The 144179-nt window shown below is 44.5% G+C and overlaps 2 protein-coding genes and 1 long non-coding RNA gene across 4 annotated transcripts; 2 read left to right on the top strand and 1 right to left on the bottom strand.

Moving 5' to 3' along the window:
- The first annotated feature begins 4081 nt into the window (after positions 1-4081).
- Positions 4082-14396, top strand: HMGB3 (high mobility group box 3). Its single transcript, XM_080990306.1, has 5 exons — positions 4082-4239; positions 7454-7612; positions 8561-8700; positions 9980-10154; positions 12798-14396. The coding sequence occupies exons 2-5, from the start codon at positions 7463-7465 to the stop codon at positions 12948-12950; spliced, it is 618 nt and encodes a 205-aa protein (XP_080846432.1). The 5' UTR covers positions 4082-4239; positions 7454-7462; the 3' UTR covers positions 12951-14396.
- A 19974-nt stretch (positions 14397-34370) lies between these two features.
- GPR50 (G protein-coupled receptor 50) lies at positions 34371-104901 on the top strand (the record flags this gene model as incomplete). 2 transcript variants are annotated; one of them, XM_080991143.1, is made up of 3 exons in its annotated part: positions 34371-34882; positions 84505-84559; positions 99029-104901. In XM_080991143.1, the coding sequence occupies 3 exons, from the start codon at positions 34769-34771 to the stop codon at positions 99892-99894; spliced, it is 1035 nt and encodes a 344-aa protein (XP_080847269.1). In that variant the 3' UTR covers positions 99895-104901. The 2 variants fall into 2 exon arrangements, with proteins under 2 accessions (XP_080847269.1, XP_080847270.1); XM_080991144.1 differs by lacking the exons at positions 34371-34882; positions 84505-84559 and adding an exon at positions 57766-57922.
- On the bottom strand, positions 76757-126066 carry LOC308468772. The gene is made up of 3 exons (XR_013981868.1): positions 125187-126066; positions 79876-80355; positions 76757-77892 (listed from the first exon to the last, which is right to left on the bottom strand). It is a non-coding gene; the product is annotated as an uncharacterized lncRNA (long non-coding RNA).
- Positions 126067-144179: the final 18113 nt, after the last annotated feature.

Here is a 144179-nt window from a genome sequence, read left to right as displayed (position 1 = left end):
GATGAAGAAATGACCAGATTCCAAAGTAGCCACCATGACCAAGACCAAAGAGCTGTCCAATGATGCCAAGGACAAGACTGTAGACCTGCACAAGGCTGGACTGGGCTACAAGACTATTGCCAAGCAGCTTGGTGAGAAGGTGGCAACAGTTGGTGCAATAATTCACAAATGGAAAAAACACAAAATAACTGCCAACCTCCCTCGGTCTGGGGCTCCATGCTAGATCTCATCTAGTGGAGTTGCAATGATCAGGAGAACGGTGCTGAAGCAGCCCAGAACTACACGGGGGAACTTGTCAATGATCTCAGGGCAGCTGGGACCATAGTCACCATGAAAACAGTTGGTAACACTACACCGTGAAGGACTGAGATCTTGCAGAGCCCGCAAGGTCCCCTTTCTCAAGACAGCACATGTACAGGCCCATCTGCAGTTTGCCAATGCACGTCTGAATGACCCAGAGGAGAACTGGGTGAAAGTGTGCCGGTCTACACTCTTGTCCCTGACATCCTTGGGCAGCTCTTTGGTCTTGGTCATGGTGGCTACTTGGGAATCTGCTGGATTGATTGCTTCTGTCCACAGGTGTCTTTTGTACAGGTACTGTAACGAGCTGGGATTACAGGTAAGACCTCTCCCTTACAGCAGGTGCTTCTAATCTCAGCTCGTTACATACAGTGAAGATACCAGGTAGCCTGACACCTGGCTGGTTGATAGGGGTTCAAATACTTATTTCACTCACTATAATGCATATAAATCTCTGATTTTTGTCTTCTGGATTTCTGGAGGTTTACCTGTTGTTATTCTGTCTCTCACAGCTACAGTAAACCTACCATTAAAATTATGGACTGGTCATTTCTTCGTCAGAGGGCAAACGGGCAAATTTAGCGGGGGTCCAATACTCCCCCCCCCTCACTGTATGTAAGAGGCTTGTTTATAATATATTTTGGGGGTGTTTCATGTTACTATGTAGCTGCACTGTTTTATACTTTCTGGATGTCCCAAGATCACACTACAAAGTAGTTCTGTTGTCTGTTATAAGTCAAGCACTGCTGGGAGTTGTTTCTTTTTGTTTTCCAGTGGATTTATCCAATTAAAAAAACTGGTGTGGCACAATCAAATTTTTATTCTGAAAGTGTGGCCCAGAGAAATAAGTTTGAGAGCCAATGCCTTAAACACAGATTATCTTTTTGAGGGGAAACTGTAGGGTGGGGTGAGGAGACAAGGAATGAAACATAGGGTGTGGGATGGGGTTCAGCTCAAAGGCCATATTAGCTCATAGGCAGTTTGGGGGGACCGTATGACAGTCATGGGTAGAATCAAAGGCGAAAGTGGAAAGGGCGATGGCTCTGACTCTCTTGACTTTTTGAACAGTGGGCTACTTGTCCACCCAAGTCCCAGAAGTAAATTTCATTGAATCCAACAGGGCTTACTCCCATGTAAATTGGGCTAAGATTGCAGCCTGGGTTTTCTCGCTTGCTTGCTATTGCTCCAGTTCAAAGTTTTGGAAAGCTTTGCTTATCTGCTCATGTCAGTGGGAGTTTTGGTGGGAAATGAATGAAAACTCTTTCAAACCACAGATTGAACACATGGCAGATAAGCAACTGGCAGATATCTCTCCCCCTCACTTTTCAGCAAACATTATTAGGGCAGGTGCGGCAATTACTGGGAATCTTGGAACTACCACAGGGAGGACTGGCAGGGTGAGAGAGGAGGGGTGTTAAATAGAGTGTCAATCCCAATGTGAAAGAATATTTAGATTATTGCCACATTAGGCTTCTCATAGATTTAAATTAGAATCGGATTAACCTCTGGCTTTGTAAGCACATGGGGTCTGGCAAATTCTACCCTGCAGATCACTTTTCTTCTCCATTCATAGGGGTTTTTTTTAGCTACAACAGGGCATATGTTTAGCTATGGAAGTTAGAGGGAATGACCTAAGTGGCTGGACACCCAGGGAGCTGTTGTACCTAGAACAGAAAAACAGAGGTCTGGCTTGAAAAGAGGCACTGGTCATTCCAGATGGGGAAATCCTTTAAAAAGAGGATTTAGTACTACAGTTTTTCACTACCCATTGCTTTCCAACTTTTAGCAAGCCAAGGCAAATTTTTCTGAATATATTTTGCTCCTCTTATTCCCATCCCCTTAAAGATGTGAAAGAATGAAAGGTGTGCACCCAGAGAAGTTCACCTACCAAGCATTTCCATGAGGCAGTGTTCTACCCAGAACAGTGAGTCATGCAGGGTTGCAGCAGCAATTCTCAGCGTTTGTCTTGTACCTGTTTGGAAGATGGATGCTGGATTCATGGGCCAACAGAATCCTTATGTGATGGCTCCGCACATCAATGTCTTAACAAATAGTGCTATGGATAGAACCCTGCTTCATATTATACTAAAATGAACACTTAAAACCATTAAGTATTTTATAATAAGCAATAAATCTTACAAAACACAGATAATCTGTACCTATATCTAGCTTAAAGGTAAAGGGACCCCTGACCATTAGGTCAAGTTGTGACCGACTCTGGGGTTGCGGCGCTCATCTCGCTTTATTGGCTGAGGGAGCCGGCATACAGCTTCCGGGTCATGTGGCCAGCATGACTAAGCCACTTCTGGTGAACCAGAGCAGCGCACAGAAACGCCGTTTACCTTCCCGCCAGAGTGGTACCTATTTATCTACTTGCACTTAGGGGTGCTTTCGAACTGCTAGCTGGGCAGGAGCAGGGACTGAGCAACAGGAGCTCACCCCGTCACGGGGATTCGAACCGCCGATCTTCTGGTCACCAAGCCCTAGGCTCTGTGGTTTAGACCACAGCGCCACCCACGTCCCTATATCTAGCTTAGTTTGTTCAAAAGCACTTCCAGTAATGTCCTTTCATAAAGCGCAGTAGGCAGCCTTGAACCCATCACATTTTCCCAGCCTAGACTTCCTTACAGGGTTGTTGTGAGGATAAAATTAAGAGTTCCATGGTGGAAAGACAGGATATACAGTAAATGTATGTCCTGTAAACATGTGAACCCTGCTACTGCTGTTACAATCTTAAAAACTGCCTCTAAACTTATTTGGAGGAAAGCTTCACTGAGCTCAGAGGAACTTCCTTCCAACTGCACACAACTTGGCAGATATACCTTCCTCAGAAAAATATATTTGGTACTTTTATAAACTTTGTTGAGTCAGTAACTTTCTCCATAGTGCCACGCTCATTCGGGGTGACCTAACTGAAGTCTTATTCAGTTAGAATTTGACTTATATTTGGGTGTTGGGGCAAGCTGAAGTTCTGAACTTATAAAAAATGTGCATTTTTCTAGCTGTGTAGTTTAAGCGTGGGTGGGGAACATGACAGATGAAAGTTTAATCCCATGGCATCATGCTTCGGTAATAAGGTTGCCCGATTGCAGCCCGGTTCTCTTTTTCCCAAAACACCTTCTGCGTGTTTATTCCCCCTCCCCCTGCATCCAACAGAATTCGAACCCAAGCGTGTCAGAAAAGGACTGCAACCGGGCACCCAAGGAGATCCCATGAATACACACCCCACGTTATCAGGGAATGCATTCCTAAATGCCGCTCCAAATCATTAATACGCATTGCCCCATCGGAAGAAAATCAGCTGGGGTGGTTTCTGCAAATGTTCTGGTGTGCTGGGGCGCCATAAAAGTCAGACTAGCCTCCGAGAGACAGGTGATTTGCGTACAAGCCCCTTGAACTCTGCGTGGGCTTGACTTCCCGAGCAAACACAGGTAGCGATCTGGATGCTTACTAAGATCTCCGATCTTGCAAAGATGAAGATGACGAAGAAGAAGCGCCCTCCAAACCTGCCAGGGTCAGGTGGGCTGTGAGACGATCGCCTTGCAGCTCTTTACCTCAGCTGTGTGTGCTGCTATTACTTTACTACTGGCAACTCCACGAACTTCCCACCCCTTGTTTTTTCCCTATTTCCAGAGTGGTTTGTGGCTTGGGTTTTGTGTGTGTGCTCCCATTCTGTCAGGCGGGTGTTCTTTTTGAATGAATGACTTAACCGCTCGCGGCCAATAGGCGCTGGGCCCTGCTTAATATTCAGGAGCCCCTTGTCCAATGTCAGGGCGAGGAGGTTGTTTTAAACGGCAGAGCCCCGCAGCCAATCAGGCCGCTCTCGTAGGAAGCCAACGCGAGGCTGAGCCACAGCTACTAGCGCTGAGTCTTAGCGCGTCGTGTGTGCGCCTCGCTCTCTTCCCTTGCATATTGCCTAGGTTAAAGCGAACAATACAGGTAGGTTTCGTGGAGCACTTTGCAACTTTTTTCCGGGGGGAGCGGCTTCTTTGCTAGCCCTTCTTTTTAATTTCCCCTTTTAAGAACAAAACAACGCGCTCCATTTTTAATTGGGGGAGGGAAAAAAAATCTTTTGCATTTTTATTTTATTTCATTTCTCTTGTCTCTCAATATCCCGATCAACTTTTATCTCTTGGCTTCCCACCCACTACACCGTTCTTTAACTAGGCGTGGGAAATCAAGACTTGTCCCGAATCCTGGTGTAAATGGAGCTCGGTTTAATTTTTATTTATTTATATTTATTTTTAATGGGGTGGTGGTAGCAAAAAGGAATGGGGGACGGAGGGCGACGGCGCACGGCAAGGCTATATATAATGCATTCTCGTCTCTTACTCTGTAAGGGGGGGCGGCGGGATAATAAAGATCCACACACAAAGTAGGTGCCGGGGCGGGGGGCACGCGTGGATTTTCCGCTGGTGCATTAACTTCCCCCGCATGGGCTGCGGGGACCTCCCGCTTAACGGGCATGCCAGCCCGGTTCCCCGCTTCTCCTCCACGCGTGTCGCCTCCTGCCCTGGGCTCGCCTTCTTGGGGAGAGAGGAAAGTTGCCTTAGCCGTGCGCATTGCTGGTGCCTTGCTGTTTATTCTGCATTAATAATGGCTGTCGCTTTAGCAGCTGACAGGGATAAGCTCTGCGCGTCCCGGAGAGAGAAGGGAGAGATGATAACACACATCTCTCTTCTCCCTTCGCCTCTTTATTCCTTTCAACTACAATTTTTTTTTTTGAAAAAATGTATATTTTTGTTCCCTTTCCCTCTCCACCGCGCCTTCCGACCCGTCCCGAACCTTTCGTTTCCTCCCCGTCTCCTTTTCCCCTGTCCGAAAAGGTGCCCCTCGTCCCCCTCCGACCGCCGCTAAGCCCCGGACCGTTTCCCTTTCGCCCCTTGCTACATTGCTTTTTGAGCTGAGCTCTTGTGTGCATTAATATGGCTGGCGTTTCGGTGGCACCGCTGAAGGAAGAAAGACGCGTAAAGGCAACAGAGAGGCGGGGAGGGGGAGCGGCGCTGGGAAAAAAACCCCGTTGGGAGCCCCCAGAGCCCCCAAACCTTTCGCTTCCTTCCCCGGTCCTCCTTCTCTATCCGACCGTGCCCTTAGCGGGCTGTTTCGGGGCCGTTTTGGCTTTTTCCAGCACTTTTATCTCCTTGCGATTCGGCGCGGCTGTGTGCTGAGCCAGGGCTTGTAATGGCTGCATGGCAGTCTTTGTTATACAGGCTATTGCGCTAAGCAGGGACATGGGAGGAGAGGGGGGGTGGCTGCTTCAAAGCTGCTTTTCCCCCCCTTCCCGACCCCCGGGCGCCCCCAGACCCCCCTCATAGGAAAGAGCAGAGCTTTTTCTACAAGGCTGGCTTGTTTTGGGGAGCCTTGGTGCTTCGGTTTCCTTTCCTGGGGGGTTCATCCGAGCAGACGGGTGCCGGTGGCTTTGTTAGGGATAGCAGTCTCGCTGCCTTGTAGAGAAGCCATTTTAGCGAATGGAGCTGGCTGGCTATGGGCGAGGGGGGAACTCCATATCCCTGCCTTAGCAAAGCAAAGACTATAGAGATAGCTATAGCAAGGGCAAGAACCCCGCCGCCTGCCCCAGCTCCAGCCGGCTTTGCCCCCTAGGGCTAAAGGCACCCCGTAGGAGAGCCGAAGGGATTATTTGAGGGGTACTTTCTTTCATGAGTAAACATTACACAAAATGGAAGATGAATTATTGGTGTCTTTCGTGACCTGTCGTTTTCTCTCTCCCCCCTTCTCTCTTTTCACCCAGCTTACCGGAGCCACTCCAGCAAATATATAGCAATCCCAGGCATATCCCAGCAGCGTTCGCTAAGGCAATAAAAGGGGCTTTTTTAAATGCAAGTTGTCCCAATGTAGTAAAGCAAAAAAGGAGGACGCGGGGGGGGGATTCCCCCCCCAATGACCTTGGGGGCGGGGGGGAGTAAGGGACAGAATTCATTTATTTTTTTGAAAAAAAGAAAGGAATAAAGAAACAAAATGTGGGTGGGTTTTTTCCCCTCCTTCCTCCGAAACTTTTTCAGATAGTCATGCAGCCTTTTAATAAGGGACTGAAATAGGATTTTTTAAATAAAAAAATCTTTTTTTCGAAGAAAGGAAATTTGAAAAAGGGGGTGTTGAGCTCTTTTTTTTCCTGGGGAGGAAGAAAATTAATTCCAACTTCTAAAGACAGCGTAGTACAAATAATTATTTTAAATACATTTTTTGAAAAAAAATCACGAACAGTTTTTTCTCTCCTTTTTAACCCCACAAATGGTTGCTTTTTCAGGAAACGAGATGGGAAAGGTGCATTCATATCTAAAAAGTTAGCAACTGCTCTGGAAATTAAATAAACAGCGACCAACCTGACATCAAAAGTACGATGTTGCTTTACCAAGAGAGCCAGTCTTATAACTTGTGCTGTAATAAATAAACTCTTTAAACATATTTTAAGCTGTTTTTCGAGATATGGGTTTTAAAATGCTGAAGTGCCTACAGAAGATGCATGACAGCTACTCTGACATGAAATGCATTTTATTTTATTTTTAAGTTCTGAAGCAGTAGCAAGGGAGTTTTCCTACTGGGTGGGCCAGCCAAGGAATGCAAGTCACAACTATGTGTATTAGTTAACCCTTTTAATACTTTGGTATTATGGGCTAGTTCACACATGTGCTTCACATTGGAAGTTGGGAAGCTGCCTTCTGTTGAGTCAAGTCCATCTAGCCCAGTGTTGTCTTCACTGGCTGGCAGCAGCCCTCTAGTTTTTCTGAATGGGGTGCATTCCCAGCCCTACCTGAAGATGCCAGGGATTGAACCTGGGACTTTCTGCATGCAAAACAGATGCTCTGCTATTGAGTTATGGCCCTTGATCATCAAATGTAAGCAAATCAGCTGGAAGTTGATGCTCACTCAGGTGAAAATACCATACAATAACGATGTGTGCAAGCCAGCAGAGGACTTGCATGATGTCCATGTCGACTCAAAAAACACACACAACTTCCCAGTGGACAGAAATGGGCACGTTTTGGCTGAGAACTTTTAAAAGTGGTGCGTGCATGCATGCATGAAAGTGCAAATTCGCTTTGGGCAATGCAACTTATGTTTTCTTGCCTGGTATACGCAACATAAATCGCCTGTTGCGGTGGTAGGTGGTGATTTTTCCCAAATGTCTTTCCAGGGAGTAAAGATGGCTAAAGGTGACCCGAAGAAGCCGAAGGGGAAGATGTCTGCTTATGCCTTCTTTGTTCAGACCTGCCGTGAAGAACACAAGAAGAAGAACCCGGAAGTTCCTGTCAACTTCGCAGAGTTCTCCAAGAAGTGCTCAGAGAGGTGGAAGGTACTGTCTGCAAGACCCAAATTCTTATACTTGCAATAAAGACAGCAGCCTAATAAGAGAAGAATGTGTGCTTCCTGCACTTTAAAACACACACACACACTTTCAGCTTTAGGAACAAAAGCAGCCTCCATTAATTCAACTCATTAAGCCCCCACTTTGAGCTTTGTGGCACTTGTCTCAAATAACTGCAGAGAGATTTGCAGCCCAAGTCAAGAGGTCTAAAACCCTGCTTGAGTCATCGCTTTCAGCAATGAGTATTCATTGGGCATTGCCAGAAAACTTTCAAGCATTCTTTATATAATCTTAGAGGCTACAAACTTATAAATGAGAATGGAAGTTCTCAGGAAGCTGAATTCTGCATCCTCTGATTTTAAGGGTGGGAAGGAAACGTGGCCCTATAGGGACACCATGTTGGAGTTAGAGCCCTAAACATCTGATGAGCACCATGTTGGCTACCCATGCTCTGTTTTGTCTGGAATGGCAGCATTTGCACAGGTCTAGCTACGGCTGATCAGTCAAGAAGATGGTCTTAAAATCAACAAACTGTGCGAAAGGAGCAAAAAGAGGGTGCAAGCCACCATATATAGTCTTAATTTGGAGTTTGCCTCCCATGTGTACAAAGCATGCATCAATGAGCTGGTAGTCCTACAGACTTGGGCAGGGGGCACTTGGAAGGTCATTTCTGTGTACACATGGCTGAGGGCATCTCAGCCAGATTTTTGGAACATAGGAATCTGCAGTGGCACACTAGCCTAGTGACGCCCACTTGGGAAGGCAGCAACTCTGCAGGGTCTCTTTCCCATTCAGTAAATTTGTGCCTGGGACCTTCTGCATGCAAAGCCAATCTTGATATATGAACCTGCCTTTGTTTGTGGCTCTTTTGGGTGGGTGGGTGGGTGGGTGGGTGGGGGGAAGGCAGATGAGTAACTGCCTGCATTTGCCTTTCAGACCATGTCAAGCAAAGAGAAGGGGAAATTTGATGAGATGGCTAAAGCTGATAAAGTGCGGTATGATAGAGAGATGAAGGATTACGGACCAGCAAAGGGTGGTAAGAAGAAGAAGGACCCCAATGCCCCCAAACGGCCACCGTAAGTAACTTCCCTGCATCAGTATACATACATAAACTTACTCCCAGATTTGTTAGGTAGCAAGATGCAACCTACATTCAAACAAAGTTCAGAAAGAAACAAGTAGATCTGGCAGTAGGAAGCCAAAACAGACCATTGGTCCACCTAGGCCAGTATTGTCTATACTGACTGGCAGTGGCTTCCAGGGTCTTTCCTAACCCTACCTGGAGATGCTGGGGATTGAACCTGAGACCTGAATGCTAAGCATGTGCTCTACCACTGAGCTATCCTCCCATACCCCCCGGGATATCAGACAAGCTACAATAAAGCACCTCTATTTTTTTTTTACAAACCCTCTTCAGAGCTGGCTGCAACTTCTCACTCTGCTGCTTTTGGTGAGAGTTAACCCATTATCAACAACAAACTGTTAGAAAGACTTGAGAGTTTTCAAGATAGTCATGCAACTGCTAATTTAAAGAAACAGCAACAGCAACAAAGTTAATGCTTTTGAAGGCTGCTAATGCCTGATCACTTAAGCTTTAAATCTTGGCACTGAGTAGTTGATTGAGAGTGGCACCATTTGCCACTTACGTGACTATCTTGGAGGTGGGGAAAAGGAGCTTGAAATCTTGACTTCCCTTAGTGACCCTGATCTCCTAATTTTATTATTTAATGGCGCTCCAGAGTGTTCGGTGTGTCATAACATTTAGTGCTTAACAACAGTCCTGTAAGATGAACCAGAAGTTGCGTCTCCATATGACGGGGTGGGTTAGGGATGCGGGTGCTGAGGACTAGTGACTTGCCAAGGCCCATCTAGTGAGGTTTTGTTTTTAAAAAGGTAGAATTTAAACCCAGAAATTCCTAGCTCCTGTCTAGGTTATATCTTCTCTCACTGGTTTCGTTCTAGTCAAAGTGTTAGGGATTTTTGCTACCTCACCCCACAACAAATGCCCCGGGACCTATAATAGTGCGATGCTAAAACAGTGCTTATAAGGAGTAGCGCGGTCTGCTGTGGGTGTAAGCCTCAGTCTCGTGAACTCCTCACTCGATTCTCTGCTGTGAGCAGGAAATGGGAAGCTTTTGCTTCCAGTCTTGCAGCAGCCATGTCCAGGGGAGCATTAAAGGCCAGGGCTGAGGCGTGCAACGCTAAACCTCTGTAGTGTTGCGTCAGAACCAAGTAACTGTGGAGAAGAAGCTACTGTTTTTAAGACCAGTTTTTTTGAAGTGTAGGTAAAAGACCCTTGGCCCACCACACCAGCTCTCAACTGTGGTTTGTCTTCTCCCTCCCACCCTCCACAAGGTCTGGATTCTTCCTGTTCTGTTCAGAATTCCGTCCCAAGATCAAATCCACTAATCCTGGCATCTCCATTGGAGACGTGGCAAAGAAATTGGGTGAAATGTGGAACAACCTCAGTGATGGGGAAAAGCAGCCTTACAACAACAAGGCTGCAAAACTGAAGGAGAAGTATGAGAAGGTAAGGCTCAGGTGGCTTCTGTCCAAAGGGACCCTTGTTTGCATTTGCTCCCAAAACAAAACTTTGTCTCATGGCAAACACTTCGAAGCAGACTTCTCCAACCTGGTGCACGCTCCAGGTGTTTCATTGCACTACTAGTTCCCTTCAGCACTAGCTAGCACAGGTAGGAGGGCGCACTAGTTTGGCGAAGCCTGCTTTAGAGGTGAACTGCGGTGTCCCCAGTTTGGTGGAGTATTTTTCAACTTAACACGGCATTCCAAGCCAGCTCCTTAACTGGGAACGAATTCCAGTGACATCTGCGAATGCAAACTTACCAGGAAAAAGTGCTTACAGGCATCTCTTGGCTCCAAGGCCTTCTAGCACCGGCAATGTATGGTATGTTGGTCTTCATGTCACTGGAGGAAACCTAGGCTTTGGCTGGATTGGAATTAGCCCACCCCGTCCTGGAGGCTCAAGGCAGAAACAAATTACTGAAACACTCTCAGTACTGAACATTTTAAAGCTTTCCCAACTTGCCCTGGCTCCCAGAAGCCAGCGTGCTTGTTTGCTTTTTTAAAATAAAGTTGTAAAGCTGCAACTTCTTTTTCCATCTCTTCTCCATCAGCCATCGCAAAGGAACAGTGATGGGCTGTGCTAAAAGGCTTGAAAGCTTCATAATTCTAAGTAAGAGAGTAGGAAAAACCCTGTTGGATCAGGCATGTAGTGCAATATCCAGAGGTTCAACAAGATTCCTATAGGAAGCCTGCAAACAGGACCTGAGTCTCCACAAGAGATGATATTCCCAAGAGGTGGTACTTTAAAACATTTATTCCCCTCCTTTTCCTCTTCACAAAAGGGAGTTGCTCAGAGCAGCTTACAAATATAAAAGAAAGCATAAGGCACAAGTTATCAAAGCTAAAAATGGCAGCAAACCCTCCACAAATACCAGCATTTGAATCAGTACAATTAAGCATCAACACACAATTCAAAAACTTGGGGAGTGTTTTCAGTTGCTAGAAGAATACAAATAAATGAAGAGAGGTAAACATTGCTTCTTGCCGCAAGGAATTCTGCAGATGGGGTGCCACCACATACGAGGCCCATTGCCCAACCTTATTTCAGAAGACAGTGGTCTATGCAAGAGATGTGCAACAGCCAGTTTTTAAAGGAGAGGCAGATGCACAAGAGATCCCTAGGAACAATAACACAATCTTGAATTGCACTTGGTAGTGGACTGGTAGGAAGATGCGTACATACAATTCCACATGCATTCTGTTAGTGAGCAGAGTTCTGATCTGTTTTTTTAAAAAACCAAAAAACCCTGTAAGGGGCTTTGAGGGGGGGGTCTAAGCTCTAAAAAGTTACATGCATTGGAGGAATGATGCAAGGTTCTTAGGCATATCAGTTAGGTGTAAAATTACTATGGGAGAGGTATTCTGACTTACGCAAGTCAGCAAAACTCTTAAGGGTAAAGCAGCAGTTAAGATAAGTTTCCAAGGCTTGTTAAAAGCTTTTGGTTAAATACACACCGTTTATATAAAGCACATGGCTTCCCCCCACAGAATCTTGCGAACTGTAGTTTAAGTGTGTGTTTTTTAGTATATGGTGACCGTGTGCAGAAGGGACCAAACATGAGTCAGTTGAAAGGGGCTGCGCCACATGTGTACACATACCTTACCTATCAAATCAGGACCACCAAAGCAGATCTCTTAAAGTAAACCAGTTAACACCCAGCACATTGAATTGGGACAGGAAACATACCAGAAACTAAGCTCCCCAGAAAAAAAAAATCTGTTTCTGTGGCTCTTACTCTAAACTCATGGCTTGCAATTTGGAGGTGCCTTGTGGCACCTCTTGTAAGCAAAGAGGCAGCGGGTGTCACTGATCAACTTGTTCAGGGGCTGAGAGTTCTGGAGCATCTTTGCTCTCTTCTTCCTAACAATTAGGGCTGGAGATAATGCAACTTTCCTTAGCTCGTGTAAATCTGTATAGCTGGAACAAGGAACATGTGGCTGTCCAGAGGCTGTTGCAGCCCCTAGCCAGCACACACCATTGTCAGGGCTGATGGGAGTTGTTAGTTGAACATCTTAAAAAGGGACCACTGCTGCTCTTTTTTTGGAAGGGGGTTTACAGAATTTTGACACCGAATCTTGACTTCTAAAAAGCGCAGAGTGTGACGTTGCTAGCTAGATGCCTAGAGCTCCTTGGGTGAATGGGAGGCAGTCCTCTTCATGCTATGCACACATCTCCAGGTGGAGTGGCATCTTATGGGGGGTGCAAGAGGCTTGGGGCCCCTTGTTCAAGTGGCAACCCACCCACTGTTCTCTGTAGGCAAGCCATTGTTTCTAAACGCAAGTGTTATAGCCGCTAAGGACCACCACCAGCTTCCAGCTAAAGAAGTTGCAATGTTACAAAGTCAATCCTCCGTACTGACGGTTTTGTTGTGTGTGGTGTTGTTTTTTTAAAAAAAGATCCAGACCCACCCTGGTCATCTCCCCGCCTCTTGCAAGGTGTCCCATGGGTGACTTGTTCAATAGCGCTCTTACCTTCTTCCATGTGAGAGAGGCTATTCTGAGTCACTGTCCCACTTACAGGGGGTTGGGGTGGGGGACACACCTGCTGATTATGCCAATGCCAGTGAAACTCACCCTCTTGCTGTTGCAGGATGTGGCTGACTACAAGTCTAAAGGCAAGTTTGATGGTGCAAAGAGTGCCGCGGCTAAAGCTGCTGCTGCAGCTCGGAAAAAGGTAGAAGAGGAGGAGGATGACGAAGAAGACGACGAGGAGGAAGACGAGGAGGAGGAGGACGATGAATGAGAAACTGTATAATATTTGTCTCCATGTGAATACCATAGAGTAGGGGAAACACCATTTGGAAAAAGAGAAAACAAAACAAGGCACCTGTTGCTTAAGACGGTGTCTTCATTTGCCCTTTTTATTAGGCTTAAATGACACAATTTGGATTCTGACCACGCCGTACGTAGCTCCTTTGGGGAAGGGAATTTCGAATAAAACGTGCTCTAAGGGGAAAAGAAGGAAGGAAAAAAGCTAAAAAGCAACCAAACCACAGTTTACGTTAAGTGGCCACGGTGCCCTTAGGCACCCTGAAACTGTAACAAAGTTGTACATATTTCCAAACATTTTTGAAACAAAAACGAAACAAAAAAAAGTGGGAGCAAGGCGCTCTTGTGTTCTCCTCAACTCTGTGCACTTTCCTGTTGGTGTAACAAAGCATTTAAAAATGTTTCTCAAGCATCTTATTTTTTAATTTGTAAGGTGGTGTTTTAACTATATGGTTATTGGCTAGAAAATCCTGGGTTATAAAACTGTACATATCTATAGTTTGTAAAAACTAGACAGATTCTTGTGGTTCATGCTTTGAGCAGTGATGCCCTCAGGGTGGGAAGGCATATGACTAACTGAAGGTTGTAATGTTCTTCCACGGAGGGGTCGTGTCTCAAAGCACGCTCTACGAAATTAGATCTATTTACACTACAGTGGGCGTCCATTTAGCTTAAAGTTGTCTTTCTGTATATAGTGAAACTAGCATTCTGCGGCCATTCTTAGTTGTGGAAGGGGAGGGGGGGGGACTTCAGCTGGCATGAGAAAATGTATGGAATCTTTTTTTTCTTTCCCTTTTTTTAGTTAAGCGGGGTAGTTTTGAAACGGAAACTGTAGGTCTCTTCGTTGTCAGCTTAAAACGTGAAGAGAGGGCGCAGAAAACAAGTTCAAAAACACTCTGTACTTAAAAAGAGAAACAAATTTGCAAAAACGTTATGTTGGTTTTTTTTGTATGTTTAGAATGCTGAAATGTTTTTGAAGCAAAAATAAACAGTATTACATTTTTAAAACCTCTTGACAATATTCTAAAAATTTTCTGCTTTGAACAAGGTTCCTGCAGCCGCAGCAGCAGCAGCAAAAGGAAACATTAGCAGTTCTGGCAGCATCAACCCAGCCAGTGGATCAGTTTAAAACTTATAGCAGATATTTTCCCCCACTTTCCCAAGGATGAACGTGAAGCACAGTTTCAATACTGGTCTAGGAAAAGTGACTACTTGAGTTAAAGATGCTATGCAAGTTTGAGTCTCTTACTCCTTTGAAAGTAGGAGGCTTGTGATCTTAAATTGTGTGAATTACCACCATTTGGAAAGGTAGGTGACTAAGGGGGAGCAGATGTTTCTTTCTAGCTGTGTTGGGTACCTTTATAGCCCAAATGCTATGCTTTGTAAATATTAAAATGTGCCTTTTTGTCCTGTGTTTAAACTGTTTCAGACTTGTGGTGTTTTCCTGCCTTGTCCCTTGCCCACCAGCAGCCCGGGTATTGGTAGGAAGAATATTAGATGACCATAAGTATTCATCGTTGAATCTTGCAAAGGCAGCCTTGGCCACCTTGGGTTTTCAGCACTTCTGCAAAGAGATAGATTCAATGCTCTTTGGGTGGGGTGTAGGGGAGGAAGGAGGGTGCTATTCTTGGTTGAGGAAGCCAAGTTGAAGGATAATCACTCTAGATCTCAGCAATGTCTAGCGACCTGAAGACCCACACTTGCTGTACAGGATGAAGTTATTGGATGAAGATAATGTCACATTGGGTTACAGTGGGTTGGGGACACACTAAGATCCAGGGTAAGCTAGGCGCTTTTGGGTCCTATTGGAATCAGCGGAATTTAAAAAGACAACTTTTGTTGATCTTTGTGGAAGTCAAACAGCTAACTTGGTCTACACCCCACCCATTGTAATCAGAAAGGTTTGCTGTGCTTGGGTCACACCAAAGTGAATAGGACAAGCTGGTCATGATTCAAATTCAGTTGGGTTTTTTAGGGAGTCCCAAGTGCAACTAAAACTTCTGTGTCAACATTTAGCTACTGTTCTGTTAAATTCGCCCAAGGCTATCCAGTTTGATTTAGGGCTGAGCAACAATTTGAACCCAGCTCTTGATGGCTTGAGTCAAACTACTACTTTATTCTGCTTCTCTAGGTACACAGCTTTTAAAATAAAACCAAGCGAACAGAGAATTCAAAAGAAAAGAAAAAGCATTTAGAAATGCTTACTGAAATTCATCTCAATAACCTACTTATTAAGAGAGAGTCATTTGTACCACTCTTGGGAGAGTGTTCTGTAATCTGCGATGATGGGGAAGATCCTTTCTATTTTTCTCACTATTTACTCTGCTCTTCACCTGGGTAAAAGAACAGACCAAACAGAACTTCAGCTGAGCACCAAGCGGCTGAAAAGTCAACTTTTGGTGGTAGTTTGAAACTTGAATTTTTATTCCTGGACTCCTCTCTCCGTCCCATGCTAGCTACATGCATGTTGTGGGGTTTTTTTTTGTGCAGGAGAGCCAGCAGCATATGTACAGCTGGGAGTCCTATGAAACTGACCGCATTTGGGGAATCTGGAATCTGCCAAAGCTGGAAAAATGGTGTGATTGTGTAGGCTGAATACATGTGCAATTCCTTTTCTTCATCTTGTGGAAGAATTCCACTGTATTCTCACCACCAAAAATAAACTGGTAAAAACCACGCCATGTTCGTTTGTAGCTGTGGGTAGTTTTAGAGCTCCTACCTAGCATGGTTAAGACTGAGCTGCAAATAAGGAAATCTCCAATTCAGTCCCTGTTTTTGGCCATCGGCTTGCTAGAGTGTCTTGCCTTAAGGCAATCTCACTCCCATCTGCTCTATGGGGAACTTCAATATGTGCTTATTTTATGATTGGGGCTGTTTGTTGAATTGAACTCAACAGCCTTCAGGGATACCCCGACATACCCTGATAGGAGCTGCTGTATTTTGGTGCCTTCTGGCATGTCAGAAGCCCCAGGTGATCTCATGGGGAACAGTCTTTGATTCCTCTTCCACAGCAGTACTGTAAAAATGAGGTGGAAGATTACAGAATGGGTTCCTCTACCCCCTAGCAGGCTATAACTTCTCCCACTTTTGCGGTGCAGGCTTGGTATGCCTCTAATTTTACAGTTCGGGCAGCAATGTGTTTAGCTGATTGCTAGCATGTTGTTGTTTTTAGTTTGATTGGAAAAAGCTTCGCAGCCCTAGTAATCATCAGTGTGAAAAATACTACCCAAGGGATCATCTAAGAAACATTACTTCTATCCCAAATGAAGGACTCTTGGCGTATGTGGACACACCGCTCTGCGTGGGATGGTAATGCCCAGAAGTACACAAGCAGCATCTAAATGCCAGCCCCATGTTTAAAAATAACAAGGCTGCAGCTGTATACTGGGTGGAATAGTGGGATGCGGGTGGTGCTGTGATCTAAACGACTTAGCCTCTTGGGCTTGCCGATCAGAAGGTCAGAGGTTTGAATCCCCACGATGGGGTGAGCTCCCGTTGCTCTGTCCCAGCTCCTCCCAATCTAGCATTTCAAAAGCACGCCAGCGCAAGTAGATAAATAGGTACCACTGCGGCGGGAAGCTAAACGGTGTTTCCATGCCCTCTGGTTTCTGTCATGAGTTTGCATTTCGCCAGAAGCGGTTTAGTCCTGCTGGCCACATGACCCAGAAAGCTGTCTGTCAACAAACACCAGCTCCCTCGGCCTGAAGCGAGATGAGCGCCGCAACCCCATAGTCGCCTTTGACTGGACTTAACCGTCCAGGGATCCTTTACCTTTGCTGGGTGGAATGAAAAAAAATCATGGGGAAAGAAGATGCTATTGAATAGGGATTAGCAAGTGCAGGGTCCCAACCCCTTAGAGAGGAATGAGGTTTGGAAAAATAAGCCCCATGTATGTAGCCAGGTGACTTCAGAGGGTGGGATTTGAGGGATAGGCTTGTCATTCCTGATTGCCTTTTTCCAGCAGAACCAGTTGCTGACCCAAAACAAAAATCTCTTGTGATGGGGGCGGGGGAAATAATAAAAACTAGCATTTCCCATGAAAAAGCAGTATTCCAAGCAGGATACTTTGTGTTTCAGGAGAACCCAATTCCCCTCCCCTTGCCATGCTTCAGTCTATTTCAGGCTGTGTACGATTATGGGTCATTTCTAAAATATGGAAGAACTACTGATAAGAGGTGTGGATTCTGTAAAAATGTGTGGCTGGTAAGCTTTTGACATGGCTCTAAATTAAGTGTGGGGAATCTTTGGCCCTCTAGGTGTTGCTGAGCTGCGGCCACAGCAAGCATGGCCAATGGCCAGAGGTGATGAGAGAGGTAGTTAAGCAACATCTGGAAGGCCAAAGTTCGCTACATCTAAATGATGGTGCAGCGCATGCGCTGGAATGACTGCAAGCTCTGGGCTCAAAAACTCCTGACTTGAATCATATTTCAATGAGATTCTTGGCTAAGGACTGGGTTGGTTGTCCATACATGGCAATACCCTAGTTTTTGGTTTATTAGCGGTTTATGTGTTGGGAGATCTCTAGAGTGCATTGCACTTGCTACGTGTTCCTCATTGCTTGAAAATCCTCCTCAGGTGCGTTCTTATTTTTAAGTGCTTGCAAACGTTTCTGCCCATCCAGTTACCTGATCTGTTCCTTTTATGGGCTTAGCCAATGTGGAATCCCCCAGATATTTGCAGGTTCCAAATTCCATCAGCCCCAGTCAGTATGGCCAAACAGTCAAGGGTGATGAAAGCCCAGCAACATAGGCAGGGACCAGGTTGGGTGTCTCTGGCTCAACTTCATACCTATGCAAAGACCCTTTATTTTGTATGCTGCTTCATTTAATAATAATAATAATAATAATAATAATAATAATAATAATAATAGAATTGGCAGGCTATCCTCTTTGGAACTAATGGCTGGCACCTGAATGCTGCCGGTTTTGAACTGAATGGAAATATATATATGGCTGGAAAGGACTGTAGAGATGGGGCTACCTTTGTATTGGAAGTGACAGGAGCGGTTTACAAGAGAGCCTTTCACCTACATGATTCTATGGGAAAGACCTCCATAAAGCAAACAAAAAAGCCCTGTTTTATTCCATCTTCCCAACACTTCCTTACCTGTCAATTTTTGTGTTTTGCGCGATCTTTCACGTGACACCAAAAGCCGCTTCTGGAAATCCAGCGGGATCTGGCAGACATTTAGCACTCATTACTGTGTTAATTGTTTCCGGGGTGGGGGTGGAAATCCCATTGCAACCCTGTTAACTCAGAAAATCGTGGGAGCTTTTTCGTCATCTTCCTTGCAGTTTACACATTGTGCTGTGCAACATCATAAAAAAAAAATTAGTGTGATGTGCCAGCATACCGATCAAAAGCCACAGTTGCAAGATGGCTGGGAATTGCCACCTGTAGCAGATCTTCTGTTCTCAGTGGGGCAACCTGCTTCTCCATGGAGTCATATCAATGCAAGTCTCGGGGCAGTGTGTGTGTTCTCAGTGACTTGTCATCCACACCTCTCTCCAACCAAGGAAAACCCCTGGTTCTTCCTGCAGGGCAAATTCCTGTGCAATTAGAAGCCATTCCCATGCTAATTCTTTGTGGATCAATTCTGGGTCCCGAGAATCTAAAATATTGTCATCTTACGAACTTAACAGTGAACTTAGAATCATAGAATCATAGAGTTGGAAGAGACCACAAGGGCCATCGAGTCCAACCCCCTGCCAAGCAGGAAACACCATCAGAGCACTCCTGACATATGGTTGTCAAGCCTCTGCTTAAAGACCTCCAAAGAAGGAGACTCCACCACACTCCTTGGCAGCAAATTCCACTGTCGAACAGCTCTTACTGTCAGGAAGTTCTTCCTAATGTTTAGGTGGAATCTTCTTTCTTGTAGTTTGGATCCATTGCTCCGTGTCCGCTTCTCTGGAGCAGCAGAAAACAACCTTTCTCCCTCCTCTATGTGACATCCTTTTATATATTTGAACATGGCTATCATATCTCCCCTTAACCTCCTCTTCTCCAGGCTAAACATGCCCAGCTCCCTTAGCCGTTCCTCATAAGGCATCGTTTCCAGGCCTTTGACCATTTTGGTTGCCCTCCTCTGGACACGTTCCAGTTTGTCAGTGTCCTTCTTGAACTGTGGTGCCCAGAACTGGACACAGTACTCCAGGTGAGGTCTGACCAGAGCAGAATACAGTGGCACTATTACTTCCCTTGATCTAGATGCTATACTCCTATTGATGCAGCCCAGAATTGCATTGGCTTTTTTAGCTGCCATGTCACACTGTTGGCTCATGTCAAGTTTGTGGTCAACCAAGACTCCTAGATCCTTTTCACATGTACTGCTCTCAAGCCAGGTGTCCCCCATCTTGTATTTGTGCCTCTCATTTTTTTTGCCCAAGTGCAATACTTTACATTTCTCCCTGTTAAAATTCATCTTGTTTGTTTTGGTGCTTGTTCAGAAAATGGCATCATCCATCCACAAGCAGCATCAAGCTTGTGGGGAAGACCCAAGTTTTGCAGGAGAACAAAAATGGCGGGGTGGGGAGCCAGGTTGCTGGGGAGGGAGACGGTAGATGAAAGGGAGTCTGCTGGGAAAGGCCATGGCCGTCTGGAATCATGAGCATATTTTGCTGGAGGTCACACTCATCATTTCCAGTGTACGTATTTCTATTTAGCAACAATTATTTGCCACTTAGAAAAATGAAAGAACTATTAAGTGGCTTACAATACCATTTCTCTCTCTCTTCATAATACCAATTAAAAAACAAGTTACATAAAAATCACCAGTAATAAAGATCAAGTCATTAACCGCTTATGTCAACTTCTCTAGAACAAAGAAGCTTTTAGCAGGCACTGATGAAATACATTGAGTTTGTAGGGGGTTCCAAAGTGTAGGCACTGCCACACTAAAATGCCAAATTGATGCGGTGCACTGGTAAAATTTGTGCCAGTTCCACAGATCTAATGGGGTTGGTGAGTACATACCGAGTGAGGCGATCTTCCAATATATATAGATGCTATATAGCAATGATCACTTGAAGAATTCTTTTGTGTGTTCAAAACTTCCCTGCATTATCTTAATAACCTTAAGAAACGGAGTGCATCCTACAATATTTCAAAGCAATATTTCAAAACATTTGTGCTGCTTTCAAACCTAAAAGAGGCAAACCCCACAATTATAAAAACACTTCTCTGTTGAAAGATGCAACACGCAAGCTACCTACTGTTTCTCCTTACCCTCTCTATTCATTTTTTTAAAAAATGCAAATGATTAAGTAAAAAAATAGATCAGGCTTCCTCAACCTCAGCCTTCCAGATGTTTTTGGCCTACAACTCCCATGATCCCTAGCTACCAGGACCAGTGGTCAGGGGTGATGGGAATTGTAGTCTCAAAACATCTGGAGGGCTGAGGCAGAGGAAGCCTGAAATAGATGTTATGGAAAGATGCGCACTGAGCGGCTCAGACTAGCCCAAACCCTTCTGGCTTTCTGTACTGAATATGCTTTGAGCTGCTTGGAGGTGCACCCTTTTAAGAAAGATCTGAGCATGATCAGATGTACTGGCAGGTTAGATTCAGAAGGGAGTGCAGGGAGCCTCACAGCCAGGGCTTAAGAGCCAGTAGCTTCAGTAAGATACAGATTTATTATAAAGTCTTTCTGCCCTGATACAGACGGGTAGGACCTCCTTGCCATAGCAATACTTTTGTTTTGCGATTGGTTGAGTGGTGCAAAGACTGGCACAACCCTCTACGAATAGGTTTGGATGGGTGAGACATGCCTTGAAATGCAATCACTCAATCTGTTGAAGGAATTATTGGTTGCACAGAGAGGAATAAATATAGGAGGTGATGATGAGGGCAGGAGTTCCCAAACAATGTGTCACAAGTGGAAAACGCATAAGGAACAGTGGAAGCTGCCTATATTTTCCTGATAAGCTTTCCAGAGCAGAGTTGAGGAAACTGAGTAGCTCCAGTGGAGCATCTTTGACAGGTGGGTAAACCCACTTATCAGTCTCTTGATATCACTATGACATCTCATGAGACACGGGTTGCCACACCCACCTATCTAATCCATTGCCTGCCATCCTGTCTGGGCAGGGGAGAGGGAGGACTGAGCTCTTTTGCAGCACTCCCCCCCCCCTTAAATTTGCTCTTAGAGCATCTAGACTCTAGAGCCGCAGGCAAGAGGACTTTTTGACACCACCTGCTACCTGATTCCTTTAACTGGAGATTTTTGGGTTGAACCTAAGACTTTTTGCTTGTAAATTAGGTTCTGTACTACCAAGTGATCATCCCTATGAATGCCATATCTGAGCTCAAATTAGCTTTTTGTAAAGGAGGCTGCTTGCTGTGCACCTGTATGAATAGTTGTTCTGTACTACCACTCTCCCAGTCAGCCACCGTTGGAGGACGTTAATTCTGTCCCATCTTTGCTTCAGGCATGACTGGAGCATTTGCTTGGTCATGTAGTGGGGCTACAGAAGGAGAAGAAGGTGCCTGCTGTATCTCTGTGTGAGTTACCGCTCTGTACTTGCCTTCTTTCAATCATGCAATACACCAGGAACAGTAAGTTACATAGGAACATGGCATGGGGAACTAAATGGATATCTGATCATTCTTTATGACTTCAAAATAAGGTAAGCTAACCTGGCTGCATTTGGGGATCTGCCAGCTCATTCTGCTGGGTGCCTCAAAGCCCCACCACGATGGTACCACTTTGCAGGTGTAAGACTGTGGTGGGTCTCCCTTTTTAATTTTTTTTGGAAAGGCTGTCCCAGTGGTCACGTGTCTGGGAAATGTCAGTCAAGGTGCATTTCAGAGGGGCATCTTGACACCTTTTTTAAAGAAGTTCATTTTTATTAAAGAAAAAATAGAACACGCAACTTTCCTCTGTTAATCATTTCCTTTTGTTCTTTGCAAACTTCGGCCTGCCAGCGTTATGCAAGAACTGGTAGCTGATTTGCTTGGAATCACTTTCATTTGAGCTATGGGAACCTCAACAGACAGCTATCAGCTTAGAGATACACACAGCCCAGACCGTAGAAGCCCCTTTTAAGGTCCACTGTTTGTGCTCACGAGCTGGGCTGATCACCTTCTTTCTTTGCATTATTATTAGGCTTTAGCACACTTGAAATTTGACTTGGAGTTGTGGGTTAGTGCTTAATGCCAGAACAGGACTTTGGGGGCAGAAGTCCAGGGCCTCGCTCAGCAGAATGAACAGAGGGCCCTGAAATACAGCAGGCCTTGATAACCACAGGTTGGGTAACCAAGCTCTTGCTTCATATGGCTGAAGCAATGCATGTTGCCATCTAGACCAACTATCAAGTTCAGAGTGTAAAATAACCTGATTGCAGCACTGCTGGTGGTTTTTTGTATGGAGTTAAGTTTCCTTGGTATAGGAGGTTAAGTTCTTGATAGCATAAAACTTGCTACTCCTTGAAATGCAAACAGGAAAATGTTTGCAGAGACTGCAGTGGTTTTGTAGCACTTAGGTTCGCTGGGCATTCTCAATGATTCTGATATCAGGTTGTCTCTAGGACAAAATAAGAGGGTGTGAAGGCAGGGCTACAGGATGCACGATGCTCTGAATCTAATTTTCCAAGCCAATATGATTTTTAAAAGAAAGGAACAGTGCCTTACCCTGAGTTAGTTCGCACGTAATGCAAAACAAAACTATAGCTTAGTAGTGTCACTGTACCACTGTTATAAGTCATGGTTTGTTTTGGTATGTTGTCTGAATCTGGGCTTGTGGTTTGTCTTGCTCCAGATAAACCAAGCTTTCTTCTTGGGTTTACAGCCTGTAGTTTTGGAGGAGATGACAGTCTAAGCCACACCCATTGTTTAACTCTCAGCAACAGGAGGAAGGAGGAAGGAATATTGCAGAAATACTTTGTAGAAGAGAAAAGGCACGGAATGAAAATAGAAACACCTAAGAACCACAAAGCTTTGCAAGTGCAAAGTGTTTTTGGAGGGCTAGTTGCTGCAGTAATAGGACACAGAAGTATTTGCTTTATTAAGGCGATCTCTTTCAGCAAGACAAAGTAAAATGCTGATGTTCATTTGCATGTGTTAATTTGCCTGCCTGTGATAATTTAAAGGTGTGCTATTGTCTAGTGCTGGGAGCCTAGGGGCTGATGGCTGAGGAAGGCTGGGAAGAGCAGAGGAGGTGATAAACTAAGAAGCAGGAGACCTGGAAGGGGTAGTGGTTTGAGGTGAGGACAGGACAGGAGGAGCATCTGGAAAACCATCATATATGCAGGAACCAAGACCAGGGAGAGTTTACTCTTTACAGGGAAGGGTAAGCAAATGTGATATTGAGTGTTGCTGAACTTGTATTGAACCTGCAACCATATGGATTAGACATGGGGTATTTTGCAGGGCTGGTCAAAGAAGAGAATTCATGCACTGCCCAGAATACTCCTGGCTTGGGCTACTGTTCTGTTTTAACGACTTGGTAATATGCATGCATCTGCCCCCATTCATGAGAACAGAGCAAGCAGGGCATAGCTGTCAACCGTCCCTTATTTGGCGAGAAACTCTCTTATCCCAGCTCCGTGTCCCGCTGCTGTCCCTTATTGATGATGTCCCTTAATTTCCTCGGGTTTCATGCTCGCCCGGCTCGGGAGGGAAGCAGCGGCTCGGGGTCCTCCACCGCGAGAGAGAGAGAGCGCGCACGAGCTGCCGCATCTCCGTCTCTCCCTTTTCCCCCTCAGGGGCACATCGCGAGGAGCTGGGTAAGCAAAATCCCTTATTTTGGCTGCTGATCCCTTATTTTTGAGGCTGCTGGTCCCTTATTTTCAAATCTGTAAGTTGACAGCTATGAAGCAGGGTGACCTCTGAAACGTCACATGCAAAGTGTACATTTAAAGCAGAATTGCGTTAAACCACTAGAAACAGTTGTGGTTTCTTGGAACAATCCTGGGAACCCTAGTTTGTTACGGGCGCTGAGAGTTGTTAGGAGGCACCTCTTCCTCTCGCAGAACTACAGTTTCCAGCATCTACTCCAAAGGATTAGAAGGAGCAGAACTGGAGGAAATTAGTATTGTCTTCTTCTTAAGTGTGAATTCGTCAGCCATTATCTTTGGCTGCCGCTCTGTGTATATGACTGACTGTGTTGCCTAGCAGCCATCCTTATCCGTCTGCCAATGTTCCAAAACAACAACAACAACAACAACAACAACAACAACTGAGGGGGGAGGTTCTGGCCGACAGGGCAGGCTGTGGTGGATGGCCTGAAGTTATACTAGACCAAAAAATCTAATGGAAAGGACAGTCAGGCTGCACATGCTATATACATTTAAAAGCACATTTACCACCTTAAAGAATTCTGGACATTGTAATTTGTTAAGGGTTGCTGAAAGCTGTAACTCCATGAAGGGCAAACTGCAGTTCCCAGAATCCTTTGAGAGAAAGAATGAGCTTTAAATGTGCTTTGAAGGTCCCAGAAACCTGGTTTATTGTGTTTTATCAAACAGAAACTTGGCACTTTGAATTCCTAAAGCTGGGACTTCAAAGCACCTTGCTAAAATGGACGGGGGGGAAAAACCTTTGTTTTGGCAGAGGTTTCAGTGCAAAATCACTTCCTGATCACAAGTGATCTGCACTGAAACCCCTTTCTAAAACGACGGTCTGTCCCCGTCCCCCCCCCCCATTTCAGCAGGGTTGTTGTGGAGGCTACGGGGGTCTGTGTGCATATAATGAATTGTGTATATGACAACAAGCTCTTTAGAGGAAAGGTGCGATACAAATGCAATAAATACATAAAAGATGATGATGATGATGATGATTATTATTATTATTTTATACCCTTCCCTTCCCAGCCAAGACCGGGCTCAGGGTAGCTAACACCAAGTATAAAACAATTGATTAAAATACAACTTAAAAACAAGATTGTAATACAACATTAAAATGCAGCCTCATTTCAGGAGAAACTCAAATCAAAAACTTTTTGGGGATGAAAACGTCAAATCTTCGCCAAGGCCAACTATCCAGACTGGTCCTATGTGGGCCAGAAAAAAAGCCAAGGAAGTCCCCAAATAGGAGTTCCATCACAGAAGGAGAAAGGAAAAAGGATAGAGGAGAAGGGGATCAAGTTGATTCCAAGCCAAAGACCAGGTGGAACAACTCTGTCTTACAGGCCCTGCGGAAAGAAATCAGATCCTGCAGGGCCCTGGTCTCATGAGGCAGAGCGTTCCACCAGGCCGAAGCCAGAGCCAGCCTGGTTATACCAGGCCTTATACCTTCTTTCTTAGTAGTATCTGATGGCTGTTCACTCCTCCCAAGGAAGAGGTGTCCGTAGGACTGTAGCCTCAGGTGAATGGGGTTCAGTCCTCTTAAATCTGTTACGTTTCTGTAGCTCTTTTATTCAGCACATATTGGAAGAGGGACATTCTGAGTGCCCAAATCTTATCTAAAGCAAGTGCAAAACATTCTCTTGCTCCTGTGGTTTCAAAATGACCCACCACTTTCTATGGACCTCTTAATAGTATTAAGTGCCAAGACTGACACTCAGTGCAAAGTGTCAAGTGTTTTCTTTCCTTTTTTAAAAAATGATCTTATCGATGAAACAATCTAGTGCTGAATCAAAGCTATGCACATGCTGTGCGTCCCCATTTCCATTGTATGTTGAGTGGCTGGGTACATTTGGTATTGAGTGACTGGGACACACACACACTGTGTTCTGAAGACATTTCACACAGTTCCTGTGATATTAGGCTCTAAGGAGCACTTGGGTTGCCGGAGCACACTGAAGTGAGCTACTGCAGCGAGTGAAATATTGGAGCTGTTTAAAAAGGTGACCCCTTATCTCGCACACTGAAATAGCATGACCTACAGCAAGGAGCAGCTACTTAGCCTGCTGCGAGCTTGGTGTAAAATAACCCAACAGAGGTCTCTTTCGTGCTCTCTGTGTGTTTCGAGGGTAAGGGGAGCACAAAATCATGTGGTTCCGAATGAAGCTGCTAGATGTGCTACCAGAGTGGTCCCTTCCAACTCTACATTTCCATGATGGTGGCTTTTGTTTTCAGCAAAGTGCATGTGCATTGCTGGCAGCCAACCAACTCTCGCTTGAGCTTGCCACTTTCGTCTGTCTCACTCTGGCATTCATGCCTTCTATTTCGTCTAATTAATTAAACCAGAGTACTGATATGAAAAAAGAACCAGCTTAGCTCCTTCAACAGTGATGAGAAGGTCTCTAGGGAGGAAGGTGCGTGGGGAGGAGGGAGAGATCTATGGCACCTTCAGTTAGGGCCTCAGTGGTGCACCTTTGGAGACTTTACCTAGGGCAAAAAACATGTCTAGCCCCCCCCCCCAGCTACAGTTCTGCCCAGCCCTAAGTGAAGGTGCTCTCACCTAGAAACTCCTAGAAGCTGTCAGCATGTGACAGTGGCCACACCCTGGGAACGGCTTTTGACTGGCTGGCTATACCAGGTGAGGGTAGCCGATGGGTCTTAAGCCCTTGGTCAGTTAAGGACTTTCCCTGCAAGCAAAGACAGGCTCCGACAGATTAAGCGAACAAGACCCAGCAGTAGGTCCAATGGTCAAGAGGGCAGATTCTGCATGTGGTTTAGAGGGAAGTGAGGGGCAAAGGGGACTTGCCCATCTAGGAAAAGGAAAGTTCAGGTCCTAAACTTCCGCTGCCTCGCAGGATATCTTTGGAAGAAGAAAAAAGCTAAGGAGTAAACCCTACACAAATCCAGAGGGTGGGGGGTTGTTATCTGGGCAGCCCAGGACCTCCATACACACTGCCCAGGCAGGCTTGTGCCCCCGTGGAGGTCGCTTCAGTGCTGCTAATGCAGCAATTTGACTTCAACAAATGTGGTTTGTTACAGGGACTGAGAGTTGTTAGGAGACCCCATTCCTCAGTTAGAGTGTCAGTTTCCAGAGTTCCATGGGAAGAGGGATTGTTAAGCCACTCTGGGAATGTTAGCTCAGGGAGGGGCATGCAACTCTCAGCACCCTAAACAAACTACAGTTCCCAGGATTTTTTTGACACTGCGTTAAATGTAAGCTGCAGATGTGGCTATGGTTGTTGCTACTGTTAAATAACTGGGAGTCAAAATGATTGCTGATCAACTGCAAATCACCCCAAGGTAGATCCAGGAGAGCTTCTGCTCACTCCTGGCTTAGAGGATGCAGGCAGACTGAACAGGCACACATAGCTCTGTCACCAACACCTTGCATTCAATTCCTACTTCTTACAACATGCTGTCTGAGGTAGCTGCTTCATTGTCTAACAGTAGGGCTGGTCCTGCTGATGTCAGGAATTTGTACCCCTGCCCAGCTAAGGATGAAGTAGGCAGAGGTAGATCCCACCAACTAACGCCAGTTGTTTTGCGATGCTTTGCAGGATGTGGGAAGGGGAGAGATCCTTAGGAAGCCAGCATAAAGTGTAAATTAGCTGCCCAACGGAGCACTTCTCTCTCCTCAGCTTGGAAAATGCAGCGTTCAGAAATGCCCAAACCAAGGCTCTGTAATGAAGAGGAGGTGGAGGGGAAATCTGCATATGGTGTGTGCAATGCCTTTATGAATTGGGTCTTTAATAATTTACATGACCAGTTTAATATGTTGAATACAAATTATCCCTCTCATATGCTGTGCTGACAAACATAAAAATGGAGTAATCAAAGGCGTAATAGCACTACAGCAAAAAGACATAAAATGTCACTAGAAGGCTTAGGATAAGTTATTGCAGGCAGAGTGTGGCTCTATGACTCCCTGGTGCAGTTGGATGCAGTGCAATTTCGTCTTCGCACTTTGCATGCGGGTTCAAAAAGCCACTGCAGTACAGTAATACAGCATATGTTTTCACATGCCGTCATTGATAACAGTGTTGGTCTTTTTAAAAAGAGAATTATTCTCTCTCTCTCTCTTTTATTAAAAAAAGGCAAGAAGAGTGTCATAAAAACAGTAATTACAATGTTTTGCTTTGGCATCTTGTGGGTTGCAAAATAAAATAAAATAATTCCACTCCTATCTGCTAAGTGCATCCAATTCTCCCCTCCCCATGATGTGACGGATTTAGGAGTGTGGTATTATCTTGCCATCTTCAGGTAGTTGCTGAGAATTGCATGTTGCCCTGACAGCCATCAGGAATGCTGGGGATGGCAGTCTGTTAACAGTGCAATGGGATGTGGGATGTGTTAGGGCTTTTCACAGTTTCACACATCAGCTGGGGGGAAATGTGTGAGTTATCCTTTCATCTCCCAATATACTGGAAACCTTTGTTCCAGGGACATGGGAATGCTTAAACTGTCTAATCACATGTCCTTGGCTCCCACACAGAGTGAAAATTGTATTTGCTTAATAATAATAATAATAATAATAGCAAGAGTTGGGTAGAATAATAGAATCACAGAACTGTGGAGTTGGAAGGGGTCCCAAGGGTCATCTAGTCCAACCCCCTGCAATGCAGGAATCTTTTGCTTAGTATGGGGATCAAACCCTGAGATTAAGAGTCTCATGCTTTACCAACCAAACTATCCGAGCTGTTGACCTGAGTCAACAGTGTGATGAAGCAGCAAAAAAAGTTAATGCTATTCTAGGCTGCATCGACAGAAGTAGAGTGGCCAGATGAAGGGAATTATAGTACCACTCTATTCTGCCTTAGTCAGGCCACACTTGGAATACTGTGTCCAATTCTGGGCACCACAATTTAAGAAGGATGTTGACAAGCTGGAACGTGTGCAGAGGAAGGCAACCAAGATGATCAAGGGTCCGGAAACTAAGCCTTATGAGGAGCGCTTGAAGGAGCTGGGTATGTTTAGTCTTAAAAGAGGAGATGGCCATCTTAAAATATCTTAAGCAACCTTGTTGTCTCCTGCTCCAGAGGCTAGGATCTAAACCAATGGCTTCAACTTACAAGAAAGGAGATTCTTGACTAAACATCAGGAATAATTGTCTGGTGGCAAGAGCTGTTTAATAGTGAAACGGACTCCCTTGGGCAGTTGTGGGCTCTTCATCCTTGGAGGTATTTAAGCAGAGTTTCAGTGGCTATCTGTCATGGCTGCTTTAGTTGAGATTCCTGCATTGCAGGCGGTTGAACTAGATGACCCACTAGATGTTAAGACTTTGAGTCTATTAAGACCCCTAGATCCTTTTCACATGTCCTACTGTCAAACCACCTGTCCCCCATCTTGTATTTGTGCAGCTGGATCTTCCTGCCTAAGTGTAGAACCTTACATTTATCCCTATTGAAATTTATTTTGTTAGTCTGGGCCCAGTTTTCCAATCTGCAGCTAAAGTAATATTGAATCCCAATTCTGTCTTCTGTGGCATTAGCTACCCCTCCCAGTTTAGTTTCATCTGCTAATTTGATGAGAATCTTCTCAATTCCCTCACACAAGTTATTCCGGGTTGATAAGGAACCATTAGTGAGCATTGTTTGGGTTTGGTCAGTCAGTCAACCAGCTACAAATCCACCTAACAGTTACCTTGTCCAGCTCACATTTTACCAACTTCCTCACAGGAATATAATGGAGGACTTTATCAAAAGCCTTACTGAAATCAAGATACAGTATGTCCACAGAATCCCCCTGATCCACCAAGCTTGTAACTATATCCAATGGAAGGGAGGGAGGGAGGGAGGGAGGGAGAATCATCTGGCATTACTTGTTTTTCAGAAACTTGTGCTGGGTCTTAGTAATCATAGATAATGGATAATGAATTCCATATGAATTAAAGAGATCTCTTTTTTTAATATATTAAGGAAATAAACTATTTAATTCAGATTTTGGAAAGCATGGTTCTTCTCCTACTCATAGTAGTGGCATGTTATTTGGTAGTGTTTTGTAACAGAATTCTTACAGACATAGAACAGGTATTATGTGGCACCTGCAGTAGTGCCAATTCTACTGATTGAAGTGGACGAGTTTGCACATGTGAGGTAAGGTAGTTAGGTTATTGCAAGACTTGGAATATCAGTGCAAAGTAGACAACAAACAAACTACCTTAAATAAAAATCAAGTAACAAAATGGACAGGGTGCATATTATGTGGGCCTATGTGTTCGAAAGCACACATTTAATACACGTACCTTTTGACATTTTATGAAATGTCATAAGCACATAAGTAGAGCCTGGCTGGATCAGACCGAAGACCCATTTAGTCCAGCATTTTTGTTCCCATGGTGGCCAACCTATGGCAACGCCATAATCGGGACATGAGTGCAATAGCATCCCTCCTGCTTGCGGTGTTCAGCGACTGGTAAAAGATACCCAAGAGGTATCTTTTATACTTCCTGCTGTTGCCGTGCTGTTACGATGTTTATCGTGTAGGTAAAGAAAAACCTTGTAGTGCTGTGTAATATCGGCCTATCAAACTGGAACCCCTTGTAAAACATGTCCCTGCATGCAACAGGTAGCCATTTATTCCTTCTTACGGAGAAGGTGCACACTGTGGTTGTGTGGAACAATGTTTTATTGCTCACTAAAATGGTTTATTATTAGATCACATAGTCATGTCTCAGAAGGAAGCATTCATAGCTCCATTCTATAGTGATGTCTTTAGAGAGAAAGGGAGAAATCTCTCTCAGCCCTTCATATTCCTCCCCACAGAGTGCTGTGAGAATTGTAGTTTCCTAGCAGGAGGTGCCAGTGCCAGGCTAATTTGTGCCTCAGGCAAGCCTAACTAGTCTCACCCTGTCCCCCCAAATGGCTAACTTCAATTTTCAAAAACAGATGTCTTATGGGGGGAAAAGGAAACCACAAAGCCTGAAACTTCTAAATTTATTTTAAATTGCAAGAATATGTAATACAACAGCCTTTTATTATCTTTCTCAAATATGAAAGAAAATATTTTAGCACACAAATAATTTTGAATAATCTTGTGATGTTAAGATTTAAGCTTCTTAAAAGTTTCAATTCCAGGCACATCAAAATCTCACTTTGTGTGTTGTTTCCTCTGCAAATTTTGCCACCCATTTCTTCGGGTCACGTGCTGATGCTTGGGCATGTTCAGCTGATAATAGTTGCCAAGCCAACTAGTCTCTTTTGCAACATTATTCAGCGCATGAAAGTTTTTATAAGATTTAAGAAATTGCGTTCACCACTTGCCACTGACACTGGAAGTGTGAGGAAGATCCTTAGAGCATCAGAAACATTAGGCGCGCTATTCAGGCGTTTTTGTTGTAGTATGAAGACAAGCATTCCTTGTGGCAGCATGGACTTTGGCAGTCTTCGAGCGACAAAGGCCCGTATAGTTAAAGCTATGGTTTTCCCAGTAGTGATGTATGGAAGTGAGAGCTGGACCATAAGGAAGGCTGATTGCCAAAGATTTTATGCTTTTGAATTATGGTGCTGGAGGAGACTCTGGAGAGTCCCATGGACTGCAAGAAGAGCAAACCTATCCATTCTGAAGGAAATCAGCCCTGAGTGCTCACTGGAAGGACAGATCCTGAAGCTGAGGCTCCAATACTTTGGCCACCTCATGAGAAGAGAAGACTCCCTGGAAAAGACCCTGATGCTGGGAAAGATGGAGGACACAAGGAGAAGGGGATGACAGAGGACGAGATGGTTGGACAGTGTTCTCGAAGCTACGAATATGAGTTTGATCAAACTGCGGGAGGCAGTGGAAGACAGGAGTGCCTGGCGTGCTCTGGTCCATGGGGTCACGAAGAGTCAGACATGACTAAATGACTAAACAACAACAACAGTCTCCTTTTCTAGTCTATAGGAGAAAATCTTCTTTTTAGTCTTTGGGGAGGGAAATCATGTGATACAACCTGCTGCAGTCCCAGCTGTTGCAAATTATCACTGCAATAGTTAAATCAGCCATAGCTCACTAGAAAAATGTAGACATTTTCTAAATAAGATTAATACATGACTGTAAGCTTTAAAATTAATATACAAATGCCCTTAATTGTGTGTGTCTTCAATCACAGGTCTGCAGGGTGACAACATGAGAAAGGGCCTTTTCTGTGGTGGCTCCCCATTTGAGGAATGCTCTCCCCAGGGAGGTTCATCTGTCTCCTTCATTATACACCTTTTGGTGCTAGGCTAAGAGACCACAGGACCACAGCTTCCCTATACTTGCTGTGCAGTCACCAAGTGGGATTGGGCAAGATCATGGCTGAGGAACTTGTGTCCCTCCAGAATGTTGGATCCCAAGTACTATCAATTGCAACCAGCATGACCAGTGGTCAGGGACAAAAAGAGTTCTAGTCCAAAACATCTGGAGGGTCATAGGTTCTTCAGCCCTGGGCAGTATAAACATAGGTCGCTTCCTCTTCCATGCTCAACTTCCTCAGAGTGGTCAGGTGAACAGACAGCAACTGAGCTGTGATCGCACCTTCCTCTTGCTGCAAAGTGACATCAAGTAAGCTCAGTTGTTATTATTTATTGATAATATTTATAAATTGCTTACTATGCAAAATTCATAAGTGGCTTGCATAAAACCCAGTAAGGTCAGTACTAAAGAAAAGGGAAATCCATACATAGCATTATAAGAATGGAAAACGAAAACAGAGAATCCATCAATAGAGCATTCAGTAAAGCATCAATAAATAATGAAACAGACCAGCTTGTTGATCTGCTGGTTGTACAGCTAGGGCTGCTTGGCTGATTAGGGTGATGACTTGGTCCAACAGGAGAAGCAGGGCTGGACAGAGAAAAGTGACCAGAAGCAGTGGCTGGCCTGGCAATATGCTGTTGCAGCTGCCACCACCGGTCCCCAGGCCAGCTTACCAAATTTTTTGGCCAGCCTCCTGCACCGTTGCTCCTGGTGTGCATTCTTTCTCCTACTTCCTTTTTATTTATTATTTTGACAATTTATATACCACTTAATTACAATGCTTTCTAGGTAGTAAGCAGGTAAGGTAAAGGTAAAGGGACCCTTGACCATTAGGTCCAGTCGCGGACAACTCTGGGGTTGCAGTGCTCATCTCGCTTTATTGGCTGAGGGAGCCGGCGTACAGCTTCTGGGTCATGTGGCCAACATGACTAAGCCGCTTCTGGCGAACCAGAGCAGCACATGGAAATGCCGTTTTCCTTCCCGATGGAGCGGTACTTATTTATCTACTTGCACTTTGACGTGCTTTTGAACTGCTAGGTTGGCAGGAGCAGGGACCGAGCAACGGGAGCTCACCCCATCGCGGGGATTCGAACTGCCGACCTTCTGATTGGCAAGTCCTAGGCTCTGTGGTTTAACCCACAGTGCCACCCATGTCCCCTGGTATGCAGGTAACTCAGCGCAATAAAAATAAAGGCTATAAAATCAGAATTCAGTTAAAACATTGCTGGAATAAAAAAAGTACTCAGTAGGTGCCAGAAGTCCAACCAGGCGTGTTTGTGTGTGTGTGTGATCTGACCTCAAGTGGCAGGGAGTTCCACACACACACTCTCTCACAGTTGGGCACAGAGTACTTGAAACCACTTGGTGGATTCAAGCTGCACTTCCAAGCCATGGCGATGCAGCTGCCTCAGACAATTTTCATTTTTGAATCCTGAAATGGCACAATATATTTTTTGGTTATATAATTTCTGATTAACTTGTTTTTACTGCCAAGCAGATGTGCTTGTTGGATTTTCTTCTATGGCCAGGTTTAACTACCACTCTGCACCTTGATGTTGGGGAGAGGGTGGGATTTCCTGTTTCACTTCAGAAAGCGGGGGCATAGTGTGGGGACTGCTGAGGGGTGGGGGGAGTCGTGATCCTGGGCACACAGTTTTTGAGGGAGTGCAAACCAGAGCCCCCCAAGCAGGTTTCCCCAGCCCAGTGCTCCTCTCTGCCCGCCAAGGGCTGAGTCAGCTGGCCAGGCTCCCCTCTGCACAGGTGGGCAAGCAGCTCAGTGCAGCCCCTCTTTGCTCCGGTGATGGTGGGGTCATTCCGGTGGCATCAGTGGTGACGGCTGGGCTGGCATCCCCCTGCCCAGTGTGTGTGCACCCCGCCTTCTCCCAGCATGTGAGCATGCTCCCGTACTGGGCACTGGCAACCAATGCTACACCACTGTCAGAAATCAAAATATCTTGGGAAGATGACATGCTCACAGTGTTCATGGCAAACTAGTTTAGTGATAAAGTATTTGCTGTTTTTTATTGATTGTTAATCCCAGAAACAACGTGCCTGCAGTACCATCAGCAAGAGACTCCTCAGGCACACACAGAAAGCTCTGGGCTTGATCACCTTCCTTAATAAAGTTCAGATGACTTTACGCACATTGTTGTAAACCTCTTCATTCATGGAGTAAATGTCAGAATGTGACGCATCAATGTCCAGAGCCGGTCACCATCTGTTTGCTGTATAGATGTTCAGCACTAGGAGTTGGAAGGCTTGCATTCTGACAGTTAGTGCAACATCTCCATGCAGGAAGAGATTTTTAATTATGTGTGTAAAGCTATCAGAATGTTATTAAGGAAAAATTCATTAAACAAACAAAGAAAGAAACAAACACACGCAACAGTTTTGCAGCCTGTTCTGCTTCAAAACATTTCCAAAGAGTAAGGAAACCCTCGGAAGGAAATACAGTTATCTATTCCCCCATTCCAGTCAAAGAGCAGAAATGAAAAGCTTGCTGCTGCCCTTTTTCCCAAGCTGGCGTGGTCTTATTTCTTCAGGGGAGCTAGAGGACTGCATATTGGCTTTCTGCCTTGTTTGGATAACAGATGGCAGATTGCTACTGCTTGCACCAGAATCTATGCTTGGACGTCTCTGGCTGTGGTGTAGGGCATTTTCCTTCTTCATGCAGGAGGAAAGACAGAATTGCAAAGCAGGGGTAAGGAACCTCAGGCCCAGCTTCTGAGACTCTGTTCCACGTGCTCCTTTACGTGCCATGAGATGTGTCGTGAGAAAAATTGATTAATTTACCGCTGCATGACAAGATGCATTCTTAAACTGGGATCACACCTCTTGCTTGCCTGGGTGGAGAGATGTGCAGATAGATACCTCTGGGTCTTGCAGGGCTGGGATGGAGCCAACTGTGAGAAGGTAAGAGCTGCATAAGTTGCTCCACCCAGTTTTTACCAGTTGTAAACCTGTGGTTTACAGGAGAGGAGAGTTGCTCCTGCACTCAGGTCCTCTTTGCATGCATCCCACAAGGATCTGGGTAGCTGCTGTGAAAACAGGTTGCTGGGTTAGAGGGTCCCTGGGCCCTGATCCAACAGGGCTCTTCTTACATTACACATGCAAGGCTTTTTCTCTGCTTCCGAACGCCACAGGGACAGTTTGATAAGGTGGGGCTCAAGAGCATGGATGTTGTTTCTTCTGTTTCTTTTAGAATGACTTTGCTGTTCGTTGTCACTTTCCTCCCCACACCCTTGCTTGTCCCCCATTTATCTCTTCTGACCTATGCATTTTCAGCAATGCCTTTTAACAGAGCCTGCTGCTGAGAACATAATATGTTCTTGTGTACATCCATTACGCTCTCACAAAGCAATTTGTTCAGGGCCGTAAAGCCCAGTTCCTGTAATTGATGGAGCGGTTGGGCAGGGGGGGTGCAGAGGGAGGATCAGCAATAAATTCCTTAAGAGGAAACCTCTCCAATAAAATAATAGTCACCTGCTCTTATCAGGTGGATTCTGATAATAAAAAATCAGCATTGGAAATGTTATGCAGCCAGCCCACATTAGGGTCCCATTTACAAGCACACTCCCTAATTAAGCGCTCAGGGTCTGTGAGTAGGAGTGTGTAAATATTCTTTGCCTTAATTTCTCTGGCATGTTAGTGGCAGCTTTAAAACAGGATGCACGCTGCCAGGTCCTCATAAAGTTTCCAATAAACGGTTCCAAATCGGTCACCAAAGTCACTGGTGGTGGTTGGAATTCATTGGGAACTGTTATCATTTGCCTGGGAAAATGAGCCTACATAAGTTGGCTGTTAGGCAGCTCCGCATCCCCAGGTAACTTCTGAGGGCTCAAATGCTGCCATAAGGTTAAAAAAAAGGGCAAAGGACCCCTGGACGGTTAAGTCCAGTCAAAGGCGACTAAGGGGTTGTGGCGCTCATCTCACTTTCAAGCCGAGGGAGCTGGTGTTTGTCCACAGACAGCTTTCTGGGTCATGTGGCCAGCAGGACTAAACCACTTTTGTGCAACGGAACACCGTGCTGGATGCCAGAGCACACGGAAATGTTGTTTACCTTCCCGCTCCTATGGTACCTATTTATCTACTTGCACTTTCATGTGCTTTCAAACTGCTATGTTGGCAGGAGCTGGGACCAAGCAACGGGAGCTCACCCCGCCATGGGGATTCAAACCACTGACCTCATTGGCAAGCCTATAGGGGCATACCAGTGCTTCTGTGCAACCTGCTTGTCCTGTTTGTTCCCCTTCATGTGGCAGGGAAGCTGACCGTTCTTTTGATTTTCCCACAATGCACCTGATATAGCCTCGCTTTCAGCCATTTTGGAAAATTGAAATTGGTGTGCGGATTCTCAGACCCAGGCACTGCCTCCCATCAAGGGAGTGGGAGTGTAAATCAACAGGCTGCCTCACTATTAGGGCACTTTGCCAGGGACCTAGCATAGACCCTGCTGTTATGTATGAGGCCCCATATAAAGCATTGCCGTACACCTTTAAACAGTCATGGATCCCCCCCCAAATCCTACAGACTAGTCTGTTATTCCCCTCAGAGAACTACTACATCCAGAGTAGCTTCACAGGCAGTCCCTCTTTCCAGGGAATTCTGGGAATTGTAGCACAGCTGAGGGGAAGAGGAGTCTTTTACCAGCTCTGCACCCACAACCAACTATAGTTCCTGGGATTTTTGGAGGGAAGCTGTGACTACTTTCAGCAGTATGATACTGCTTTAAATGCATAGTGCTAATGGGGCCGCACATTCAAACCCAACCTCTCCTCCAAGAAGCTCAAGGTGGCGTATACAGTTCTTCCCTTGCTCCATTTCATCTTCACAACAACCCTATGAGGTGGGTTAGGCTGAGAGACAGGAGGCTGGGCCAAGGTCACCCAGTGAGCTTCATGGCTGAGTGTACATTCAATCCTGGTCCCAGCTTCTGCTGCTGCTAGCCATCAGGGTCTCCCCTAGTTCCTTGGAGCGGCAAAGGTGGGCAAAGTCTCTGAGCACAAAGAGGCCATGCTATGTGCTTCTTGCCAGATGTTTACCAGTTGGAAGGGAGCTCGAAGGTCATCAAACCCAACCTGCCACCAATGCAATAAATCTGCAGCCAGGATCCCTGAAAGGTAGCCATCCAGCCCTTCTCTAACGGGGGAGAGCCTACCCCCTTCTGACGCAGCCTCTTTTGAACACCTTGTACCATCAATAAGTTATTCCAAGTGTCCATTCTTGCAATTCCAGCATATTGGTTTGGGTCCTACCCTCAGCATGGGACACGGGTGGTGCTGTGGTCTAAACCACTGAGCCTCTTGGGCTTGCCGATCAGAAGGTTGGCAGTTCGAATCCACATGACGGGATGAGCTCCTGTAGCTCTGTCACAGCTCCTGCCAACCTAGCACTTCAAAAGCACACCAGTGCAAGTAGATAAATAGGTACTGCTGTGGCGGGAAGGTAAACGGCGTTTCTGTGTGCTCTGGCATTTGTCATGGTTGTTCCGTTGCGCCAGAAGCGGTTTAGTCATGCTGGCCCCATGACCCGGAAAGCTATCTGTGGACAACCGCCAGCTCCCTTGGCCTGAAATGAGATGAGCGCCGCAACCCCATAGTCGCCTTTGACTGGACTTAACCGTCCAGAGGTCCCTTACCTTTACCTTTACCTACCCTCTACAGCAAGTCTTCATCCATCTGATGCCCTTTGGACTACTGCAACTCCCATCAGGCACAGCCAACAGGCAAAGTTGATGGGGCTTGTAGACCAAATCATCTGAAGGGCACAAGACTGTTCAGAAACAGCATAAAACAAAATTGCTGTTTGTTTGTGCATCCCTCGGCATGTAACTTTCTGCCCCAAGTGTGTGTCTCTGACGGGAAGGAGCAACAGGGTACGTTCTTGCTACCTTGCCCTGTAAGATATCCTGGCGGGGCAGTTGTTCATCTTCAGAGGAGGTAAAGTACTTCTTCAATTGATGAAATGGTTGATTGACTGTATTTCTGTGCTGCTATTCATTCAAATGGATCTGAAAGCGGCTTGCAAACAATAAATAACAATAACAGAACAAAACAGAACAAAACAGAACAAATCTAGCATAAATCATATGAAATAATTTACAAGTCATCATTAAAATGATTGCAATCTATAAACCACTATTAACAAAAATAAGCTAAATATCACAATTGCAGCAAAAGTCATGTTATATTATTAACAAATCAATGCGGCATTTATCATCTGTTGGGATCCGCCCCCAGAGAGGCTGGGGCAACCCAGTCGGATGGGCAGCATATACTAATAATACTAATAGTGTATTACATACTACTACTAATAAGCCATATGAACAGCATTGCAGGTCTCTGTGTGATAAATGTATTTTTGTGCACATGGGGATGAGTGCTTTTCTTCCCCCAGGTAAAAGGGCCCACACCCACTGCAGAAGCTGTTGAAATATTTTTGCGTTAAGAGAGAGGAGCCAGGGAAGAAGGCAGGCAGGCAGAAGAAGAAGAAGAAAGGGAAGCATGAAAAAAATGGACAGGCCTTTTGTGAGTCCTGCCTCCACACAATTGCTCTCTTGTCTCCTTGCCTATGCTCTTTGCATTCTGCTTTTAAATGCATTCTCCTATGATGCGTCATGAAAAAGCCGAGGGGAACGGGTAGCAAGCTGGTTGAAAAAGCTCTCCTCTTTCTCTAATTGGAGACAGATCTTGAAGACAAATGGAGCCACTGTCCTTTCTTGCTGCGGAGAAGGAGGAGGAGGAGGAGGAGGCAGCCTTCTCATGTGACCAGCATAGCTTTCTCAGGCCCTCACAACTGGGCCATGTTGACAACCAGGACGCAAATTAAGTCCTGCAGTAAAACCCATTGTCAGGCAATTTATGAGTGGGAAAGAGAAAGAGAGAGAGAGAGAGAGTTTCCACTTGATATAGAACCATGCCTTGTTTTAAGCTTTACATGCCAGCCACAACTTTTCGCACTAGGCCACAGTGTGCCTTTTAATATGAGTAACCTTTAGCCTGTGCAATCCAGCAGTCTGCTATCATTCAGGTTACGTGATTGCAGAACGTGAGGGTTTGTGAGTGAGTGAGATGCTGTCCATTCACTACTCTGCTTTCAAAAGTATAAACAGGCTTATTTTAGAGGCAACTGGCTCTTAGCAGAACCTCCGATAACACCAGGCAGCTGGGAATCCTGAGAATTACACGGAAGAATCCACAGAGTGATTCCTTCCTAAACAGTTTCCACCCTCCCCCACAGTGTCAAACATGTGTACTTTCGTGTCTCTAGCCTAGAAAATTCACATTTTAAAACATTTAATTGTTTTTTGCCAGTTGCATAACAATCCCTTCCCTCGATTCCCAATCCCACCGACACAAATTAACGAAATAATTTTGGATCCAAAAAGCTACACATATGTCGGTGTGCAGGATGGGAAATCTTTAGTCCTTCTGGGACACTTCCAGACTGTTGCCATTTTAGGTTGGTGATTCAGTCACACACCTCCAAATTCAGATTATGCAGTTAAAACTGATTAGGTGGTCTTACACGACAAACCTCCTTCTCCTGCCAAATACCTGACTTTTTGCAGTAAGGAAAGTGATGGGGAAATGCACTGAAAAGTGTGGGATAACACTTGATGTGATGCAACCTCATCTAGCCTTCTTGCAAGCAAATCAGAGCAAATGCTCATTGAATGGCCAGAAGGTCATCTGCAAGCACCACAGACGTAGCTGGACTCCCATTTGTAACGGAATAATTCCATCCCTGAGTGTCTGTGGTCTTGTCCACTCTTCTGCTTCTCTTATTGCTTTCCCCAGAAAAAAACTTGCTGCCTACCACTGAAATGGAACAAACGTCAATTCCACCCACCCACCCACCCCCGTAGCTTGACATTTATTCTAATTCAGCAGTAAACAGTGAGTTTTTCCCAAGTAAAGCAGCAGGACAAATGAAAAGTCTCTCAGACACATGTTTTCTAGGCCTGGGTCAAGGGTAGGTGTGAACGAGCCCTCTGTCACCTCTTTGAAACAAATACTAGGCTTAGGCAGAGGACCTAACTGGACCTAATACTCCATTGTGATGCACAGACTAAAGCAGACATTGACAGCTTCTCTATTTTTGTGGGAAACTGTAAGTCAGCCTTCTGCAACCTGGTGTCCCCCAGATGTCTTGCACTCCAACTCCCATCAGCCCCAGCCATCGTTGCCTCTGGTCCAGGATGATGGGAGTTGCAGTCCAAAAACAGCAGGAGGGCACCAAGCTGAGGAAGTCTGGTGTATATGCCATATCTGTCACATGCTATTTTCTATTTGTTGGGAGCAAAAGTGTAAAATAATAATAATAATAATTATTATTCTACGTCTTTATCAAAACTTGGTGGATTCATCATCAGAGACCAGATAACAACAGTATCTCCTTGACCAACTGTTAGCCACCTCTGTGTCTGAAAATTGGATTTGCAGAATCTGGATTCGAATTTCTGCTCTGCTAGGCACCCTAATGTTTGGCTTGGCCTGCTTTACAAGGTCGTTGTGAGGTTCAAAATGCTGCTCTCAGCTCTGTCCAGGAAGTGAAAACGAGGCAAACATTCCTCTGTTTAGCAGGAAGAATTAAATATTGAAGTTACTCAAGCAGCTAGCATGACCCTTGACAGAGAGAAATCAGAGAAACTCTATGTATAATTCAGCCATCACCTTACCGACTCTTCAATTAGTAAGAGCCTTTTGGAATGAAATACTAATTTGAAACATTTTGTCCTCAATGTGCCGCCCACTGCGATTTCAGTGTGTCAGTTTGTAAAACTTCACATTAGAGCTGCTGTCGCTTCCTTTTAAACTTGTCCCCTTTTAAAGTGAACTAAATCTGGGTCATTCCAAAAAATTATTTCTAATGGTGCTAATTCAAACCCACCTCCATAGACCAGGGGTGCTTCAAGACTGTCACCTTTCTGTGGCATTCAAGTGCATAGTTATTTTCTGCAATTAAGGTGGAATACAGCACTCTGTAGCTCTGGCACAACAAATCCTCTTAAAAACGACAACACTGTCTTTTTGCAGTTAGGAAAGTAACAGGGAAATGTTCCAAAAAGTGTGGAATTAACAAATTGTTAATTAGATGGTGTATAAATGCCCCCAAAGTAAATCAGGATGAATACTAATCATTAACCACACTTTAAACAAATAAGAATGAATGCTCAATAAAGACCAGGCACAGGACAATTCTGGAGTGAGACTATTTTCGAATGGGATTCTGGCAAATTCTGGTTGCACAATTATAGTTGATGGGAAGTGAGCAACAAACTCACTTCCTCAAAAGATTAGACTTTATGCGATAAGGAAAGTGACAGGAAAAAGCACAGGAATTTGCAGCCCTTGCTTTGACCTAGTACCATCTAACCTCCCCGCAAACAAATCAAGGCAATGCTAATTAAATAGGCAACTTCATCTAGTCTCCCGGAAAATCAATCAGGATGAATGGATAAACAGGTGGTCTGGAGAAGCCCCAAACCTCAAGGGGAACAAACAGAGGAGTGTGGCTGTAGAATAATGATTTACAAAAGCCATTCTCCCTAAAACGGCATGCATCATTTCAGAAATCCTAAGCTATATTTTATCCTTTATAGTCTCATTAAATGTGGTATGTTTGGAGTAGAAGAAGAGACAATGGCAGATTTTTCTGTTTTGATTATGAATTGTTCAGTGAAATGTTATGCTTGTATACAATCAAGTACAATGTCTTTTCTAGTGGGTTTGTTTAGGGCAGGACTGGGCAAACCTGTGGCCCTCCAGATGATGTTGGACGCCAGCTCCCATCACCCCTGGCGATTGGCCATGCTGGCTAGAGCTGATGGGAGTTGGCATTCAACGGCATCTGGCTCCACATCCATTGAATAGCCAAGGAATTGAGAGCCTCAACCTCAACCAACTGAGCTAAGTGACGATATTATATGCAAATGTGTTCCATTATATGCAAATGTCATTATACTTGTCCACACGAGGAGCACATCTATAAGCCGCAAGGGTCATCATAGCTTCCACCCATTGATTAAATGGAGCCGTTCACTTATCGTTCCAGTGCATCAGTATCAGTTTGGCACCTTCATTGTACAGCTTTGTTGCATGCTGAAAATGCACCTCCTTACCTTGACCTTTTGACAGTTTCTCTCTTTTGTTTTGATGGACCCACTTCTTCTGCTGAATGTATGTTGCTCTGTCCATTTTACAATTGCATCTGTTTTTATCATTGTTGTTTTCTATTGCTTGCAACCTGCCCTGGGACCTTGGGTGGGTAAGAAACCTTATAAACAAACAAACAAACAAACAAACAAACAAACAAACAAACAAACAAACTTGGAACTTGGAAAAGACTGCACGGCACTGTGAGCTACTGTATCTAGCCCTGGTCGGCTTGCCCGGGCTTTTAATTAGCTCAGATGCCTGTAGCGGCAGAACCAACATCTTCCCAGTCTGGCTACGAAGGCAGTGCTGGGGTTTTAGAGATGCACATGCCAAGTCGCTCATTTTCACAGGCGATTGCCCCATTGAGATACTGTATTTGTGAACTCAAGTGTTCCTCCAGTGTGTCTGTATATGAATGTAGGGACATTCTTTTCCTGGGAAATCTGCAGTTAGGGGAAAGGAATGTGAGGGCTACTGTCTACTGGAAGAGAGGGGGCTCATTGTAAGTTTCGGTCCAGCTCCACGTTGCATAGAGGTGGTGGTGAGTGTGCTCAGTTGCGGGGAACTGGCAGCAGGCTTAACTGTATGGGGTCTGCATTACTGCAGGGAGGACACACACGTATCCATGCAATGCCTCAGCACGTTCATCTCTGATCTGACCTGCTTGCTAGTTCAGCATCTCTTCAAGCTGCACACTTTGCATCGGCCACCAGCTTTTCTCTGCAGTTCTGCTCATCCCTTGGCCTTCCTGGCTAAGTTGCTGTAAACCTTCTAGGGTGTTGAGTGGTTAAGAGACTGGAAGCTGGCAGGGTTATATTTTGAGACCCTGGATCAACGTCTCTCTCCCTCTTTGTCCTCTCTGGTTGGCATCTGTCTGTCTTGAGAGGCAAAGGGGGAGTGTAGCTTTGGGGTGAGGTTGCAGTGCCTGCTTTGGCTGTAGAATGTTGCAGCGCCTGCTTTGGCTGTAGAGACTGATACGGGAGAGATATGCTTTGTTGCAGCTGGGGCAGAGGAAGGCATGCAGTTGTGCTGCTGCAGATGCACCAGGGCGTTTCTTCTCTAAGTGCTCCTGCCACTTCCCCCCAGAAGAATCCTATTGTTCTATTAACCCAGTAGGTTGGGGTAGGGAGCATTTGGCCATCCAGATGTTGCTGATTGACAACTCCCAGCAGCCCCACCAAGGATGGCCAATGGGCAGGGATGATGAGAGAAGAAGGGCAGAGGTGTTCCCCACCCCTGCAGAAGGTTGAGGCAGCTCTTGATTCTTCAGCTTTTTTATGCCAAGGTTAACTAGGGTACTGGGTAAGGATGAAGTCTCACTAAAGCAGTGCTTCTCAACCTTGGGTCTCCTCCTGCTGTTGTTGGTCTACAGCTCCCATCATCCCCGACCAATGGTCCTGCTAGCTTGGGATGGTGGGAGTTGTAGTCCAGCAACAGCAGGGGACTCAATTTTGAGGGGGGGGGGGAACTGTTCCAAAGTATGGGTGGGGAACCTCAGGCCAGTGTGCTGAATGTATCCCCTCCCCAGCCTCTCTGTCTGGCCTTTGGGACTCTCCCAAGATCTAGAACACACTCCTTCTCCATGGACGCAACATCTCTGCTCTGCATCCCCTTTGAGTGCTTTTGCTTCGTTGGAATGTGTCTTTGCACTCAGATAGCATTTCTAGCTTGCCTAAATGGCAGATATGGAGGGGGTGTTTGTGTGTCATTCAAAAACTTCCAGATTTTATGATGCTGGAACGTAGCCTGTTGTACAAAGCTAAGAGTTCCACCTGTTCTTCCACCCACTTTTGGCTGTAGCCCCTCCCACTTTGCCCTCTGGCCCTGCTCCCCTTTGCCAGGTGGCACCCCAAAAGTTTGCACGTGAGGGAATGTGGCTCCCTGGCTGAAAAAGCCCCTTAAACCTGCTGCGAACCTCCCTGGGGAAACCAAGGAATCTGAAGGAAGGTCACGGGCAATATGTTCAGGGAAGGAGTTTAATTGAAATTGATTCAATGGCACAATCTGCTCAAGGAGCAGTTTAAAAGGTTTAGCAACGGCACAAATAATGGCAGGGGTGAAACAAAGGTCAGCCAACGATTGTAAGATGAAGTCCTGCTTCTAAAAAGCAAGGGTAGGTAGACCCCCCTCTGACGCAGATTAAATTGCGGCAAGCTTTCTTTATATGTTTGTTGTGAAGGATTTGGGTTTGGACAGCAGAGATTTAAGACAGCTAGGATGAATGCTTTGATGTTCCTTAATGGTACGTGGTCCAGGCACATCTTTTGCCAGGGAAATTACAGGTAAATGGCCCAGAAAGACTAGGAAATACTTGGAGAAGCTGACTGACCCCACTACCAGCACTTGCAATGAAGGGTGATGCAACCCAATCTGTATCTGTCCTGGATTTGAAATTGCTTTTACCTATGAAATGTATTTTATTTTTTACATATGGAAATGTTTTTAATTGTTTTTTTAATTGTCATAATTGTGTAAATGTTTTTATTGCCAAATTGTTTTGAGATATAGTCTGGGAAGCAATTTATAACTGTAAATAAACCATGTGTGTTTGTGTGTGGGTGTGTGCATGTGCGTGCGTGCAAATATCTCTCCCCTCACGCAGAACTTGTTTTCTTAATCCATTAATCTCCCTCTTTTCCCCCCAGTCAGTTCCAAAACTGAAGACTTCCTTGTCTGGCTACCTTATGACTGCCCAGACTGTTTTTCTTCAGCCCCAACCCAAGCAGGTAGGGAGATTTCATAGCTAGTAGGCACCAGCCATCACAAACCAGCAAGGAACATCTTTAGTTTCACTCATTAGCACTGAAGGAGAAAACATCACCAGCCATCAGCTAAAGAAAAGCCAGCTGAAAGGTCATGCTTAGTTGTGGTTGCCTAGGCAATAGGTACACAAAATCAAGAAGGCATTGGAGAGCTGTGAAAGAGGAATTCCTGGTCTCCCCCTCCCCATAATTTCATATCTTTCCTATTTCTTTTCCATCTTTTTTTATCTGCTCCCACCCCACCCCCACCAAAAAGTTGTACTAATGTATGTTAAACTGCTTTCTCTGCCCTTCAACCTGGATTTTTATAGACGTTATTTTTCTTTGATTAGATAAGGATTTAGGATCAAAGGGAGGTATAAATAGCTGCTTACTAAATGGATCTAGATTTTGCGGGTATAGCAATCATTCAGACAGAAAGCCCTACAAGTTGGACTAACGCAGCTGTGCGTGTCCTGTCTTTCTTTTACTGGGGTTGTTGGGGGAGGGGGAAAGAGACCTTTGATAAGATGTAAATTGCTTTTCTTTAAAATAATAGTTAGCAGATAGATACAGATTTTCCATTCATTTGGCTTTAATTAATACTTTAAAAAAAAAAAAAAAAGTCTGCTGCATTTTGTGGCCTTGCATTAAAAAATGGATTAACTCCACATCAGGTGGAACATTATGTTCCAAGCTTGCTTCTTGGAAAACGTCATACTACGCAATTTGGATACAATAGATTTCTTTAGATTCCAGTAGATTCCCGCCTCAAGTTATCTCCTGCTTTGCTGATATGGGTTGCCATATTTTGAAGAGCAAAAAAAGAGGACACATTTGCTGACTTCTGCTTTTAGCACTATGAAGACTCTGCCCATGAAAAAGAGGCCATGTCCTGGAAAATGAGGACATATGGCAATCCAGATATAAAAAACTGTTGTGCTTCTTTTTACATCTGTGTGGGTTGAGGTTGATCTGGAGGCTTCAGCTGGTGCAAGAATGCTGTAGCTAGGTTGCTTGTGGCTACTACTGCCAGCGGGACACGGTTAGCGCTGTGGGTTAAACCACTAAGCCTAGGACTTGCCGATCAGAAGGTTGGTGGTTCGAATCCCCGTGACGGGGTGAGCTCCCGTTGCTCGGTTCCTGCTCCTGCCAACCTAGCAGTACAAAAGCACGTCAAAGTGCAAGTAGATAAATAGGTACCACTCCGGCAGGAAGGTAAACGGCGTTTCCGTGCGCTGCTCTGGTTCGTCAGAAGCGGCTTAGTCATGCTGGCCACATGCTGTACGCCGGCTCCCTCGGCCAATAAAGCGAGATGAGCGCTGCAACCCCAGAGTCGGCCACGACTGGACCTAATGGTCAGGGGTCCCTTTACCTTTACCTTACTACTGCCAGCATGCAATTCCTTGCTTGTGGGATTTGCACTGGCAGCCAGTCTGCTACTGAGGCCAGGTTCAGAGTGTTGTTGGTATTAATATGAAAGGCCCTATACATTCAGGACCAGGCTGCTTGAGAGACACTTTCAACCCTTATATAAGCCTAGTGGGTCACTGCAGTATGTGGGAGAGCTCCTGCAAGTCTCAAAGATATCGGAAGACCTTTTCACAGTGACTTGGAGCAGATCTTTCAGTGAGGCTGCCATTGTTGAGATAAGACAGGTGCCCATCAACTTAACTTTACAGAAACAACTGGAGATATTTTTGTTCTAATAATAATAATAATAATAATAATTTATTATTTATACCCCGCCCATCTGGCTCGGTTTCCCCAGCGACTCTGAGCGGCTTCCAACAGAATATTAAAATATAATAGTCTATTAAACATTAAAAGCTTCCCTAAAGAGGGCTGCCTTCAGATGTCTTCTAAAAGTCTGGTAGTTGTTCTTCTCTTTGACTTCTGGTGGGAGGGCGTTCCACAGGGCGGGTGCCACTACCGAGAAGGCCCTCTGCCTGGTTCACTGTAACTTGGCTTTTCGCAGCGAGGGAACCAGAAGGCCCTCGGTGCTGGACCTCAGTGTCCGGGCAGAATGATGGGGGTAGAGACACTCCTGCAGATATACTGGACTGGCTTTTCCATGAGTGGCCTCTGCCATGGGCACGGTTTTTATCTAATGTTGCTTTTAACTGTTTTTGTTGTTGTTGAATTTTGTAAATTGTATGTGTGGAAGGTGATTAATAACTAACTAACAAGATACATAACCTGATTTCTTCCTAACTTCCACTCCAACCATGCACCTGTGACTCAGGTTCATGCATCTGATGAAGTGCATTCTGGTCTATGACCACATATGTGATAATAAATTTGCTAGCTTTTAAGGTGGCATTTAAGGGACATGGGTGGCACTGTGGTCTAAACCACTCAGCCTCTCAGGCTTCCTGATCAGAAGGTCGGCAGTTCGAATCCCCGCAACGGGGTGAGCTCCCCTTGCTCTGTCCCAGCTCCTGCCAACCTAGCAGTTCGAAAGCACACTAAATAGGTACCGCTTCAGCAGGAAGGTAAACGGTGTTTCCATGCACTGCTCTGGTTTCACCAGAAGCAGCTTAGTCATGCTGGCCACATGACCCGGAAAGACTGTCTCCGGACAAGCGCTGGCTCTCTTGGCCTGTAAAGTGAGATGAGCGCCGCAACCCCAGAGTCGTCTGCGACTGGACTTAACGGTCACCTTTATCTTTTTTTTAAGGTGGCATAAGATTCTTTGTGGCTTTTGTAGAAAGGGACTTTGCAGGTTCTCACCTCGGATTAAAAGGCAGGGGAAAATTAAATTACCGTAACCACTGTCCTCCTTAAAGCTTTGAGTAGGCATTTCTTGTCTTCCAAGCAGCAAAAGAAAGCTCCCTGTCTCTGCTGTCACTCTCCCTTCCACCATGGTGTGTGTATGTGTGTGGAGGCTGCCAATGAGAAGCCGAGATGATCAGACGCCTATTTTAATGGATCCCACCCCCACCCTCTCTCAAATCCCCTGGTGATTGTTTGACAATCCTGACCTAAATTAGGGAGCCATAGTCTTTGTATGCTTCATTCCCATGACTTCAAAGATAGGCACAGAATTCAAGCGGCTGAGAAAGAACAGAGGTTGCCAACTTGACATAAAATCATAGCACTAAGGGACCCCGGTGTCATCTAGTCCAACCCCCTGCAATGCAGGAATCTTTTGCAGGATCCATAGTTCTGCTCCCCAGCAGAGATTGCGGGCTCTTTCTGCTTTTAAACACACACACACACACACACACACACACACACACGTAGAAGCACAAAAGAAGCAAACACACAACCTGCTTTACTTTCTTCTTGCTGGTCAATACATTGATTGACGGAGGGATTTCTCCCTGAAATGTAAGCTTAGTGTAGAGTGATTTTTTTCAGTGGCTGCAAACTCTAAATTTAGAGGTGGTAAGTGGAGGAGACCTGCAACGAAGGTCACATCTGCACCAAGCATTTAAAGTTCTCTTATACCACTTTTAACAGTCATGGCTTCCCCCCAAAGAATCCTGGGAACTGTGGTTTGATGCAGGGGCTGAGAGTCTTTAAGAGACCTCTGTTCTCTTCACAAAGCTACAGATTCATGAAGGTAGCCGTGTTGGTCCAATGCAGTCGAAATAAAAATTAAAAAAATTGTCCAATAGCACCTTATAGACCAACTAAGTTTGTACTGGTATAAGCTTTCGTGTGCATGCACACTTCTTCAGATACACTGAAACAGAAGACCCTTATATATAGTGGGAGGGTGGGGTGGGGTATTTCTCAGAAGGGTAGTAGGAGATGGGTGATTGGCCCAATGGGTATAGTAAACCTGTTGATGACTGTTAACGACTGCAATTAGTCCAACAGGAAAAAGCAAGGGATAGCATGCATATGCATGTGTAATGAGACAAGAATCCAATATCTCTGTTCAGACCAGGTCTCTCCATAGTTTTCAGTTTGGTGGTAAGATGTAATTCAGCAACTTCTCTTTCAAGTCTGTTTCTGAAATTTTCTTGTAATAAGACAGCAGCTTTGAGATCTTGTTTTGAATGTCCTGGGAGACTGAAGTGTTCTCCTACCGGTTTATCTGTCTTGAGAGCTACAAAGTAGTTTAGCAGTCAGTCCTTCTCCCCAGGAAACTGGGAATTGTAGCTTCATGGGGCCTTGTGACAACCATGGTGTGGATAGATCGAAGTTAAGTTTTCCCTTCCTCTTTTTATTTATTTATTTATTATTTTTATTATTATTTACAATGCACATACAACCACACATATAACAAAACTTAAATACAAACAATGCAGAAATACCAACATAAATACTACATTTAAGTCACTTCCCTCCATCATTATTTGTCATTTCTTTTTTTTTAATGTTCTTATTTACATTGCAATTTGTATCTCTCATCCTCAGTATTGTTGTTTTACTAATATTTTGTTTTCAGAGTCAACTTTACAAACTTAATCTAAACATATCAGCATGTTGTCTTTAGAACAGTGTTTGCTCATGTATTCTTCAAACCATTTCCATTGTGACCTTAGTTTCTGGTTTGTTTGATATCTTATTATTGCAGTTAATTTTGCCAACTCAATAAATTCTAAAAGTTTATTTAGCCAATCTTCCTTTGTAGCTATGTAGTTTCCTTTCCAGTTTTTAGCAAGTAGGAGGCTTTCTATATTTCTATAGAAAGAGGAACGGGACAAGGCTGTCCCTTATCCCTGTTACTGTTCATATTAACATTAGAAATGTTAAATTCAGAAACAAGGAATGAGGAAGAAATCAAGAAGATTACGTTAGGGAAAAGGTCCTTCAAGCTGAAGGTTTTTGCCGATGATATAATATTAACAGCAGAAGATTTAAAAAAGCATCCCTAAAGCTTTAGAAAAAATAATAGAATTTGGTGAAGTGTCGGGATTCAGACTCAACAAAGCCAAAACAAAACTAATGGTCAAAAATATGCAGGAGGAAGAAAAAAAGGATTTGAGAGAAATAACAGGATTGGAAACAGTTAAAAAAGCAAAATATTTGGGCATCCAAATTACAATGAAAAACATTAATTTGTATGAGGACAACTATAAAGAGACCTGGAAAGAAATAAGAAGAGATCTAGAAATCTGGTCAAGATTGAAACTATCGTTCTGGGGAAGAATTTCAGTAATAAAAATGAATATATTGCCCATTTTTCCTCTTTCAGATGATTCCAATCATAACAAAAAAAAAAGATTGTTTCGAGAATTGGAGGAAAGTTTTAACAAAATTGATCTGGCAAAGAAAGAAACTGCGAATCAGTTACAAACTATTGATGGGTAGGAAAGAGAGAGGAGGATGTGCGTTGCCAAATTTCAAAATTTATTACGAAGCTGAGTGTTTAATCTGAATAAAGGATTGGATTTTATTGGGAAAATTAGATATATTAGACCTAGAGAGCTTTGATAATAGATATGGCTGGCAGGCTTACCTGAGTTACGACAAAATAAAAGTCCACAAAGGATTTAACAACCATATTATCAGGAGTGCTTTATACAAAGGGTGGGCTACATATCAACCATTACTAGAACCAAACACACCATGGTGGCTGTCTCTATTAGAGGCTTTCGCAGTTAAAAAACTAAATATGACAGGGAACTGGGCAACGTATAGGCAACTATTAAAAGAAGAAGACCAGATAAAGTTGAAATTATTTGAAGATATAAGGCACCACTTCACAGACTGGCTTCAATACCATCAACTAAGCAACGTCTTTAATTTGGATAAAAAAATTAGGCTTTGAGAAGGAAGAATCAAAATTACAAAAAGTTGTACTGGGAAATAACAAAAAATTATTATCAAAAGTATATGATTTATTATTGGAATGGAACTTAAAAGACGATGTAGTAAAAGAAGTACAGATCAAAAGGACATTGGACATGTAATATACCTAGAACAGTGGGATAGGCTTCTAAAGGCTGATATAAGGTTCACCGCCTGTTATTCTATAAAAGAAAACATGAAAATGTTTTACGGGTGGCACGTAACACCTTCAAAACCTTGCCAAAATGTACAAGTCGAGGTGCAATCTTTGTTGGAAATGCATGGAGGTGGAGGGAACCATAATACACTTATGGTGGGGTTGCAGAGAAGTTAAAAAAAATTGGAGTTGTGTGCACGAGGTATTTTATTTGTAATCCCTCCCAGGGCAGGGTCCTGTCCTCTTGTACAGTGGTACCTCGGGTTACATACGCTTCAGGTTACAGACGCTTCAGGTTACAGACTCCGCTAACCCAGAAATAGTGCTTCAGGTTAAGAACATTGCTTCAGGGTGAGAACAGAAATCGTGCAGCGGTGACGTAGCGGTAGCAGGAGGCCCCATTAGCTAAAGTGGTGCTTCAGGTTAAGAACAGTTTCAGGTTAAGAACGGATCTCCGGAACGAATTAAGTACTTAACCCGAGGTACCACTGTACTTTGCAAGGCCCCACGCACACTCATGGAATGATGCTGACAATAGATACATAAGCAACACTTCTTTTTTGTAATTCTGCCAGGATGGACTGGTGCACTGTCATCTCAACAGTCAGGTGCAGAGGTGAGTCAAGGAGGCTAGAAAAGGATGAACAGGGTGGCCCCAGTTGGAGGAAGAGAGGTGGGTGGGGTGGGGGTGGGGGTTACCTAGGGGGATACTAAGAAGCAAGGGACAGCAGTGGGGTCAGTGACTATTTGACTTCCAACAGCGGGCATCACTGGATAAGTTCATTATTTTTCTTGAATTAACTGGATATTGAATGAATGTGCAATTAATTGTTGCTGTTTTGAACCTTATTGTTTTGTTATCGTCCATAGTGGGTTGTGGAAACTGCTGTTCTGAATAATGCATTTAATAGGGTAGGGGACACTGGGGGTTAATTGATGGAACCAAGCAGGCAGTGGCATGAACATTTAGGGACCACCAAGCAAGAGGATTTTAAGGCATGGGGGACAGCAGTTTTAGAGAGGTTTCCCAGCAGAGAAAGAGCAAGTAGCAGAATCATAGAATTGTAGAGTTGTAACACCTGCTTCTTGGGAGAAAAGCAATGACAAACCTAGACAGCATCTTAAAAAGCAGAGACATCACCTTGCCAACAAAGGTCCATATAGTAAAAGCTATGGTTTTCCCAGTAGTGATGTATGGAAGTGAGAGCTGGACCATAAAGAAGGCTGATCACCGAAGAATCGATGCTTTTGAATTCTGGTGCTGGAGGAGACTCTGGAGAGTCCCATGGACTGCAAGAAGAGCAAACCTATCCATTCTGAAGGAAATCAGCCCTGAGTGCTCACTGGAAGGACAGATCCTGAAGCTGAGGCTCCAATACTTTGGCCACCTCATGAGAAGAGAAGACTCCCTGGAAAAGACCCTGATGTTGGGAAAGATGGAGGGCACAAGGAGAAGGGGATGACAGAGGACGAGATGGTTGGACAGTGTTCTCGAAGCTACAAACATGAGTCTGACCAAACTGCGGGAGGCAGTGGAAGACAGGAGTGCCTGGCGTGCTCTGGTCCATGGGGTCTCGAAGAGTCGGACACGACTAAACGACTAAACAACAACAACAACAAAGGGACTCTACGATTCTCTATACAGGATTAAAACAAGAACAGCATAAAGAAGAGCCCAATTATCTCATTTTACTCATCAGAGTAACAACACAACCAATAAAGACCACATCTGTTTATTAACTGCAGCTAGATTAGTTATTGCGAAAAACTAGAAAACTTTAAATGCAAATCTTTTTGAAGCATGAGTTTTGCAAGCATGGGATGCTGTGCTTATGGACAAATTAACCATTTCACAAAAAGAATATCGATCTTGGGGGGGAAAGGACTCACACCTTCTGTACGACATAGTATCCTTTTATTGACTTTGTTAAGACAATCAAAATGGTTTTCACCCTCCATCGACTCACGGAACATGATGGAAAGACACTTTTATTTAATTGCCTTTCTTGAAACATCGAAAACTACAACCACCAGCCTCTGTTTTTCTTTCTTTTCTGTAAGCTACTAAACTCTGTATTCATCGTACAAGTATGTTTTGTTGCTTGAAATTAAAAATCAATAATAATAATAAAGAACAAAAGAAGAAAGTGAGCTAACCTGCAGGCAAACCTTTGTCATAGCAACTTAAGGAAAGAAGGAAAAGACAGCACTTATGGGGCTGGCTTCCCCAATGGCGAGCCAAGGAGTGAAATAATTGACTTAAGGGGGATGGTAATTACACAACTGGTGATAGAGAGATTAACAGGGAAGAAAAACTGCTTTAATAGATCTCAGAAGAGCTCTAAACTGCTCTGAGTGAAGAGTTCTCCAGGGTTCCGTGTGTCCCCCCCCCCCAGGCAATAGAATCCCCTAGGGCTCCAAAGCGCCTTGGGAGAGGCTCTCACAAATTTTATGCTGAATAATAATAATAATAATCTAAGAGCAAGTTTGCTAAAGGCCACACGGTGGCGCCATCAAGCAGCTTCCTTCCTTCCTTCCCAGGATAAACTATCCTGTGTTCTGAGACTTCCAGCACTTTTGCTTGGTGAAATGTATATTCCCTCAGGGGCTCTGAAAGCTGCACCATTCTTTTCTGAACTGTTTTATGGGTTACCTCTTCCCATTCACGTCTTCTCACCACTGGTCTCCCCTCTCCCGCATTCAGCATCACAAAACAGCTCTATGGCCAAGTGCTAGAGCAATTATTAAGGCAATGGGTGTATTTTTGTGTGTGTGTTTTTAAAGAGAAGTGTATATTAGATTATGCTGAACAGCACCTGCAAACAAGAAACAAATGCTAACTTTCCTCTTCTGGGAGAGGGGGAGGGGAGGACTAGGTGCTAAATATAAGTGCCAGCCTCCTGGGTGATGTGACCCGTGCTTTGAAGAAGAAGATAAACACTGGTGGTATTTTTAGCTGATGATTAATTAATGCAAATTAGTATCTGGGAGTGGAAGAGAAGTGGAAGCAGCAACATGAGAACAAGAGAGGGAGCATGTGCTCAAGGGCATGCTGTGAAATGTGCCAAATTTCCTACAGACAATTGCTGGGAGGGGAGAGGAGCAGGCAGGGTGCGGCAGCTGAGATAGGGGTGAGGAATCTTTTTGGCTTACGTGGGGCAACTATGACAGGTGCATAGGACCACCACCCCTGTCCATCATCTCATGCCATAATGAAGTACTGATAAGGACTGAGCGGAGAGTTCAGCCCTGCTCTCTGCAGTGGTCTGAGCAGGATTTAACCAGTTGAAAGGTGGAGATGAAGCCTGCTATTTTGGCTGTGCACACCAGTTCCCTGATCACCCCATCCGCTAATCTCACCCACTTATCGAAGGGATGCTACTCGATTGACAGTTGGGCATGGGTTTAGAAAAATGGCTTTACGGGCCAAATTTAGATGCCCTTGGTACCAAGACTGGCCCATGACCAGAGGTTCCCCACTCCTCCTCTACTTGTGAAGATAAAGACTAAATCACACAGGTGATATTCAGACTTGTTGCTCCAAATTCAATGTGCCCATCCCTTATCTTCCTAAGGCCCACCATATTTATTGATCATTCATCCTGATTTCCTGGAACAAAACGTAGGCAGAGGTTAGATTATATTTAGACATTACTGAGCAGTTGTTCTGATTTGTTCACAGAGTAGTCATATGGGCATTCCTTCTGATTTTCTTGTGGAGCATTGGCACACTTTTCATCCTTGTCACTTTCCAAACTGCAAAAGTCCTTTAGAAAAAGTGGCTTTGTTTCAGCAAGACAACAGAGGCCTTTAATCCACTTTAACTGCACAAACCTAACATTCCAGAATGCACTAGACTCCCTCCTACAAAACACTGATAATCTGGAGGCAACCTTAAATGCTATTATGAGGGCTGCCCTGGTTAATTGGGCTCGTTTGTTCATATGGAATTTTAATTCAAATATCTACAAAGATGGTAGGTGCCAAAACACTGTCTTAAAAAAGAGATCTCCCTTTTTCTTGCACACAACAAAGTAAGTCCTTCTGAGATATGCCTGATGGCACATACATACGTATCTAGAAATAAAAAGGCTGCTTTCCCCCCACTTTGGAATGTTTGATTTACAAATATGCAAGTTTAATTGATAGGCCGGCCCTACCATGAATCAGAATAATCCATCTGCCTCAGGTGGCAAATGCTGAGAGTCAAGGAGTGGACAGACCTGTGTGTGCCTCCCTTCACCCGCTAAACTAGCCTACTGCTCTCAGGTGCAGCAGACAACATGGTCCTATTGCTAAGGAGAGTTTCAGGGGCTAATATGACTGGATTTGGTATGTGCAGTGGAGAGGCTTGCTGATACCTTGCCCTTCACTTCAGGTAGCAAAATGTCTTGGACCAGTCCCTGTTAAAATTAATTGGGTTGGTTGAGCCACCCCAGTCTCATCTCACAAGAACAAAAGGAGAGCCCTTCTGGATCAGGCCAGAATAGTTCCACATCTATTCCAGCTTTTCACAGGGGCAAAACAGAGGCTTCTGGGAAACCCGCAAGCAGGACCTGAATGTAACAGCATTCTCCCCTCCTGCAAGTAGAGTAGGGCCAACCCAATCCAGAAATTTATCTCATCACCTTTCAAAACAATTTTTTTTTGTATATATAATTGTTTCCATTGAAAGATTTTCCACGGATAACAAAGGTACATCTAACTTCTCTGCTTTCAGTTCATAGAGTCCTGTCTATAGGTCAGTTGCATTTGGTGTTGAGACACTGGTGTGAGACGTTGGGAAGATGTGGGGAGAAAGAGGTGGGGAGGGGAAGAGGTGGTGGTAATTATTTTTCCTTCTTCTGCATTGTGCATGTGAGGGGTTCTTTGGCTGATGGGAGCCAAAACATCAGTTGAGGAAGGCTGAACTAGATGGACCTAGCAGGGGTCTTATTACTCCCTTAGGCCACCTTGTGTCCCTTCCAGTGTCTCCTCCAAGGTTTGCACTGGGTGGCACAGCTGTAGCATTTGGGTTTGCAATGCTTGCTTGTGTCGCAAGCTTGAAGGTCTGCTGGAATCCGAAAGGACGGAAAGCTTGAAAGAAAAAACCTTTTCTCCCTTTGCTTCTGTGGGTCTCTGTCACCAGAGCTGTGTTTCCCATAAGGCTTAGTGATGCATCGCGCCAGGGCGCCAGCCCCTCAGGGGCGCCCCAGCAAGTGGGGGAGCTGCGCAGCTTTGCTGGCAGCCTCCCCTTTCCCTGCACACCTGCCAGCTGCACCCCGCCAACCATAAGGCTGGCGGGTGTGCAGCTTCCCTCCCAAGCATCTGCGGGGATCACTCTCCTCCCAAGGAGGCTTAGGAGGGGTGCAACTTCACTCCTAAGCCTCTGCGAGGATCACTCTCCCGCAGTGGCATGGGGGGGAGTTGCGTCCCCCCTGGATGGCTGGCAGTGTGCAGCTACGGCCACCCCAACACTATCCATGGTAATTTGGGGGTGCTGGGCGTATATTTGCACCCCAGCACCACATCTGCTAAAGACAGCCCTGTCAGTTGCCTTAATTGGGTGTCACTATTTACTGTGTAAGTATTCCTGTATCGGGTGCTGGATGTGCCCCTTCACTATCGATCCTCATCCTGCATTTCTCCTCGCGAGCAGACCTTTTGATTTCTACTCCATATTAACAAAACAAAAACAAAAAAGTTAAAAACAATTGCATATAAAATGGTTAAGAATAACTGCATAATAAGGTAGAATCATAGACTCATGGGTCAGAAGGAATCCTGAGGGCCATCTAGTCCTACCCCCTGCAATGCAGGAATCTTTTGCTGACTGTGGGGCTTGAACCCAGGACCCTGTCATGAAGAGTCTTGTGCTCTACCAGCTGAGCATTGCATGGCAATAAAAATATATTAAATATATTAAAACAATTAAAGCACAACTCTAAATATTAAAAAAAAAGTTTAAAACATCAGCACATACTTAAAATCAATTCAGAGCCAAGACAGATACCAACTAAGATTTTAGAAGGTTTGTTGGAAGAGGAATATCTTTAGCAGGCATGGAAGAGTCAACATGGAAGGCACTTTGCCTCTATGGACAGCATTCACATTTCACATTATTTTCCCTGTTGTTATTGTATAGCCAGCCCCCTCCTCCAAGGAACTCAAGGGTGTGTGCACATGGGTCCCCTCCCACTGCCCATTTTCCCCTAAGAACAACCTTGTGTGGGCAGGTTAGGCTGAGAGGCAGTCCCTGGCCCAAGGTCACCCAATGAGCTTCATGATGGCTAAGTGGCGAGCGACCAACACTCTTAACCATCCTGGCTCTCTCCCTTCCTCTCTGTGGCAGAGGAGGCACAGGTAGAAGTAGGAAAGCATATTTGAGCCTGCAATCCTTGCAGCTGGCTAGAGAGCAGTAGATCATCCCCAGCTCCGCGCAACGCGGAAAGCCTGCAAGGCGCACGGCAAACTAGCGTTTGCCTTATTCCAATACGCTTCTCCAAAGTCCCCATTTTTACGCGCGGCTCAAGGATAGGAAAGGAGGACACAGCCGCGCTGTCCCAGAAGGGCAGCCCAAGGAGGCGCCCTCTGAGGTGGGAGGGTTTCCCGACTTATTCGACGCTCCTGGAAACAGGGGCGTGAGCGTCTGTGTGCGTTTTTGTCTTTTTTGCCAGCCCGCGAGAGACAAAAGCGCAGCGTTTGGGTACCTCCTTCCCGGCGCTTCGGGAAAGGCAGGTGACGAGAGAAACGCCCGCCTCCATGCTACCCCGCGCAGTTTGAGACGCTTACCGAGAGAAGGGGAAGGCACAAAGGGGGAGGACCCGTCGCTCTTTCCAGGCGAGCTAAACTTTTGGAGTTGGGAACCGGGCGGCTCAGGCTCTGCGGGCGCGCCCCGGGCGGGCAGTCAGGTGCGGGTGATTCTTCGCCGATGGGGTGGGAGTCCCGGGGAGGGCTTTCCCTTGCTCGGGACCTGCACGGCGGCGGCTGCGGCGCCGGAGCTGCGGGGAGATGCTGGACAACAACGCGAGCTGCCCGGAATGCCGCTTCCACCCTGAGGCGCGCCACTCCCTGGCGGCCGTGCTCATCTTCACGATCGTCGTGGACATCCTGGGCAACGTCTTGGTGATCATGTCCGTGCTGAGGAACCGCAAGCTCCGCAACGCCGGTGAGTTTTGGCCCGTGGGAAGGAAGGGAGAGCCTTGGCTCCGGCCCGCTGATTAAGGGGCCTCTTGCTAGGACAGGGAGGGATTATGCGGGAACCAGCACTTCGAAGGGCAGCACGTGGTAAGGTGCCGGAGGGCGCGGGCCGTCTGTGTGGCCCTGTTAGGGCAAATGCCCCCTGCATTTCTGACCGCCAGCTGTACAAAAGTATGGTAAGTGTCTCAACTCTTGGTAAGACGATAATGTACATCAAGGGGAGACAGGTCATAGTGGTTTACTGCATGTTTACTGCAGGAGTTGGCTTTCAAAGTGTTTAAAGTCATTCACACCTACTTGACTTTATAATCCTTGACAGCAATTCTGTAAGGCAGCCCAGGTTTATTATCCTCCACTCCCATATTACGGGATGGGGCGGGGCGGGGAAGAGAGTTGAAGCTCAGAGTAAGGTTACCAGATTTCCCCCCCAATGAATCCGGGGACACTTTTCAACCTCAGTGGATTTTGTATGGGGGCTGATTTGCAAATCCGGGGACTGTCCCCGAGAAACGGGGACGTCTGGTAACCTTAGCTCAGAGGGAATTTCCTAGCGAAGAGCACCTCGTGTGTTTTATGATACAGCCGGTTTTCAAACCAAGGACTTCCGAAAAACCCATAGGTGACAGCGCATGCCTATAGAGAAGTAATTCCCATTTTATTCTAGGGGGGGGGGGGTGCCTGAGCCCTAGGAAGCGCATTTACGATTGCTCAAGGTTACAGGCACGTTTACTCAGAAGAAAACCCCACCGAGCCTGACAGGGCTCTGCTTTCGCGTACGGGTGTATTAGAACACCCAGCTACTTCCCTCGAGGAATCCCGAGCATTGCAGTTTACTCCTCACGGAGTTACAGTTCCCAGCAGCCTTTCACAAACTACCGTGTCCAGGATTATTTGAGGGAAAGAACGTGACTTAAAGGTATAGGAGGGTGCATGCAACATCCCCGTGCAAACAAGACGAAAGAAGCACACTATGCTGCTGCTGGAGCAGCAGCTATCAGTCTTAAATTGCCATTTGTCTATAGAGACCCCTCCTTTTAGCTTGGCCTGGAAGTTTGCCCTCCTTCTTGGAGTACTCAGTGCTAACCACACAAAAAAGATGCGCGTCCCGTTCCAGGAAGGGTCATAGCTCAGTCCTGGAGCACCTGCTTTACCTGCAGAAGGTCCCAGGTTCAATCCCTGGCATCTCCAGGTAGGGCTCAGAGAGATTCCTGTTTGAAACCCTGGGGAGCTTCTGCCAGTCAGTGTAGACAACATTAAGCTAGATGGACCAATGATCTGACTTGGTAAGGCAGTTTTCTATGTTCCTTGTGTTCCACTGTGGGGCTTCTTTGAGTGTGCATGTTCCAGTTCCTCCTTTCCCTTTATTGTTGCCTTCTTTGTTCCCAAAAGAAAGTAGGGAGGAAGCACCTTTCACTTAGGGCATCACTGTAAATTAGCCCACAGAAGTTTCTACCCCACCCCCAATTGCGAACCTTTTGGCAGAGGAGGGACACAGAGCTGCAGAATTGGAAGGAACCTCAGAGGTCCTCTAGTCCAACCCCCAGCCTGTGCAAGCAATCTACAGCTGATAGGGAAAGTGATTGGGGCTGCACTCCCACACACACTTCCTTGGCAGTACATCTCATGAACTCAGTGGAATTTATTCCTCACTGTATATGTATAAGATTGTGCAGTTCCAGTTCATGCCCCTGAGTTTGTGCAGAGCGTTTCCCTCATTGTCTGGACTACCATTAGGAAAACAAGTCTTCAGAGGAGGAGGAGAGAAACCTCTGTGTGCCCAGCCATCATTTCTGGTTTTTAGAAATAAAATCCTGCCTGCATGTAGGGTGAGAGCTGAAAAAAGGGCTTTTTAGAAGAAGATTTAGGCTCAGCACAGTCTAAGGACCCTGGATCTATAGGAAATGTAATAGCCGGAACGCACAAGCATGAATTGCAGAGACAGTGCAATGCAGAGAAACGTTTCCTGGCGTGTGTGCAATGCATCTGATCAGATCTTTAGACAGGGATGAGATCCCTAAGAGGGAACCAGAGTCTCTCAACTCCAACTTTCCTCCAATAATAAATTGACCATGAGATTGCTTTGAGGATGGCAAATCGGAGTGGGTGTGAAAGGGAACTTGTCGACAACAGCTTTAAAGTCTCTGTCTGGGTGCAGATGTGTGAGGGAAAACCAGACTGATGGCAAATACCAAGAATGTTAATTTATTTCATTCATTTTTCTGTCTGTATTTATTAGATTTAACTAAGCTTAAGTACAGATGATTGAAATAATTTGCATATTCTTCCCCTGTTCATGCCGTCTAAACTTTCTTCCTTCTTGTGTTGAATTACAGATTGAAACGCCTGCGTGTATGTTGTAAAATGCCACACACATATGTCTGGCAGAATAAAACAACACTTTTACTCAAACTGACACTGGGGAGAAAGAAACAACAACACCAAAATTAAACAATAAGAGTGAAATAAACAATTAAAACACAGACATGAAGAGCTTGGAAAGCTCTGCCTTAGGAGACCATTTTAAAGGCTTATGGATCACACTAAGCAAGCCAGTTTGTCTTACTTTGTCTCTGGGATGGGGAAGTCTCAGCCTGAGGGCCAAATACTCCTCATCTCGTCATGTGGCCCTTGTGATTCTTCCCAGGTCACAAACCCTCCAGAACCAGACCCATTATCAGCCCTCACTCTCCTGGAGTAGTTTCCCCCCTCCCCCGATACAGTGGTTAAGAACTTAATTTGCTCCGGAGGTCCGTTCTTAACCTGAAACTGTTCTTAACCTGAGCTACCACTTTAGGCAATGGGGCCACCTGCTGCCGCCACATGATTTCTGTTCTCATCCTGAGGTAAAGTTCTTAACCTGAGGTACTATTTCTGGGTTAGCGGAGTCTGTAACCTGAAGCGTATGTAACCTGAAGCGTATGTAACCTGAAGCGTATGTAACCCGAGGTACCACTGTAATGAGTTGTACGTACCTGGGTGGAGGATAAAAAGGTGTGTGCTTGTAGAAACCTAACCAACTGTACAAAGGTAAATTTTGCATTGATTCCTCTGCCCACTTTTGCCTTCTCCTGGCACGCTGGCTGGAGGGGAATGAGCTCTTCAATCTGAAAAGGTTCCTACCCTTGTTCTGTCCCGTTTGCTTTCAGTTCTCAAGGCTTCAGGAAGAGCCTCATTTTGGGCAGCGTGGCAGTGTCAGCCACCAAGGTCCTTCTCACAGTAAACCCCTAAGTGGGTGGCGCTGTGGGTAAAACCTCAGTGCCTAGGACTTACCGATCGCATGGTCGGCGGTTCAAATCCCTGCGGCGGGGTGAGCTCCCATCTTTTGGTCACAGCTCCTGCCCACCTAGCAGTTCGAAAGCACCCCTAAGTGCAAGTAGATAAATAGGTACCGCTTTATAGCGGGAAGGTAAACGGCGTTTCCGTGTGCTGCGCTGGTGCTGGCTCGCCATAGCAGCTTCGTCACACTGGCCACGTGACCTGGAAGTGTCTCTGGACAGCGCTGGCCCCTGGCCTCTTAAGTGAGATGGGCACACAACCCTAGAGTCGGACACGACTGGCCCGTACGGGGAGGGGTACCTTTACCTTAATTTGAAGAAAGGCCCATAGCTAACCAAGGAAACTTGTGTGTGCAGCATGCCCGTGTTTCTAATACACAGCTGAGCATCTCAGCACTGGAGAGTAGGACCCATTCTGCTAAGAAGGTGTGCCTAAGGTTGAAATCTCCTGGAAGCTTCGTGTTTTAAATCACCGGGAAGCAGTAAAGAGCACGGGGCAGAGACAGGGAGAGAGAGAGAAAAAAAAACAGACATCAAGTGAAAGCAAAAAAAACAATGGGGGGGGAGAATTTTAGGGAGTTGATCTTTGGGTTTATTGAATGTTTCACTGAGTTGAGGAGCCTCAATGTGATGAAATGGGAACTTTACTTCTCCGCAGAGACACTGAAGGAGGAAGGAGGGTGCGGTGGGGGCAGTTCGCCCTGGGTGTCATCCATGGGTTGGGGGGTGACAGCGCCCCCCTGCCCCCTGAGATGCTCGCCCTGTTCCTGCGGGCAGCTAGCGCGACCCCCCAGTGCACAGCATGTGTGCCACTCCAGGTGCCGGAGCAGCTAGCTCTGCCTCTGCGCAGAGAGCCCTCGCTTGTTATCTTGCTCCAGCGACTCCTCCTAGCCAGCATTTATTTCTTATGGCAAAGGACTAGCTTGTGGCAAAATTGTGTTTTTCTTCTCTTCAGCACCCTCTCTCTCCTTTCTCCTTTTTTTAAAAAAAAAATATAACAGAGCATATGGAAGGCTGCAATTGTCCCATTTGTACACCCAATAATGAGGCACTCCTCTCCAGTTTAAGAACCCTTTGGAGAGGTATATAATCAACTCACTTCTTAGGAGCAGGTTTGGGATTTCAGACTGAAGTGCCAGTGTACCTTATCCTTCCTCAAGGGCAATTACAAAGTTCACATTGCTTTGTAGACTTTGAAAGGCACTGTCTCTAATTGCTTCGTATAGTTTTGTTTCCTGGGAACTTTATATGTGAAACTTTTTGAAGTTGGGTAAGTGTGAGGGGTTTCTTTCTTTCTTTCTTTCTTTCTTTCTTTCTTTTACTGCAGCAAAAGACAATTGAGCAAAACAGAGCAGGAGGTGCGGACCTTAATTCCCTGTGTATATAACATTGCTATTATTTATTACATTTGTTGGGAGCATTTTGCAAAAAAGAATAGTAAAAAAGAAGTCTTTAACTGAACAGTGGATAAAAAAAAAAATAAAGCCAGAAAATTTAAAACAAGGTATAGTAACATAATAATGACAAGTCTTAATCCATCCCACCCAAGGGGGGGGGCAGGGGGCCAGCTCCCCCTTAGATCAAGTAAAACAATGGAAATATTTAACTAGCTAACCAATCACATCGGTTCTGCTCCCCCCCCCCCGCAAACAAGTCCTTCTCCCCCTAACAAAAATCCTGTCTATGCCCATGACTGCCATAGAGGTATCTGTGCTATACATTTGAAGCAGTGTCACTCCCCTTTTGACCATGGTGGCTTCCACAAATAATCCTGGGAAGTAAAGCTTGTTAAGGGTGCTGAGAGTTGTTAGGCGATCTAACAACTGGCTGTTCTCCTCACAGAGGTTCAGAATCCCCAGAGTTGCCTAAAAAGAGGGATTGATTGTTGCACCACTCAGAATCTCAGCTCTCTCTAAGTGCTGTTACACACTACAGTTCCCAGGTTTCTCTGGTGGAAGCCATGACTGTTTAAAGTGGTATGTCACTGCTTTAAATAATGTAGATGGGGCCTTAGTTACCAAAGGCTTGAATGAAGGAAAAAGTCTTAGCCTAGTGCCTAAAACCCTGATAATGGTAATGGCAGGCGTGTTTCCCTGGGAAGAGTATTCCATAGATGGAGCCACCACTGAAAAGGCCATGCAGCCACCCTCCATACCTAACTTGGGTGAGCCACACAGAGACTTCAAGATCTGGGCTGCTTCACCTGGGCAACATTTATATCCTGCCTTTCCTCCAAGGAGCTTGCAGTAGTATACCTGCTTCTTCCCTCACCTCCATTTTATCCTTCAAGGTAGGCTAGGCAGTCACTGGCCCATAGTCACCCACTTAGTTTCATGGCTGAGCAGGTCCCAATTTAGCACTTTGCCAAGGGTGAAGAAGTGGGACTGATGAGAGCTGAAGTGGAATGACATACGAAGGTCTACAGAACCCCTCCATCCCTGCACTGTGCCACCTGGTTTCTTGTATTGTCTAATTATACACCAGTTATCATGTCCAGTGATTGTAGCATTAGAACTTGCTTGGCCCCTTACAGTTTTTCCTCTGTTCTAGCCATTGCATCCAGGCCTGAGCACAACTTCCTCTGTCAAATCTACAGTACCAGGGAAACATGGGATTGATTCGCCCACGTCCACCCCACCCCCGTCGCTTGTTGTCGCTGCACTTGATGACTTTCAAAGGAGCGTGTGAACCAACAACCACTGAAAACAGTCGGTGTTCATTATCAAGGGTACAGCAACAGTAATTGCAATAAGTTACCAGAACCAGTAGGGGGCGGAAGGCATAAAGGTATCCTATTCCCTGGCTGATTCGTTCTTAAGTGACTACCTGTAGATTATTTTCTCAGGCATTATTTCCTTCCTCCTTCAGTCGGTTAGCGCTGTGCCTTCAGTTGGTTACACTAATGACTTCATGATGGCCACATATCAGCTTGTACTCAGAATGGCTTTGTTTGCCAGGAATATCACGCCTTCAGGTTATTTATTCTTTCAGTTAGCCGTCTTACCAGACTGTTTATTTCTGCACTTTGCTGCAATATATATATATATATATATATACACACACACACACACACATATATATACATACACACACACCAAACTCCAAAATTCATATTGTGTGTTTCAGAGTTCTACATTGTCCTAGGCTGGGCCTGTGCATGCAGCAGAAATGGACTGTACCACTTTGGATATTGCTTTGGAATCCTTCTCCCAACTGGGGGAGGAAACAACCACCTGCAAATTGAAAAAACACTGGGTGGTGGGGAACCCCCGGCTTCCTGGCCTTTTGGCTTCTGTGCTGGTTTTCCCTTTTTATGGGGAGGTTTTTGCACTGGGGAGTATCTGAAAATATAACACACACACCCTTTCCACCTGTGCTCCCCATCTCATCCCACCTTGTTCTATTGCTGCATGTGTTTAGACAAAATCCAGATAATCCCTGCAATAATTATGGTACCTGGGAAAGTAGGCGAGTTTCCTTATCACCATATTACAGATGGGGAGACTGAGGCTGAGAGAGAGAGTCTGGTGAGGCTTGAATCTGGGGCTTTATTGCTCATGATCCCATCCACTGCAGCACACACAAGACTGCAAGGCAAGGTGAGAGGGAAGTTCTGCTAGGCCTGGCAACGGCCCATTCACACATACAAATCAACACTGGCTGCTGCAACCTCCTTGAGCAGCCCTTAGAAACTTTGCATTTGTGCAAAAGAACTTTGTTGGAAAGGTGATCGAAAGTTCTGGCCCCACATGCAATTCGTCACTCAACATGGCAGTCACTGAGCAATGAGAAGATTCATAGGTGAAGTCCTCAGATCGGAAGTGCTTTGTTTCTCTTGTTCTTTGAAGTGGGCTTGACTACTAAACCAGAGGTTGAGGCAACTACCTGCTGCCTATTCACCCATGGTGGTTTGGGAAGCTCTCCATCCTAACTCCTTATTTGAGTTGGTCTTCAGCATGTCACCCTCTGTTGGCCACTCCCAATGGTAGGCAGTGGGCAGCTCCTCCTCCACATCCTAATTATATCTGCTGCACAGCCAGATAGGCTCTCCAGGTAACAATGAAGAAGATGAAGGCAGCTCTTCTCTGATATGTACCTGGTGACCACAGTTCTTATTTCCTGCAGTGCTCTGAAACACAATCAGTCCTGAGCACTGTAGACACTTGCAATGATAGCTGTGCATTAGAGTACTGGAAAAAGGGGCCAGGCACGGGCAGCAGTGACCCTTACCTGAGAATACTGCCTGTTGCCAAGTTTAAGTGGCCTGGGTGGGGAGAGGGAGCCCAGAGGTGGCTCTTGCACTGAGAAGCTGGCAGTAGCAGTTCAGTGGCCCACCACACAGGGGAGCTATGCAGGTGAGTCTGGTGAGCAAGGATACAGGTGTGTGAAGATTGATGGGGAAAGCCCTGGCTTTTATGCCTATCTTTTAAAACTTGATACTCAGTTCGGAAAGGGAGAATCCCCAGGGGATAACCTGGTCGCTCTAGGTGGGGATTATTATAGAGCAGGTGGAAGTATTGACCTGGAAGAGGTTTAAGAGGATAGATATTGTTGACCATGGCCATGGGAAAGGGATGTGGTTGTGTGTTTTTTGCCAAGGACAACACACCTTCTGCTCATGAGTTGAAGCTGGGCTGGCAAAGCCAATTATACTCCCTCCCCCTTTGTGTCATTGGTGTATGTAATAACTTTCCAAGTAAGATTCAGTTGCTTTTCTTGGCTGGGCTAAAGGAAAACGGATTAGAGTACATTCAGAAATAGTCACTCTTGGAGTTAATATTAAAACAACTGAAATGCATGCTGTCACAAGGTCGGAATATCCCATTATTTTTACAGGACTTTTGCAGGCACCTGTTAAGTTTGAGATTGTTTCTGGTAGCATCTGCCATTGAATTGTTCCTTTGCCTTGTACAAGTTAAAACCAGAAGGTGACAAGTTAGGAGGTGGGGTTGTGGGCAAGGCAGGTCCAATGGCTAACCAAAGATACCTTGTTGCTCCAGCGTGGCTGAGCAGGAAGATCCAGTGGTCAGCTGGGTTGGGGAGAGTCGATCCAGAGCCTAAAGGTCTTCTTCTGAGAAGCTGTGTGCTGCAGTTCAATGGTTCACCACAAAGGGGAGCTGCACACCTCTGGCAGCTTTTAACAATCATACGGTAGACCTGGAGGTGGAGAAGGAAAATGCCAGTTTGTATGGAAGCCAGTTTGACTTTCTTGTCATGGACAGATACTTTCTTAATGTTGATTTGGATTGTTAGTGACTGGCTGAGAGGATATCCTGGTAACAAGGAGACAAACCACAAGAGGGCCAAGGCTAGGCCCACTTCTCCTTACCTTGACCATTTCAGTTCTTCATATTCTGCCCCTGAATAGAAAGACGGGGAAAGGCAAGCTGCATTCTTCAGGGGGCCAGGTTCAACACATAGGCTGCCAGTTGCTGACCCTTAGCAGAAATCTCAGTTAAATGCATCCCAGTGTTTATCACATTACAGTAACAACAACAAAATACTTGAAGATGCTAAGCTCTTTTAATTCAGAGAACTTTGGAATCCATCTTTCAAACAATCCTTCATTTATTCAGATACTTAATTTTACTACATTTTGTATATTTTTATTCTTGGAGGAAAGCATGGTTGAACAATGCCTGATTCTAGAAGGGGAAGAAAATATTTAAAATTTTGTAGAAATGAGTTGGCAACTATGGGAATTAAGAGGCAGGTTTCCTTCAATGCCCAGTGTGTTGGAAAGTTCAGTTCTCAGACAAAGCATAAAATAAAGCAGATCTGAACAGAGGAGGGAACAAGACGCTGCTAGACCTCAGGAATTCAGATCTACCTACCTGCTCTGAAATGCATAGTGTCCCTTTGTATAGGCTCTATGGTGATGGGAGCATCAAATAACCTTTTAATTGGACCTGCTTCTTTTAATAGCCCCATCCAGATGGCAGTGAAAGCTGATCTCCGTTTGCCCTTGTGATATCCTAAGAGCAGAGTTGTCAGCTGCCATTACTGAGAAGGGGAAGGGAGCCTGAATCGAAACATCACAGGTCAGCTGAATGGCAACAGCGGCACATCTCCCCCTTCCCTAAATTAGATAACTGAAAAGAGGAAATTTAGAGGGGAAACAGGAATTGATTTTCACGCGAAAGAGCTGTGTGAGCTTAACTTTATGGCACTGAAAACAAATCCCTATGCAGAGCACATCCACAGAGCCACTCTGCTCCTTAAAATTCAGAATGCATTTTTGTTTTCTTCATCTGGAGCAAGGCTGGGGGGACCCAAGGGCCACATTCTCAACAGGTCAACCTGTTGAGGGCCACATGCCTGTGCTGAGCGGGCCAGAGGCAAAAGTGGTCAGAGCTACTAATGTAAGCTTCCCCTTTGCACAGTAGGCTGCAGAATTATACACAGAATTACAGAATCGTAGAATTGGAAGGGGCTGCCGAGGGCCCTCTAGTGCAGGAATCACAGCCAAAGGATCCCTGGCAGATGGCTGTCCAACTTCTGTTTAGAAACCTGCATTGAAGGAGAGCCCATCACCCTCCGAGGGTGTCAGGAGAACCCAAGCACTTCCCCCTCCTGAAGTTTTTCAGCAACGGGCGTCCAGAAGCATCTCTACCTCCAACCATGGAGGCAGAGCGTAGCCATCAGGGCCAGTAGTCACTGACTGCCTTACCCTCCATGCGTTTCTCCAATCCTCTCTTAAAGCCATCCAAGTTGGAGGCCATTGCTACATAAGGACATAGGAAGAGCTTACTGGATTAGACCTGTTTTCTCAGTGGCCTCCTTGTCTCTGTCCTCCATCCAGAGAAGGAAGAACCATCAAGGACACATCCCGGGCAGGCCAAAACCCTCAGGACACAGAGCCCTGTGGGGCCACATTCAGGCCCTGGGAATGGTATTTCTTATCCCTCTATCATAGCTTCTGGGCTGCTCTGGTGCTGGAACTCCTGAGGATGGTGGGGTGGCGAAGGCTGCGCCCGGTCTGAGATACACTCCTCTGTATTCCCAGCCTCTTCCTCTAAGGATGGGGAGTTGGGAGTCCTGGGTCATGTCAACCGCCTTGAGAACTGTCATTAAAAGCTGATATAAATAACTCAAATAAACAAATGAGCAGGCACGGCGGCTATTTAAACCCTACCAATAATCCCCTGGAATCGCTCTCATCAAACAATGCATGCTAGCCCAGCGGTTTTCATGATGGGTAATCTTTTTATTAGAGGATGTTTGATTTCAAATCAATGTGCAGTCTGCAAAGCAGCACATACTGTTCCTGGGGGGATTCAGGTGCATTGAGAGGAGGTTTTCAGCAGGCAATGCTAGAGAGAAGCATAAAGATGGGCTTTAGCTCAGTGGTAGGGCAACTGCCGTGCATGCAGGAGTTTCCAGGTTCAGTCTCCATCATCTCCTCCAGGTAGGCCTGGGGGGGGGGGCAGTACTGAGCTGGATGGACCAGTGGTATAAGTCAGCATCCTATGTACCATATTATAAGGCACGTAAGTCCTTCCCAGGATTGCTTCACAATGAAAGTCTGGCTAGCAAATGTCAAAAAAGGGAGATTGGGGCAGAGCCAGTCTCACTCTGCATGGGGATGATGTCTACTTGCAGCCTCCAGTCATGGGTGTTTGGCAGCAGCAGTGCTTTTCTGAGAGAAGGGAGTCCTCTGAAGATAACCAATACATTTCAAAGCTACAAGTATTGGGATTGTCAGCAGCTTGTAAGGAACCCAGAGCACTCTGTGTGTGTGTATGAGAGAGAGAGAGAGAGAGAGAGAATTAACAAAGGCAAAAAAAGTTGTTTTTCATTTCAAAAGCTTTCCAGTCCCTTGACCTTTCCCTAAATAATAAGCACCCCACTTTGCAAAGCAGCATATCCAGTCATTAAAATGCATTAAACTACTTTAAAGAGAAGGAGAAGATGCAACAGTAAATTTACAGGAATAGAACAAATGCTTGCCCTCTTAACAGGACCTTTGAAATAGTTTGCTGCACACCAGCAAGTCCTTACGGCTTCTCCAGAGAACTTGCTCAGGAAGAGAAGCCTCCTTTTTGTTTCCCAGTGGATGGCCCTGTAAGGACTTTTTCCTGCATGGGAAACCCGTTTTCTACACAGTGGATTTCTTTTGTCCCTCTTCCCCCTTGGCGTGGAGAGAAGAGCTAGAACAAGCAGAATTTTTATGGTCTGCTGAGAGTCCAGCAGGGGGTTTGACAGACCTAAATGTAGGAGTAGAATTGGGGGAGCAAGCTGGTTCCCCTTTAAGCTTTTGTATCATGTGTACAGCTCTCATTTCAGCATATTTGATGAGTTGATATCAGTCCAATGCCCCATCTCATGGATGATCTATGGCAAAGGTAGCCAGTGTGTTGCCCTCCAGATCTTGTTGGACCACTGCTTACAGCATCTCTTAGCATTGGCCAAACTGGGTGGCTTTGGTCCAAAATCTGCAGGAAACCATACTTGCCCCTCTAGATCCATGGCATGCCCAGATCATGACTCACTACGTTGGAATCGGTAACGTGGCAATTGTTATCTTGGCTTGCTCATTATCATATGTATATATCCCACTCTTCCACCAGGTAGCTCAGGGCACCACGCATGGTTTCCTCTCACCGGTTAATCCTCACCACAACCCTGTAAGGTAGGTGAGGCTGAGAGATTTAGTGATCCAGAGTCACCCAATGAGCTCCATGGCTAAGTTGAATCTGGGTCCTCCCAGTTCTAATCAAATGCTCTGAGGCCAATGCCTGCTTGGTTCTCAGATGCCTTGGTACTCAAACAACTTGGAACCCAAACACTGCAAACCCTGAAGTAAGTGTTCCAGTTTGTGAACTTTTTTTGGAAGCTGAACATGCTCCGTTTTGAGTGTTATGCTTCCAATTTGAGTGTTAAGCTGAGGTCTATCTGTTTTTGCTATTTATTTTGCATTTTTGTGGCTCTTTTTTTGTTTTTGTGACTGTGTGGAACCCAGTTTAGCTACTGATTGATTGATTGATTGATTGATCGATTGTGTGTGTGACTGCAGTACATTGTTTATTGCTTTCATTTTATGGATCAATGGCCTTGTTAGATAGTAAAATTCATGTTAAATTGCTTCTTTTAGGGGTTGTTTTTAAAAGCATGGAATGGATTAATCCATTTTGCACTATTTTCTATGGTAAAGCGCACCTTGGTTTTGGAACGGAGTTCCGGAACGGATTAAGTTTGAGAACCAAGGTACCACTGTAACCTAAATTGAGCCTACACTGAACTTGAACTGAAAGGAGAATCCACACTTTTTAATTATAAGCTTACTTTTCCTCTAGCAGGGTTATACACTGTGGAATATTATATTTTTATATATTTTTACCGAAGTGGTTCATCAGGTGGGGCAGAGCTACTCTAGTGTCTGAGTAGGTGGGGCACTGCTGCTTACCAAGTGAGGAGGTTGACGCAGTGCAAATGATCCAACAGTAGCACTGAATGGGCTCTGCCGGTATGTTTGTACCATGCAGGCATTCCCACATCGCCCTCCTGCTAAGCAGCAGCAACCCACCTGATAGGAAGCTAGCAGAGGGGCTCTACCCCATCCATTGTGGTTTATCATCTTGGCAAAATAGAATTTACTCCAGGTTTGCTGCAGCTACATTGCTGGAGTAAGACTGGAGGAGAAATTTGATGGTTCCCATTTAAAGGTGACCTTGCCTAGTTCATGCTTCCAGAAACAATATGCAAACCGAAAGACAGCCACCCTTCAATTTTTGCACTTCTATAAATTTTGCAATGCAGTTCCCTAGCCAAGTAATGAGCGCAAAAATGCACATGCTAAGGTATACCGAAAAGTCATTTTGTGTGTGAAAACAACATACAAAAATGCAATACATTAGGGGAAATTGCTCTGCTAAAATGTATATATTAGGCAAAATTGCACAAAGAACACTGTATATTAGGACAAAGCTGCACTAATATGTTGACTATTATTATTCTTTTTAATAATAATAATAAATTGATTGAATTCATTTATGAGGGACTAAAAACACCCTGCAGATTGATGTGGAAATATGTACAAGGGAATTTAAGATTGGAAAAATGAGAAATGGAGAGAAACCGAAACTGAAGGATTCACTGATGCCTATGAGTAAAGCTGAAATACTGAAATCTAAACTGAAATCTACAGGATTTTTAACCCACAGATTCAGGTCCTGAGATGTTTTTTTCAGTATGATCGCCCTGAGATTTAGGTCCTGGCAGCAGAATAGTTTTGCTGTGCACCTGTTTTAGTTTCATCACATCCTAACCATAGGGTATATGCACTTGCTCCATCCAAAGATTGCATGTTTATGTGTACACCGAGACCACCTTAGGTGTGTGCACCCAGAAAGGTAATGCACGAAAAGACGCCAAGCTAAATGTGGCGTGCATTCGCGTCTTGTGTAATAATCCGCAGTCCAGAAGACAACACAATAGCAGCTGGATTTACCATGCTAGGAGAGATCCCAGACACTAAAGGCACACAAAGCAAAACAAAAGAACATCAGGGTTTGATATTTATGTGTCATAATATTTTGACAATGCATTTCAAGAATGCTATGCTTGCTACTGGAATCTGCGCAAAGACTTGATTATTGCTTTTTATTGAATTTTAATGGGATAAATTGTTAAGTTTGGCTGAGTCACTTCTGCCTAGCGGGGTTGCCAGTCAAACTCTGGTGCTTTTGCACGGCTGCTTTTGTTTAGGGCTAATAATGCGTGAAGAGCAGGTTCCAGTCTTTTGCATTCCAAGACCAAAGCAAAGGCTTTTTATAGACATATCCATTTGCACAAAGGTCCATGGCATATTGGTCCTCGTTACGCACATAACAGAAATAATCATTCTGTAATGTTCTGCTTTGGGTGCTGTGTAGGAATGACCAGATGCACACCTTGGGATCGCTGAGTGGCAAAAAAACCACACAGCTTTATTGCGATCCATAGATCCAAAATACACAGTACAACAATGATATCAACAGTTGTTAAGGCGTAAGAGTGGCCTTGCTAACCAACAGAGGAGCTTTAGTCCACATATACTGATTTCTGATCGTTACTGCCTGTGAGAGAAATTTTGCTACAGCCAGAGTAATAGTATCAGTCTTATCCTCAAGGAGCACCTTAACATAAAAGGATTCAATTACAGTTAGGTAGCCGTGTTGGTCTGCCTTGGTCGAAACAAAACAAAAAAATAAATAAATAAAAATCCTTCCAGTAGAACCATAGAGACCAACTAAATTAGTTATTGGTATGAGCTTTCGTAGTGTGCATGCTACTGGAAGGAATTCTTTAATTTTATTTCATAAAAGGCTTCAGCAATTCCAGGTTGTTCTGTTAATATCGGTTTGATTAGAAGTTGTCTAATGTGTTTTTTTACAGACAACAGAGTAATAAAATGTGTTCTACACATTCAACATCCTGGGAACATGTGCACAGCTTAGCTTGGTATGGTATGCCATTCAATCTTCCACTCAGCACTTCAGATGGAGACATTTAATCTGGCTTTAGAAAATAGATGGTGATAGTTTGGTACGGTCAGATTTTTAAATTAGGGAGATAAACAGAAAACCCCGCAGATATTGTATTCCTAAAACAGATGGGCCACGGGTCACATATGAGCAAGGTACAAAAATACTTTATAGTCTTTGAAACATATTACAGTAAAGGTAAACGACCCCTGGACGGTGAAGTCCAGTCAAATGCGAATATGGGGTTGTGGCACTCATCTCGCTTTCAGGCTGAGGGAGCCAGCGTTTGTCCACAGACAGCTTTCTGGGTCATGTGCCCAGCAGGACTGAACTGCTTCTGGTGCAACGGGACACCATGACGGAAACCAGAGTACACAGAAACGCCATTTACCTCCCCGCTGCAGTGGTACCTATTTATCTACTTGCATTGACGTGCTTTCGAACTGCTAGGTTGGCAGGAGCTGGGACAGAGCAATGGGAGCTCACCCCGTCATGCGGATTCAAACCACCGATCTTCTGATTGGCAAGCCCAAGAGGCTCAGTGGTTTAGACCATAGCGCTACCCGCGTCCCTGTATTACAGTATATAGCACCATTGCCACTATCGCCAACCTTAACTGCACCTACTTTAAAACTACCAGATCTCATCTATTACTTGTGCTTGCTGCTTTTTACTCATGCATTTGGGGACAGAGTAGCTCATGTGCTGGTGTGCCTACTGTAGGACTTGCATTTTGCATACATACTGTTGTGTTGAGTGGTTGTGGCTTTATTGTTTAAATACTGATTTCACGGAAAGTTAGCTTGGATTAACAATGTTATTGAGGCATCTCCAGCACAGTATATTTTGCATAGCTTGTTTATACATTTGAAGCTCAAAGGTTAGTAATCACTAATCAATCATACCTGCCTGCCCACCTGCTGTGTGGCCTTTGGTCACACGGGCCCTTGTGTTGTCGACTAGTCATCCAAATAGAAGATCAAATAACTCAGGACTAGAAATAGGGAATGTATGGGATGGACGCATTATGTGGCTTCGACAGGCTTGGAGTCCATGACATGCGCCATTGCGGTAGTGTTGTCTAATCTCATCTGACGCTACTAGACCCTCCAAATGTCCCTGTTTTCCAGGGACAGTCCTGGATTTAAAGAAGCCATCCCAGTTTCTGATCTGATCCCGGAATCCCTCCTTTTCCTTAGGATGTTCCTATTTCCATCAGAGAAATGTTGGAAGCTATAAGCTACATGCTTGTATTCAGTAATGCAGGTCCAGATTTTACTATCAAAGGCTTGCAGTGCATATGGATAAGCATGGCCATTTTGCCCGTGCCCATTTTGCCCATTAAGTCTCTGGTCAGCTGGAAGGCATGGGGCATTCTTGGCATGACAGCATAGTCTGGCAGGCTCCTGGCAGGGCCCCCTGGTTGCTTAGCTCTCTGAGGCTTGGGGCAAGTGTAACTGGTTTCTTCCCTAGCCTGCATGGTCCTGAGACAGCCAGTGAAAGCTCTTAAGCACTGGTGATAGTGTCTCGGTAGCTTCCGTGTTTTGCACCAGATGGAACTTCTGGACCAGGGCCAAGGGCAGCCCCACATAACAGTGCATTGAAACAATTGAATCTTGAAATTACCAATGCATGAATCACCATTCCTGGGAACTGGGCGCTCCTGAAATGCCACAGGTGGGTTCTTTTAAGGGCTGTACAAAATGCTTAATATTGATGGCATGGAAGTTGAAAAATTCTTCCTGCCACAAGTGAGTGGAAACAGAACGTGCTTAAATTAGCACAACGTGAGTGAGTACTTTGCTGTAGACATGAGTCTGCCTGAGCATTTTCAAAGAAATGTTTGGAAATCCCTGAGTATATATATATAATTAGGGGATTAGGATTCTATTAGTATCACTCTCCCTCCCTCTCTTTCTCTCTCTCTCACACACATGGATAAAGATCTTCAGTTTGACTAATATTATGATTTTATTGTTTGGAGAAAGGCAGGAGGTTGGGTTATTTTTGGTTTCACATCATTTCCATGTATTGCTTAATACCAAAGTAGGACTATGCCTTAATAGGAAGACTACACACACACCCAATCCTTTTAAGTCATCTTCCTAGTAATTGCCTTCTCTGTTGTCGTTGTCGAATCCTCCCCAACTCTCTACCAGTAGCAGGATGAAAAAGCACACCTTGGTTGTACCCTGGATGGCTCTCTGTCCTCTATCAGGATTGCTGATAGATGGTGGATTCAATGAGGCCAGAATCCAATTTGATTTATTGCCTTTAAGCTGCAGGGGCCTTCTGGACTTGGATTGCTGTTCTAGGAAAGTAGGCATTCCCTGTGTAAAATGATATTGCCAGCGACTGACATTTTGATTGTCTCTCAGCACTTGGGATCATAGAACAAATCTCAGTGGGTGATCGTAGGAAAATCTCTGCTTTCTATAAAAATAAAGCCACAGTCCTTTGTCTGCAAATTAAATTCTGTGCTGGGATACTCATAAGAAAGGGGATGCACACATATAAGATAAAGCTCCATAAAATCTGGAAGAGGGCAAGGTTCAGTGATGGAGGCCATAGGTTCAGCCTCAGAAGTGTTGGAACGACAACCTGGGAAACACAGGTTTGAATCCATATTCATCCTCCTAAGCATAAGACTGCACTTGCCCTCAGTGAAGTGACACGTTACCATGTGTTAAATTCTGTGCTGGCATTTCTGGCCTGGTGGCTGGTCTTGTGAATGTGTCAGGACATGTCAATACGAGGCCCAGTGCGACAGAGTGGTTAGTCTAGGATTGAGGAGCCAGTCACTGTCCCTCAGCTGAACCCACTTCATAGGATTTTGGGTGTTAAATGGGGTGTGTGGAAACAGAATCATGTCCTTAGCTTAGGTTTTACTAAATGCAAAAAGTGTTGATGCTTGAGCCTGCGTAGAATCTGGGACTCATGCATCCTGTCTGCCTGGTTGTCATTTTGAAACGGAAATGCTTCCTTGTAAAATGATCCCCATCTATTGCAATAGCACCATGACGATCCCATCATTCTTCCAAAAAAATTTATAGCCAGTGATCACACGGACTGAGAGTGGCATAATGAGCTTATTAATTCTGAATAATACATGGTTTTGAAAGCTTCTGTCTAAAATGAGATGAGCTCTTTTATAGCGATGACCTACCAGTACAATAAACCAAGAGAATTTATGGGGAATACTTTAACAGACAGAACGGTGGCTTGACCCATGAATAAATCAATTTGTTTGAATCAACTTGCAGGCTGGGGTGGGGACAAAATCTGCAATGAGCTGAAAGTTTACAAGGTAGCATATTGGATAAATGTGTAGAAGGCAACAGCTGCTTCTTCAGACTTCAGGGTTTACAGCTGTGCTGCCTTTTTGTGGAATATGGAATCCAGTTCAGACTTAATGCAAACAATAATTTGCCATGGTATCTTGAATGCTATCATCTGACAAACCATGGTTTGTTAAGAGCCCACCAAATCAGGACCTGAAACCATGGTTTGTTTGAGGCTTGTCTGCAAATCACAGTGTCAGCTAACTGTAGTTTGGCATTCAGCTGAACCAACAAAACCTTGGTTTGAGATGCTCTTCCAGCTGTTCCAGGTTACTGAGATTTATAGGGAAGTCAGTGAAGAGAGAAACTGCATAAACCATGCTTTACTTGGAACACAAATTATGGTTTGGAGTTCTACATGTAGAAAGTTTCCCCATAGTTTCCCCTTCAATATAAGCTGCTGCTTCAGGCTTGGTCACTCATTGCGAGCAACCGGTAGTTAGAGTAGTCAAATAGGTTGTGGCCATTTGAAACCCAACCTGCCCCCCTGTGACTGCTGTTCACTTCCATGGACCTCAGCCTCACCTGGACTTTGCACACTTATTTATTACAGTCATAATTCTGTGATTCCTCCCATGAGTTCAAGGTATTCATGTCCCTACTCAAATAAAATAAAATAAATAAAATAATAAAATAAAATAAAATAAAATAAAATAAAATAAAATAAAATAAAATAAAATAAAATAAAATAAAATAATAAAATAAAATAAAATAAAATAAAATAAAATAAATACTATTCTGAGAGATAAATAATACTCCAAGATAACACATCCAGCATAAAACACACCTAAAATGTAAATCCATATATAACAGTGCAGGATAACATCCTAGGATAACATCCCAGCTGCTGGTGAGGAACACCCACACATATATATAGTTTGCATTTCTCTGACACTTAGGTCATCTTGGGGGCTGTCCTTAAAAGTAGCATCTCCTGACTCCAGACTGCAGTTACACATTTGAACTTTTTGAGTCCTAAATCTGTATATACGTGACTGGGAATTGTGTCTCACTCTCTTCCTGATTAATGAAAGAAGTAATAATACCAAGGTGTTCAAAATGAATCTGTTTCCTTTGGGTTTCTAAGGTGACATGCCAGTTTCTCCTTTATTGCTAAATCCTGAAGTTTGGTGCACCAGTTCTAGATATTTGGAACTGTAAGCATTTTCCCATTGCTGCACCATCATTTAATTTGTTGCCACAAGCATAAACCTAATCAAGTCTTTAGAAGGTGCTTCTACATTACCATCAAAAGATACAGATAATAAGCATGGGCTGCAGCCTTTAACCATGTTCCCTCTGCTAATTCTATCCTTACACCGGCCCTGTGAGTTAGGTTATGACAGAGAAAGAGAGAGCAACAAGCCCAAAGTCACACAGTAAGATTTGAGGCTAAGGAGGGATTTATGTGTGTATCGCCCTGATCCCAGTCCAACATTCCACTACGCCCCTTCCCTCTAACAACGGGAGTTGTACTTCAACAATATCTGGAGAGCCACAAGTTCCCTGTTCTGCATTATCTGGATGAACTAATTACTGGCAAATCAATGTTTTGGGCAGTGTTCAGCAGCAGTCCTAATAAAGGCTATATTCTAGCAGAGCCAAAAGACACAGGTTGATGATAGCATGTTGGCAAGCTGTGCCCTCTGGGACTCACGCCTTGCTTTTCAGTGTTCAGTGGGTATCTGTTCTTTTTTTGGGGGGGGGGTGTCTCCGTTTAAGTCATTGGCTGAGTGTCAATGAAAACAGTTTGTTCCATTGCCTTTAGCTTCTTGGTTGCCAGTTCCAAAGAGATCCTTGGCTTGCTGCTTTCAACTGCTGTGGCATCTTGCTTGGATGAATGCGCTGGTGCTTTTCCTAAGCATATTTAAAAAAACAAAACACTTCAAGAAACAAAACAATGGCTAAGTAATAATTGCTGAAAGCATTGCAGTGTTGATGGAAGGACAAGAGCCAAATTTGAAGGGCAGAAATATGTAAGCAACAACATCAAGAGGGATATTTCTTGCTGTTGTGGGTTGTATATCTTCACTTTATTGGACTGGCAGTGATGTCAGCCAGATGACTGTGTCCCTCTGTGAACTGAGAGCAAATCCCATAAAGAGAAGGGAATGTAAGAGAACAGTTATTAAAATTTGGTCCAGTAAGGTTTTGGTTGTGTGTGTGCTTTGGAAAAACCCCCGCAGTGAAGTCTTGTGGCACCTTAAATACTTAACAGATTTATTGTGAGATAAGCTTATTTGGTGCCACCTGGTATTTTATGAATTCTGTAGTTGACTTGGCATGAGGAAAAGTGTGTGCGTGTATATCTGTGTGTTTTTAACAAGGTGTCACATTTTTGAACTGCAATCAGTTTCAGAACTTGCTCTACCAAGTTACACTGGGTGCACTTGCAGAAATTTAAACAATGCTAAAGAAAGGGGGAGGGGGGGGACACATTTTACATCCAGGCAGTTTAAATGAATGTAAAGGTTCTTTAGCCACCAATTTATATATTATGTAAATTGAGTAAATTGCTTGAGGTCTCTTTCCTTGCATAATCTAGATCGCATCTGCACCACACATTTAAAGCAGTATCGTACCACTTTAAACAGCCATGGCATCTCCCAAAGAACCCCAGGAACTGTAGCTGGTTGAAGATGCTGAGCATTGTTAGGAGACTCCCTATTCCCCTCACTGATCCACAGTTCCCAGAGTAGTTCCCCTTTTTTTGGGAAACTCTGTCAGTATCCTCCTCTCTAGTCTCACTGCAGTTGGGTGGAGAATGGTGCAAAACGTGAATTAGTTGACTCTGCCTGTTGTTGAGTTTGGCTCCAGCTACTGTTTGGGCTCCCTGTTTTCTGCCCTACCAGCCACAGCCACACAAGATCCAATGATCAATAAGCTCCACTCACCTGTGGGGTGTGTGGTGGTGGAGATAAGGATCTTGCCTGGTGACTGGATCTGGTTCCCCACACCATTTTAGATGGCTTCGTAAACACTGTGCCGTTTGCACGCAGTGTTATTTGTTTGCTGGCAGCTGTTAACAGTCTGGCAATGGCAATGAATGAGAGTTACTGCTATTCCTTCCAGGTGGGTTATACGTTTTGTAAGGAAGTGGTTTTCTTATTTATTTATTTTTTTAAAAAACCATTAAACCAAGCTTGCTTAAGTGAGAGTTTGGGCCTGTTGCCATTTATGAAACCACAGGGCTCAGTCCATCAAAACTTAATGGATGTGTTGAAGGAGTCTGCCTAGCTGAATTCTGAGTATCATTAAATAAGATGAAATGCTATAATCTGGTATGCCAGGCAGCCCCCCAGAATTACACTTATGCACGTTAACTTTCCAAGTGACGCTGCAAAGTAAAGAACTCTTAATTGGATTGTCTCGCGCTGGCAGCCAATGCATGCTCATCTGTTATAATGAAGACTTTGTGTTCTGAGAAATGTTTTCTCCTAGGACTGGAAAGTAGTTAGGCTTTTGGGACAGGCAATGGTGTTGCCATTACCATGGTTAAAATGAGTTTTAAAATATCCTTCCCCACCCCTACCCCTTTTTTCCTTTTTTTAGAGTTCTACACCCAGTTTTATAACCAATGATCTGGAATGGCTTGAACAAAGATCTCCCAAACTTCTGATAGATGAGAACCAAACTAAATGACACACGGGAGATTTAGAAACGCTCTCTCTGCTTACAGCCCTGCCCCTCTGAACCTCAAACTAAATGTTAATAATTTACAGCCCACTGACCAGAAATAAAAAGTTATAGGATGCAAAATACAGAGGGGGGGGGGAAATGGGGGGACCTCAGAAAGCAATAATAGATTAATGGAAACAAGTGATAATTTTTGCAACTTACCTGCTAAAAAACCAGAGCTCTCCAATAAAATGATCAGAGACTCTGAAGACGGGCCTGGGATGGTCTGTGTAATGGAGTATTATCACAGTTTCTCTGCCTCTCTCATCACCCCAGGATAAAAAAATCCAGTTTTTTTTTTAAAGTGCTGCTGATTCCATCTCTCTGTTATTACAAGGACAGTCTTGTTTGCATGATTTTTTTGTATATATATGCCCTATAAACTTTTTGAGGGAAATGCATTGAAGCCTGCAGAGGGGGTGGGAACCCACTTTCCTGTATCTGGTAATAGATAGTCAGTTCAAATCAAGCAGCCTATTCTGAAAACCGGAAACTGGCAAACCTGGAGGGATGCTTTTTTGTTTGGTTTTCAGTTGAAAAGCAGTTGCGTGAAGCTCCTTGTTTCAGTGGACTGCCATGTGCATATCCTCCTTTCCCACTTATCTTCTGTTCAAAGTCACCATCTCCAGGTTGCTTTTCACTCTGCAGGGGAAAAGACACAGGGATCCTGTTTCAGGACAGTTTTGAGTTGGGGAAAGAGGTGCAAGAAGCACCCTCAGCTCTGCAGCATCTCTGCAACAGGAATAATGTAATGACGGAGTTGCACCTGGTGCAGAGATAGCATCAGAATCACCTGCCTTCCACACCTCCAACACAGGCAAAAGTAGATCTGTGGAACTTGCAGAGAAGCAGCAGAAAACACTCTTCCATTCTTAATAGCACACAGCTTTGGCTGAGCAAATAAAACTGAGCGAAGGTATGGAATTAGCAGACTTAGGAGTCCTTGTTAGCACAGGTGTCTTTAGAAGCACCTTCATCCTTGCCAGCTTTATTTGAGCTTGTTGGCTTTATCTCACCATCTTCTTATTCAAGAGAAAAAATTGGGCACAATTTTTTGTGCACAAGGAGAAATCATTGCTGAAGCTTGTTGCTTGTTTGTCTCTTCCTCCAGCTTCATATGCCTTGTTGGCAATTGATTCTTTTGAAGAGAGTTCGCATCGAAAGCAAGATATCATTATATTATAGGATGGGGTGAGGGGTTGGTTGGTTTAGATGTTACCTTTGGGTCCCCTCTGTAGTTTTATACCTGTATAATGTTGAAGGAACTGTTGAAGTGGTCAAACCCGTCTCTTGGGCTTCATACACACTAACCTGTCTGTAGCACCAAAATGTAGTTTTTCCTCAATCCAGAATCGTTCATCCACAAGGTTGTGTGTGGTTACTTGATAGGTCTTTGATTAGGTTTCCCATACGTTTCCCTCCCTGCCCAGGTGAATGAAGAAAGAAGTGGTAATTGCAGACTTGAGGTATGCCCTCCCACATCATTGGGCAGGTGTAGATACACGTGTTTTCAAACAGGTACAGCCAGTGCTACTTTTCTAGAAAAAGAGGTGCCGGAGCTCACTGTGAACTTCTTCCTTCTTCTCTTAGAATGGCAATAGTGCCCACCTGACAGGTGCCGTTGCTGAACTCTGATTGATGAGCTCTGGCTGAGGGGAAATACCCTGAGTACAGGGCAATGCAGAATTAATTGGCAGTGCACATTTATTTTTGTAATGCAACTAGTTTCTCTTGAAGCACTTTTCAGGGCAAAAAATATGCAGTAAACCTAGTGTGTGGACTACATAGAAAAAAGCAAGTACTCAGTCTCCAATGATTAGGTTATCCATGTCTTTTCCTCCCTACATACAGCCCAGGTGAATGAAGAAGAAAGTCATGACTGTAATCTTGGTATACACCCGGAGTCAACGGGTAGTTGAAGATACACCCCTACATTGCTAAGACAGCCTAAATCTGTTTTTGCCTGTTTTTTTCACGGTCATATGGTAGGGCAGTGGTTTTCAACCAGTGTGCCAGGGTGCATTGAAAAATGGTCAGGGGTGCCGCGGGCAACATTGGCCTCCATCTCTCTCTCTCTCTCTCTCTCTCTCTCTCTCTCTCTCTCTCTCTCTCTTTCTTTCTTTCCCTCCCTCCTCTGATGCCCTCTTGTGTCTCTGCCTCCCAAAGGCTTGAACAGCTGTTTGTTGCAGCAGCACCAGCTATAAGCTCCCCAGGTGAATGATGCCTCTGGGGCTGGCCAGGGGGTGCTGGCTGCCAGAAGATGAGTAAGCAAGCAAGCAAGCAGAGGAGGGAGCCCAGCCAGCTACTCCTCCAGCCCTTGCTGTTGGGAATGGACAGACAAGTGGGAAACCAGGCAGGCAGGCACTGCACTGGCCTTTCTTGTGCTTGCTGTGTGCAAGGCCTGCCTGGGAGCTGAGTGCCCGGTGCTGAAGGGGAGACAGTCTGCCATGAAGGCCCGGCAGTGCCCGCTGTTGCTACTGCTGCCTCCCAAGGTAAGGTGCTGGCCTCACAGTCATCTTTGGCCAGTCTCTGTTGGGCCACTAAGGCTGGGAGCATTTTCTTCCCAGGCCGCTGTGGGGCAGTGTGAGGAGGCACCTCTCTTTGGGGCAGGGAGGGACAGCTCAGTGACCAGGGGCAGCAGCAGCTGCTGCCTGGAGGACTCCCAAGGAGGGGAGAGAGGAGGCTGGGGGAACCTTCCACAAGGGAGGGTGTTTGAAAAAGGGTGAGAGGCTGCCAGCTTTGCAGGCAAGGGGTGACATCACTGGGCTCCTGAGCCCCACAGGACTGCCTCCTCACATTGAGTGCAGAAAGAATGTAGGGAGCCGTAGACTCAAAAGGTTTGAAAACCTCTGCTGTAGGGTAAAGGAGAATCAATATGCAGCGAGCTTTTATTTTAGGCATGAAGCCAATTTCTCAAGAAGCACTTTTCAGGGGCATAAAAGTATGCAATAGATCTTGGTTATATGTGGATTACATGGAAAAAACAAGCACTTGATCCCCTTTGATTCTAGAAAAAAAAATGTTGTGTAAATGCAGCCTTTGTTAAGTTAATGGATGTAGCCAAGCCTATCATGTACCTCTTTGAGGGACTAAAAAGAGTTGACCAAGAAAAACTGTGTTGTCATAGAGACTACTTGCTTGAGATGCTTCCAGAAGAAAGGAGAAAGGCCTCTCTGCCACCTTCCATGGCAAGAGGTGATGCAATCCTGTAAGGTGTAGGAGAGTAATAGGCCAAGGATCAGTCTGGTGTAAACTCTTGCAGGAGTTCAGCAAGAGGACGTGCACCAGTTGGAAGCAAAGCAGTATGTCTAGCCCAAACCTTTTGCAGGTACAAATGGCATTGAAAGCCAGATTGCATGTAACCACCTTTATACCATCAGGAGCATAAGTCAAGATGTTGGCATCTGTCTGTCTTGGGAGGCAATGGAACAGGGTGTCTTTGGGGCTGAAGTCAAACTGTTGGAAGGTTACAGTGCCTGTTATGCCTGTGGAGACCAATACGGGAGAGACATGTTTTGCTGCAGCTGGGGCAGATGAAGGTGTGTGGCTGTGTTGCTGCAGATGCACCATGGCATTTCTCCTCTCTGTGTTCCTCCCAGCAATCATTTCTCCTCTGGTCACTGTTGTGGATACATAACCTGCCTTGTCTTCAGGCACTGTGGTTGTCTTGCAAGGGATTCCTACAGAGCGGGGTTGATGTTGCCAGTCTTCATATGTTTGAAGATGAGTGCACAATGCAAATGGCATCTGAAGGAGCCCAGAGAGGCTTGACCTGCTTTCTGTGCTGAAACCAAAGCTATAACTTTGGGGACCCCTGGAAACCCAGTAGAGAAGCAGGGTCTGCTGGAGTGTTAATGCCATGAGCCATCATACACTCAGTCTGCATATGTGTGTAAGTAAAACCATATACAGTGGTACCTCGGGTTAAGTACTTAATTCATTCCGGAGGTCCGGTCTTAACCTGAAACTGTTCTTAACATGAAGCACCACTTTAGCTAACGGGGCCTCCTGCTGCCGTGCTGCCAGAGCACTATTTCTGTTCTCATCCTGAAGCAAAGTTCTTAACCTGAAGCACTATTTCTGGGTTAGCGGAGTCTGTAACCTGAAGCGTATGTAACCTGAGGTACCACTGTATCGCCAATGACACAGTAGTCTCCGGTAATCTGCAGTCCAAGGAAACCCAACCTCAGGTCTGTGCAGGCACCTCAAAAGTATCTCACTGCTTGGAGATTGGAGTGCATGCAACAGTGACATTTCTTGATTCAGTCCAGCTTTCCTTGCTTCAAAACACAGCTCCAAGCACATGAGAACCCTTCTCTTCCAAGGAACATTAATCCATGACTGGCAGAAAAGGCTTAATAGGCAGCCTAAGATTCTGGGTGGACTGTTTATGTGCAGGGAAAGTAGGGGGTGGGCAGTTTTCTTATTTAATGGTTGTTGCCACTTCAAAAAAGAAAAAAAAGAGGATGCTTAAGAGCAAGGGAAGGATACAGCTTTCCCAGCAAACTTTGCTTCTCTTTTTCACTGGACAATAAGAACCTTGGCGGAAGATTGAGTTACTCAGAAAGGGAAACCAGAATCAAAGCCGGGGGCTTACTCTGCATGACTGACTGGCTGATCCCTAAAAAGGATTCCATTCTCAGTTCCTGAAGGCATCTTCCCAAGCTCAGCGTCTCATGTGAGCTTGGAAACAAGCTAGAGGTAAAGTGAGTTAGACGGGGCTTTCCCGCTTGCAGAATGAGATAGAGAGAAGCTCTTGCTAACCTGGTCTCATAACTTGGTCTGTTACAGACTGTTTTATCCTGTGTTGCAAATGTGGAGAATACTGTCTGCCCTGCCCTTGCAAGTAAGTCTAACAAAGTCACTGGCATGAGAAAATCTTTATTGACTCCTCTGCCCACCCTGTGCCTGCACTTAATTCACTTGTAACTACAGTACTAATTTGCTCACAGAATGCATATATTGTTTTTCAGTGCTGTGCTATCAAAGTAGCACATAATTAAATCAATTACATACAAACAATTTAGAATCAATATATAAATAGCAAAAACCCCTAAAGCCTGCTTTAAAAAAACTCTCACACAACAAAAATAAGCAAGATCAGTTGTAGATGTCGAAAACGAGAAGCGGTGCAAACTCACAAATGCAGAAGGGCTCAGAATGATATTCACTTGTTTGCAAAACACCAGTACATCTTTTCAAACCATCTTCCCAAAGGTTGACTGAATGCATGGAGGAGCAGCAAGATTGCGGCTAATGAATGCATTTGAATACCACTTGGTGAGGAACAGATATTGAGCATGGCAAGATCTGTCAGAAGAAGAGTCAAGGCCAGGCATAGGCAAGCTCAGCCCTCCAGATGTTTTGGGACTACAATTCCCATAATCCCTGACCACCGGTCCGGTTAGCTAGGGATCATGGGAGTTGTAATCCCAAAACATCTGGAGGGCTGAGTTTGCCTATGCCTGGGCAAGGCTATCTCACATCTGATCACCTTCAGAAGATGATTTGTCTTCAGCAGGATGAGGAGACAAGGGACAAGCTTTTCTTCTGCGCTTTCCTATCCCACTGCATCCTGGCTCCTCAGGGACCTTGGTCTCCTTCTCCAAATGCTTTGGGGACTGTGTGAAGAACTCCCCCATTCCTTTTTGCTATGGCGGTGCTGGCCTCACACACACACTGGATTGCCACCAGCATATTTACTTTCCAACTTTCTGTGGATCAGGAGAGGAACCCCCACCAGCGTTTCGGGAGCACAGCACTTTCCGTGGAGCCCTGGCAGCCACCACTTCATTATGGTCCACATTCACACCCACTGTTGTTCCTTGTGACACATGAAGCAAGACATCTGAAATTAGGCTGTGTAGATCTTTCATGTGCAAAGCACATGTGCAGCAGCAGCAGTCCAGCTATGTGTGTGTGTTACTGGCATGGCTGTTGACACTGTAATATGAGAAACAGATATCAGAAAGGTAGCACAGATGAATACTTAACCCATCTCTCACTTGCAGGAAATTCTTCTGTCCTACCTAATGACCCAAAAGCTTCTCATTCCCAGCCATGGAGATAGATTGGGGGGGGGGGTGCGTGAGCAAATGCTCCAGAAGGCTTTGACCACTAGTAATGGCTTGGGTGGGAAAAGCTGCCATTGCCTTCTGCCCTAATAAGCCATCACCTACCACTTTCTGGTAGCTAAGGCAGGAATGTGGGGCGCAGGTGGTGCTGTGGGTTAAACCACTGAGCCTAGGACTTGCTGATCAGAAGGTCAGCGGTTCGAATGCCCGCAACGGGGTGAGCTCCCATTGCTCGGTCCCTGCTCCTGGCAACCTAGCAGTTCGAAAGCACATCAAAGTGCAAGTAGATAAATAGGTACCGCTCCGGCGGGAAGGTAAACAGTGTTTCCGTGCTCTGCTCTGGTTCGCCAGAAGTGGCTTAGTCATGCTGGCCACATGACCCAGAAGCTGTACGCTGGCTCCCTCGGCCAATAAAGCGAGATGAGTGCCGCAACCCCAGAGTTGGTCATGACTGGACCTAATGGTCAGGGGTCCCTTTACCTTTGAGGCAGGAATGTTGGGGGTTTGCATTTGCTGAATGACCTTCTGCCATCTGTAAGGGAGTTGTCAGGGAATGAGGTCTTGCACCAGCATGCTGTGCAGCTGCCAAGGCTCAAATCTGTAAGCAGCTCCTCGTAGTGGAATCCCAAGTGATGTGTGAGACCGTGGCTGCTGACTGGTGCGTATTGTGACTTGAAGGGCCAGAAGACAGGGAGCCCCATGGTAGATGGATCCGGAACCAATGGCAGGTGGAACGGGCTCATTCTAGTTTTGTCCCCGTTGTGCTCCCTGCTGTGTTCTACAGGGGCAAAACAGAGACTAAGGAGGAGGAGGAAACTGACAGTAAAGGGCTGCCCCTTGTGGTGTTTTTTTTTTTAAATGATCCATATTCTTTATTTGTTTCCATCGTTTTCCAAAACTGGTACAAAAATGAAAATAGCGAAGGGGAGGGGAATGCAGTCGTGGGGATTATTGACGTCGCCACCAGACATAATCAGCAGGATAGCTGATTGCTTGAACAGAGTTCTCCAGCTCAGACATGACCCTCTCCCCTCTAAAAAGAACCCCACACAGTCACCCTCTCATCCCCACCCTCTCCCACCAACCCACCCACCTGCTTCATGAAAAGTCAAAGAGTTTGACACAAAACAGGCTTTGGTCGCTAGCAGTAAACATGGGAGTTACATTCGTTTTGTCTCCTAGTACACAAGAATGTAGCCACACAAGAAGTCACCATACATTCAGCGCTTCCTATTCCATAGTGACCCTGAGTACAGACTTGGCACCTGCCTGACTGCAATTTACACTGCTTGCCCTAATGCATAGTGTCCATCACTGTCTAAAATGGTAATGATATTGCCTATTCCAAGCAGGGATTTATTTGCAAGACCAAGCTGAAGAGTTTTAGAAACCATCTTGTCATTTAAAAAAAGGTCTGGGAGACTGACCTAAAGAATTTCCAAAACAATTCTGCAAACTAGTGGGTGGAAGAAGCTGCAATCAACCCCCCCCCCCCAGAACATTGTTCCTCCTGGCTTGCAGATAAATCACTGTTATTTCAGAAGTCCAATTCTCTCATTGGTTGTAGGAAGATAGGGGAAATTCCCCCCACCCCTTAACCAGCTCTCATGTGGGAAAGTGGCAAGGTGCAAAGAGTGTGCCCCCTGTATGCCCCTCTGGTGCAAATGCCCACCACATGCTTTGGCTATTTCCCACACCCTCAAGTTTGTGAACAATCATCAAAAAGGAAAACTGGAAATAAGCCAGAAAAATTTACATAAGATATTTACACATACTAAATATCTAAGAAATATCTTAGATATCTTATAATAAATATCTCCTCATCTGGCCGGGGCGCAGCCACCTGCAAACTGCTGGTTAGAAACAGACCCCATTCTGCACCTCCGGTGGAAATGGTGGGCTCTGGCTGGAGCAGCCTCCCCTCCTCTCTCCCTTGGGGTTGTTTTAAGGAAGAAACAGGCAGATGGGGTTTGACTAAGCACAGACTGAGGTTGGTGAGGCAGTGCTCCACTTGTAAACTTGGAATTTAACCTTTGTACCTGTTGTATAGTCAGAAAGATGGGTGACAGACACAGCCCTTTATTAGAGCAGTTAGCGCTGCTCTAAGTCTCTGAACAACAGCAAAGCTGCCTGCCTTATATAATGCTCAATAACTTGTAACAGTAACGATTTCCAATTAACTACCCAATAGGTGAAAACAACTCTCAATCCTTCATTTGCATACTGGTGGCCCAGAGTGAGAACTGCAGCCAGTCTGAATACATAACAAGACCAAAGAAGAGAACTGCAGGCTGTGCTGATAGGCCAGAGTGGCTCAGGTGATACCCCCTGGGGGCTGCCATTTTTTTTTCTGTGGTGGCCATCATCTGCCCCTCAGCCCTGCAAGTTCCTTGTCAAAATAGGGCATTCTGGGGCATTAAGATAGCAGCTGCTACCTTGATGGAGCTTTGAAGAGCTCCAGTAGCCCCCCCCCAAAAAAAAACATTTCCCACAACCTCTGGAATTAGCAAAGGGTGGGGTTGCTCCCACTGATTCTTACACCATGCTCCCCAAGCCAATTTGGATGGAAAGTTTGGTTTTCCAAATTTTAGCCAGCTCTATTCTTAACTGCATTGGAGTTGGACCTGACAGCAAGCAGTATAAGAAGCACTGGTGATTCATCTTGTCACCAAAACCTCTTGGATGAGGAGGTAAATAGAGAACTGTCCATCACTACTTCTTCCCAGTTTCACCTGCTTCTCCAGTGTTTCTGTTCATGCCTGTGAAACTTCTCCATCAGCCCCCAGCATCACTGATGACGGACTGGTGTCTTTGACATCCTTCTGCACTGCAATCATAAAGGACTTTTAAACTTAAAGAGCTTCTCCATACGCAGTGGAAGCTTGGTCCATTTGGGCAAATGAGGCACTGCCCCCAACAAACTCAGTCAGCCTCCACCTCTCTTCCTTACAGCCAGTTCAGGGGTGATAGCATTTGCTACTTCTTCTTTAGTCTCAGTGTTGCCCTTGCAGAACTCAGGCAAGAGGAAGATGGGAGCAAAACCAGAACAGCCTCTCTCTCTTGTAAGTATCTGGATCGGCCTGCTGTCAGCTCTGGCTCTGCGTACTCTTAGCCTCCCTGCATTCAGCCCCACTGGCCCCAAACGGGCACCAGCCACCACGGGCAATGGGTTAACTTCCATTTCTGCTTCATAAGGCATATTTTCCAGGTGCTCAGCATTACCCAATACTTATGCCTCCCTTGATCCCAGAACTGATCCAAAAGGGAATGAGGAGCACGTGGAACATGCATCCCAGTACTACTCTGGGATGGCTTTGTGCTAAAATTAAAGACCTCTGTCTGGTTTGCATAATTCTTGGACTCAACAGAGCAAAATGGCTTCATCCACAGATGCTGTTAGTGGTTTAGGCAGCTTCAGAGGCATGTATTAATTTGGGATTGCATCCCACTGTTTCCCACTCTTAATTGTTTTAACTGTTTTTATGTATGTAATCTTTGTAGATGTAAATTGCTTTGGAATGCCTCATAGGAAGCAATTTTTCAATGGAAAAAAAAATTATTATTATTAACAGAGCAGATGGATGGTGTATATTAATATATATCAGTGATGGCTGATGGATTATTCTTATTGTTAATGTGAGCTGACAATATTTATTCTTATGTTTTGTGTATTATTACTTTTTTGTATAAATTTAAAGAGGACTTGGTTGACTGATTCATGGATCTATTAGCATATCCATCCCTGATTTTTACGGATCTAATTTATTGAGTTGTTCTGAAGATAAAATGGTTATTACAAATAATTGTAATAGAGATGGGATGGGATGCACAGATGGGGTGTAACTGTGGTGGATTATCTTCTTTGCATGCAAAAGACCTCTTCTTTTAATCCACGTAGGATTGGAAGACACCCCTTTCTGAAACTGTTAAATAGTGGGAAAGATGGACAGACACAACTCTGTTGGATTCACAGCTCTTTATTACAGCAGTTAGAACTGCTCATGGAGTCAGACTGACTTCAGCCTAGCTGGCTGCTTTAAGTAACTTGTAACAGTAACAACTCCCAACTAGCTAACTAATCAGTGAGCGACAGTTCTCAATCCTTCATTTGCATACTGGTGGCCCTGAGTGAGAACTGCAGCTAATCTTAATACAGTGGTACCTCTGGATAAGAACGGGATCCGTTCTGGAGCCCTGTTCGCACCCAGAAGCAAATGTAACCCGCGTCTGCACGTCTGTGTGGGTCACAATTCGACGCTTCTGCGCATGATGTCATTTTGACCGTCTGCGCATGTGCGAGCGGCGAAACCCGGAAGTAAAGCGTTCTGTTACTTCCGGGTCGCTGCGGAGCGCAACCTGAAAGCACTCAACCTGAAGCAACTTCAACCCGAGGTATGACTGTACATAACAGAAACCCGGAAGTGTCTAGACAGCACAGGCAACTCCCCCTGCTTTCGTTGGGGTTATGTTGTGGGCCTCCGCATGCATAAGTAAAATGAGCACCATCTAAAACCTCTAAACACCTGTTTTTTTTAGCTGCTCTCCATGCTCTTTGTCTTCAGATGGCCAGAAAGGACAGGGAACACTCCGTCTGAGCAATACAGCTTCCTGCCCAACAGCTGCCACAGTTGTGAGAGCTCCTACATGCCATTTTGGAGCCCATAAGTTTTTTTTTTTTTTAAAGGAATTTAAACCCTTGCTTCTTGAATTTTGGCTCGCTGAGATCCTCTTCAGGCTCTGGGGAGGGTCTCCTTACGAACCACAATAACTTTTCAGCTTTCTCCCACTACTTCTGGGTTTGAATGTATTCATTTATTTATTTTGTGCCGCCCTGCATGTGCGCAGTAGTGCATGAGTTGATTCCGCTCAAGTGGGGAGTTGCCAGTACTAACCTAGATGGACCAATAGTCTCAGAATCAGGCCACTTCCTATGTTCTGTATATAGGATGGTTGTAGCTTTCCGTTCAGCGGCAAAGGGAAACCTATAAATAATCCGATTTTTATGAGGCCTCCTCAGAATTGTTAAGAATACTTCTGCAAATGAAATAATATGCAAATCTATTATAGAATGTCAAAATAGGTCCTTCTGTCCTTTTAGCAATGCTCAGCATATAATAAAAAAGGCCTATTTTGACTGACAGCTGATTAGAAAACCACGATTTCTTTTTCAGATTTTATGGCTGTCAAAATAATACAAAACTGGAGATTGGAAAAATCTGGTTGACAGGAGAGTAGCCAGAAATTAGTAGCAGAGATGTGCTGGCTCACTCATCTGAGTCCAGCCTGGTGTTTGAGGTGATGCAGCTGTCTCCAATTTCCTTTGCTGGAATGTCATAGTCACAAATCCAGCTGAAAACTGAGCAGAACTTACTACTTTCTGCAGCGGTTTGGAAAATGGTCTTGGTAGAGCAGGAAAGATGGGTGATATCTTGGTTAAGCTAGACAGAAGCTGGACTGCAGACAATATTAGAAGTGGGTTGCTAATTCATTTAATTGGTTGTTAATTTGGAGAAGAGGGATGCGGGTGGCACTGTGGGTTAAACCACAGAGCCTAGGACTTGCTGGTCAGCGGTTCGAATCCCTGCGACGGGGTGAGCTCCTGTTGCTCGGTCCCTGCTCCTGCCAACCTAGCAGTTTGAAAGCATGCCAGTGCAAGTAGATAAATAGGTACCGCTCTGGTGGGAAGGTAAATGGCGTTTCCGTGCGCTGCTCTAGTTCGCCAGAAGTGGCTTAGTCATGACCCGGAAGCTGTACGCCGGCTCTCTTGGCCAATAAAGCAAGATGAGCGCCGCAACCCCAGAGTCAGTCACAACTGGACCTAATGGTCAGGGGTCCCTTTACCTTTTTTTTTATTTGGGGAAAACAGGTAGAGCATTTGTTTTGCAGGCGGAAGGTCTCCGGTTCAATCCCCAGTATCGCCAGGTAGGGCTGGGAATGTCCTTCTGAAACCCTGGAGAACTGCTTCCAGTTAGTGTAGATAATAATGAGCTGGATGGACTAAGAGTCTGACTCTGTATATGGCAGCTTCCCATGATACTAGTCCTCAGTGGTTCATCTGAACGTTATGTTTTTGCCAAATGTTGGCAATGTATCTGTTACAGGAAAATCTAGGTGCGAGGCTGCTCAGTCACCCAGCTTGTTGGGCAGAGCCCACGGGTCCCTGAGGAATAAAGGAAGGAATCCAGCCACCAACTGGAGCAAATAGCTGTAGACCGAAATTTATTGCGCCACAGGTTCAAAGAGGAATTTTGAACCCCGAGGATGGGGTGACAAGGACTTTTAAAACTTTCCCACCATATCCCAGAATACAGTTCGTACAGCATCATTGCTACATCATTGCTACATCACTGACATGTCACAAAAAGGGGGGGGGGGTTAAACAGGGGTTACACTAGTTAAACCTTGGCAAACATGTCCAGACAAGTCCTTGGTACAAGATTAGCATAAGCAGACATGTCAGGGCAAGACCCAGGTACAGTGGTACCTCAGGTTACATACACTTCAGGTTACATACGCTTCAGGTCACAGACTCAGCTAACCCAGAAATAGTACCTCGGATTACGAACTTTGCTTCAGGATGAGAACAGAAATCGTGCTCTGGCGGCACGGCGGCAGCAGGAGGCCCCGTTAGCTAAATGGTGCTTTAGGTTAAGAACAGTTTCAGGTTAAGAACGGACCTCCGGAATGAATTAAATACTTAACCCGAGGTACCACTGTACTGGTTTTGGTTCAGGAGGCAGCTGTGTTCCATCAGGATAAGCTTAGGTTTTACACCAAATGTATGTGACTTTTCCTAGAGGGAGCTGTTCCGGTTGAGATAGCCCAACCCTGAAATGTTTCTTTTTTTTTTTTTAAATGATATTTATTAAAGTTACAAAAAATAGAAGAAATACAAAATACAGAAAAAAGAGTAAATTTTTTTAAAATATAACAAAAAAGTAAAGGATAAAAAGAAACATACAAAATAAAACAGTTAAAAAGACATTAATTTTCCAAACCTATCTTCTCTAGACTTATTTCCCCGGACCTCCTCATACCTCCTTTTTTTGTATTCCAGTTCAGTTTGTTAGTTCAGCAAATCCTTACCATTAAACTTTTACCCAATTGTAAGCCTTTTTTCATATCTCCTAAAGCATTACAGCTAAAAAGCTCTTAGTTTCTATCCAACATCCTTCTAAGATTCCTTAATTTTACAATATTTCTGTAAATAGTCTTTAAATTTCTTCCAGTCTTCTTTCACCGACTCTTCTCCCTGGTCTCGGATTCTGCCAGTCATTTCCGCCAATTCCATGTAGTCCATCAACTTCATCTGCCATTCTTCCAGAGTGGGTAGATCTTGTGTCTTCCAATACTTTGCAATGAGTATTCTTGCTGCTGTTGTAACATACATAAAAAAGGTTCTGTCCTTCTTTGGCACCAATTGGCCGACAATGCCCAGAAGAAAGGCCTCTGGTTTCTTCAGAAAGGTATATTTAAATACAACCCTGAAATGTTTCTAAGGGTTGGTTCCCAATGGAAATCTCCTGCAAGGAAAGGGGTTATTTGACTGAATTTAAGTATATTAAACTTGCATAGCAGTGATGAGCTGAAGTTTCTCATGTGTGCGTGTGCTGAATCTAACTTCTGTTGGGCAAACCCCCTGGGAAAAAAGTTCTAAAAACTTCTTAGCCAGTTCCAAAGTTACATTGCCCCACCCCCTTCTCTTTCCCTTCCAGTTATCATCTGGCAGTGGTAACTAGGAATACTCACAACATCCCCTGCCCCTGAGTGCCTGCGGTGCTGCTCTCGTAGAACCATAAGCACACAGACGTTGGGAAATGCAATCTTCCCATGGCACGCGAGTGCTCACTCTGATCAACAGGCGCCCTGGGAATTACATGTTCCAGGGCTCCTTGCATGTTGCATGTTGTAATGTGAATGCTCAGGAACAATGAGCCCTGGGGCATGTGGTCTCTGAGGGCTCATCCAGATTTCTGCTCGTCCTGTCACTTTCCCCGGGGAAATGTTATGCATTAAGAGTAGCTGCAGTTCTCACTCAGGGCCACTAGTATGCAAATGAAGGACTGAGAACTTCAGCTCACTGATTGGTTAGCTAGTTGGGAGTTGTTATTGTTACAAGTTACTTAGTATTATAGGGGGACGCGGGTGGTGCTGTGGGTAAAACCTCAGCGCCTAGGACTTGCCGATCGCATGGTCGGCGGTTCGAATCCCCGCGGCGGGGTGCGCTCCCGTCGTTCGGTCCCAGCGCCTGCCAACCTAGCAGTTCGAAAGCACCCCCGGGTGCAAGTAGATAAATAGGGACCGCTTACTAGCGGGAAGGTAAACGGCGTTCCATGTGCTGCGCTGGCTCGCCAGATGCAGCTTGTCACGCTGGCCACGTGACCCGGAAGTGTCTGCAGACAGCACTGTCTCCCGGCCTATAGAGTGAGATGAGCGCACAACCCTAGAGTCTGTCAAGACTGGTCAAGACGGGCAGGGGTACCTTTACCTTTTTACTTAGTATTATATAAAGCAGCCATATACATATGCAAGTCTGTCTGTCTCCAGGAGCAGTTCTAACTGCTGTAATAAAGAGTTGTGAATCTAACAGAGCTGTGTCCTTCATCCATCATTCCCTCTATTTAACAGGAAACCCCTTCCTTAAGGCTGAATCAGAGCAAGCATCAATCGGATTTCCCCCAGATTGATGCTTGCTCCAATTCAGTGCTACAGAGCAGTTTTCCCAAAGGAAGTGGCAGGGACAAGTGGGAAACTGCTTGATCCCATGCCTTCTAGGCACAGGAGAAGCAGAAGTATGGGTAAGCCTTAAGATGCCTGTTGCAAATACTAAGCCAGACATAGACAAACTCCAGCCCTCCAGATGTCTGGGACTACAGTTCCCATCATCCCTAGCTAACAGGACCAGTGTCAGGGATGATGAGAATTGTAGTTCCAAACATCTGGAGGGCTGGAGTTTGCCTATGCCTGTACTAAGCTCTTGGAAGCCCTATAAAACAACATTCCCAAGTGTCCCTGGCATTAAGATGTTACCAGTGCAACACCGAAGACACCAGAGAAAGAAAGACTCATTCCCTGTATGGGGCAGCTGCATATTCCTGCATTGCAGGGGTTGAACTAGATGGTCCTCACAGTCCCTTCCAGCTCTACAATTTTGTAATTCTTTGATTCCAAATTTTAAGTGCAATAACTTTTTTTGGGTGGGGGAAGGAGGGAATGCTGCTAGATTTGTAGCACAGCTGAGCAGGAAAAGTTCATATGCTGAGAAATGTAACTGTGAACTCAGGTGACAGCATTATTTCTAACCTTTAACACTTTCAGAGTTCAGAAAATTACATTCCCTTTCATTGTCTGCAGCCTCTGCAGGTCTGCCTGCCCTATGAGTCCATCATGAGGCACATAAGACACATTGTGTATTGTGGTGCTCCTGGGGAAGGCTGCCATAAGTTATGCAGCAGAAGTATTTTCTAGTCCTTGCTTCTAGAGAGCTTCTGCCACTTGGGGGGTACCCAGCAGTGGGCAAGATCCCCCAGCAACCTGACTTAGGGCTCATCCAGTCTTGTTGCTTTCTCCCAGGGAAACACACTATTTACCGCTGAATCAGAGCAAATGTCAATGGGGTTTTCTCCCATATTGTTACGAAGGTTTCTCATCACCCGCAATCTCTGCCAAGCAGCAGCAAGATTCCAGGGGCTCCATGCACTCAGCCAGGGTTGTCGTTTCCATTGGGAAAACTGAGGCACAGCGGAGTCTAGTTCCTTTAAGAAATATGGGGTTTATTTTAAACATATTTGCACCTAAAGTGTTCAGTAGAGGGAGTGCAGAACACTATACCCCAATAATGTCTCTCATTGCCCCTCTCATAGCTTCAGCAAGCTTGGCTCCAGAGCTGCAGTCAGTCATGGCACCTGGTCTCTCGGTGCAGCCTCTCCAGCTAGAGCTACTTTTGCCCACTTCCTCCTCCTTGTTCTCAGAACATCTTTAGATTTCAAAAAGGACACCTGCTTTTGTGACATCATGACCCCTGTCATCTTGGCAACCTCCCAGATCTCCTGGTTTTGTCCACTCCTCAGAGTGGTAGCTTTCTGCATTGCCAAATGCCCTTTTAATGGCCCAGTGTTTCTCAATGGCTTTGCACTTAGCTAGCCTGGCCAGGCTGGTTTGCATAAGCTAACCCAGGAATTCCTAGTCTGGCACAGTTCTGCAGCTTGCATTTCCCCCCACATGTGCCAAATGTCATCTAAATACTAAAAGGTAAAGTTAAAGATACCCCTGACCATTAGTTCCAGTCGCAGATGACTCTGGGGTTGCGGTGATCATCTTGCTCTATAGGCCGAGGGAGCCGGTGTACAGCTTCCGGGTCATGTGGCCAGCATGACTAAGCCGCTTCTGGCGAACCAGAGCAGCGCACGGAAACGCCATTTACCTTCCCGCTGGAGCAGTACCTATTTCTCTACTTGCACTTTGACGTGCTTTCGAACTGCTAGGTTGGCAGGAGCAGGGACTGAGCAACGGGAGCTCACCCCGTCGTGGGGATTTGAACCGTCGACCTTCTGATCGGCAAGCCCTAGGCTCTGTGGTTTAGACTGCTGTTTATTAATTTCGATTTTTCATTAACAGACTCTGGTACTCTAGATCTATGGCATTACCAGCTTCTTACAGAAGACCAGAAACCGTCACTGACTGCTGATTTGGAGTTAAGCTTGCTGAAGTTATGGGAGGGGCAACAAAGACACTATTGGGGCATAATGTTCTGCACCCCCTCCATGGAAGACTTCAGATGTTAAATATGTGTAAAATAAACCCCATATTTCTTAAAAACATTAGATTTTGCTGTGCCTCGATTTTCCCAGCAGAAACACAACCCTGGGTGAGTGCATGGAACCCCTGGAATCTTGCTACTGCTTGCCAGAGATTGCAGGTGGTGCAGAACATTCAAGACCACATGGTCATTCCAGACTCTCATTTGAGCAGAATTTATAGAGAGTGTTGTCAGTGCCAAATGGATTGCTGTAGCAAACCTTCATCGTTATGTCAGCTTCTTGTGAATGCTCCTTGTCTGCTGCCTTCAGTCATTCTGATGGTGATGGATGGCAAGTGATCCCATGAATTTAATGGTTGCCTCTCAAGTGACAAGTACTTCCTCAGTGCCCGTTCGTGTTTCACTTCAGTGCTATGTACTAGGAAATCCCACAAATCCCTGACGCAATGCCAGTCTCACTTTTCTCAGTGTCCGTTGACAGATTGCAGTGTTTGAATAAGAAAGAGCATTATCTTCAAGTGGTTGTGAATCTCTGCTTCTCGTTTGCCCTCTGCCAGGTTAAACATTTGCAGTGTTACACTAGATGCTGTCAGGGGTTTCCTCTGCCTTGAACAGGGAACTGTGAGGTCCGAGGTTGAGGTCTTTGCTTGGTGAGTTCTGCCAAAGGCTCCGACCTCTGTGTCCTCATCATTGTGGAACAGCCTCTGTGATTGATTGGGAGGCAGAATGAAGCCTCTGGATTGGTCAGGCCTAGGATAAATACTTGAAGAATTGTATTCTGCCTCTGCAACAGAACAGTATCTTGTGCCTGCTCTACTTCTGGCTACCAGATTGGAAAATTTGACAGATTTGCCTATCCTTTTGATAGTGACATAGACCGGAGCCCTAGAAAGTCCTCAAATGCCACCTCCCAGGTCATTGAGCCCAGGGCATTGAGCAGGAATGAATGAATGAATCTTTATTTGTGTCAGCCATCGGCCATAGCAATAAAACAACAATACAATATACAAAGAATAGAAATCAAAAAGTCAATTATATAAAATACACTTCAGGGTTTTGAATCAATAGTCAAATAGTGAATCTTATTCTGATTGCCCCAGCTAAAAAACCTTGCAGCCTTTGCTGTCACCTGCTCATCTGAGCAGGACTTTAAGGCAGAAGTCTACAGCGCCAGTCAATGGAATGAGTGGGAGGGCCTGCTAGTGTAGCAAGCCTGACTTCTTTATTGCTTCAGACAGCACAATATGTTGGGTCTGCCCTGGAAAAGCCTAATTCTCTCTACACTCTCCTGAACTTAACTCCTCCTGAGCTGGGCTACTTCTTCTTTCACACACACCCTGGGAAGCACCATAGCTCAGTGGTAGAGCATCTTCTTTGCATTGAGAAGGTCCCTGGCCCAGTTTATGACACCTCCAGGTAGGGATGGGAGAGGCCGCTGCCTGGAACCCTGGAGAGCTGATGATCAGGGTAGATTTGGTTGAGCTAGAAGGGCCCCGTAGTCTCAGTATAAGGCAGCTTCCTACGTCCTTATCCATCTGCACACCCAACAGCACAAGATCGGAACTGTTGTGGCTTCCTTGTTGTTGTGTTCCCAAACAACGGAAGGAACTTTATAGTTCTTTCCCAGCTGAATACTTGAAATGTGTGGGCAGCAGGAAAGTGAAGATCAGTGATGGGAAGGATCTGGAGATAAATATGTTTTCTGTAAATTTTTCAAAGTTATAGTCCACAACAAGATTCTCGTGTTTATCTTTCTGGGGCTACAGGAGCATATGGCAGGCTTATTTCTGTCTGTATGCCAAATTCTATTATCTGTTTGCAGAATACTTTTATTGCCTCCCCAACCACGCTAAATATTTACTTTTCCACTTTCTTAGCTTTTACCCCCTTTGCTTTCTTAAACTCAGTTGACCTATCTATATATTTTTATTAGCTCTTGGCCCGCATTTTTCAAAACCTGTGTGTGTGTGTGTGTGTGTGTGTGTGTGTGTTTACAAAACTGGTATGGCTTCTAAACAACAATTTTAACTCAGAACTTATATTTTCAGATTCTTGGAATGGATCCATTTGGCAAGCCAATGGAAGGAATCAGAAATACCCAGCTGGAGTGATCTGGGTGCCCAAGGGAGTGGAGGAATTTGCAGTTGATTGAATTGATCACTTTGCATTGAGTAGAATTCTTCCCTACTCCTGCCCAAAATTACCACTACAAAGCTATATTCCCATAACAGCACATTTCTCGTCTGGCCTCTTCATTCCACAACTTGAAAGTCAGAGAAACAAATACCGTACAATTTTTATTAGCTGCTACCGGGTTTAAACCAGTGGCTGAAGTTTAAATCTGGTGCAATTTTATGCTTCAGAACTCTTCTGTAAGCTGGTGGTGTGCCCTGAAAGCTGGGTCAGATGTTCTTTGGATATTAATATTTACACAGCCAGGGGTTTAACTATTTCTTCATTTCTCTCCCCACCCCCCACCCAGGCAATATCTTTGTGGTCAGCCTGTCTGTGGCAGACCTGGTGGTGGCTGTCTATCCCTACCCTCTTATATTGACCGCCATCTTCCACAATGAATGGACCATGGGCGACATCCACTGCCAGATCAGCGGCTTCTTCATGGGCCTCAGCGTGATTGGCTCCATCTTCAACATCACAGCCATCGCCATCAACAGGTACTGCTACATTTGCCACAGCCTCCGGTACGACAAGCTCTTCAACCTGAAGAACACCTGCGGCTACCTTTGCCTGACGTGGCTGCTGACCCTGGTGGCTATCCTGCCAAACCTTTTCGTGGGCTCCCTGCAGTATGACCAGAGGATTTATTCATGCACTTTTGCTCAGACGGTGAGCATGTCGTACACCATCACTGTGGTGGTGGTCCATTTCATCATCCCTCTCTCCATCGTGACCTTCTGCTACCTTCGGATCTGGATCCTTGTGATCCAGGTCAAGCACCGGGTGAGGCAAGACTGCAAGCAGAAAGTGCGTACAGCTGACGTGCGGAACTTCCTGACCATGTTTGTGGTCTTCGTCCTGTTCGCAGTGTGCTGGGGGCCATTAAACTTCATCGGCCTGGCAGTCTCCATCAACCCTTCGAAGATCATCCCGCAGATTCCAGAGTGGCTTTTTGTGGTGAGCTACTTCATGGCTTACTTTAACAGCTGCCTCAATGCCGTGATATACGGCATTCTCAACCAGAATTTCCGGAAGGAGTACAAGAGAATTCTCCTTGGCCTCTGGAGTCCACGCCTGCTCTTTCTTGATGCCTCGAGAGGTGGGACAGAGGGGGTTAAAAGCAAGCCATCCCCGGCCGGAACAAACAACAACCAGGCTGAAATCTTATTGTAAATAGAAGGACTATTTATTCCGCTCTGTCCATATGCACTATGTAAAGCTCATCTTCTACATGCTATCACAAGGGCCAAATTTGCCTCGTACAAATGATTCCACCACCTTCTGTTTCATTCTCTCTCTTTTCAAACAATGGGCTTGTTATTATGCTTTGTGAGAGTCGGCTTATGGTTTCCTAGGTTCTGCAGAGAAAGAACATACACTTTTGAAGCAAGAAGCCTTCTTTGGCCACCAGCTTACAAGGTTGCCTTGGGGCAACTGCCTTAAGCTCAGCTGGACCCTTTTATCCAGGCCAGGACTCTCTGCTCTGGCTGACCAAACTCTTCAGCATCTGGGGCCAAGAGGTCTATCCCACTCTTTCAGCGAACAATGCCTGGGATTGAACCTTCTGCGTGCAATGCATGTGCTCTGCCACTGGGTTTATCCTTTCTCAGCATTAATGCACGCACACATGTGCGTGCACGCACACACACACACACCTCATTCACATTCCCACTGAAGTCATGGATTTGTGTAAAGATTTGCAGGATGGTGCTTGCCTGTCTTCTTGTTCTCTTCAATGCTGCTTTCCACAGTGTGCCTGATCGATTTGGGATGCGTGTGCTGCACATATGCGATGACTCCCTAAGACAAGAAGCATTCCAAGAAGGGTGCATACAGCCTTGAGAATGTGCTACTTTGTGCATTGTCCTTCTCTGTAGTGTTCTACCAACAGATGTGCCACACTCTGCTCCTTCTGGTGTGCCTCTGCTGGAGTGTGCAAAAGCTCTAGGCCGCATGACCAACTTTGCGCTATATTAGATTACTGTATGTGTTAACCAGTGCTTTGCCACCAACCTGATGATATATCTCCAGCAATTCTTCTTTAAAGCTTAGCAACAAAGAGCTGTGTCCTTGCCAGGCTGGATACATTAGTGTGCCATGAGATGGCTGCTAATGTGGCATGCAAGGTGAATTACAGACCATTAAGGGCTCATGTAACCTCACGGCAATCATCCTGGAAGGAGGCTGCCCATTGGGCTTCTGTATGAGCCACTGTTCTCAGCTTTTCCAGTACAGAGGGATGCCCAGAACAGTGGCTTGTACAGTAAAACAGTGAGGATGAGCTCACCTGTAGAAAGGTCGTTTTATTTGTATATGCTCTTAAGAACAAACCTTTTGCAATGTATTATTTAAGTGTGCCTATTTTTTAAGGAAATAGCAAAAAAAAAAAAAAAAAGTATGCCTGTGCTGTTAAAAATTAAAGTGTCTTAACCAAAAAGCAGGGCAAAAAGCAAAGCAAATCAGTTTTTAACCTGCAGTTGATGGGTTGCTATTTAAATGTGAATACAGCAGTGACATGTTTAGAACAGCAGGACCTGTGGCGGTCCATCAGAATGTACCTATTCCTCAAGTGTCTAATTCAGCCCCAGCAGGGAGGGAAGAGTCAATTTAGAAAGTTTGAAACAAAAAGCAGCTTTTTGTGGCACAGATTGGCTGGCCCTTCCCCTAATCCTTGGACCATGTTTGCATTGGGGTGGGAGTGGAGTTTGCACTTGAAGAACAAAATAAAGCCACAGATGGATGAATGCATATCTGCATGATTGTCCATGCACTGCATGTAAATATAAAGAAAACCAGCCAGCCCTCCCACCAGAGGAATGCTGGGAAAGGGAAGACCAATGACTGGGCTGGCATATGATTTGCTGGTATGAATACCTAGCATGACAAATTCCAGAGCTGGGAATAATTGAGCTTCACTGGCAGCTGAGGGTTATGCTGTGGGTTCTCTCTTTATATCCAGGGTGAGGAATCTGCAGGTGTTACTGGACTCCAACTCCCATCAGCACCAGCCAGGACAATTAATTTCTAGGATGCTGTAGTCCTGGCAACATCTGGAGGTCATTTGTCTTGCTTTCTGTGATGTGTGTCTTTCTCCTAAGCAACACTGTGCCCTCTCTCTGCAAGCCCAGGTATGGGAAATCCTATCATTTGGGAAAGACCAGAAGTCTAGCTAGCTCTCCAGTGTTTAATCAACAAATTGGTTGAATTAATCAGTTGAGATCAATTCTGATTGACAAAAATCAGAAATTGGGGAGAAATTGCTGTAAAACTGGAGAGCAGTTATTTTCCCATAGGAAGAAATGTATATTAGGAGAAGCTCACACACAAAAAAGGCTGATGAATTCTCATGAGGACTTTTCTTTTAAAGCAGCTCAAGCTGATTTGGAAATGTGGAAACTTGAACGAGGCTGCAGAACTGAAGAACAGAAAGAAACTCAGATTGACAAATTTGCTGGCACTCTACCCTCAGTTATAGGAAATTTATGAATATGGCATTGCTACAGAGGTTTGGATTTTTAGAGTGCAGAAAAAATAACGGTAGGGCTCTACCTCACCTTAGACTTATAGAATTGTAGAGTTAGAAGGGACCACAAGGGCCCCCTGGCCCAACTCCCTACAATGCAGGAATCTTTTGCCCGACCAGCCTCCCCTTTGTCCATATAGATATATAATCTGCAATACAGCAGTCTTACTAAAACTTGAATTTTGAACTGGTTTACAGCCGCACACACAAGGGCAAACTGCAGGTGATATTAAATACGTCTTATCTAGCCTGCAAAATGGTGTATTTGTTTTTTGTTTCTTTAAAAAATGCAATTTGCCTCAGCAAGGGGTGATAATTAATGGAACCAGAGGCTGAATGAAGGGGAGACTGAACCCTCCCCAATGTAATTCAAACAGAAAGGACAATTATAACAACAGACAAAAAATAAAATATGAAAAACAAAACCATAAAATAGGCATGCAGAATGAGTAGTTGCACATGAGTTAGAATAGCAAAGTCTAAGTAAAGACTGTCAACTTCATCAGATTATCAAGTCTAGTTCCGGATTTGACAGGCTTGTGACAAGGATTGTATTGAAAGCAATGTTGTATATGTTGTAAAGAATTTCAAATCATATAAAAGGTGTCTGGAGAACCTAAAGGTAAAGGTAAAGGACCCCTGACAGTTAAGTCCAGTCGCGGATGACTCTGGGGTTGCAGCGCTCATCTCGCTTTACAGGCCGAGGGAGCCAACGTTTGTCTGCAGACAGTTTTTCCGGGTCATGTAGCCAGCATGACTAAGCCGCTTCTGGTGCAACGGAACACCGAAACCAGAGCAGCGCACAGAAATGTTGTTTACTTTCCCGCCGGAGCTGTACCTATTTATCTACTTGCACTTTGGGGCATGCTTTCAAACTGCTAGGTTGGCAGGAGATGGGACCGAGCAACGGGAGCTCACCCCGTCGCGGGGATTCGAACCGCCGACCTTCTGATCAGCAAGTCCTAGGCTCTGTGGTTTAGACCACAGCGCCACCATGTCCCTGGAGAACCTAGACCTTGTTAAAATCTCAAATTATGTGTGATTTTGTCCACTACATCTATATTACAGAGTGAGTGGCATCAAACGCCCAGTGTCAGATTTTGGGCGGGTTTCCACTGAGTTGCAATTACTATTTGTGCTGCCAAGATAATCTATAAGACCCATTCTTTCTGACAATATATTTACATTGGTATCCACAAAAATAATCAATAACATTAGATTTTGGCAACAAACAATAGTTTCTTTAGTAACATCTATTATTTCTGTCAAAATCAAATTCCAAAAATCTTTCACAAATGGACATTCCTACCCTAAATGAAAATATGTACAAAGTTTATTGCAACCCCTCCAACAATTAGGTGATATAGAAGAAAACATTTTTTTACCTTTGCAAAGGAGTGTGATACCATCTGTGTAATAATTTTAAGAAAAAACGGAAACAGATCTTAAGGGTCACAACTCCCAAATTTTATTCCAATCCTTGGGAATACAGTCATACCTCGGGTTGAAGTAGCTTTGGGATAAGTATTTTCGGGTTGCGTGCTGCGGCGACCCGGAAGTAACGGAGCGTGTTACTTCCGGGTTTCGCTGCTTGCGCATGTGCAGATGGTCTAAATGACATCATGCACAGAAGTGGTGAATCGCAAACCGCGCATGCGCAGACGTGGGTTGCATTCGCTTCTGAATGTGGATGGGGCTCCAGAACGGACCCCGTTCACATCCAGAGGTACCACTGTAATTTGTGTGCCAGTATCTAGTTCCCATATCCATAGATCCATAAGCTAGAGTACAATTTAGAAAATGATCATTCCACCTCCATTGTGCTTAATAAATTTTAAAATTGCCTTAAGAGTCTCAAAGCTTGTATTTTTAAATGTTCTTTTGTACTAAAAGTATGAATTTGATTAAAATCTAGTTTGTGTAAATGTTTGACAAAGTTAATGTTATCAGGTTAATAGATATTGGTTGATTATTCGTATATAAATCTTGTAATGTGTCTAAACCTTTGGATTCCCAGTGTTCAGATTGCCTTGCTGGAAAAAAATCTGGGTGGTACGATAATAGGATTAATGGAGACATAATAGGTGCAAATTTACATTGTCAGATTGTCCATATTTGGATAGTACAATTAGTAAATGGATTTGTTAAAGAGTTCAATTGATTTGGTTTAAGATCCTTAAATGCAAGAGCTTGTTAATGAGAGACGTTTGGAAAGTTTAATTTCAGTGTCTATTCTGTGTTGATTCAGTTCCCCTTTTATTATATATAATAATTGTCTCAGTTGAAATGCAGAGCAGTAGAAATATAAATTAGGTGTACTCCATTCATTGGATTTAGCTCTGCTTAATAAAAAAAGGATTTACCTTGGTCTAGGTTTTCGGTTTTGGAAAATAAAAGTCATTATTGTAAGTTGCCGTGTTTTCAATCATTTATAAGGTTTGGAATAAAAATAGAAAGCAAGGTTAAAAACACCTTTTGAATTGTAGCTGCTCTACCCAAAGTTGAGAGATTTTTGGTTTTCCACATTTTTATTATATGTTCGTAATTGGATTATAGTTCATGTGAAATAATGTATGCATGTGTGAGTTGCTAAATATTTGATTGATTTGGCACATGTTGTAATTTTAGACATATCATAAATTAATTTTTGAATTTTAGGTCCTAAATTTATTTTTTAAATGGTTCATTTAGAGAAGTTGACTGAGCAACCAGGCAGAGAAACCAGATAGAAACCAGATTGCACTGAGTTAGAAAACACCTCCTTTTAAGCTAGTATTTGTGTGGAGGGGAGAGAATGCCTATGCAGGATTTCCCCCCAAAGTCAATGCCAATTTTAGAAGAAGAGTTCTCATAAGGACTTCAGTAGAGCTAAGAAAGGAAAGAGTTAGATTCTTTCTCTACCCCTGGTCTGATAACTACAGCCCTCCGGGCTGATGCAATCTAGCTTTGTTTTGGTTGTGTTTTTTTTAACCAGGCAGGTTCGAATGAGATTTGTAATTTAAAAATTCCATAACACAGTAAAATAGTGACTACAGAAATACAAATCAGATAAGTGGAATATGGATCCTCTCTTAAAAGTAATTATTAGCCCTTACAGACTGTAGCTCCTCCCAGCCTTTCATCCCGGGAAACCTACCTTTCCCTTCCTCTCACCCAGGGCCCTCCATAAATCATCCACCACCTCCATGAGTATACAGTTTATAGACTTTAATAAAAGGCCCCAGACATGGAACTCCAGAAGAAGAAGAAGAAGAAGAAATAAAGAGAGAGAAGGCAAAAGAAATATTAGAGAAAGATACAAAAAGAAAACTTTTGATGTTCCACCTGCCAGCTACGTAAAAGAAAGAAAAGGGATTATTAAGTGCAAAGTCTCATTTAGAAGCAATTGATGTTTGGGCCTTCTGAAGAGCACTGCAGCTTGTTTGAATCAGAAGTGAATTGCCAAATGACTCTTTGGCAGCTCCCCAAACCCATCAGAGGCTGAGATATAAGAGCCCTCATTTCGCTCAATAGCTTCCTCTAGGTGTGAGGTCAAACCGAGCCAAAAGCTGGAAAGGTTATTGCTACAAGCCAGAGTTCCATGGGGCACAATCATAGAATCATAGAACTGCAGAGTTGAAAGGGACCGCAAGGGTCATCTAGCCCAACCCTCTGCAATGCAGGAATCTCAGCAAAAGCATCCCTGACAGGTTGCCACCCAACCTCTGCTTGAAAACTTCCGAGGAGGGAGAGTCTACAACCTCTTGCCACTGTCAAACAGCTCTTACTGTAAGAAGGTTTTTTCCTGATGTTTAGTTGGAATCTCCTTTCTTAGAGATTGAAGCCATTGGTTCGAGACCTACCTCCAGAGCAGGAGAAAACAAGTGGTCTGTTTTCTCCAAAGTTGATTTCCTCTCAACATATTTGAAGTAGCCTCTTCTGTGTGTATCCAGTAGCTGCTGGAACAGGGCTTCTGTATATCATACCCATTAGTTACAAAGTGGAATGCACAATATGACAATGCAGGTTTTTTGCTGCATCTATAAGAGCCAGTGCTTGTTTGTTCTGAGCACTGTGCTCCTCCAAGTAAATGCGATCTTTAATTGCAGCATCTCAGGAGCTGGTCACCACTAAGTGGTCTGAACAGTATACATCTCAGGACACATCAAGTAGTAACCAATTGATTTTTATTCAGAGTGCGCCTATTAAAATTAATGGGCCTAACTTAGTCATGCTCATTAATTTCAATGGGTCTATTCTGAGAAAAACTATTCTGAAGTATCACAGTAGTAAGATAATATACATAGTTTTGCGCCAGAAGCACCTGGGAGTTGGAAACGGTTGGCGCAAGGCACAATAAACCAGTGAATCTTTATTATTAGGATCACAGATCAGCCACTAAGTTACAATCAACAAATACAGTTTTACAGCTTAGAGGCCAGCAAAATACTATGTAGAATTAGCAGCACAGCAAAGTGCTAGGAAGTGTGCCTTTGTGTTGTTGCACATTCAGTCAAACTAGAATGGGTTGCTAAGTGCTCGTGCAGTTGGCAAGGAGATTTAAGCATCTGGTTTCTAGTAGCACGTGCAGATGCACAGAAGTTTGCCACTTCGGTGGTGATTTCATTAGTGGAGTTTGACAGAAAGAGGGAAGGGTTAAAATTATCAGATCTGCCTGGAGGTTTGGTTTAAACAGGTATAATCAGTGCTTTTTTCTGGGGGGATGCAGGGGTACACATAACCCTAAACATTTTGTGAATCTTTGTACTTTTGTCCATTTACTGTATTTATTTTCCCCGATTTGAACTATAAAATGGTGATTTTCTTGAGTCAAAATGAGAGTACCCCTAAACATTTTTTAAGAAAAAAAGCACTGGGTATAATATATAAGGAGTGATTGTCCACATTAATATGAACAGTATAATAACACGTGCACAACTGTTTCAATGCACGATTGACTAAGACCAGACACATTGGTTGTAAGGAATGCATGAGTATCTCCCATCAAAGCAGAGGGTAAGGCGCTAAAATGGGTCAAAGTAAAAGCTCTACAGCATAAGACACACTGCCCTCATTTGTTCAGGAGATGAGATTCCAGTTGCTTTGCTCCTCCCTGGTCATTTTGCTGCAGTGCTGCACTAAACCATGGTTGGCTTTAGCATGTCATCAGAATCTGGGTTCATAGTTTAGCTCTCCCAGAAAAAAACATTAGGTTTGTGGTTTGTCTGGAGACAGATGAACCATGAGATTCAGATGAAATGCTGAACCAAACCATGGCTTATCTCAGTGCAACACAGTGGCAAAATGACCTTGGATTATTTTGATTGCAGCTCTACCAGTCTACAAAGGGGCTACAGAATTCATTTCTTAATTTCAAAATCCTATTGTGATTGCTCAAAACAAGGAGATTTAATTTCTAATCCCCAGGGAGTCCAAAGTCTACCCCAGGTCCTTGGACCTTCCCACCTTGAAGTTTGGGTGGTCATGCCTGCACAACTTTTCTGTGAGCTGTGGATGAAAGGGGATCAGAGTGACTCTTGGCACAGTTGCCATGTGGATGCATGGAATCAACATTTGGGAGCCCGCTCAAAGCACCAAGTATAGGGCAAGCCCCTTGAACAGCTGGTTGTCTGGCATTCAGGAAGCGCTGCAGAAAGCCCTTTGCAAGACCAGTGCTCAGCACTTGCAAGGCTCCGAGCACAGGGCTTGCAAAGCACTTTGCACTCAGCACTTCCAAAGCACCCAACAAGCCACAGGCTGTCAGGCAACTGGGAAGCACTCTGCTTTGACTTGTGTTGGTGATCTGATGTTGTTATGATGTCAGATGACTGACCAGCAGGGCATCCCACCCATTTGTTAAAGTTGGCCGAAAGGGGCAGGGGACATAAATATCTGGCCTCTTGGGCAAAAAGGATTCCCCACCCCTGAAGGGTGGTGGGGTGAATATCTTGCAGTTAATGTCAGCCAAAGCTGGTGAGAATACATTTGTGTTGACTTAACCTCAAACTCTGTTGACATCTCTGGAGAGATTTGCACAGGTCCACCCAGTGCTTTTTGCACAAGAACCCAGTGAGCCTTAATTGTTAGCAGCCTAGTGATTTCAGGTTAATTTATAGCTAGGACTGCAGTTTGGAATCAGTTCTTGCTTATTGCAAGAAACCTGATTTTCCTTAGCGCTGGTTCTCATGCACAGGTCACCTTTATTTTCTCTACCTGGTTGGTGTGCTCAGAGGTAGGCAGATTTGTGGTGATCTGGACTAGCACAGGGAGACAGCCACAGAGACACCATTGATCCCAGCACTTACCTCTTTACTGATAAACAATTACATGGAACAAATAAGCAGGGCTAACATGTGTGAAATGGTCCATAAATGCCCTTTGAGTAAAACTGCTCAAAATTTTATCTATTTTTAAATTAGAGTTACAAATGAGAAAGAACAAATATGTCACAGGGTGAAGGTAATTGTATCACACTTTTTCTTAGAGGATGCTGATGACTGTTATTTAGAAGATTTTAAAAAATGAAACAGGGGGGAAACTATATATTGATCTGCACTGTGAAAAAAATGGGAAAATGAAATTATATATTGATGTTGTGTCTACCTGAATACAGATTGTTGCCTTCAAAGTGTGATTGGTGGCTTTGTTAATAAAGATATATTTATTCCTTTTACCTAGCATGTGTCTGTTGCCTGTATTTTGTGCCCTTGGGATTACTGCTGCACTGATACAGGGGAAAGAGCCATTTGATTTTAAATCAGGGGGTTGCCATCCTCTTTAGGATCATAGGCAACTTCTGGGTTTTTGAGCAAATGCTTCTCATATTCCTCCTCCCTAAGAAACGGGGGGGGGGGAGCAGGTGCATAACACTTCACTTTCCAATGGATGATTCCAATCCTATTTGTGGATTTCTGTCCTTAAAAAGAAATTTTATGGTAAAGACTAGTTCATTTCCAGTTCTTAGCCTGCGTATAGACAATAGCACCCCAGACTGAAGATGGGGGCTAACCTAATATACCTCTCTGCAGAACAATACCCTCTACATAAGACAGTAACATGCTAAGAAGTTTTCTGATTTCTTACAAAGATCCCAAAGAGAGTGGACAGACTCCCAAGTCTGAACTGGTACCGTAGTCCTTTCAGGATGAGGAATCTAGAGTTACAATAGAGATGTTTCTGAATTACTTTGGAAACTGAAGCAGGAACGGAAATTGCCAGTTATTGCTTATTTGTCACATCTCTAGAACGGAAATCAATCCTGCAGGGATCTTTGTTTGCTGCTGCTGCTGCTTTAGTTCACAAACAATGCTATGAGATTAACCACACTGAGTGGACCAGAATGTGGTCTAAACCCCCTTTTAAATTCATATCAACGAAAAGGAAAGAATTCACTCTAAAACTCACCTACAGGTGGTACCTAACACCAAGGAAATTAGTGCTAATACACCCAGGAACCTCACCAAAATGCTGGAGAGGTTGCACCTGCACAGGCACATACCTCCACATGTGGTGGGAATGCCCCAAAACCGAACTATTCTGGACAACAGCCATAAAAGAAATATGCAAAATAACTAAGCAGTTATTAGAAATAACCCCAGAACTGGCCCTACTAAACATCTTCCAGGATAATAATGCCCACTCACATCACAAAGAACTCATAAACCACCTACCCTACTCTCAGCAGCCAGAAACATCATAGCCAGACACTGGAAAGACTTGTGAGGTGTAAGCATGGACCAATGGTACCAAATAGTATGGGAAACAGCCTTACTAGAAAAATTAACCAATAAACTGAAACTGACACGGGTACAAATAGAAGAAGACGCCTTCACCCTGGTATGGCTCCCCTTTATCACACACACAGCCCAACAAGACAACGACAAGAATCCACCCACAGCATACAAATCAATATGGCTAACCTGATCCAAAGCACCCACCCACCCACCCCACACATACATGAAAACAAAGTTCACCACAGCCAATCACAAATGAACAAACAAATCCTAGGGCCAACCCCCAACCTCTCTCAACACCAAAGGAACACAAGCGAATAGCAAAGAGAACCTGAACAAGCGACTCTGACACAAACCCCCACACATACATTAAGTAAAATAGAAACATCACCACCTGACCTCACCCCCACTCACTAATCCCCCCTCCACCTCTTTCCCCCTTTTCTTCGGAATGTAACACTAATGTCTCAACAAATGAAACTGATCTGTAGAAAATGTAATTTGTAAAAAAGAGACATTGCACATGCTTCTGTAAACCAAGAAATCTTTAATAAAAATACATTTAAAAAAAACAACTGCAAAATATATAAAATATTATGAGTTCTGTAACACTCAACTCATCAGGAAATCAATTAAAATTTAACAAAATAAAAAGAAAAACAGAAAAGAACAATGCATAATTGTGGACATCTCCCACTGTTTTTCTTGTGCTGAATAGCGTAATGATAATTAATCATGTAAAAATTTTCTCAGAGGCTGAACTGCAGCAGAATGGAGACAGCTCTGCATGAATATGGTCCGGAGCAGAAATCTATACCTTCTTATATCAAGTCATGAAGCCTGTAGGGATCTGGTTTGAGTTCACACAGGAGAAGGGAGTAGAGAAAGGGGCTAAGTGGTGCGAACCTGAGTTGGAGGTGGGGAAGTTGCTTTGGAGATGGGGAGCAGGGATGCCACCCACCTTCATGTGGACTGGAGAGCCCCAGTGGAGGATCATGGGAGGTGGGGAGGTGATCAGGTGAAGGGTGAGGTGGAGCAGGAGCCTGGACAGAAAGGTGCAGTCTTGTCTCCTATAACGAGGCTCTTTTGATTCCTCAGTTTATTTGGGACTTCAGAAAGCATGGAAAGAGTGAGGCCAGTAGACCTGGTATAGGAGTGCCAGCCTAGCCCCATGACCGTGGGTGCCTGGGCAGCGTGTATGGCCCTGGCACTGAAATTTGTGGGTGCCCGTCCCCTTCAGGGGGAATTTTGTCGGTGCTCGGGCACCCAGGGCCCCAGGGAGCAGGCACCTATGACCTGGTAGCACACCACACATGCAGAATGTTCTGGCCTTGCAATGTACATTGCAATGTAAGAGACAGGAGCAAAAACCTCAATCCCACACTTCCCTCTCTGTATGTTCAGTCAAGGCATGCAGAGGACATTTACAAGGGATTTTTAAGTAGCTCTGTTTACTCAAGAACTGTGATTCCCTAATGCTGTCTCCAGGTGGCACTTCTAATTTTACTGTTCCATTATGTTCAGTGGGGCTTATTCCCAAGGATTGCACCCTTGGTCTTTTTGCTGCTAGTTAAATGGATTGTTTCTGCACTCACACACACAAGGCAGGCCCTCAGATCTGGCTGGCTGCCAGCTAGAACCTCATTAAAGTTGTCTTGAGCAATTAAAAAGGGATTGTAGCCATTAGCATTTATGAATATTTACGGCTGATGGCATTATGTAGCTATTTGGGTGTGAATGTTGAATGTTTTAATGATCATGGAGTTTGCTTTAGTTCTTGCGAATATATTCTGTTGATAAACTGCACTGCGAAGAACAATAAACATAAAGGTGGAGATTTAAACTGCACTTCAAACATTGCACTCCGACCACTCACCAAATTATACAGTGTTTTAAAAACACAGCTGATCAAGAAAATATTATTCATGTCTATCCAGTTGTTTGAATACCAGTTAGGTCAGCCTTCTATCTGGAGCATTCCAGATGTTGCTCATCTACAACCCCCATCAGCCCCAGCCAGCATGGCCAATGGTCAGAGATGATGGGAGTTGTCATTCAACAACATCTGAAGGCCTGGAAGTTCCTCACCAGTAATCAATGCTGATTCTCTGCAACGCATGTCCTTCCTCAACATTCCATGCTTACTTGAGATCTAGGATCAAGCTCAATCCTTCTCAGGCTGTTTTTATTATTATTATTATTTGCAAATGAACAAGCACTCTGAATAGATGAGGAGTCACCACTCTTAAGTCTGCAGAAATCACAACTTTGTCTGTCAGTTTTGCCCATTTTTGCTGTCCTGATGATCTTCAGATGACCTCTGTATTACATCTTCATCCCCATTTGCACAAAGCTTACATGAAAGACAGACTATATCTGGTCTTTATAGATTTGTCTGCAGGCAGGTTATGCAAAACTGCACTCATCCTGATTTGCTTATGGAGGTGGTTATACATCTTCCTGTTAATCATTAATTCATGCCACATCTTTCAAAGCATTTCCCCATCACTTTCCTACCTGCAAAAACCTGTTGCTTTAAAAGGGGGGGGGGTGTTGCAGTAGCATGACTGAACACTTTAATCTGCTTTAATTGCACAAACCAAAATTCCCCAGTGTGTGGTCGAATCCTTCGCACAAAATACTGACAGCCTGGAGGTGTCACATGTTTGCTATTAGATATAGGAATAATGAATACTTAAGTTTGGATTCCAAACCTTCATTTGTCTTCCCCACTTTTGTAATTTTCCTTTGTGTATTACTGCAGGATAAACAGTAGCAATTATTACATTATTTAATCACTTGCCTTTAATATAATATTTATTTTACCTATTTACTACCTTTTAAGAAATCCAAAATTGTTCTATGGTTATGCTAGATGTCAAACTGTTCAATTATAAGAGTACATAGCAGCTGAGAACCTGCACAAGCAACGGTGACACAAAACCCCACATATATTAAGTAAAATAGAAACATCACCACCTGACCCCACCCCCACTCATCTTCCCCCCCTCCACCTCTTTCCTCCTATTCTTCCTAAACAAATGAAACTGATTTGTAAAAAAAAAAAAGTTACATGGAAAAAAATAGGAGAGACATTGCACATACCTTTGTAAATCAAGAAAATCTTTAATAAAAATACATTTTTAAAAAGATAGAATTATAAGAATACATGTTCCTAAGATATAAATGATGTTTAATATATACTTTTTAATGAAAGCTGGCTTATCTAGGAAGGGATACAAAACACAGAAAGTGTGCACTTACACTCAATTCTGTGAGAGGTTTAATTACTATTAAAAGCAAGCTCGCGGGCAGTATCAATGTCTGTCAACAGATATTGGAAGCAAAGGATGATTTAATAATCCAAAGGTAATTAGAGAAAAACAAAAGTATTGCAGATGGCTTGCTATGGAAGCCATTTCAACAATGATATGAAGAGACAAAAGAGAGTTTGATGAATGAAAATGGGCTCAGTTGTGGTATGGTGATGAATTTAGATGCTGGCAGCAGCCCAGCTGGACACATACATGAGGCTGAATGTTGTGCCTTATTCACTTTCTTCACTGGGCGCCTGTGGCTTTATCGTATCACTTTCTCCCCCAAAACTGCTCTTTGGGAGACCTTTGGCCCATCAGATGTTGCTGAACTACAACTCCCATCAGCCCCAGCAAGAATGGCCAATGGCCAGGGATGGTGGAGGTTGTAGTTCAGCAATATCTGGAAGGCCAAAGGTCTCTCACACCTGCTTTACTGTAACAAGGGGCTTGCTCTTAGCACAACTGTATGGCTAGGCAAAAGGCTTTACTCTAAGCAAAATGTTCAAGTTGCTGGTGCTTCCAGGAGGTAGACTGACGCAGCCACTTCAAGCAGTGGAATCCAAGTAGCATGTCCAAAGAAGCAAGGGAAAGTGGTTGGGTTGGGTTCCAGTGAGATTTCATGAGAGCCCTGCAAAATTTCATGGGAGTGCCTCACATGTGTCCGGAGCAGATCTTTGAAACTAATGAAAGCTTAAGCTTCTGGGCCTCTGATCTCAGAGGGGCCCCAGAAGCAACTTGCTTAACATTTTTGGGTCTAGTAGACCCAATTGGAGTCACACTGAATTGAGTGAAACTGATTCATTTTGTGTTGTATATATTTCAACAATCCCAAAGTTTGACAGTCAGTAGCACAGATGTGGCAAAGTGTGGTGATCAGCCATGGAACAACCCCATTTAAGAAGACAACAGTGGTTGCCCAGGCCTCACTACTGCTTGCAAAGGGGTCCCCAGGACAGTTCAAGTTTCAGGGCCCCCAAAATGTAGTTCTGCCGCTGCTTGGGTCTCAGGAAGGTTGCACTCACCAGACCCTGGAAGGAGCTGCTGTGCAACCTCAGTGCTTTGGCGGGGTGGCAACTCACAAGGCAACACCTTCCTGTTTCGCCTCAGGTGGCAGAATGGGCTGGGCTGCCCTTGCCCTGGAGGAGCTGTTGAGAGTGTAAGCATTGTGTACCACAGGTGTATCTCTGTCTCCACTAGTGCAGTGACATTCATGCCATATCATCAGGTTACTCAGATTTAGGGTTGCAGCTGATGATTGGTCATCAACACCTTTGTTCTTCTTAACAGTGTCTCTCCCAGCAGATACCTCATCTGGAAAAACCAGCTTAGCCTTCATTTTTACATTGCTAAGCCATCTTGCACTAACATTATTTCAGGGCTCCTTGGGCACATAGGAAGCTGCCTTCTATCAATTCATACCATCAGTCCATCTAGTTCAGTACTGTCCACACTGACTGGCAGCAGCTCTCCAGCATTTCAGGCAGTGGACATTCCAGCCTTACCTGGAGACACCAGGGATTGAACCTGGGACCTTGTGTATGCCAACCAGATGCTCTGCCACTGAACTACAGCCCTTCCCCTTACAGCAGCCCTGTATGGTAGGTCAGTGTTATTATCCCCAGGTGACCAATTTCTTGAGAGTACGTCCAGCTGAACACAGTGTGACATATTTACAAATCAATAGGCATAGGATCAAGATAGTTGCTTGCTTAAGTCCAACCACTGTATCCACAGCTGAGATTATTTTTGAGCTAGGAACTTCAAACCTCACATTCTTAGCTACTACTCTGCACCAGCTCAGTGATTCATTGTGTATACGCACAACATTTATTACAGTTCATAGAAAGTGCAGAGTTAAATAATTACCAAATTAGGCTGATTCCTCCCCACCCCTCCAGGCTGGCTAAAGGCCACTGTAACTATTCCTGTGCTTTGTATGTTCTTTACCATGGTCATAATGTGGTGTCGAACCATTTGCTATCTCATCTCCTATTCACATATTTGGAACAATATCTCTTCCATAAGATCCCTTCCAGAAGGGATCAGAGATCAGAGTGGAGATTGTAGGCTCATTTCTTTCCTCTGTAATTCATGGTGTTTGTTGGAACTATATGAATATCCCCCAACCCCACCCCCCCAAAAGATCCAATGGCTGAGCTGCAATGCTTTTGCTGTTCCTTGAGTTATGCATCTGTCATATTTAAAAAGCGTAATTCTTTCCCTCTCGCTCTCCTCCTCTTCCTATGAAGTATGACCTTAAAGGTCTACCATCACTTTTTTCTTCTGATGTGTCAGCAGCTAATGTTTCAGACAGCCAAAGGTGAAACCTCATTCCTAAGACAACGTCAGCTTTGATTTCGCTGACTCCTTATATGAGCATTGCTTCAACCAACGCCATCAAATATTTGTCTGCTTTTTTTCTTTTTTGCTGTTCCAAAGAGTTTGTTAACTGAGTTGCAGAGAACTATTGCTTGAGGGCTGAGCCATATTAATTACAAATAAAATTGCCTTGCGCCAGGGCAGAAAACGACACAGATTAATTTGTAGAGCAGTTTAGAAGCAGCATTCTCGAAGGCGTCTGCTCTGCAAAGTACTGAAATCAATGGGAAAGATAGAGCAGAAGAACACCAAACATTGAATGCCCATTCAACACACGTCTAAAGCAGATGACATCACCAAAAAGAATCATGGGAACAGTAGGCAAGGGAAATGGTAGCCCCTGTGAGGGGAAAACTATGGTCCGGTCCCCAGCATTCTTTGCGGGGGAAGCCATGTGCTTTGAAAATGCACAGAATGTGCTTTAAATGTATAATGTAAACCTTTCCATAGTTCTTGCATAAGGAGGAGGCTGGGTTTTTAAGGTGGTTTCATACCAGAGTTATCAACCATTGGCATAGCATGGGGAAAGCAGAGGAGCGGTTGCCTTGGACACAACATTGTTAGCAAAACTTGAACACCCTGTGCTGCCTCAATACAGCTGCATGCTTCTGTAGCTGGTCTCTACTGAAAAAAGCTTCTCCAGGCGAAGCAGTACGTGACATCTCCAGACAACAGAACAACTCCTCTTTTCTTGTTTCTGTGGCTGCGATCTCCTGGGTGACACAGACACTATTAGGCAATTGAATGCGCATGTGTACTCTGCCCATTTTCCTCCCTCCCACCCCCGCTCTGTGCGCTTGCAACCCACACTTTGCCACTGGTACAACCACCATTTGGAGGGAGACCTTTTTGCACAGGCCATTGCCGTTCCACGTACAAACATACTCAGACCCTGGGATTGGCATCTGACCCTCTCTGTGAATCTCCTTCCAAGGGTGCTCAGAGGGTGGTAACATGAAAACTGGCCTTTTCTGTGGTAGCAAACTCCCCCACCCCCAACTTGCAGAATGATCTCCCTAGGAAGCTGGACTGGCATTAACTTTGCCAATCTTGCAGTGCCAAGCAGAGACATATTATTCTCTCAGGTATTTGGATAGCACTGGTGGTCAGGCTGTTGGGGTTTAGGCTGTGTGGAAGGTATGTATGTTTTTTGCTGACTGAGGTCTGATTCCCGCCCCCCTTTGATGAACACTTTTAGTACTTTGCATTGTTTTATTGAACTTCTTAATGCATTTTGAATTTATTACTGAGAAATGCTTTGGCATACCCTTGGGTGTGTGAAGTGATGAATACATATTCAGAGTATGAAGAAGAGTGCAGAAAAAGAGATGATGTGTGGCAATTAATAAAATAAAATGAAAGTGTCTTCCTGGGTGTAAATTGACAGTTATTCTGGAGAGCTGGTTTTCAACTTGTAAGGTCCAGCAGCACTACCACCCTGCACAGAAATCAAGAATCGGGTCCCATAATGCATGTTTAGGGTAAAGGCATGTCCCAGGTGTGAAAATGTTTAAGACTGCTGCTCTAGATTATTTGACTTCTTGGTTAATCCAACTCTGAACACCTCTAGCACTTACAATTTCCTAAAAGCTGAGCAACAGAATTTTAGTCAGGGGTAGGGACACCCAGCAAAAGGAACTGACAACAGATTCAGGATTGACCAAGAAGAAAATGCTCCTTTATGCACCACAAAGTAGCGCAGCAACAGATTCAGGCTCTATGAAGGCTCCCATCATAGAATCATAGAGCTGGAAGGGACCCTGAGGGTCATTGTAGCCCAGGCATAGGCAAACTCCGGCCCTTCAGATGTTTGGGACTACAATTCCCATCATCCCTAGCTAACAGGACCAGTGGGATGATGGGAATTGTAGTCCCAAACATCTGGAGGGCCGGAGTTTGCCTGTGCCCTCGATAATCACAACCATGCCACCTCAGTCACACACCCTTCTTGATTATTTTATAATTATACAACAACAGTTAGAGATGTATTGCAACGATCAGTGTGTCACTCCATGTGCTGCCTCTCAGCTAGATCTATTTTCTGTGTTCCTGCAAGGGTAAATGATTTGGAGTGCTCTAATATCTTATTTTGGAGTGGCTTCAGTTGTGTTTTCCTTGAAGTTCCATTGTACAGAACAGAACTTGCACACCATTCCCTGGAAACTGAAGCACCTTGTGTTGCCAGTGGTCTTAAAATTCTTCGGAGCATATAGAACAACCGCTCCATCATGCTGCACACCTTCTCCAGAGTGACCCTAGGAACCAATCCTCAGTGGCCGACTCACCTCCTTTCACTCTGATTGGCTCCAATCAGCACAAAAGGTAAGCTCCCCTTTCAAGCTGACTGGGTGGCTCCAGGGCATTGGAGACCATGCTGCAGAAACAGTAATGCATCTTTGAATGCTCGCAACCCCAGACCACTGCACCTTTGCTTGTGTGGCATGGATATGGAACCAGTGACCCTCTAGATGCTACTGGACTCTAGCACCCAGCATAACCGGCCAGGGATCAGGGATAATTGGAGTTGTACTTCAGCAAGACTTAGAGGGCCACAAGTATCCTCTCCCCTCTGGTTTTAGTGGAAGAAGGTGAAAGGCTTCTCAGCTGGCAGTTTGAATGCTTTCTGGAGTTAAGACAATATATGCTACCTTTCTAAGTTGCATCTGTTTGGTGTAGAATTTATATGTGAGATCACTTCTGATGGGCTTGGCTCTTGCCCAGATAATGTCTTTGTGATGGATAAAGCTGCAGTTGCTACTTTGGGCTTGTGACAGAGGATTCACACGGACTGTTCAATTCTCTAAATGAGTTTTGAAGGTAATGAGCAACATAAAAGTTTTATGAGGGTCATTTCCTTCCCATTGCAGGTTTTGAAATAGCGTCAGACTAAGAGAGTGGCTGTTGTCTCTAAGAACCAGAGCCAGAATGGGAGCAAAAGGTAACAAGTACAAAAGATAATCCAAAGAAGTTGCTTTATCGCAGGTCAGACCTTGGGTCCACCAAAGTCAGTATTGTCTACAGTGAGTGGCAGCAGCCCACCAGGATTTCAGACAGAATTATATTCCAGCCCTGTCTGAGGATGCCAGGGATCAAATCTGGGGACTTCCACATGCAAAGCTGATGTTCTACCACTGAATTATGGCCCCTCGGTTAAATCACAACAGTTACACCCTCCATCAGAGTTAAGCAACAGCGAATTAGTGCAGTGGATGAGGGTCAAACTAGATGTTAACAGACATAGGTAGCAATCTCTCAATGGCTAAAAAGTAAGAAAAACTCCAATTGGAAGTGGAAGAAGGGACTGAATGCACAACCCTTTCCCTCTGATTATTTTGGATCTGAAAATTTCCCTTCCCCAGTTGCTTTTCCACCCACAGAGGAATATAGAAAGCACCAATAGCTTTTCCATCACAGGTGGAACAGCAGCTTAAGTGTGTGTGGGTGTGTTTGTTTGTGTATTAACAATTTATTTCGCTAAATATAATTATTTTTAAATCTCAGAGCAGTGTGCAATGAAAATACCATAATGACAGTGGAAACGCAAACAACATTAAATAAAACCATTTTTAAAAAACAGGCTATAAAGCAAGATTGAAACACAGACATGTGCCACTGATACAGCTGAGCAAAATACAAAACAAAAATAAAAAAATTTAAGGGTGTCCAATGCAACTTGAGTAAACATTTACATTTTTGAGAAGCAATGAATGGTGATTACTGTTTCGTCCTCACTAATTATCCAAAGGACGTGGATATGCTATCACCAAGGAGCCCCACTTCTGTGTTGTTGTCACAAAGTGACAATCTGCTTGTCATGGACCAACCAAAAAGGCCACATTCACAACACACATTTAAAGAGCCATGAGATGCAGCTTGTTAAGGGTGCTGTCTACAGAGTTGTTAGCAAACCCATTTGCCTCTCAGAGCTAAATTTGCTGGAGTTCCCTGGGAAGAAAGTTTGTTAAACCCCTTTGGGAACTGGAAGGAGAACAGGAGTCTCCTAACAACTCTCAGCACCTTTAGCACACTGCAGTTCCCAGGATCCTCTGAGGGAACCCATGACTCTCAGCAAGTTCTGCTCCCCGCCCCTTCTCAGGCTTTTTTCGTTGTGCATCCTGGAACAAGAGAAGAAAGAGCCATGTGGATTGGCTCTCAGTTCAGCAAATGCTGTAAGTGAACCGAATCTCTCCGAAAGGAGATTTTATAGCCTGCATCTTTGCTAATCCAAAGATTTCATTATCCTTTTTGTAAGGACAATTTTCCTGCCCACCCCCCATATAAAAACTGTCTGGAGCAACAACTGAATGGGGTGACTGGTGATGACATATACATAACACTAGAAGCCTGGTTGTCTCTCATTGCCCAGGTCCCAGTGAAGGCCTACTTGCCCCCTTTCCCAGCTAGGCCTTGCCAGATGCGTCTTCAGAAAGGAAAGGAGAACTTGAGATAGGAAAGGAAAGATAACATGCACAACTTAAGGCTGGGCCTTCTGAAAATACATGATAAATTTGGTTTTCCTTCCCACAAAACTCATCCCTCCTTATGTTACTGGACTACAGCTCCTAGCATTTCTGACCAGCAGGTATGCTGCCTAGGATTGATGGAGTTCAACCATATTTGGCGATCACCCCAACCCTGCTTTACATTTTGTGCGGGGGAGGAGGGGGAGAATAAAATGAAAGTGACATGGTGACTCTTGGTGATCAAAAGATTTAATATTTAAATTTTCTGTTCTACAATTTAAAATACTCATTTAAACATCCTTAAAATATCAATGACTTTTCTTCTTCTCTTTCCATGGTTCTTTTTGCATATCATAAATCCCTGCATATTTTACAAAAACTAAACCATTCAGTATTCCATTATTGTATCCATCAAAACTTATTTACACTGTTGAATTTATCTTAATGCTGCCAACATTTTCAGGTATACACAATTCCCCCCCCCCCCAATATATTCAATAAACATTTTCCACTCTTCTCTAAACGTATGTTCTTCTTGTTCTCTTATTCTATATGTTAAGTCTGCAAGCTGCGCATATTCATCAGCTTAAGCTGCCATTCTTCTTTAGTTGGGACCTTGCTCATTTTCCATTTTGGGGCTAAACACAGGCCACAGGAGTGGCACACATAAATGACCTTTTGACACCAGGGAATTTTTAGTCTGAATTATCCCCAACAAAATGTTTAAAAGTACTTGCTTACAGGTTTCCTGCAGGTGTCTGGTTGGCTCCTGTGAGGACAGGATTCTGAACTAGAATTGGTCCAATCCAGTAGGCTATTCTTACATTCATACCTGTAATTGGCTAAGCACCTCCCCCATACGGAAATCAGTGTGTCTCCTATTATAAGCACTGCCATCTCCACCTGTGGCAAAATGTGAATGAGTTTCTTTTCCATGCTAATGGCTTCTTTCATACACTACTTCTTTCCCATGGGAAATTCAGAAATTACAGCAGCAGTTAAGAGGTTGGCACTAAAGCTCAGTGCTATAAAACATCTTTGTTTAAAAAAAAACCCCAACTTTCTAAACCTGTTTCAGTCTGGATGACAAATATATATCATTAAGCGCGATTAAGATTTCGCGATGGCCTATGCACCACGCTTAATTGTCCTCCGTTTATACTTTTCATTTTTATCCCATTAAGGCCAGGGACTGTGATTAAATGGCACTAAATTAACTCCAAGGCTCGTATGTCAGGCTGTGGACCTTCCTATGTTTTAATACATCTTCTTCTCGTTTTCTATCAATGTATAAGTAAATCCCAATTTTCATTTCTGTTTTGTACAGCTGGGTCAGTGACGGGAATTCAAATGCATTTTCTGGCATGCAAGGGATAGAAAGTGGCAATGGATCATACAATTTCTCTTCCAGTAATTTTCCACAGCAGAACAGATGAGGAGGTAGCATTTGGGGAATGATGCCCCCAGAGCAATGGGCAAGGGATACGCAGGATATATTAGGTCCTGTATTCCAGAGTAGCATAAAGCATTTACAAACTGAGGCACTGTATATACGTTTGAAACAAGAGCTGTCCTTCCCACAGGCTTACAACATAAAGATAGACATAAAATGCATTAGGGAGGAAAGGAAAGGAGTGTGGTGTAGTGGTTAGAATGCTGGACTAGAGTATGGGAGATCTGAGTTCAAATCTCCACTCAGCCATGAAACTCTGGCTTTGGCCAGTCACTCCCCTCTGCCTAAGGGAGAAGCCAAGTAGCACTGGATCTCTGACAGGCCATTGGACAGGGCTGTTTGGCCTTGACCTCTGAAGCAATGCAGCTGAATGACCACTGAGAGAGAAGCTGTTCTGGAAAGAGAGGAGCCAAGTGGGAGTTAGCTGCTGCCAGGCTGATGGAGGGGGCTCCTCTGCCTCCCCTCCCCATTGCAACCTATTGGGCATGTCGTTGAGGCAAGCTATGGTGGCGCCAAATGGCAATTGGCCAAGCCAGTGGAGGGGGAGATGCTTTCTCACCATTGCCAGGTGGGATGCTTGCTGAAAAGGGCAGTTTATTTGGGACGGGAGGCCAAAGGGCAGCTGCATCCTAATTTCAAACAGATAGAAAACTAGGAAAAAGAACATGAGAAGAGCCTTCTGGATCAGGCCAATGGTTCATCTAGTCTAGCTTCCTGTTCTCACAATAGCCAACCAGAGGCCTGGGAGAAATCCCCGAGCTGGACTTGATCAGCAACTGGTAGTCAGGAGCATCACCACCTCTGACCATGAAGGCAGAGCTCGTGGCCATTGATAGCCTTGTCCTTCATTAATTTGTCCAGTCCTCTTTTAAAGCCATACAAGTTGTTGACCATCACTGCCTCCAACTGGGAGCGAGTTCTATAGTTTAAATTATGAAGGATTACTTTCTTTTATCTGTCCTGAGTCTTCCAACATTCAGATCCATTAGATGTGCTAGGTGAGGAGAGAACAACTTTTCTCTACCAAATTTCTCCATGCCATGTGTAATTTTGCAAACTTATATCATGCCATCTGCTACTCATTCCCACCCCCCTCTAAACTAAAAAAAGTCTCAAATGCTGTAGCCTTTCCTCAGAGGGGAGTCATTCCATCCCCTTGATCATCATTGGTTGCCCTTTTCTGAACCTTTTCCAACCCTGCAAATATCTGCCTGGAGGCCCAAACTGTACACAGTATACCAAACACAGTCACGCCATAAACTGGTGCAACAGCATTATGATAGCAGCAGGTTTTATTTTCAATTCCTTTCCTAATGATCCCTAGCATGGAATTTGACTTCTTCATAGCTGCCACACACTGGGTCAACACCTTCATCAAGTTATTCACTATGACTCCCAAGGTCTGTATAATAAAATTACAAACTGGAGGAGGACAAAATCTATCACCAAAATAAATGGGACACTTAAAAGAGAAAGAAGGAGAATAAGTTTAGCGACTATGTTTTTTGTTTTCTTTTTACTAGCAACAGACAGGGTGTGATAAGGGGTAGGAAAAGAATAAAGATGTGATATCTAGGGAAATACTTGGGGTGGGGGTGGGGTGGGGGCTTAACAAGAAAGAAAGAACCCACAGCAGAGACCAAAGATGGGAACATAGAGAAGAATCAGAGATGAAAGATAAGCAGGAGCTGCTAAGAGAATGAATGTGCTTCAATGTGCTTAAATTGAATAGGAAAAGGAAAAGATAGTGAAATCAAACAGAAGGAGGTGATGTTATGTATTATTCAGCAGTTGTTAACACCACCAAATATGTCTGTCTGTGTGTCTATGTTAAAAAAATGCTGAGGCTCTTGGATGATAAAAATTGTCTGCATCCCTGCTTTTAGGACAAGTGATGTATCCTCTCCTTGGACCATTTTTTACTTGGATTCATCACCCAGCTTTCCTCAGAGCTCAGCTTACGTAGTATACAATATGAAGATACAGTTCCCTGTCTCTAAAGTATTATGGTCTGATATAATATGCCAGCTATGTTGATATGTGTGCTATTATTTGAGCGATTTCCATTAACGGCAATGCTGTTTGTCTTCTAGCGGCTCAGCAGGTATCCATGATGGATGATTTCTGTGCTTCACTCAACCTTGAGGATCTTTCTTCATCATGTTTGATCTGGACTATATTTATCAATTACTTTTCTTCTATTTTAAAAAAAGCCTCCTTTCTGAACGGAGCTCATCCTATTTTATCTTCACGATAACCCTGTGAGGTAGGTTAGGTCGACATGCCCCTGTCTAAGTTCCCTGTTTGCACAGAGCTTTTATGTGCACCCACAAACGTGTGTGCATTTTTTAACTCAAGAAAAACTGAGGTTGTGGGTGAAACACAAGTACCTATGGACATCTGCTTCTTCTGTCCAATCCTTAACGCCTTGCTTTGCTCCTAACCTCCTGAATCATGACTCCTGAGCTCTATGTCTGCTGCATCGCTCCTTGCCTGAATAATGATCTCTTTCTTACTTCCAAGTAAGAGTCTCTGTCTGCCTGTTTTGGGACAGAGGAACCAGGACACAACCATTATTTAGCCTTTGGAGAAGATTAAAGTAGACACATGAAAGCTACCTTCAAGTATCTGAAGGGCAGTTACACAAAAGATGGAGCAGGCGTCTACTCTGTTTTTCCAGAAGGCAGAACTACTGCCAACAGGTGGAAATAGCAAGAAAGCTGACTTTGATGAAACATTGATGAAACTTCCAAACACTAAGAACAGTTCAACAGTGAAACCAACTGCCTTAGAAGGTTCTGGGTTCTCCTTTGATGAAGGCACTTTAAGCAGAGCCTGGTTATCTGTTAGAATGCTGTCATTTCATACTACATTACAGATTCCTCACTGAGCAGGGGTTAAACTATATTACCTCTAAGCCCCTTCCAAGTCTAGGTTACAATGACTCTGTGATTTCGGATGCATTGGAAATGGGTTATTTTGCATTGATCCAGTAGGAAATTAAGAGTCATCTGACTCAAGTGTGGCCATATAGATTGTGATGACTCTTTTGTTTTGAATTTTGCCAGGGTTCCAGCTTATTAGCTCTAACATCCTCCATAGCGCAGAATCAAACTCTATGAATAATACATGGGATCCTGGGAGGCAGCTGTGAAATCCAATTAGTTTAGCTGAAATTTGCATATCAATCAAGGGCAAAATATTTCTTGCTCAGCTGCTGCAGAAGTAGCCTTTTAAGAGATTCAGGGTGCACACTTGTAAATTCTGCAGGCAGTTGTAAATAGCAATAGCTTTATTTAAACGCTGGGAACTTTTAAAAATATACACAAGTCATCTGGGGGAGGAGAAACCTCTGCACTGGATGCACAAGTATCAGTTGTAAAATATGAGCTCCCAGGTGATAGCTGAGAGCCCAAGGGTTGGAAAGATAGTGCTCCCAGGTGACAGTCAGGTGCATGGAGTGAGTAAAGTTAAGTTTGGTGCTAAAGAGTTCTGTCCTGAGGAGAAGTTAGGAGAGGAGTCATTGTGGCCCTAAGTGAGAGGGTGGGGAGATAGATGTGTTGGTGAGGGTGTTTGTTATGATTTAGTGCCTAGAGCCCCGGATAGCATCATTCTTACCTCAGTTTGTTTGGGTCTTCAATTAGGAGAAGGCCAGTGGCTTGCTCCAGAATTCTGCTCTCACAATGACCAACTAGATGCCTCTGGAAAACCCTCTAGCAGGATCTGAGAAGAAGAAGAAGAAGAAGAAGAAGAAGAAGAAGAAGAAGAAGAAGAAGAAGAAGAAGAAGAGTTTGGATTTGATATCCTGCTTTATCACTACCCGAAGGAGTCTCAAAGCGACTAACATTCTCCTTCCCTTCCTCCCCCACAACAAACACTCTGTGAGGTGAGTGAGGTTGATAGACTTCAAAGAAGTTTGACTAGCCCAAGGTCACCCAGCAGCTGCATGTGGAGGAGCGGAGACGCGAACCCAGTTCACCAGATTACAAGTCCACCACTCTTAAGCTCTACACCACATTGGCTCTCTCTGCTCCTGTGGTTTTCAGCAACTGGTATTCAGAAGCATTGCTACCTCTGACTATAGAGGCAGAGCACAGACATCCAGGCTAGTAGCTATTGATGACTTTCTCCTCCATGGATTTGTCCAATTGTCTTCTAAAGCCATCCAAGTTGGTGACCATCCCTGCCTCTTGTGGAAGTGAGTTCCACAGTTTTTGTACTGCATGAATAAGCCCCCCCCCCTTTTGCCTGTTCTGAATCCTACAGCTTCACTGGAAGTTCATGAGGTCTAGCGTTATAAAAGAGGGAGAAAAACTTTTCTCTATCCACTGACAACCTGTTGATGATTTGTTGGCTGGTACCAAGCAGTTGGGACGCGGGTGGCGCTGTGGGTTAAACCACAGAGCCCAGGACTTGCTAATCAGAAGGTTGGCGGTTCGAATCCCTGCGACGGGGTGAGCTCCTGTTGCTCGGTCCCTGCTCCTGCCAAACTAGCAGTTCAAAAGCACGTCAAAGTGCAAGTAGATAAATAGGTACCGCTCTGGCGGGAAGGTAAACGGCGTTTCCGTGCGCTGCTCTGGTTTGCCAGAAGTGGCTTAGTCGTGCTGGCCACATGACCCTGAAGCTGTACGCCGGCTCCCTCGGCCAATAAAGTGAGATGAGCGCCGCAACCCCAGAGTCGGTCATTATTGGACCTAATGGTCAGGGGTCCCTTTACATTTACCTTTACCAAGCCGTTGGGTAGTGTATGATATGGGTTGAGGGAGTGGGGGATCCAAGAGTGCACTGAAGTGATTGCATGTTGTGGGAAGGGAGGGGTTGTGTGATAAATGGTACTAAAAAGTAGGGACCAAGAAGTAGTGTGTGCTGTGGAACTTACTCCCTAGTAGTGTGCTGAGGATGGCCGCCTAAAGCCTGCATCCCTAATTCGCTCAGCTAATGTTTATTTTGTATCATTTGCCTCCCGTCCTGGAAAGCCAGACCAGCAGGCGTCCGAAATTATCCCCACCCCCAGACTGTTTGTTTCATTTGTTTGATAATTGTGAGGGGGATGGAAAGTTGGTGAAGCACCCTTTAATCCCCTAGCTTCTGAAACTTTTCCTTTGGCTCTCTCCCCAAGATGAGATTTTGCTGATTTGCAGCACAATTGAAATCCAAGATCCGCTGGGATAAGAGAGTTTGGATTTGGCAAATCTTGGGCTTTCCTAGATCAGCCAGGGTTCAGCTATACCTACACTGGTGTAAATTCCTCATGCTCACTGAGGCAGAGATACTGAGTCCCTCTTGACTCAGTTAACAAAACATACAGCAGCATAGGTCTCCCAAAAGGCCCGTGTTGGTGTGGGGCAAGGTAATGATTAGACTAATTCAAAACTCTGTTCATTACAGTTATGTGGCCTAGTTCCAAATCCTTAAAACTCGGACCCACACTAATCTGATTGCTCAGTCAGGGACTCATGCTTGGAATTTGAAATAGAGTATCTACGGTAATTCCAGCCTAGACTTTGCTGACTTCCTATAGTTAGGATTCATCAGTTACATGTTTTTGCTTGCTATGGACATTTTATTGTACTCTATGGTAGTTTTAATAGGCTGTTCAGCAGAGCTGTTTTTCTAGAGAAAGAGGTGTCGGAACTCACCATGAACACCTTCCTTGTTCTCTTATAATGGCAACGGTGCCCACCTGAGAGGTGCAGGAACTGAGTTCTGGCAAATTCTGGCTGGCAAAAAGCCCTGCTGTTCAGCATTTGGGGGAAGTTTTGGGAGAGAAAAAGGTGTTATATGAATAAATTGGATTAGTAATTCTAATAATACTGCAATGTAGGTTTTCCACACATGCTTTGGGTTTGGGGTGTGACTTTCCTCTGTGCTGATTATGGTAACATCACACAGACACTCCTTCTCCATGCAGACTTACAACAGGAAAGCTTCACAGTGATATTGTGTAGGCAATCCTAAAACCATCCTTTGCCATTTATAAGACCTGGCTATTTTCCAGCAGAAGGAAAATGAATCGGTTTCAGCCCAAGTGCCTCCCCCCCCCCCGTGACACACAGAAAAACACTTCTTAACATCCCTACAGGGCTTAGCAATCTGAGCCAGAGGTGTGGGGGGGGGAAGGCTTTAAAAAATAAAATAGAGATGGAAAGGTTGTGCAGAAAAAGGTCAGCTGTTGACTTAGCATGCTGGCTGATTGTGTTTGACCCCAAAGCCTTTGTCTGCTTTGTTTGGTGATGTGGACTTGGTACATAGAAGGCTTTCTGGAAAAGCAGACCAGACATCAGATTCAGAACTATGAGTCTGTTATACACTCAAGAATGATAAAGCAACTGAAAAATGGGGGGCAACGGCTGTGTCTGTTCTGCAGGCACTTTGGTAGAGCATGAGACTCTTAACTTCAGGGTCGTGGGTTCAAGCCCCATATTGGTCAAAAAGATCCCTGTACTAGATGACCATCGTGGTCCCTTCCAACTTTACAATTATATGATTCTATGACTCTGTGTATTTGTGTATACTGTGATGAGGTCTGAGAGCCGGTGTTGTGCAGTCAATAGAATGTTTCACTACAGACTCATCCTCACTTCCATTTGCCCTGTCACTTTCCCTTCGGGGAAAACCCGCTGTTTACTGCTGAATTGGAGCAAATATCAATTGGGTTTCCCCCGGACTGAAGATTTAGCACTAAAGAGTGGGTTTTCCAGGGGAAATGATGCGGCAAAGGTAAAACTGCTCAGACTCTTGCCTAGAAAGCACGGGGGAAATGGGAAACTGCTCGGACCTGTGCTTTCTAGGCACAGGACAAGCAGAAGTGTGGACAAGTTCTTAGGTGGGTCAGATCCAGGTTTGAATGTCAGCAGGCCCATGAAACACTGTGGGGTAACCTTGACATGGTAATAATAAGGTTGTTCCTTTGAGGCAAACCATCCCGAAGCAAGCAGTCCCGCAGAAAGCAGGAAATAAACATGCAAACAAAAGCAATAACAAATAACGGGGGAAGTTATTTGGAGGACTAGTTTGACATCTCTTGACCATAAAGCAAATGACCGTGAAGTCCATTGGTCTTTAAGGCTGAGCCATAACTGCTCTTGAGTAGCAAGTGGCCACCACTGCCTGCCTCTTACAGTATGCAGCCCTAAATTATAACCATACCACTAACTAATAATGGGTTGGCATGTATATTTTGCTACCCCAGAACTGTGAACGGAAAGGAATGGAGGACTTGCATCCCAGTAAGATTCTCTAGCAACTATTGCAGTTACTAGCTATTATTGCCGCATTAGCACCATACATTTAAAGTACATTTAAAGCATCCACAAGGATTGGGGATTTTATTTTTTCAAGGGTGCTGGGAATTGCAGTCCTGTACCAGAAGTAAACTACAGTTCCCAGGATTCTTTTGTGTGTGTGTGCGCGCGCTATAAATGCATGGTGTGTATGCATTCTGAGTAGTACTATAGCACTGAACACTATTGCTATCATACTATATTATCTCTCCTCTACCCAAACCTGCTGCAAACCTAGCTTTTACAACGCAGGGCACTTAGCCTCTACGAAGACCTGTGCTGTGCTCTACAGGGAAGCTGTCACACACACAAAAGAACCATCATGTTCTACTAAATTGCCAATTCTCCGTTTTGAATTACCTTCTGAACTTTTCCTCCTCACCCTAGCAGGGGCCTGGAGACAAGAAGTCTGCTCTCTCTTGTCAGGCTCTCCCGCCTGAGCCTCTTCTGACATGAATCTGAAATATCTAGGCATTCAGCTTAGTCTGAGGCAACATCAGAGCCAGTGAGGCAGGGAAACAAGACCAGAGACATTTAAAGGACATTTGCTGGGTTCTGTTTCACTCTTCTGAGCTGTTACCCTGCTTAATCAAAAGTGTGTTTTTGATTAATCAAATGCCTTTTTGAGGTGCTGTGCACATTGAATTTACCTGCACATTGTATCATTCCCATCCCACACTATTTGTCAATAATAATAATAATAATAATAATAATAATTTTTATTTATAACCCACCCTCCCCAACCAAGGCCGGGCTCAGGGCGGCTAACAAGCAATAATAAAAACAAGTTGAATGAATACAACTTAAAAACAAGATTAAAATACAACAATTAAAATATTGAAACATTAAAATATTAAAATGCAGCCTCATCGCAGGAGGAGAAAGGAAAAAGAAACACAATCTGAAACACATCCTGTGGGAATTGTTATAATTCATTGTCTGCCGAGAATAGACTTCTTTTTCTAGAAAGAAAGGTGTCAGAACTCACCATGAACACCCTCTACCTTGTTCTCTAATAATGGCAATGACTCTCACCTGAGAGCTGCAGGAACTGAGTACCAGTGAGTTCTGGCTGAAAAAACAAAAAGGCCTGGACTTCTCAAGCATTTGCTATGTACATGTGTACACAGAAAGGACTTCCTATTGAGGCCACTCCCTCTTTTCATGTTTAACTTGTTTGTGAACGAAACAGGCAAAACAGGAAGCAGCATAGTAACTTAGCTGCCTCCGTATCCCATTATGCATCTTCTGTATAAAGGTAAAGGCCCCCTGGATGGTTAAGTCCAGTCAAAGGCGACTATGGGGTTGCAGCACTCATCTCACTTTCAGGCTAAGGGAGCCGGCGTTTGTCCACAGACAGCTTCCCAGGTCATGTGGCCAGCAGGACTAAACCACTTCTGGTGCAACTGGACACCCTGAAAGAAATTAGAGTGCACAGAAATGCCATTTGCCTTCCCGCTGCAGTGGTACCTATTTATTTACAGCGGTAGCTCAGGTTAAGAACTTAATTCGTTCTGGAGATCCGTTCTTAACCTGAAACTGTTCTTAACCTGAAGCACCACTTTAGCTAATGGGGCCTCCCGCTGCAGCTGCGCTGCCAGAGCATGATTTCTGTTCTCATCCTGAAGCAAAGTTCTTAACCCGAGGTACTATTTCTGGGTTAGCGGAGTCTGTAACCTGAAGTGTATGTAACCTGAAGCATATGTAACCCGAGGTACCACTGTACTTGCACCGGCATGCTTTCGAACTGCTAGGTTGGCAGGAGCTGGGACAGAGCAACGGGAGCTCACTCTGTTGTGCAGATTCCAACCGCCAACCTTCCAATCAGTAAGCCCACAAGGCTCAGTGGTTTAGACCATAGCGCCATCTGCATCCCATATCTTCTGTATATCAGTATATTAACACAACTCTCTCTCTCTCTCTCTCTCTCTCTCTCTCTCTCTCTCTGTGTGTGTGTGTGTGTGTAACACAAAGGACTTAGCTATACAGCTGCAAATAAAACGTTTTAAGTGTGTTTTAAGTGCAATATACAATGTGGCACAGATTGCGATGGTGAGCCTTATGGAAAATTAAATGCATTTTTAAAAGCGCTTTTTTTAAAAAGCATTTTCATAACGGTTTTTATATGTGTGTAGATTCCATCTTAGTGCCTGTAGAAACACTAACTGAGCAGAATAGAGAACACAATTTTTGTTGTGCACTAGTTTGAAAGCATGTCTACCTGTGTGTACATGGATAGCTCCTGCCACTTTGGGTGATGTTATCGTACAAATATGTGCACAATCTCAAATCACTATGTACAAAAGTGCACCAGGGAAACCTCCCCCCCCCAATGCCAAGTGTGTGGACAGGCTCAATATCTGGAAAACAAACATTTTTAAAGAAAAGGGGGGCAGAGGGGCAAATGATTGTGGCTGAATCTGTACCAGGGAAACCTGCAGTCTTCCATATTTTGCTGGCCTCCCTTAGTGACCAACTCCCAGTGACCCTGGGTCGCAAAGCTAACCCAAGACATTTTAACACCTGAGTTGGTCTCAAAATGGCACACACACCCCTCCAAGGAAGAAGGTGTGAGGGAAGATCTACATAAGGAGAAAGCGGGGGGGGGGGAGGGGGCGATCAACCTGTCACCTCGCCTTGCGTTATGGGTAAGCCGTCCCTGCTAGGTTCCACACTGTCTGAGAGGGATAGTGTTCCTGGCTAGCACAGAGTGAATCCTCTACTCATGCCTACTCTCTCCCTTTAAAATCCACAGCTGCTACTAGACAAAGGATGAATAATATCATTATCAATTAGCTGCCAAATTTTCCTGGGGTCTCTTTAGGTAGTGAGGCAGATCAAGCATGAGGGTGTTAAGATACAAAGAGGCTATGCCAGGTTTATGGAACAAGTTCTAAAGTTTACTAAAACAGGAAAGAAATATGGATATTTTTTAAAAAAAGAAAATGTTGCGTATGAAAGCAATAAAAGCCCAGAAGCAGAACCTGCTTGCAGGCTGGCTAATGATACAAATGTTGCAAGTTGGTCTTATGCTGCCTGCCCAAATATTTCATCATCTCTTCCCTTTGAAAATATGCTGCTGTGTTTATTATTGAATCTATACTCTGTGAATGGAGAAAGGGGGTTGGGGAGCATGGATAGTTAATAGCATTTCTCGATTTTAATGAAGGAAAGTCAATTCACCTTGAAGGAAATTCCCCTGGACTAAATGAGATTGAGCTATGCTCTCCCCTGAGAAATTCCCCATGGGAATTTCATTACAGAAAGAGATTGTGGGTTTTTTCTGGTGTGTGTTTTTTTAAAACCCTCTCAAAGTCAAACCCTACTGCAATTGTTGTTTGAGCTTGACATAGATTGTATGCATTACTCTGTAGTAGATTTCATCCCCTTTCAATGAGCTTGAGAAGTCAGATTTTAGACTGTGATACTGAGCAGCAACATTCATAGAGTAAAAACAGAATATAGTGGTACCTCAGGTTACAGACGCTTCAGGTTACAGACGCTTCAGGTTACAGACTCTGCTGACCCAGAAATATTACCTTGGGTTAAGAACTTTGCTTCAGGATGAGAACAGAAATCATGCACCGGTGGCGCGGCAGCAGCGGGAGGCCCCATTAGCTAAAGTGGTGCTTCAGGTTAAGAACAGTTTCAGGTTAAGAACGGACCTCCAGAACGAATTAAGTTCTTAACCCGAGGTACCACTGTACTTGAAGATAATGAGATAATAGTAAAAATAATTTATTTTTTGTACCTGCCCATCTGACTGGGTGGCCCCAGTCACTCTGGGTGGCTTCCGACAGAATATAAAAGAACACATGATACACCACACATTAAAATCTTCCTGATACAGGGCTGCCTTCAGATGTCTATGGAAGGTTGTAAAATTATTTATCTCTTTGACAGCTGGCAGGAGGGTGTCCCACAGGGCAGGCGTCACTAGCGAGAAGGCCCTCTGCCAGGTTCCCTGTATCTTGATACGACCTGCACGTGGGGTTCCCTGATAATACATCGGATTTTCAGTGCCTTTACTTTTTCTTCTCTCTAGTTTTCAACCTAGGCTTCTACTCTTATTTAATCTGGAAATGGCATCCTCCATTCTCTCACTTTTTATGGAGAAACCAGACCATGTAACTGCTAGCCTCCTGCACCTCAGCTTTGTTCTGCATTTCTCGAATTGCATAAATTAAGCTATGACCTCTTCTAAATGTATGTGTCTATGAACTGTTCAGTGCTCTCTTCACTGACTGGCAGTGGCTCTCCAATGATCTCAGACTGGGATCTTTCTTACTCATACCTGCAGATGCCAGTGATTTAACTTGGGGTCTTCTGCATACTAAACATGAACTCCTGTGCTACAGCAAGCAAGAAAGAAAAGCAGTAAGTCAAGCCCTAACCTTCACCCATCAATAACAGGAACAGGCTTACTAGGGTAGGGTTTCCCAAATGTGGATCTCCAGCTGTTTTTGGACTACAACTCCCTCATCCCTAGCTAGCAGGCCCAGAGGTCAGGGATGATGGGAATTGTAGTCTGAAAACAGCAGGAGATCCAAGTTTGGGAAACCCTGCACTAGGGGACAACCAGTAGCACCAAGACCACTGTAAATCCATAAACGAGATTAAAATTCTGTATAAAGAACTTGGGAAATAAACAGGTCTTTGCTGGGTGATGGAAAGATGACCAGGTAGGTGCCTGATGGCTTTAAAAGAGGATTAGATTGAGAATAAGGCTAACTTTGGTTGCTAGCCATTTCTGCCTCCACTGCTGGAAGCAGAATGCTCCTGAATACCCTTTGCTGAAAATCATCAGGGCCCTGTTGCCCTCATGGCCTGTTTGGGCATCTGGTTGGTCACTGTGTGACCAGGATGCTGAACTATTTGTCCTTTGGCCTGATCCAGCATAGCTCTACTTAAATTCTCAAGTGCCGAATTTAATACGATAGCAATGCCCAATCCCAGTTACTAATCAGGCAGCTGCATACTGAGTTTTCCAAAGAGTCTTCAAAGGCAAATCTAACAGCCACAGTTTTGCTAACATAAGCAGAAGGGAATGGCCCTAATGACCTCTGAATACTAGTGTGATGCTGAATCTACAGTGATGCATCCCTTGATATTCAAGGAATCCATTTTATAATCCAAACTGATAATGGGCTGCAGTATTCCAGGGAAGCTAAATCAATGCTGTCAACAAGAAAGCCTCTGAATACAGAGAGGATTATAAGGGATTTCCTTTACACAAGCTGGGGATTTGGAACTGATCTATCACCTCAGTAATTTCCAATGTTATGCCTGCAATCTTGTGCAGTCTTACCTAATAATAAATCACTTTGAACTTAGCGGGTCTTATTTCTGCATGATCATGGGTAGGGTTGGGCTGTATGTTCCCAGTTGTTGTGTTCTTTTACATTATACTCTGAATGTCCAAAATCCAAATGCAATGCCATGTTTGTTTTAAATAAGCCTTTCTCAATCTTAGGTCTCCACATGTTGTTGGACTACAAACCCCATCATCCCTAGCTAACTGGAAAAGTGGTCAGGGATGCTGGGAGTTGTAGTCCAACAACCTCTGGGGACCCAAGGTCGAGAAAGGCTGTTTTAAATAGTGTTATGTGGTGATCAGCACCATGGATAGCACTGTGGCATAATAATAGACTCTTCCGTGCCATTTTGGTCCTATATGATCATAGAGATAAACAGTTTTCATCTGCGGTGATACGGGTATGGGAAGGGTAGCTGCATGGTTTGGGCAAGGAAAGCTTGGCGTGATACAGGAAGGAACATCAGCAAAGCGTTTTGGAATGAGTGTTCCCAAAGAAAAGCATCGCACAAATGTTCCATTTGTCAATCCATCTCTCAAATAAATCACAAGAGGCTTTTGTGACCATTAAATTTAGTAGAAATGGTGGCTTTAAAGTAAGATTAGACAAGTTTGTGGAGGATCATGGCATTAAATAGCTGTTAGCCATGATAGTTGCATGGAGCGTCCAACATCAGGAGTGGTATGCCACTGAGTAAGTGACTGGAGGTGGCAACAGCAGGGAGAGCAATGACTTTATGCTCTGCTGAAAAACTTCTCAGCAAGCATCTATCTAACCAGCTATGGGAAATGGGTGGCTACACTGACATTGCTTTGTCAAGGCTACTCCTTTGGTGGCATCCGTCTGTCTCAGGAGACAATGGAGGAGTGAAAGCTTAGCCCTGAGATCACCAGTATGGCACCCTTAAACACCCTGGTGGTGCCCAGCAAGACCCACTGTCCGTTTTTGTCTGCATTTTATTTGTTTTGTGGTGTATATTGGTGCTTTGCCTGTTTATTAGGTTCTGCCAGTTTTTTGTCTGTCTTGTGGTTCTTAGATTTCCTAATATGCCCCCAGACCTAAAAAGTTGAGGAGCCTTGGCATAGGCACAAGCATGTGCATGGACACAAGCAGGTGCATTACAGACAATCAGGGTAACTCCTAGGTGTCTAATTGTGGGGCCAGGCAAGGTGCCCAACACTGGGAGCAGGGCCAAGAGCAGCGCCCCACTGCTCTGCACTTGTCTGATGTTCCCTTCCACCTTAGGATGCTATTAGCTCCAAGGTGGGCTAATAAAATCCCTCAACAACTGTTTTGCTGCAGGACTGGGGAATGCTTTTTAATCCAAGGGCGACATGCCTTCCTAAGCAGCCTTCAGAGGGACACAGTGGTGGGTAGAGCAAGAGGCAAAAGTGGGCAATGGACATACTGTTAATTTTACCTTTTTGAAGTAGGCTGATTCCTAGGCACACTCACACACCTTTCCCTGTTCTCCAACCAGACAAGAAAGAGTCGTTTTCATAGCTGAAGAACAGATTCCACCCAAGCAGAACAAACAAAATAATACTTGAGGTGTGAAGAAGTGGAGGCTGTTACCTAGGATGAGATTTGAGCGCCAGACAGAGGGGCCTGGAGGGCCACATCTACACCCAGGCTGGAAATTCCCTTCCCCTGCTTTCTCTTGTACACAGGAATAGGGATAGAATCATGGAGTGGGAAGGGACCCTGAGGGCCATCTATTCCAACCCCATGCGATACAAGAGTATGTTTCCTTTAATTTTTGTCCAATCACAAAGTTATGTTCATTACTACACAGGCTTCAAATTCTACATGCAAGTTATGTTAGAATTTCCCCTCTTTGACGAAACTTAAAAGCTGGCAGGAAAACTGGGTCGAAAAAAGATTTAAAAACTCGGATTGGTTAAGCAACATGCTTTTTTGTGTCACCAAAAACCTGTACTGAAATTGAAAGTGTTGTTTTGTGAAGCACAGTACCAATAAATTGGTTCTTGGTCACGTGACGCCTTTATTTTCTAGTCTTCTAGTTTTTTTGGGGGAAAGAGAGGTTTCCGCACAACTGCTAACTCAGTGCCCAAGCAATGACATATATTTATGGGAGGTGATGGCCATTGTAAAAATGCTTCCTAGCTGTCTACAGCCTTCAAAGGAACCACAAGCTGAACAAACACAAAAAACAGGTTGTGCCTTCTGCAAACAAACAAAAAAAGCAATTTGCAGTACTCGGGGGAAGGGGGTCTTTAAAAGTAAGCATACTTCACAATGACAACATTACTATTATGGTTACTGCTTAAAAGCAAAGTTTGTCAATCACCTGATGACATAATTTTTATTGTATTTTTTGGCTGCATTATTTGATTTCAAAAATGCCTTGGGTCCCACTGTGATCCTGATCAGAATCCACCCCACCTATTTGCAGTGGGAATAATGTGCTGCTGGTGGCAATGGCTCATTTCTCCTGTCATACATCTGTGGTTGCCGGATTCCTGTCCCAAAACATGACAGCAACTCTCACTTGAAAATAAGGAAGGAATATTTATTCAGGTGAATGGCAGCACAAGCTCAGCAGCAAGCATGGAAAGTCAAGATTCCAAGGCACATGAACAAGGCAAGAAGTTCACAACCAAATGGAAGCTACAAAGTTGTCCCAACAGTAGACAACCCCTTTCCCTCCCAGCCTTTAACAATGAAGCAGGGTGGATTCACTTATTAGGCTTTCTCTCACTGGATTCTAGACACATCAAAGAAGCGTTTCAGTTAAACGCATTGTAAACTTTGTAAGAGAAATTGGCAAAAACAGAACTCCCATAGCCCTATCTGGTGTCAGAGTGTTATAATGTATATACAGCGCATATGAAGCGCTTTTTCTTTGCCAGTGTAGCTGAGTCCCCTGTCCCTAGGGTTCTGCACTACAGATTACTCCTCAGAGTTGCAATTCCTTGCTACCCTTAATAAATGGCAATGTCCTGAATTCTTTGAGGTGGGGGAATGTGCTTCAAAGGTATGGTATACCTAGCCACAGTCCTGATCTAGCTTCCCCACCCCACTTTTCCATGCTGGCTACATACCAACCAGCAACCAGGTACACAGGACTGCACTACATGATGAGCATGATGACTGGCTTGACCTTGAGAAAGCCAGTAGTAGCCAGTGCTGCTTGTTAGATCCCTTGGTCAGTGATGGCTGGTCCCCCTATTGCAAAAGACAGAGATTGGATAGGGGTGGGAGAGGATGAATCCCAGGACAGGAATACAGGAAGCTGCCTTATACCAAGCCAGACCATTGGTTCATCCAGCTCAGGAATGTCTACTCTAACTGGCAGCTGATCTCCAGGGTTTCAGGCTGGGGTTGGGGTTGAACCTGAGACCTTCTGCATGCAAAGCAGATGCTCTTATTACTGAGCTACAACCCTTCCCATAGCTAGGGGGCTGGCCGAGGGAAGGCTGAGATTAGTGGGGCATTGGCCTAATGGACCAACCTCCACTATTTGTTCTCTTTCTTTATTCAAATCTTTATTCAAAAAAGATTTATTCAAAAGTAACAATACAGTTATAATACATTTTCAATCAATACATTCCTCTCCACAGACAGCTCTGTGATGATGATGGCATTAAAATATCCTGTTCTTCTTCAGTAAAAGAGAAAAGCGGAGACACGATCTGGTCTCCCTCCTTTCCCCATCTCATTCCTCCCTAACCCACTCTTTTTAGAAATGTAGTTAGATTGTACACAAGAGGAAGTACCGTAGCTGCTGTGCAACGTGTACCGGACATCAAGCTATGTGGTGTATGAGGCACCATAAACCCCAAGTTCCTGATGTACAGGCTGATAACTTGACCTGGAGGTCCAGCCAATTTCTTTTGAATCCAGTTCTAAGCCACTATTAACACACTCCTCAGAGCACCGAGAAGTCTCTTTGAGTTCCAGCAATGTCATCTCTGAGCAAGCAATAACAGGAGTAAAGAGTTAGAATTGTGATGTCCGCCTGAAGTGTGCTCTGGTTGGTGTATGGGTTGGGTCCAAAGGGTGACGGTAAGCTATACTGCGGCCCTAAGTGGGACTTTCAAATCAGAATGCCAAAGGTGGGGCCTGAACAGTGGGACCTTGAGCTGGTGCAGCATCTAGGACACGATCCCCTTCCCTTGTGAGTAATGCTGCTTTAATACTGCATCAACCACACTGAATTATTTCCCAGTTGAATTAAGAAAGGAGCTTGATGCAACTTACACTCATGTAAGTAGACAGAAGATTGCAGGCAGCAGACATCATTCACCAAAGTAGAAATCACAGCAATTGCTCCAGGGGCATACAGTGGGCTTAAAGGCTGAGTGAGGTTTTGAACCCAGGTCTCCTAGGCCCTAACCTGTACATTGCAGTACCTCTGTAAATCACAGTACAATATACCATATTTTTCCATGTATAACACGCCCCCGTGTATAAGACGACCCCTATTTTTGGGGACCCAAAATTAAGAAAATAGGGGGAGATTTCCCTGAGTTCTTAAGCTTTTTGGGGGGGATTGCCCAGAGTTGTTGAGCTTTTGGGGGAGATTGCCAAAAATCACTTACCCCCAATTTTTAACATTCATTTACAATAAAAAACCATTGTCTTATACACGGAAAACTACAGTACCCTTAATGAACTACAGTTCCTATAATTCTTTGAGGGAAACCATGACTGCTTAATGTGGTATCATAGTTGGATTATGCCTGGCATTGACTCTGGCTGCAGCGCCTGTTGGCTCCTCTGCCTTCCAACCCACCGGTCCTAGTGATCACCAGATACCACTGCTGGGAGCTGCCCAATGCTGGCACAGTAAACCCAGATCCTGGGGCTGAGAATTATTGCTAAACTACCAGTTTTAGCCCAGCAGCTAAAAGTGATTGCAAAATAAGTATTTCCATATTATTGTTATTATTATTTCTCAGAATTGCTTTTTTAAAAGAGAGCAACAGAGGTGGAAAGTCTTGAATGCTATCAAGAGGGTGCTGAAAATTTCTCCTTTCTTTCCTTTCCCTTTTTTCTTTCTGAAAGAAAAGAAGTGCTTGGAAGCAGAAGGTGCATTTTGAAATACTGCTCCTGTTATAGTTGAGTAGGTCTCTCCAGCATTGATATTCATAAGTCTTTTTGTGTCTGTGTACCCAGGTTTCATTTCATCATATTTCTAATTGCTTTGCAGGAAGTTGTGCATCCATAATGCCTCCAGCTGCAGGTTTTCTTTTAGGAGGAAAAAACATATATTGCAAAATGTTAATGATTACCTCCATGCCCCCGCTCCCAATTGGCTAATTTTAACACAGTTGGTGGGCCCCAGCTACAGTACTAGCAGCAAAACTGGAACATAGGAAGCACATTCATTCATTCTGTATACCATCTTTCATTCAAAGATCACAACATAAAAAGTACAAAATGAGAACACAAAATACAAAATAACATAATAAAACCAAACCAAACCATTAACCTCCCTGCCAGAAACACATTTAAAAGGACATAGAATGTTAATCAGCCAAAGGCTCAGTTGAAGAGAAACGTTTGAGCCTGGCACCTAAATATATTTAATGAAGGAGCCAGACGAACCTCTCTGGGCAAAGCATTCCACATATGGGGAGCCACTGCAGAAAAGGCCCATTTTTGTGTTGTCCCACCCCCGGGCCTCAGATGATTATTTGCAGGGTCCAGGTAGGTTCATGTGGAGAGAGGTAGTCCTGGAGGTATTGCGGTCCTGAGCTGTTTAAGGCTTTATAATGCAAAACCAGCACTTTGAATTGGTCCAGGAAGCTAACTGGCAGTCAGTGCAGCCGGGCCAGGATCGGTGTGATATGTTCAAACCATTTTGCCCCGATGAGCAACCTGACCGCTGATCTTGCACCAGCTACAGTTTCCAAACCCGTTTTCAGGTAGTACCAGTAATCTAACCTAGAGGTTTCCAGAGCATAGACAACAGATGTTAGGCTATCCCTGTCCAGATAAGTGCACATCTGATGGAAGGCACTCCACTCCATTGGGTTATTTAGCTCAGTATTGTTTTCACTGACTGGCAGTGGCTTACAAGGTTTACTTTGAGTTAATCACCCTGCCAACAAAGGTCCGTATAGTTATAGCTATGGTTTCCCAGTAGTGATGTATGGAAGTGAGAGCTGGACCATAAAGAAGGCTGATCACTGAAGAATTGATGCTTTTGAATTATGGTGCTGGAGGAGACTCTTGAGAGTCCCATGGACTGCAAGAAGATCAAACCTCTCCATTCTGAAGGAAATCAGCCCTGAGTGCTCACTGGAAGGACAGATCCTGAAGCTGAGGCTCCAATACTTTGGCCACCTCATGAGAAGAGAAGACTCCCTGGAAAAGACCCTGATGTTGGGAAAGATTGAGGGCACAAGGAGAAGGGGACGACAGAGGGAGAGATGGTGGGACAGTGTTCTCGACGCTACAAACATGAGTCTGACCAAACTGCGGGAGGTAGTGGAAGACAGGAGGGCCTGGCGTGCTCTGGTCCATGGGGTCACGAAGAGTCGGACACGACTAAATGACTAAAGAACAACAACCTTGGTCAAACAAACAAACAAACAAACAAACAAACAAACAAACACCCTCTTCCTGTAGCCTTCTGAGAGCAGTACTAATGGGAAACGTCCCAAAAGGTATGGGAGTCAGGCCACGTTTATCTGACAACAGAGTAGGCATTATGCATTGCTATTTGGCAAGGTACCAGGACCTTCCTGTAATTCCCATCTCATCTTGACACGTGCTGCTTGTTTTTCATTTTTCGTTTTGCTCCCCGCAACCTATAATGCTGGCATGCAGCCATCTTGACCTGCACTCAGTTTGCAAGATTAACGAATAAAATTGTGGCTGCAAAAGCAAAACTAATGATGAGAAATGTAGCCAGTGCACGGAGGAAGCAGGGCAAGAGAGGGGTATGTAAATAAATGTCTGGCTGAGGTATGAGGAGCCTGCAGACATTTAATCAGAAAGGGAAAACACTGCTACGATAAGAATTACCTTGAGTCATTTGTGACAACGTACAGTCCCCGTTGCTACACAAACACATTGAAAAACAAATGTGGTGTGGTAAGTAAATCAGGAAGAAATCTCTGCATGGGATAAGATCTGAGAGTATATGATGCAGCTATCCAGGCCTGGCGTCAGGACCTCCTGACACTAGCAGGCACCTGCCAGGGCTCCAGGGCTCCTGGAAGATCCCAGTGGTGCCAATGCCAATTCTGGGGTTCCCACTCCAGGTAGCAGTCAGTTCATACCCGCCAACATTTCTCTGATGAAAATAGGGATGTCCCATTCCATAATGATAATTTTACTATTTATACCCCACACATTTTACTGGGTTGCCCAAGCCACTCTGGGCAGCTGCCAACATATATAAAAACATAATAAAATATTAAATGTTAAAAAAAACCAAAAACTTCCTGTCAGGGAACTGCCATCAGTGCCGGAGGGAGAGAGAGAGCTCCAGAGGGATCCCAGAGAGCGTCACGGGATTGGGAGAGGCAGCCCATCTTCTGGGGAAGGGAATCAGCTCAGCTCCAGTGGAGAAGGGGGGCAGATGGGGGAATCTGAGAGAGAGTCACATGACTCCTTGCCTGGGACCAGTGGGGGGAGGAAGGGTCCTCCGCTGCCTACGCCTTCTTTGCGCAGAAGGCTTCCGCGCAGGGAAAGTAGGAGGCGACTGGGCGTGAAAGAACTTCTTTGCTGGCAGAAGTTTAAGAAACGCCCACTGACGGATTCTGCCAGCGATTGAGACAGCCACGGGTGAGTGGCTGTCCGGACAGAAAAGGTTCACTTAGGCAACCCAGTCAGGTGTGGGCACCGGCTTACGCACGAGCAACCCCTTGAACCACTACACTTCCCTATACAGGATTGCCTTCAGATGGCTCAGGGGTTGGATAATTCCATATGTTTCTCCAATGAAAACAGGGACGTCCTAGGGAAAGCGGGACATTCCAAGATCAAATCAGACACCAGGACGGCTTCTCTAAATAAAAAATGTCCCTGGAGAATAGGAACACTTGGAGGGTCTGTTATGACCTGTCATTATACATTTCCCCAAATGCCCTGAGGTGCCTAGGCATACAGGTAGCAAGCTGAGTATGGAAGCCCCAGGACTCAGAATTGTAATTAAAATGTAACATTGAATTTATTCTAGAGTGAATCAGAAATCTCCCAGAAAGTCAGGACTCTTTCGACCCCAGTTCCAGCCCTGCCATTGTTATTGTCGCACACTTTGATGACATCACCTCAAGCCATGGGAAGGTAGAGGGGGAGACTTGCTACAGATCTATCAGCATTGCAAATTTAATCAACCTTAATAACAATCAGATGGATTTTCGCATCCAGCAGGTGACAAGCAATTGCTTAAGCATCAGTTGTTGTTGCTTGTCCTTCTTACAGCAAACACAAACGGGAGCTTTGATTAAAGACTTCTGTCTTTTTCCAAGCCAAACTTCTCTTTAGGAATTAGTGTCGGGTTGCATGCGTGCCATAAAGCACATCGAAACCACTAAGAATCCTGAGAACTGTAGTTTTCTACTTGGAGAGCTACCATTCCCAGCATTCTTGATCACCTACAGTTCTCAGGATTCTTTTGAGTGGGTGTGACATGCTTTTGATGTCCTTTAAATGTATGGTGCATACATATCTGAAGACTAGGAAGAGAGGGACCTGAGTTTAAGTCTCTACTCAGCCATGGAGCTCACTGGGTGATCATGGGTCGGTTACTTTCTTCAAGACAAACCCATCCTACTTGATTGTTGTGAAGATTAAAGGACTGGAGGGGAAAGTGTGTATGGTACTTAAGTAAAGGTGAGATAAACAAGCAGTAAATATCCTTCAAAGAAAATCAACCATCACTTCCTGGGACATCTGTTTCTTCTATCGATTTACCAGAATAATAGATCCTTCCCTTTTATATTACAGTGATAAGAAACACAACATATTTTCTTTTACGTCTGCTTATGAAATGAGTCACAAAACCTAGTATTCTGCTTTTCATGTTTCTGGGGGAATTTTAAAATTTATTTTCTAGGATCATAAAATTGTGTGGCTGGAAATGACCGGGCTGGTTTTGATAGGTACAGTAACAAAGGCAGGTTCGTTCTTCCCCACACAACATTCCTAGATCAACCCAGATAATGGAAATGAGAGCAGGGATCAGCCACATTCCAGATGGACAAATTCAAAAGAGCAGAGGGATCAAAAGCATCCTATTTCTAACATCCACAGAGGGACAAGTGCAGAGCAGGTTCTAGCCTGTACTAAATAGCAAACATTCTCTCTGAGATTGCTTTCAAACAGAGATAGAAGTATCTGTCCATTTTGACCCTGTCCGTTTCTCATTTTTCCAGACTTAGATGTGGTTCTCTGCAATTTGTGACACCCCCCCCGCCATTCTCATTTTCATATAGTTTTAACTCATGTACACTTTTTTGCAAGCTGTTTCCCCATATACAATGCATTTTGTTATGCCATTTTCCATAATACATTGTTTAATGCATACTTTCCCCTAATATTTTTGTACCCATAGTTTGACCGGACAACTACATCACAAAATTCGGGTTACAGGGAATTCTAAAGGATAGCTGTGTTTTCGTTCATGTATTATTTCACTGTGATTTTTTTTTGTAGATTCACCATTAAATGCAAACTGAATCAATCTCTCCCTCACCCATACTTCCGGACCACCTGTTTAGAATCAAAGAATCATAAAATCTTAGAATTGGAAGGGACCCAAGGATCATCTAGTCTAACCCCCTGCAATGCAGGAATCTCAGCTAAAGCATCCATGACAGATGGCCATCCAACCTCTGCTTACAAACCTCCAAGGAAGGAGAGCCCACCACCTCTCGTGGGAGTCTGTTCCACTGCCAAACAGCTCTGACTGTCAGAAAGCTTTTCCAAATGTTTAGTTGGAATCTCCTTTCTTGTAACTTGAAGCCATTGGTTCGAGTCCTACCTTCCAGAGCAGGAGAAAACAAGCATGCTTCCTCTTCTATGTGACGGCC

This window comes from Podarcis pityusensis (assembly GCF_964106645.2).
Source record: "Podarcis pityusensis genome assembly, chromosome: Z".
Classification (NCBI taxonomy): Eukaryota; Metazoa; Chordata; class Lepidosauria; order Squamata; family Lacertidae; genus Podarcis; species Podarcis pityusensis.
This window is presented reverse-complemented; position numbering and strand designations above follow the sequence as displayed.

Coding starts and splice junctions, on each gene's coding strand:
- HMGB3 (XM_080990306.1), top strand. CDS start 7,463: ATGGCTAAAGGTGACCCGAAGAAGCCGAAGGGGAAGATGTCTGCTTAT. Junction 7,613..8,560: donor AGTGCTCAGAGAGGTGGAAG/GTACTGTCTGCA, acceptor TTTGCCTTTCAG/ACCATGTCAAGCAAAGAGAA. Junction 8,701..9,979: donor AATGCCCCCAAACGGCCACC/GTAAGTAACTTC, acceptor ACCCTCCACAAG/GTCTGGATTCTTCCTGTTCT.